Source organism: Argiope bruennichi, chromosome 3 (genome assembly GCF_947563725.1).
Source record: "Argiope bruennichi chromosome 3, qqArgBrue1.1, whole genome shotgun sequence".
NCBI lineage: Eukaryota > Metazoa > Arthropoda > Arachnida > Araneae > Araneidae > Argiope > Argiope bruennichi.
Genome location: NC_079153.1, coordinates 139,797,629 through 139,911,657, shown reverse-complemented (window position 1 = coordinate 139,911,657; position 114,029 = coordinate 139,797,629). Strand labels below are relative to the sequence as shown.

General features: G+C 30.7%; 3 protein-coding genes across 3 annotated transcripts; all 3 read left to right on the top strand.

The window, feature by feature from the left end:
* The first annotated feature begins 1,778 nt into the window (after nt 1–1,778).
* On the top strand, nt 1,779–99,153 carry LOC129963002 (laminin subunit gamma-1-like). Its single transcript, XM_056077005.1, has 27 exons — nt 1,779–1,975; nt 4,902–5,215; nt 9,498–9,799; nt 11,976–12,106; nt 21,940–22,121; nt 42,149–42,337; nt 44,414–44,531; nt 49,574–49,681; nt 49,889–50,025; nt 51,386–51,508; nt 53,026–53,328; nt 54,104–54,328; nt 55,065–55,250; nt 57,713–57,842; nt 65,684–65,796; nt 65,900–66,205; nt 67,063–67,200; nt 67,545–67,736; nt 69,712–70,021; nt 78,415–78,552; nt 82,016–82,193; nt 82,330–82,452; nt 88,016–88,130; nt 92,960–93,159; nt 97,313–97,471; nt 97,586–97,685; nt 98,321–99,153. The coding sequence occupies exons 1-27, from the start codon at nt 1,779–1,781 to the stop codon at nt 98,572–98,574; spliced, it is 4,971 nt and encodes a 1,656-aa protein (XP_055932980.1). The 3' UTR covers nt 98,575–99,153.
* Nucleotides 37,307–38,485, top strand: LOC129963035 (nudC domain-containing protein 2-like). The gene has a single exon (XM_056077046.1). It carries the CDS (start codon nt 37,558–37,560, stop codon nt 38,023–38,025), a length of 468 nt encoding a protein of 155 aa, XP_055933021.1. The 5' UTR covers nt 37,307–37,557; the 3' UTR covers nt 38,026–38,485.
* A 3,951-nt stretch (nt 99,154–103,104) lies between the features above and the next one.
* LOC129964219 (D-beta-hydroxybutyrate dehydrogenase, mitochondrial-like) lies at nt 103,105–113,283 on the top strand. The gene is made up of 5 exons (XM_056078940.1): nt 103,105–103,272; nt 105,172–105,390; nt 107,209–107,361; nt 111,199–111,383; nt 112,781–113,283. The coding sequence occupies exons 1-5, from the start codon at nt 103,122–103,124 to the stop codon at nt 113,081–113,083; spliced, it is 1,011 nt and encodes a 336-aa protein (XP_055934915.1). The 5' UTR covers nt 103,105–103,121; the 3' UTR covers nt 113,084–113,283.
* Nucleotides 113,284–114,029: the final 746 nt, after the last annotated feature.

The following is a 114,029-nucleotide window of genomic DNA, read 5'->3' as shown; positions in this document are numbered from 1 at the left end:
TATGTGCCTTTCTAATTTCCTGTCAATTCCCTTAAAATGTATTCTTTAAATGGAAATGAAAGTAATTAAACTTGACTTAAAACAAAGACTTTTTTTTCTTTTATTGGAAATATGAGTAAATAAATAGAATCGTTCGCCATTGCAGTCTTACTACATTACAGAATAATTTTTATTATTTATGCAATATTTTAAAGAATTATTTCGTAAAAACTTTTCTGATTTATCATAAAACTCATTTTTTAGTTTTACTTTCAAAAGGATTTAAATAAAATAAATAATTATATTTTATTTTGTTTCTGCCAATAAATATACTTACAAAAATTATGAAGTTTAAATTTTATACTGTCCTTTGGTCCTGAGGAATCATATGCTGCGAAAATTTCTTGTGACTTAAACCTTTAAACAATAAAGAAAAAAAAACATTTCTAATTTCTGCTTATGAAATTTTAAATTTTACAATTTTAGAAAAATCAATGTTTTTCTAAAATAGTTATATTTCTTTACATAATAATAATAGATATTCTTGATATATTATATATAAAAATTTTTTCAGAATTCAATATTTAAATTTTCATAACTCACTCAAATTTAGTCGCAGTAGAGTGATCCTTTCTTTTTATTGAAAACGATTCGCCTTTGACCTGCTTCGCTGGAAATATTGGTCATATTTAAAATTTTCAAAACGTGTAAAAAGAACTTTATGCCCGCCAAATTTTTAAACGCTGAAGTCCTAATATTCCAATTGCCCCTTGTGTGCATGAATCTATCTAATAGAGATCCCTCCCCTGACATCATGGCACTACTAAGAATGGAAATGGGTGTGGTTCATCTATCGCTTGAATTTCGCAATATTGTCATTTCATTTTCGTACGTTTCGTAAATTTCAAGGGTATCAAACAGAAGCCTCGTTCTTTAGCATTCAATAATGGAAAATAATTACCTGATCAGATAGTTAAGGATACAATTAAAACGGTTCGAACTTCTGAGCAGTAATGCAATTTACTGTCGGAAATTAGACAAAAAAAAAACACATTTGATAAATAAAAAGAAAGAAGAAGAAAAATTGCGAAATCCTCACGACTATTAAATTGATTTCAAGGAAAATATAATTTTTAAATTCTAAAACGGTGGAAATTTACTTTTTTAGGATAATATTTTTCAAAGTCATCACGAGAAACTACCAAAATCCAGTTTCATTTTTAATAAATTAAAATTCTGATTAAAATTTAAAAAAAAAAACTCGAACCAAGGTGTCCATTTCTGAATTCCAAAGTACACATGGGCCAAATTTGGTATTTACAGGTCAAATGGTTTGGCCTGCAGAGCACCAAGATGCACATTCGTCTTTATTATTACAGTAGTTAATTAAATGCCTTCTTAAGAATGAAAGAGTTCTGTTGTTTTATAAGATTTCTATTTAAAACCATAAATAAAAAAATTATAAAACGTTACAAATTGTATATCCTTTATTACAAAACTGCTACTTAAAAAGGATGTTTTTCCAGTTAGTGCGCGAATTAATACTTACTTCACGAATTAACACTTACTTATTAACAAATCCATCAAAATTTCTTTTCAACTTTTGGTGCAAATGAATTTTGATATTGAAAACATGTAAACGAATATTTAAAGCAGGAAAAATTATATAGATTCATGAGAGCTGCTCCAAAACCATGCAAAGAAATCGAAAAGAAAGCAAGCCCTGACCTCAAAAAAGTTCTGCGCAATTATCTGCCCATAGAAAAAGGCAGGCGACTGAGCCGCAGACGATTCGGAAGATGGAGTGGCAGCACATCCCCACTCCTTTCTTACTCGCTCTCCTCCTCATCTACAGTTTGCCTCTCGTTTTTTCCGAATCTCGGAATAAGAAAGGATCGTCGGATCATAGAGATAACTTCTTACGAGATGATTACGATGACGATTATGATTACGACGAAGAATTTCCAGGATCCTGGAATCTTCCGTCTACTGACACGTGAGTTCAAATTATTTTAATGTATTTTCTGAATAAAAAAGAAGTATTTGATTATTTCTTTAAAAATTTATCTTATACTAAAATCTCATTTGATTTTTTCCGGTTTCATTTTTAATGAAGTTAAAGAATCAGTTAATTAAAGAATATTTATTGAGAATGTTGAAAAGCCTTTTTAACCAAATATACTGTGACAAAAATTTAAACTATCAAGAAGTAAACTTAACACAACTAACAGAAATTAACCTCTCTCGAGACACAGAAAAAATAAAAAGGCAAGGCATTCTGAAATAATACTTAAATGTCTTTACTTCTAGAAAACTTTCGAAATATTAGCAAAAAAGAATATTATAAAAGTTATTGACATATTTTTATGCAATGAAATTCTTCATGAATATTGTAGCAACAAAATATGTCAACGACTAAAATTCACAACTTGTATGGAAAACATTAATTAATTAAAAATAAAGCTTGTATTTACTTTCTCTTTAGAACAGTAGAATGGAAGACATTTTAATAATTCTTAATTTTTCCAAATATTTTTTCATTATAAATTGAAATAAAATTGGATACAGTTGGAGCTTCATAAATGTTATGTTCTCAAATTTTAAATTTTCTAATTTGTAATTTATTATTTACCACACAATTCATTTAAAAATAAAAGCATTTTTTAAAGGTTATATAAATTTTGAAATCCTTCCTCAAATATTGCTTGAGGTCAAAATAATAGGCATTATTCAGGCATAAATAATTTTAATATATGTTTTTAAAATCATGCTTTTTGCTTTGCCAATTCGTTATGCGCGAGGGATGAGAAAACTCGTCCTCTACTCAAGGTTTTTCTATATTATTGCAGCGTCTTATACATTACATATAATTAATATATATAAGAGAGAGTGGTGCAGAGGTTGGGACAAAGGCGCGCCATTGCCGCAATGAAAGTGTTAAAATTAAAAAATCTGATCAATGATATTATATTGATAGTGCATTCTTTCCTCTTATTTTAATAATTTTTTTAAAATATCTTAAGCATGCCTTACTATAATACATTACTCTATTGAAACACTAATCGCTTTCATTGTTATTGCAGATATTTTATCTTGTGTATTTCTTTCATTATTGATAATCAAGGTTTTAAAATTCGGCATATCTTTCATGTATTTGGTAGAATTCTTTTCGATAAAACATTTAATAACGTCATTTCATTTTTTTTTAAATTTTTTTGGCAATTATAATTATAGTTTAATTTCAAAAGCACGATAAATAAAAAATTAATTTCGCTCATGTATAAACACTGCTGCTTGATACGATTGGATGCATTCACTTATTCGCGATAGATTGGATAGATTCGACTTAAGAAATGGTGTTTTTTCTCTAGATAAAAAGTTCTGGATAAAAATTTCTTGAAATTGTGTGATATAAAAAAACAGAAAAAAGTTCCGTGGTGTTATCTTTAAACTTGACAGAGTTATTTGATATTGAAATTTTGAACTTCAGTGCCATTAGAAAGAGTTTGTCCTAAAATTATTAAAATTGTTCTCCGGTATTTTCATGCAGTTTTTCTGAGTTATTATATCGAACATTTTGGTTGAAATTAAATGTAGCCAATATCGCCAGCAAACCAGCTCATTACCACTGCCCATTGCATCTCCCTCAATGTAAAGCGAAAGACTCAGTAATGTTATATGACCTTACAAGGACGATTTAAAATCAACGATGCATCCCATATTTTACCAAATTCTTTGAAAAGATAGGCATTCTTATTTGAAGCAGAATACTTTCTTGCGCTAATTGTTTTAGAATTTACAAAATGAAGTAAAGTCAAACAAAAGTACTAATGTTTGATATAGATTCTGATTATTTAATTGTTTTAAGAAATAATTAACTAAAAATAATAAATAGCAGTAATATCACAGTTATAGTAATGGACTCCAAAACAGCGTGTACAAATTTCATGTCTTAGATGTTCAGTAAAGTAAAAGTTTTTTTTTTTTTGAGGAAATCATTATGACATATTTTCACAAAATATTTTATTTTTAGCAACCATTCATCTCGGTGAACTAGTTGAACACCAAAGGCGGTTAATAAGTAAGTACCGAAAGTACTTATAACAAAGGTACAACAGCCCATAAGTACTTGTTTTCAAATATTTGCATAAATAGCAATTTTAATTTTTCTCATTTAATTTCGTATGTGAGGAAAAAAATCCCCATGGGTGAGGAATTAAAGAACAGGCCTCGTGCTGTCTATTTTTGGGTCAAATGTGATGAATACAATTTGAATGAATTCGGATTAATTAAGGCCTGTTGTCCAATGAATCATTTTTAGCATGAAATCTCCGACGTATGCGAGTAGTAAGATGATGCAATTAATAAACAAGCGCTAAACACATGAGGAAGATTTCACAGATTGGAGGGAAATGGTCATTATTAAGTTCTGGGCTCATTTTTTTTTCCGACATTGCACAAACTGATTTGGAATTTTTAAAAATGGTTTGTATTTGGAGTGTTTATTGAAGAACAAACACAGTTTAATAAATAAAGCTCAAAGATCAATCCAAAAAAATCACGTGGAATCATGGCACCCAAACAAATTTTAAAAATTTCGCATTTAGTGATCTGGGACTCATTAAATCTGTTGAAATCAAATCTCCTTGGTTTAAAAGTTCTCGTCCTCTTATTATGATTTAAAATTGCGCATTTTGTTCCAAGCTAACTTTCATAAAGTTACAAAATCAAGGCTGAAACTAAAACTAATCAGATTTCTTGCTATGTAAACAGAAACAATAAAATATGGATTAATCAGAATGGTTTGATGAATGGATAAAAGAATTATAATTCGACTTTATATATCTTATACACATAATGAAAATGTATGTTGAACACTTCCTTTCTATTATTATTGAAAAATATTTTTAATTACTTTTTAGAAAATCCTCTTGTTACGATGAAAATAATCAGCCTCAGCGGTGTGCTCCGGAATTTTCTAACGCGGCAGCGTACCGCAATGTGCACGCTACCAATACCTGTGGATCTTTTGGGGCTCGAGAATTTTGCAGACAGATGGGCACCCCTTGGGCCCGAGCTCCGTGCGAAATATGCGACGTGACAGTGCCCCACAGAGCCCACCTGCCTCATCACATGACGGATTTCAACACGTACCGTAACTTGACGTGGTGGATGAGTGACACCATGGAAGATGGCATCGACAAACCCGGACAAGTGAATCTCACTTTGGATTTCAGTAAGAAAACAAATTTTTCTTATCTTTTCACTCAACATTTATATTGATCATTAGGAATTATATCATGCTAAAACGACGGCAGGTGAATCCATTGATTTTTTTTTAACCTACGAAAATGGATTAAAGAATACTACCACAGAATCGTTATAATTATTTTTATTATTTACAAGCAACCAAAATCTTTGGGCAAACGTGAAATCTTGTGTTCAAGCAAAATGAATTGAAACAACGAAATCAAGGAGCTGAAAACAAACTATGTGCTGTGAAGCAATTCATAATCCCAAACTTTTAATTTATTAGTAAAATCCAAACAGGGTTACGTATTGGTCTCTCCAGATAGCAAACATACGCTTTATAACAAAAGAAGAAAAATTTCACAAGCTTTCAGCCACCATGAAGAAAATTTATCTATCCTATATCCTTATCTATTTATATAAAATACCACGCATTTGTTGCAAAATATTTAATATAAACATTAAATCATGGTATTAAACAATTCATTCATTCATTTTAAAAGATGCTGAAATGGTGTTTCATATGGCCAGAAAAGCAACGTGTACCTATAGTAAAGTGACTAGGGTGAATTTGTTGATACAGGTTATAGTACCCCTAACGAAATAAGGAAATTACAGGAAGGAAATAAGGAAATTACAGGAATAATTTAAAAATTAAAGGAGATCGACCAAAATGTACGCTATGCCATAATAAAAAACATGAAAAGTTCCGTGGAGTTATCTGTAAAATTGACAGAGTTATTTGAGATTAAAATTGTGAACTTTATATGCCATTAGAAAGAGTTTGTCCTAAAATCCTAAAAATGGCTCTCCGGTATTACTGTACAGTTTTTCCGAGTTAAACAACAGCGAATTAAAATTTAAACAACTAGGACAGTAAACAACAACAACAATATTAATAATCAGAAAAATGCACTTTTGGGGTGGCAGAATACCGGAACTGTCAAGTTACAAAGTTTTGAATATCCCTGTTTCGCCCTCATCATAACTTTACATTTAATAAAATACATTTGGAAAGTCTATTTTGAAGTCAACAAAATCCTGTGCATAAACTTCCAAATACTTCCACTGACGATATAATGATATTTATATATGTTTCAAAATATTTTTCTGCTCATTTTTATTATTTTCGTTTGAACATAGAATATTTTTTAAATTGAAACATCAAGAGTTTGAATCAGAATTGTACGCATTTCTATTCACAGAAAGAAAAGAACTTTACTCTTCTGATTACAAACCAATTTTAGAAATTGTAAGGAGAGTAGAAAGAAAATAAAAGTAAACTGGTACCGAGCTCATACTTATTAAATTGGGAATTCCAACGCATTTTTTTAGACTGAATTGAAAAAAAATTAGAATTACTTATCATATACAAATTTGTCTTGCAAAAATTACAAAACTCGCGATCCAATCATGTCTTGACATGCAATGCCCCAAAAGAAATGCATTGTAACTCGACGGTAAATAGCTCTTCATTTTCCGAAAAGTTAGAATCGTAAAGAACAATAAATGAACCTGTTTTAAATAAAATCCCAAAACTTGCGTCTAAATCTCTCATTCGCATGAAAAGAATTAAAAAAGTTTTTGATATTTGCGGCGTCTGTGTAAATTCGAATAAATATTCTTCCTCGCTTTTACGTAGATCTCGCAGAAAAGAAGCACAGCCATCGGCAGCTTGGCTCGTGAAACAGAACAGGGTCGTCTCGGCGCAATCTGATCGGGCGAGATACATAAACAAACAACATAAAAAGTCTGACATTCCGATGGCTCCAGAGAGTCCGGAGTCAGTCTCTATCGATCCCCGAAAAGAGCGCCAAGAGCAGAACATCCCTCCACTTTTGAGAGTCGCCCCTCTTCTGAAGGGGTCATTCGAAGCCATTAGTGCCAAATCGTGAAGATTAAACGCTCCCATTTCATAGCATTAATTACTCCTGAAGAGTGGGGGATATTAAATGTCTGCGGCCAAAGGTGTTATTGGGGAAGTATTACACTCAATAAATTCATTTTGCATTTAGGGAGAACATTCCATATTAACAATGGTACATCAGAATCTTTTCTTATAATCAAGACTTGTCTACATGTTGATATTCTACAGGCCAGACCGTTTGACCTAGAGCTTCCAAGTTTAACCCAGATATACTTTGGGGAGTAGGAATATGATACACCTCGGAGCAATTTTTTTTAAACTTTAATTAGAATTTCAATTAAAATTAAGCGAAATGCGGCATTCTTCCTCGATAACAAGACGGATAAAAAAATGAAATTATGATACCGCTAAATAAATTTTTAGGTGAATCGGACATAATAGCGCTATAATGTTATGGATCAATGTCTTCATTAGAAAAGTTCATATATGCAATGAACAGATCATATGCATGAATATATCCTATACATATTAAAAAATACCGATTTAATATCTGACAATTTGATGGAATTATGGACTTGAAGTCTTATATTATCGATTTTGCTAAAATTAAATATAATCCGTATCTCCGGCGAACCAACGGCGACTTATCTATTAATAAAGAGGAAATTGTTTCATAGTTAAAAAAATCAGCATTGTTGCTTTAAAGCATTTTTCTCACTTGTTTCATTTTTTCATTCGTTTTTAAATAACTGCAGTTTTTTAAAATGTTACTATTTTCTTTATAATTTAAAATTCCTTAAATGTTTATTGTCTCATATGTATTAAGATTTTTGGCTCTCAATTAGAGATCTTCTTAATCTTAATTCTAATTCTTCTTAATTAGAAAAATCAAAACTTTTCAGTCTCCTTCATTTTTTTTTTTTTTTTTGAAAAAACAAACAAACTTTTAGTCTTAAATTGTTTTTATTTTTTCAAGTGAAACATCTATGTTGTTATATTGTTAAACTTTTCATAAGAATTTTAAAAATAAACGTAATCAGTTTGTATATAAATATGCCAACAGGGTTTTGAAGGTCAACTAAATAAATTCGCTTCAGATTTTAGAAAATATTTTCCAAACATTCTCAAAGAGTGCTTGTTTATTGGCCATTGAAAAATTTAAACTCCTATATAAAGTTTATAAAAACGTCATAAATCATGAAATTTGATAATTTATTAAAAGCTACTCATTGGCTTTACTCATAATTTGTGATTCATAGATAATAATATTTGAAATTTTAACTTTTCACTTTTTGAAAATTTGTATTAAAAAGAAGATAGTTATTCTAAGGTTTGTTTTATTTACAATAGAAGGCCTTATATTCCTCGTCATTTTTTTAAATTTGTATACATAGATCAAATGACAGTTGTGACAGTTTTCGCATTCGTGGCTTGAATTATAAGGATTGGAATGTTTTAAAAGGAGGCCTCTGAATCTAGTCATAAAAATTTAATGCAGATAGCATTTTTCATTTATTTCATTTAATTATTTGTTTTTGTTTTGCTGATGTTAGCTATCAATTCAATTAATTTCTCCTTTTGATAGGCTACCAGCAAATTATTATCTAGTCATTCAGGGCAAATTGTAAAATGATTAATTATACACTTTTATTGCAGCTGACTATTGTTTTATGTAAAGATGGAAATTTTGTAATTTTTTCCCCCTTCCTGATATGCAGTTCCGAAATTTTGCTCATCTGTCTGTTTCCCGCATACTTAAAGCAAAAGGGTGGTGTTGACCAATGATTGTTCGGGATGACTATTTTCTGGGTTTGATTATCCATTAATCGATTAATGATTTTAAATTGTGATTCCACATACTGACGACACTCGGTAGTGAATTTGAGGTGAAATGATTTAAAGATGCCGTAATATTTATAGTAATAAATGTATAGTAAAATTATATAAATTTATAGTATAATAAATATTTATAGTAAAAAGTAGAAAATAAATACATTTTTTTTTTCATTTTTAGGACAGGATTGGAAGGGGGCCATGGTGGCCCCGTTTTGAGGTTCGTCTTCGGAACTGGGTGGCTTCAGGTTTGAGACCTGATTCCACCGTAGAACCGTTGTGTAAGCGGGTCTGGTGCACTTTAAATCTGTCGGGACCAAACGTCCTTCCGCTGGTGTAGTGTGGAAACTTGGAGAGGGGGGGTGGTCGTCCTCGTCATCTGATCACGGTGCAAAATTACGTGGTCCGTCTCAAAATAGCCCTTATGTTGCTTTAAAACGGAACATTAATAACTAAACTAAGCGACTCTATTAAAAGTGTGTTTTTAAAAAAATTTTTACAAAGACAGGACAATCCATCCAATTTTTATCAAATTATAATTTTATAATCATACTGTTCCTTTTCTCAGGAAAATCTTTCGACATTTCTTACGTGCGTTTACGCTTCTACAGTAGCCGACCAGAAAGCTTCGCCATATACAAACGCACAACGCTCGACTCCGAGTGGACCCCTTATCAGTTCTACAGTGCCACCTGTAATGAAACATACGGCATACCAGATGGATCTTTGGTTACTAGAGAAAATGAGACCCTACCCCTTTGCACATCCGAATTCAGCGATTTGTCACCACTGACTGGCGGCACGGTAGTCTTCAGTACTTTGGAAGGGCGACCTGGCGCTTACGACTTCGAAAATAATCCAAAACTGCAGGTGAAGTTATTACATCATCTACACTACGTAATATCCAACATCAGTGCTGTTAAGTATCTGTCATTAATCAAACTCAAAATACAGTTATATATTTTACCGGACTTATCCAAAGCTACAAGTTTGCAAATGCTTTTAGTTTTGCCTTTGTAACACTATTCGCTCGAGTTTTTGTCTCTATCTAACAATTCTTTATTGAATAATGATGCTTTTGATATTACACTCCCGAGTACCCGGCTTAATGTGGAGGAAGGGCAGGCCGGGTAACAAATAAGCCGATAAGCCACAGTTCTATGAATTCATTTCTTTGCCTACCAATACTAGAAGACAAAGTTTTTATACCAAAACTCACTGTAACAATACATATTTTCTCACTTCTTATTGAGAACTAAATCTTCCATTTATCTCAATGTGAACGCGGCCCAGTGAATCAGAAGCAGTTGCCGGGAACATATCGAATTAAAATAGAAGGCCCTGTACTGGTAGTTTATATATGTTTATATACTCCACTGCACGTTTCTAGAATTTATTAGAGAAACAGTAAGTAAAAGAATATAAACTGTTCACATTTTAATGTGAATTCTGTAATGCCTGATTTAAATGCAGGAAACATAAACAAAGCATTAAAGTAAATCATAGGCCAAGTTGTTAAGAAAATTGACTCGTACATATTTTATTTTCCACTTATAAATGATTACACGGATATGAAATGGTAACCCTAAGATAAGAGTCAAAACTTACAGTTTTTAGGTTTTGAAAAAGTCCTTAGTAAATGACTTAAAAGACGCCTTGCCTTCCTCATTGAATGAATATAAAAGAAAACGAGGCCGGTGAGTCGCGAACTCGGAAGTGTACTTCTCTCCGCGTTGCAAAGTCTTTTCTTAGCCACGACATAAAAGAGTAAGTTATCATAAAGAAGTAAAGTTATAGTAAAAGTTATTTATTAGCATATTCATCTTTCAGTGCTTCAGTACTATTTGATTTAACGAAATGTGTTAGCTACAGTTCTTTAAATCATAGGGCTAAAATGGAGTTGAAACTAAACGGGAAAATAAACTCCTGGTTCATTCATGAAAAACTAATTCATATACTTACTCTATATCCCTCTATGCTTGGTTTAACTTACCACAACTGGTATTTAATATCTGTTAAATGATTCGTTTTTGAATAAGATTTAATCATTCAAGCCTTTCTGTGCGTGAAATGACAACAGATATATTAAAGATGATTTTTCATACGAGTATAATATAGTTTTATGATAAAGCAATTTGACTGAAAAAAGTTTTCTAGTTTGTGGAATTTCAATAAAGAAATTTCATGCGTTGAATATATGAAATTTCATTAAGGGTAAGAAGATCATTCTTAAATGCGTAGTAAAAATGACGCCGAAAAAGTTTGGAGTGATATGTTGTGATGTTTAAATCAGCTCCCAATAATAAAGTTTTAATTCATTTATTTTTAATCTAACCATTTTTGGCAACCCATCTGAAATATTGATTGTGTTTGAATCTTAACACTCTAATGCATAACGAGAGGTTCTTGATTTCCTCAACCGAGAATTTCTGAATATCAAATGGTTACACATTATGAAGTTGCGTTATATTAATAAATTTGCATTCATTCTGTTTGCGACGTAAATATACATCCCTACGAGAACTGAGTTAAATAATGCCATTCAAAGTGCAATTCTATATGTATGTCATCCATCTTCTCTTTGCACGTGGTTTTTCCCAATAGGTACTGTAGTTTTCTTTCCGAATAGAAATTGCGCAAATTATAAATAATTACTGTTAAAAATTATGCTAAAAATATTTTTAAGCAACAAAATGCAGGCAAAAAGGGACACGGTATAAGACGATTTTTGAATTTTAAAATAGTACAAAAATTATTAATGCCCATCAATATTTTCAGAAGTTATCGCAGGAAAACCGCCGCATTCTCATTTGATTTTTCATTCATTAAAATTTTAAAAAATTTCAAAGTGATTCCCACTTCTCCCCTCCAAAATTTATTTCTAGGTAAAGCGGCACGGTCAACGCACTTTCTCCTTTGTTTTCAGCATGCATATAATCCCAACATTCTTACCTACATCCACGAGTATTTTGTGATACTTTTTATATATAAAGTTTTGTTTTCATTTCCTCTAACGTACCATCTATTTCCCTCCTTGTGTTTTCAGGAATGGGTTATCGCCACTGCCATTCGGATCACGCTGGACAAGATGAATACCTTCGGCGATGAAATCTTTGAAGATCCCTTGGTTCTCAAGTCCTACTTCTTTGCCATCAGCGACTTGTCGGTAGGAGCGAGGTAAGGTCCTCATTGACTGTAGATGACATTTTTTTTTTTTTTTTTTTTTGTAAATGAATGCAAATTTTGAGTGAGACTATTTGCACTGGAATCTAAAAATTTACATATATTACGTAAAAGATATTAAAAATATAAAAGTGAATAATATAACATTTTTTTATTTAGCTTTTGAGTTAAGTTGAATTTACACTCGGCCAGTTATGACGGCTAATAAGACAACGCATCCGCAGAAAGGGACTGATTTATGTTAGCCACAATTTCATAAAATAGATTCAGGCATTCCAGACTTAGCTATCCATTGCAGTTTCGGAGACCCTGAATTTTTCTTTTTCACAGCGTATATCGTATTAAAATGTTGGATATTTACACAAAGAAACGTGATAAAATAAAAAAAAAAGGTCAACTTACTTAAATTTGGAAAACTATAGAAAAAATGGCAGATAAAATAAAAGCATAAACACACAACCTCGCATCAGAAAGAACAAAGAGCAAAAAATGTCGGAATTAATCTATAATAAATGATCAATTTTTTCAAGCAAAAAAAAAAAAAAAAAACCCTTGCTAAATTCTACAAACGCATGCACGGTGAGTAAAAAATACAACACAGCGGTATGTTGTCCCGACGGGACAACATACCTCTGTGTTGTATTTTTTACGGACAAGTACAGGGTTTTTTTTTTTTTTTTTTTTTAAACTGGCGGTACTGGGAGATCTCTGTAGCTCGAACTATCAGCCGCAAAGCCATGCAATTTTGAACGGGAACTATTGACGACATGGGAAAAAAGAATCCGCGAAAAAAATATTTGGTTTGAAAATATTTAGTTATAAAATATTAGTTAGGGGGGATGTGACACTTTTGATCAAAATTTCAAGTTCAACTGCAGGATACAATTTTAAAAGGCTACAATAAACAGATAAATGACTAACAAAGAATTAATTTTTCCACAATTCTGTTTTATTCGAATTAATAACTTCTGTAAATGGTTACAAATTTAAAAAAAAGAAAAAGAAAAAAAGAGGAGATTCTATTTGACTTCCTTTTTATTCTTTGTTCTTTTTTGTTCAGTAGAATCGCTTTACCGGGGAAGACATCGGCTATTTTCAATATGACCTCCATTTTTTTCGACTAAGCATTGCATTCTGTGCACCGTACTCTCTAAAGCTCAATGCAACATTTCAGGAGGCATGTTCATAACAGTCCGTGTTATGTTTTCCTTTAAAACTGATAAGTTAATATATATATATATATATATATATATATATATATATATATATGTTACGGCCAAAGCCCGAAGTACGGCCAATTCACGAACTGGCCAAGAGGTTTGGCCAAAGTCCGAAATACTTGCAATTAATATTGTATTTTCTACTTTGGCTGGCCATTTCGCGAAGTGGCCGGGAATCCTTGGCCAAAGCCCGATGTGATAATCTATACTTATAAATAAAGCTCAGTGTGTGTGTGTGTATGTGTTGGCGCTCTACAGTCCAAACCGTTTGACATACAGTTATCAAATTTGGCATATATATACCTTGGAGGTCGGGAATGTGCACCGTGGAGCGATTTTTTAAAATTTTTAATCAGAATTTTAGTTAAAAATTAAGCCTAATTTCGGCGTTTTGTCTCTATAACCAGAAAATACAGCACAAAATCGACTTTTGCATCAAATTAAAGCTTTTTTTTAACTAAAGCTTAAAATTTAATTTATAAATTATGCTTAGATTAAATTATGCTAAAATTTAATCTGCACGAGCACGTCAAGTTTAAAAAAAATAGCTTTTATCAACGTGTTGTCATCACATTGATAGAAGTTTAAGCTAAAAAATAAATAAACTATTATTGCAAATTTAATAAACAAAATTGTAATTTTCGGCAGGTGTCTGTATAAAATGAAAAAAAAAAATAATAAAATAAATTGTTTTCTGAAAAGTAAAAGGAGGAAAAGTTTTCTATGAGCTTTGACAATACCTATATTATTAATTCAATAAAACAATTTAATTTAAGGCAAAGATAGTTTAATATACTTAGGATAATCATTCTAATCAGCGACCATCAGCTAATTTCGGGTATACATTTGCTAACAAAATGGTCTAAAGGAACTAAATAATTATATTTAATATAACTTTAGTCAATAAATGCTCCGATGAATCAGGAATTTTAAATCTTTACATAGGTCCTCTGCCCTTTGAATCATATTTAACAAAATATTCTTGAGATACCAATATTTTTAATAAAAAATCAACCAACTAAATCAATCACTAAAACTGACTGATTTATGAAATTTCAATATCACTCTTCTATAAAAACTGGCGATTTTAGACTACTTCACCGACTGTCCCAATGAAGATACGCTAATCCTCTGCAGGGTTTCTCGACAGTGATTGACTTGTGATTATAAAAATGTTGATTGTTCTAAAACTGATGCATAAAAACTTCATAAATCAGTCAGATTCATCGCAAAAGATAAGGACGTTTATTTATTTATTTAAAAGTTGGTGTCAAGAGTATTTCGCAGAATATGATTCCTTGGGACCAAAGAATTGTGTAAAATTTAAAATTCGTAATTTATTGACTGAAATAAAATAAAAAATTTTTATTTGCATCGTCCTTTTGAAAGTAAAAAATTAATTTTATGATGAATCAGAGAAATTTTCGTTGAATAATTCTTTAAGATATTATATAAATTATTCTGCAGTGCACATATAATTTCACTGCCGAACGACTCTGATTTCAATTTTCATATTTAAAAAAAGACATAGTTAGCTTAAATATAAAAAGCTTTTATATTGATTGTAGTTTAACATTTCCACTTTAATTTAAAGTAGAAATTTTATGGATACTGACAGAACATTAGAGAAAGTTGTACAATGAAACAGAACTGTTTAAGGCCTACATAAAAGTACGACTGAATCATATAACCAAAATATGAAGCTCAAAAATATTTTTCAGAAAAAGCTACTAAGAGAACAAGTTATATTAACTGAAAATTTTAGCAATCATTACTACTGGTGAACCGGCTGGTCGTCAAAGGCGACTAGTGGTAAATAAATACAATGACATTCATGTATAAAATATAAATAAGGACTTGTTGTAGGTGAAATACGACAAATGGAACAAATAAAGAAATTTCTTTAAATAATATTAAGAACAAAACTATTTTTCCTTATATTTGTTTTAATGAGCCCTTATATTTGCCATTTGCCTTTGCAAAAACTTTCATATTTTTTGAAGCGATATTTCGGGAGACAATGTGATGTGGGATCTTTAACATTAGGTCCATGGAGCAGAAAAAGACTAAGGGTCACCCTTAAAGGTAATTGAAAACTGAATACTCAATTTGCCTTTGTATTCATACACGATACGCAACGCCTTTGCTCAAGTTATAATTCGTTCATTTTGAAGGGCTCAAATCTAATCTTCACGCTATCACATTGTTACAGTGTATACGTTCACTGAATAATTTCTATTATGGTTTTAATATGAGAACAGAATAACACGAGATCATATTTGTATATATTACAAGCTTATTTTTAACTCAGAGATGTCACTTAGATTTGAACTCGTTTCTGAAACAATTGTACTTTAAAAAAAAAAAAACAGTACACAGAAGTAATCATTTTTAAATACTTCATTTTTAACAGGGTGTAAAACAATCTGCTCGATTCCTTTCTTCCTACTTTGGCCGATCGTCCCAAGCCATTTCGCGAATTGGCCGGTCAAAGCCCGAAATCAAGAAAAGATCGGACATTGGCCGGTAAGTTTACAGCAACGTTGGCCAGATCGCGAATTGACCGGCCAATTCGTGAACTGGCCGATTTCGGGCTTTGGCCGTAACATATATATATATATATATATTTGTAGCTCATGCTATTATTTAAGTACTTCCGCATATAGTAACGAATGATTCATAAAATCTTATTACTAACAGAAATGCATCATTATCATCACTGTGAGCGAAGTGATCCCATTGAAATCATGGCCTAGTTCTTCGAGGTTGGTGAGCAGGGCGAGCCCCCTTTTGTGCCACTCCCTTGTAAGAATACTCCTAATACTCATTAAATCTACATATCAGCTGCGGTTATCCTATCGATAAAGTCATACGATTCCAATTAAATTGTTGTGAATATAAATGCCAAATGTAGTGACTAGCTCAAAGAAAGGGCACGGAACCTTAAGAGAAGAATGCTTCAAATCTTATATTATAAAGTAGGTGGAACAATATGAATAAGAAATCAATAAGTTATTTCGTAATTTAAATGATGAATTTCTAAACAAATATGATTCATTTTAGTTTGTACCTTTTCATGATGATTTCGTTTCTATTTTTACTCTTTACATTCAGATTAAATGAATGGGCATTTCATATTCTTTGATATCTCTGCATTTTAGTAATTCAAACATTGGAGCTGAACAATGTTTAGCAAAGATGCATTTCTGTTTAACAAATTTTACGATTTTTAAAACAAATTAATTTGAATAATTTATTGAAATAAAAACTAATAATTGGATTTAATGCACGTAAGTCGTTGATAGAAAAATTCTCTCTTTTTTAGAAAAATTCTTTTAAACTTTCAATTAATTTTAATTGAAAATTCAAAGGCAAAATAAGAAATTTCCATTCCTTTTCTTGTATTCCGTATTATCATTTAAAAGATTTATGGAATTGCGGCCGAACAATAAAAGAAAACTTTACTTGGAAATTAGATTTAAAAGAAAATCTCAAAGTATGAGTTGGAAATTAGATTTAAATTATTAGAATAATATCTGAAAATTAGGTTAAAATAACTATATACTTTAAGAAGTTATTTTAGAGAAAAATATTTTTAAATGATGCTTAATTTGTCATTAATTATTTTTTATAACTGCTTTGGAATTTTGTGCTTATCAAAAAAAAAGTTTCCGCTGCGTATATACATATGAAACTCCGTTTAGGAATGCTTTTTTCGACATTCTGCTGGAATCGGTGTAAATAAACCACGTATACCAGGGGAAAAAAATCATGAATGGTTTTTCTTTCAAAACTTTTTCTCATAATCTTCAATAAAGGTGTTATTCTTCAGACACCCCCCATCCCATAAAAAAAAAATGTGAACTTTGGATAAGAAAGAGAATGTCCTACATAGCATGACGTACGGTAGTTACGAAATATTAACTTTTGGTGTTGTTTTTTTATACTGAATCTATCACGTGATTCTTGGCGACGTTTCTGATACTTAATCTCTGTATTAGTTAATAATATCGAAAAATCGAATTTCAGCTTTAAGCACATTCTTCCTAACCAATAGAAACACAAATTTGAAGCAAAATTACCCTTGTAATCACAGAATCCCACACCACATTTGATAAATGTAAGTCCCTGCGTTTCTGAATTATCGCGCTTTTGTGTTTCTGAAAGTACGGACCAACCGATGTTCAACCCCTTGCTGGATTTGTCTTAAAATTTAATAGATGTCTACAGTATGGATGCTGAATCTGTGTACCAAATTCTATCTATCTAAATGTCTCCGTTTTGTTGTTATTGTGTTATTTTATAATCGGACAGTTAGAAAAACAGATTTATTCTAATTAGATTTCAATCAAAATTTAATAGAAATCTATAAATTTAGTGTAAATACCATACATAAAATGTTATCCATCTTGTTCAAAGCGTTTTTGAGTATCTGTGAAGTAGACAGACAGCAGGGCATTTTCGAAAAATGCGTGTTTCGACCTCAGGGAAATCTAAAATGTGAGATTCATAAAAGTATAAAAATCTCGATTTCAAATCTTTTGACGATTACTGTGCCTTTTCTACAGTTCTTATACGAGAAAGTAAAGGGAAAAAAAAGAGGTTTTGTATTAACTGCAGATGTAAAACAGAAGAGATCTGAAAATATGAAAAGCCAAGCTTCTGAGATTTTTCTCACAGTAGAAGCAAGAGCTACCGTTTTCCCCTGCAATTATTTGAAAGGCTGAGAACGCAAAAAGGAATAAAAAGAACAGGACGCGTTGGATTGTTTACGGATTTAGGTACAATGTTCGAAATTAAATAAATTAATTATTAAATTCACAAATTGAAAATATCAGGCCCGCTGCAATCTTCCAATATGTATTAAAGAAACACTTCTATTTGACTTACAACTATTTACTTTATTTTTTTGTTGCATTTCTGAAATTATTTGAATATTTGAAATAGTATAAATAGTATACAGGGTGTCACAAAAACCTTGACAGCGGCTTTTATTCCTGAAATATTAATTGTAGACATATACTGTAAATGAGAAAGTTGCGTAAAACAAGGTGCAAATTGCTATGAAATCAATTAAAGTTTTCAGGAGATTAAACTTTAAAAAATACAAACTTTAAATTTTTATACGGACCCCGTACAAAAAAAATTCCTATTGAGTAAAATGTACCGCATTCTCTAATAAGATCATGTACGAAATTTCACCATTTTATCGCAAAAGTCTCAAAGATATGAAACTACATAAATGCTGACTTGAACCACTTTTCTATGCCTGGATATGAGTTCGCAAAGAAAAAAAAATCATGTCGGATGTTCCTGTTTTAGGGGTCGTACACAAATTAACAAAAAAAGTAATGATTGAATAAATAAATAATAATTTTACTATTTATTAGTTCAAAAGTATTAAAAATGTGTCGAAATAATAACTAAAAGCAAAGTTTACATAACTTAAAGGAAAGATTACTTTAATGAAAAATTATATAAGATTTTTTACAAGATCACTGACTGTGCTATTTTTAAGTTATATTCTGTCATTCATGATATAAACTTTTAAAGTATTTTTCAGGAAGCATAGATTTTAAAATTTGTATTTAAAACTAAAGATATGAAGCACATTTAATTTTCTTATGATGCATTCCTGTGTCACGTCATCAGCACTGAAGCTGTAAACATTTGCATTTTAATTTATGATTGATCCTTCTCCAACTTTGCTTTAACATATCTTTGAGAATTTTCATGATAAAATTATGAAATTTTGTACATGACCTTATTAGAGGATAGGGCACATCTTACTCATTGGAATTTTTTTGTACGGGGTCCGTATAAAAATTTAAATTTTGTATTTTTTAAAGTTTAATCCCTTGAAAATTTTAATTGATTTCATAAAATTTTACACTTTTTTTAAAGCAATTTTGTAATTTACAGCATATGTCTACGATCAATATTTAAGGAATAAAAGCCGCTGTCAAGGTTTTTGAGACACCCTGTATAACTAGAAAAGGTCTGTCAAACTCATAATGATTATTTGTACTATACTCTAAAGATAAGTCTTAGTTTAAAACCATAAATATCTGATTATAAGTTATTTCATTGTTGTCAGTAATTAAATTCTTAACGTTATTATAAATATTTATCTTGGTACAAAATATATGGAGGCATAAAAGAAAAAATGATTTAAATACTAGCTGACATCGAATTCAGGTTATAAATTTTATACATTTTTGCAATTACAGTTTCGAGCTTTTGATGCACAATATCAACTTTCTAGGCAGTTTGTCGAATTGGAAATAACAATATTTTTTTGAAACTTATTTTTTAGATTTCTCTGATTTTAAATCTCAGGGGAAAAAACCTTGAAGAGACAAAAGAATTTTACCTTTGTTTAATATGAAAAAACATGTCCTATCATCGACACATGAGTTAATGGGGGAAAATTAGATACGTTTTCAAGGTTTATTAGTTAAAATCCATTTTCTTATAAAAGAAAGTCGCGTTATAATTAGACTGTGGCTGCGAGTTTGTTTGTATTGATTGCGAAAAATTTGAAAATTTTTATATGCTTCCAGTCTTAATGGTTTCCATATCAAAGTATTTTTAATCTTGAAATTTTGAAAACGTTTTTGTAATTAATACTTTTGTAAATACAAAAAAATTTCAAAGATTTTTATCAAAGGCATCCGTTAAACAGAAACTTATTCGATGTGAAAACAAAATCGAATCATTCAACCCTTGATCATCAATAAAAGAAGAAAATTCAAATATTTGTAACAACAATAAAAGTGATTTGAATTTCATAACAGAAACGAAAATATTGTAGAAGAATATACTTAGAAACATCTTTAAAAATTAATTAAAATTAGACAAGAAATTTTTACGGCATATATAAAACATTTTTTAAAAATTTTAAACATGATGTAAAAATCTCTTTAATGCTTTAATATTAGCAGGGATTTTGGTGAAAAACATGGACATTTTTCTTTTCTTTTCAATTAATTAAAATTTCAAGGAAAAAAATCGCACCGAGTGTGAATTTCCATATTCGAATCGATTGTTCTCTCGCAATAGCTATATCTGGGACTTTATGTTTAATTTCTAGAATGATGACATATTTCTTTTAAAAAAAGAAGAAATTTCTGGAAGCCAGTTCAAATTAAATGCCAATCGGGACGAATTGCTCATATGAATCATAAATGCCATGCTGTTATCTTCTTCTTTTTTGGTCTCCACAGTTCACCTTACCTTACTTGCTTGCTTTCCCTCAGATAAAAGCAGGAGTTCACCTACCACAAACAAATTCATGAAAGAATGCTTTCAAAAGTTCTTTATGACAATCTGTTCTTTTATCTTTTCGTGGTGTTTTAAAAAGGAATGTCGCTCTTGCAACGTCGACCACTTCTTCGTAATTTCTTTTTGATTTTTCCTAAATATTTTATTATTTAACTATTGATCGTCTTTATGCATTATTAAATAAGAGATTTGAAATATTTTAAAAATTGGGTTAGTTAATAAAAAAGTGCCTCAAATTTAGAAAGTCTCAGTATTTCAGTTCTCCTTGATGTGTAAACAGAACGCAAAAAGGACGTCGTTTTTTCTTATGTATCTCTGAACAGTATATTTCATTAATTCCAGGCCCAGTTTTTGCATTGTTTCTGAATTTAATCGCCAACTTCATGTAAGTAGACATCAAATTACTTTCTTTCTTCTTCTTCAGTACATTGAAAGAGCACTCAATACTTAAGTAGCTTTGAATTCATCACCGTGCATCATAAACCTGGATTCTGTCTTTATGGCATTGACTTTAGTGGATTCCATACGACAGGTTCCAAAAACTCCATAATAAAATTCTTGAAAATATAAGATTTCTTAAGAATTATGATGTGAAAACTAAGCGGCGGCTCTAATCACACAGGCTTTCGGAATGGATGAATAGCCTGACTGATCCCCAGATTCGTCGTCCATTTGATGTTTAGTCATTTTACCAATAATGTGAAGGAAACTCCCGACGATCGCGAGTATAGTAAGCGGGAGCCATCCTTCGACAGGCAGGAAGGCAGATTTATGAGCATATCCGTAAGGATCTTCGAAGCATTTATACCTTCTTGCCTGTTTCCCCCACATCCCTCCTATCATTACGTCCGGTCTGCGCCTTTTAATGCTTAACAACCACCTTACTCAAACTATATGTTGCCTTCTGATAATTGTAGTAGGTGACGAAATATTCACCTGCTTTGAATGCCTCATCTGCTGCAGAATGTCTAACTACAAAATGTAGTATTTTCAACAACAATAACAACGACAAAAAAAGATCTTTTCTGCTTTATTTATAATTCTGATTCTCCTTGATAGCGCCTTTTAAGAATTCCAAAGCTTTGAAATTTCTTAATAATTCTTGAATAATTTTTGATTTGAATATAATATTTTAACACATAAATATAATCTTCTGATTAAAATAAAACTACGAACAATATTTTTGAATTTTTACAATAAAAATTTGGCAAATAATATCAGCATAATACAGACTTTTTAGACATTTTATTATATTGTTGATAAAATGCAAAAGACAATTTCATTCAGATTTCCAATTGTTTATCTCTTCATCTTTTGCAACAGATGTCGCTGTTACGGACATGCAAGCGATTGCATCTATGCCCCTGATGAAGCCACCGGCATCCTGCGCCTGGTGTGCCGGTGTGAGCACCACACCATGGGCGACGACTGCGAGATGTGTCTGCCTCTCTTCAACCAACGGCCTTGGGCACCCGCCACTACCACGGATGCCAACGAATGCTTGCGTGAGTTTAAATGCCTTCCGAATACTCGTCATTTCTTGCAGCCAAAAGAAAGATCAAAACCTGGATGTTTGGATTCCTTAGATATAAGCATCTGATAAAAATGAAAAGATTAAAAAAATATCAGGATTCGTAAGGGAAAAATAAAAAAACATTAAGGATCAGATGAGGCGATTGTAGCTGTCAAATTATTTAATTATTGAATTTTTAAAAGATAGTTATATGGAACATAATAACACTGAAAATAAATTAATTTAAAATCTTGCTGACTTTTTCTATGAAACAAAGACTTAGATGTTTGAATTTATTATTTCAAACCATAACAAACTTGATTTGCTTTTTATTTATTCATTAATTTAAAAATAAATCAATTTTATCAGACAACCGAAGTTTTTTTCAAAATTTAGAATCAATCAAGATAATGAATAAGAAACTATTAGTAAAGAAGTGCATTATTAGTGTGAAAAAAAGAAAAAAAAAAGGCAAGTCTTATGCCGCATGCTGGCCGTTAGGTGTTTTCTTTCATATATTACCTGCCGATCATATATTTCTTTTCTGCTAATCTGAGAGCCAAAATTTATCTCCTGGATATTTTTAGTACACTGATACGGACTATCATAGTTTTGCATATTTAATTAGAAATATATGCATTGATCAGGACATTTCATAGCAGTTAAAATATTAAGATCAATCATGAACCGTTCATTTAAAATAAGGAAAAAAATTCTTGTGTATGAACTCCAACTTTCTTGAAAGAAAACTTAACAAATTGGACTCTTTCAGAACTTTTGGTAGAACCATAGAGACATCATATAAGTTGATAAAAAATATTATTTCAATCATTTCTGTGATTATTTTTTTTTATGTTGCTACTTTGTATGTTATGCTATTAAAGGCTGATTCCCAACAGATAATCCCCCCCTCCTCAAAAAAAAAAAAAAAAAAAAACACGTCCGCTTAGCATGCTGCCAGAGAAACAATGGACTTATTTCCTCGGTTTCCTTTTGAAAATAGATAACATGCCCTCCCTGTTCTGTACCTAAATCTGTAACAGATAGAAATCTGTAAATAAAAATTTTATTATATTTTAATATTTTTGCTTCGCACAATGCATAATTCACTCCTCAATTCTATTCCTTAGAAATAAACTAACTCAAGGTCAAACTGTTTAAAATAATTCTATACAAATTGCACGGAAATATACTGTCCCATTTGGTAATCGAATACTATACATTTTTAAAAAGATTAAGGTCCTACTTTGTAGGTACCTGAGGGCAATTTAAACATGACATCTAAACAATTCTATTCCCCAAGCTTCCTTTTAATTTAATAAAATTTTCTTTTAAATTGCGGTACATCGAATGCGTTGATAGGCCGCAGAGAAGGGGGTAAATTTGTTCGCAAAATAACAGCTGGATTAATTTATAGAGATATGTATAACTGCATAGTATTTCTTGAAATAAAAATTAAAATAATTCAGAAGTAGAATTTTACAGCCTTTACATATATTATTGTAACGGCAGAATTTGAACTTAGTTCGTTCCATAGCTACATGTTCAAACTCACAGTTTCAGTTTTTAGAAATCCAGTTTAGTCAGCTTTCAAGACCCTCACGTCTGGACTTCTATTATTTTTGCAAGAATATCTTTACTTCCGGATAAAAAAAGTAAAATCCCTCTCAATGAAACGTGTATTTGTGAAGACTCCTGCGCGGGGGAGGGGGATGTTTCGACATAGTTTGCCCACGTCTCGATGAATGAACAGGTTTCTGTCGCCGGCGATAGCCGATTTCTTCCTCATTCGCCGAAAACCATACTTAGTATGGGCCTCCCGGCGCAAGAAGGCGGCTGCTCGGCCTACATATTTCGAAATCAAGATCGAAACACCTCGTGCCCATTTTTCCCACTCCATTTGAGACTGTTCCCTCGTATCTGTTATTTTTGTTAAAACAAAGATTTATGTGAAAACATTTCTGCATTTGATTCCTTAAATAAAATATCAGAAATTTGAATACCAAAACTAATTCACACAATTTTTTTTTTCAAAACCTATATCAGTAACAAGGGTAGAAAATTAAAAGGTTATTTTTCTGGAACTTTTTATTTAAAATAATTTTATTATTATTATGGAGATAGATTTTTATTTTTTTTAAGTTAAGTTAATTTTTTTTTCTTTTCAACTTTGCGATTTTGTGTTAAATTTTGTTTAGTCAGAGTTCTTCTTAACTAAAATTCTTTATTTTAAATTTAATAATTAAAGTTCCTTTAATTAGTTTCTTGTGAAAAATCATTTATGTAATGATACTTATAATTCATTCATAAAATATTTGATATTTGTTTTATGTTAAATTGAATTATATATCTTAATTTAAAAATTTAATTATTTTCAAAAAAATCCCGCCCAAACCAAAAAAATCAATAAGACTTTTTTTTTTCAAAATATTCATTTAAAAAATTAAGAAAATATCTGATATATAGGAACAAAATAACCTATTCTAAAAAAAAGTTGTTACTAAATGTTAACAGTATTGAAGCACCATTCATTTTATTGGCGCATTTAAGAATTTTTCAGAGTTATATAAGTCAATAAATATCACTTTAATTAATATCAATTACGTATGTTTCTTGGCAAAAAATTTACTCTCTATAATTTCTTATTCAAATAATAAAGAAACAACTATACAAAAAGAAGTATATTTTGTGAGAAAATTATGTATCCATTGCTTTTATAAAAATTGATACCCATAGTAAATGTATTTGAAAGAAATGCATTTATTTAATTATCATAGGGTAAGATATTGCTCCGATGCTGGTCTATCTCTTATTTCCTAATTTCAAAAACCGCGCTAATTGCGTTACAGAAATATCCTCTTCCAAATCAAGTGGGAAAAGAGATGAGTGAGACGAATTCATTCGCTCTTTTCACAATCGCGGCCGTCTCACTCAATCGTCGCAGCCAAGAGATATCAAAACATTTTCATAAAAAAATCATCTGAAGTATTGAGCAAAATTTTTTGTGAACCCTGCTTCATCAATTGGCATTTCCGATTACATTTTTAAAAAAGTATTTTTGGAGTAATATCATATTCATGGTGTATATTAGAGAGTAAACAACAGGTGTGATAAAATTGACAGCCGTAGTTCCGAAATTGTTTGCTAGAAGGCGTCTTGTCATGACTGCGCTCCTGGCGAGTTGAATCTCTGAAAATGATACTTTGATCATAGTTAAAGAATTAATGAGTATTTAATTAACCAGCATTTTCGGAAGCTTTATCGGAAATTTTTCCCTCTAGAAAATTCCTCTTAGAAGAGATGACTTCGACACTGAATTATATATTTCTATTTATTTTATTTGCTTTTGTTGATTGTCGGACAGATGTCAAGAAAAAATCCCGGGTAAGGCAGGATTTTGAATTCACTCTACATGGTAAGTTAACAAATTGTTTTTAATAAGTATAAAAAATATTCTGATTAAAGAATCAGAATATTTTATATGAAATTTTAGAGTTTTTAACAGTTTGTACTTGATGGTTCATAATGCAAAGCGAAGTTTTCGTGTGCAGACCACGAAAAAATAAGTGTACCTTTTTAAATTTTTTTTAACTTAAAAAAATGCTTAAGATTTTTGGAACAATTTTCAATTCAAAATAGAATTTTAATGCTTTGTTTATGTTTAATATTAAATTATATATACGCTAATTAATTTCTGTCATTTTTTTAAATATGTTCGCGAAAATTTTTGTCTAAATTAATCTTATTTGGTCCGTTCAAGAATTAATCATTGTTTTGCAAATACTACTTCATTTCTAATTCGAAATTATATTTAAATATCTAAAACTATTATTAACGGGAATTTAAACATCTATAAAATTCCTTTTTATATTGTACCAATAAAGATAATTATTAAAAAATAAATTCTAATAAATATTTCCAAAATCTTAATATGAATTTATTTTTGATATGCTCCTTATTATATCTGTTTATTGATGAAAATGTACAAAAATTATATCCTTATTATAAAGTATTTCATCGTCGAGTTAAAATATATCGTATTAAATTTCAATGAATTTTTATATAACCCAGGAAATTAGTAATTTTGTAAGCATTTCTTATTTTTCCCTTTTGAAAGTGTATTTTAAATAAACTCAAAATTTTATTAAATGAATTTAAATTTATTTTCTAAGTCATTTAAAATAAATCCTTAGTTTTAAAAATGATCATTACAGGAGCGATTAAAATGAACCGATTTCTTTAAATACTTTGATAACAATACTTTGAATTAAATCGTATTATTTATTTTTTTATTTTTGTGAATTAATAATTACAATCACATTACAGATAATACAACTTGTAGCCTTCTCAAATTCTTCCATTCTTCCATTTTCCTGAGTCATTTTTGTTTTACATGGAACTTATGAACGCCGTATATCAAATAATTTCGGTAATCAACTTCTTGTGAAATGTTAACTACTTGGCTGAATTAATTAAATTTTAAATGAATAAGAAACACTTAAATATAAATATAGAAGAAAAAATAAAAATATAGAAGATTTATATTAAAAATATAAATTTAGAAGATTAGGAGATAAAATATAGCATTATAAATATAGAAAATAAAATTTATGGGAAATATTGTGTGAAACAATGTTTAATGCATAAAAAATAAACAGACTGTTTTATTTCTAGAAACAAAATGATTCTTTTAAGTATCTTAATAATATCATAATCTAAATAAGAAATTCTTCAACATATTCTGAATAACGTTATGTGTTTTCCCCTCATATAATGACAGAATCTCAATGTTAACAACATTTGCATAAAAGTCTTAACTATGTCAGTCTAAAACGGGAAGTAAAAGAAAGAAAGCGCAAATTTTAACTGGTTTTCTCTGCTACACAACTTCATCTGCACGATCACTTCGATATGAATGAATTTATGTATTTTATATTTGATGCTATTTTAAGGCCTTTTCTAAAAATAAAAAAATAAAAATATTTAGATTTTTTTTCATCAAAAAATTTAAACATGAGGAACATTTCTGAATACCACAATTTAATTAAATTTCAATTTGGTTGAAATCAAGAAATAAATTTTTCGACTATTACAGTTCCTTTTATTTTTTTTTATCTCAGTTAAAGAAAAAGTAAAAAGTAGTCACGAAATTATTTTAATTTAGAGTGTTAAATATTTGAAATTAAAGTGACTATAATAATGTTACATAATCTAATTTTAATTGCTCATTCACTTTGCTTCTCTTTTGTTATTCAATTAATACTTCTTTTTTTTTTTCATTCTGTTTTCTCACGTGTATTGTGCCCAAAAGATTTTTGTTTGTGCATAGAATCATGAAACGATTGTGTAGTTAAAATGGTGCATGATTTTAAAAAGGTTAAAAAAGAACGCTAGGTACGAGTCATTCCAAAAATCCTTCAAGGTTGTCGTAGTTTTATGGAAATGATTCTGAGGGCGGAGGCGTCAGAAAACTAAACCCTGTCTGAATATAATTCAGCTTCTTCCAAAAAAGTACTTCAAAATTGCACTTACATTATTCTCGTTATTTTATTACATAATTTCACACTTATACGTAATTATTTCTACAGCAGGAAATTAATATTACGATAAATATTACTGAATTCTTAATGAATTTGATGTACTGAACACGATGATGGTCATTTTTTTTTAAACTGAAATCGCTCACAATATGCAGAGAATCGATTCTGATTCAGGCAAACCATCTATCTCAATTTCAGAAATTCTATGGCGGGGGGCAGCAAGAAACTCGCAACCAGTACTGATTGTCTGTGACATTTTTTCACGTCAAGCACGAACAACTGATTCCAGTTTGATACTATGTGTGAAAAAATCATGAATAACTCGCTATTAATTGCTAAAAATTTAGTATTTTTATTATTTTATTATAAAATTTTAAAAGCAGGGCAGGTGATATTATTTATCGTTATTGTTATAAATATTGTTATTATTCAGCGACGGTATAGTTATCTCATTTGATAGAAAATTCAAATAAACATTAATAAACGCGAATCAATTTCCTTCTCTTGGAAAAAGAGTCTACCTCTCCCACCTAAACCACTGTAGAAAAGCATACCATAGAATAACGATACTACCTATCTAGGTATTGCACTTGACAAGTATCTCATTTTTAAAAATCATATCCAAAAAATCAAAGGTAACTACAAGGGAACAAAAGTGGAATTTTACCCAATCCTTTACCTTAAATCCAAACTTCAAAAAAAAAAAAAAAAAAAAAAGAAGGGGAAAAAAAAATTTAAATTCACAAAAAAATATTGTGGTCATTAATCTCTTACGCAGCCTCCATATGGGGAACTGCTTCAAAAACTCACATAACTACTCTGGAAAGGTAACAAAACTTGACGATAACGTAAATTAATAACAAGCCATTGTTTGTTTGGCGCAGTAATGTTAGAAAAGACCTTTAATTCTCAACACTTAATGAATTTCATATGAAGTTATAGGTTCTTTGAAAAATTAGATAATAGCGATGATATTCCAACGACCTCAAACTCTTAAGGTCAGGAAACCTTGTCGACTTATATATGATTAGATATTACCAGTAGTACGATATCAGTTTTGGCTAATTTTACGGCTCAAATTCTTATTTAAAATTCAGCTTCTCCTTTTTTTTCCCCAATTTTATAAACTAACTAAATAATTTTTATTCACGTTTGAAAATTTTTAATACTCAATCCTTTATCAGTTTCATTATGAGCACTTTTTTGTGGAAAGTTTTGTCTGTGTTTAAATACTCATGTTCATCTGACAGTTATCGGCAAAATTAAAACTCTTATTTAAAAAAAAAAAAAAAAATGCTGCGAATGTCTACTAATAATAAAGATGAAAATACATGTGCGTGCGTGAGTGCTGTCATAAGTTCAGACTGCTTTATTTAAAGCTGTCGAGCTTGGTACAAATATACTTTGGATGAATGGGAAGGGACTTCGGAGTGACTTCTTTGAAATCTCAAATAGAATTTCAATCAATTAAAAATTAAGTGAATTTTTGGCATTTTCCTGCAATAACCTCAGAAAAAAATTGAAAATTCGGAGCATTTTTTTAATATCAACTTTTTACCGAATATTTTTCTACCATCTTTAGGATAAAAAAAAAAAAAAATTACAGCAGTAAAAAAAAAAAAAAACATTTTTTTTTTTTTTTTTTTTTTTTTTTTTTTTTTTTTTTACTGCTGAATTGAAACATACCAGTAAAACATCTTCATTATTGCTCTAATTTAATCTTTTTTCCATTGCTGATGATCCAGATATGAATATTCGACTTATTCATATCATCCGTCATCACAGCACAGTTTTTACTGCTTATACTTCCCGTGCTTGGCACTTTTATTCATAAATCACCTTATTTCCGATTCTTCTAATTCAGTGTATATTCTAATTCAGTGTATATTCTAATTCAATGTATATTCTAATTCAGTGTATCTGATGTTTAAACATTTTTCTGAGAAAGCCATTAAAATGAAAGTATACAGAAAGTTGATACGAATTTGTAATCTTGCACCCACTGAAGGAATTTCGCTTTTTCCAAAACAATATTTAACTCAAATTTTTTCCAACTATAAATCCCAGCCAACCCACTTTTAATGACTAACTCGTCAGAGACGGCTAGTGAGAATTGAGAAAGTGACGTTACAATACCGTGAAAATTAAAAGTAAGAATCCTCCCTTTATCATCCAGAAAGTTACATATTTAATAGCACTATAGTGTCATGGGATTTAACTCTATCAAAGTGGTTCAAATGCACGATACACACAGTTTGATTAAAATGGTTTCTTCAGGTAATCATGAAGTGACTCATAAGTGTTTTAATTCAAATAACGGAAATGATATACAGATTATGGGATCTTGAAATCACATTTTTCCTGAATTTCATATAATGTCACGCCACGAGTAAGGAATTAAATTGAATGAATCGTTTAAATAATATTCGAGTTCTAAAAACAGTAAAATAGCTTTTTTGTGTGTGAATAGACAAGCATACTTCAAAATTTCATCTTTACAAACCTAAAAAATGACAGGCATTATTATTTGCAAACTGATCGCCTCAGAAACAGTTAAAACTTTGGGTAATTTTGTTAGATGGGATTTTTTTTTAAATATGTATTCATTTTCTGAGAAATTGTGATTGCAAATGAAATAAAAAGAATATCATACATATTTTAAAATGATTTCCTGAAAAAAATCTAATTTTCACATTTATTGATTAATTTTGTGAAAAGAGAAAATTTCTTTATTTATTTTATGAAAGAGCAATTATGATTGTGTAGTCCTTCACCACATTTCTCTCCCTGTATAGCTTAAAATCAATTACATTATGAAGTTGAAGGAGCATGCGACGTTATTGGCACTAATTTCTTTGGAATCTCACTCCGTGAATTAATAATTCATTACGAATCAACTGCAGAGGAACCGGAAAACAAACCTTTAATTCAGCAGATGGTCCTTATCAATATTTATTCTATTGCAGCTGTTATAAACACTTATTAAGCTATCTGCTCACATTTTCTCGTTAACTGTTGACTTAAGCTCTTATTCACAGATAATTCGTTGCATCCGCTGTAATGAAATCCATCGTGTTTCTTCTACAAATAATGGGAGAAGCTTCTTTGCTGTTTAGCGTTTCCTTTCACTCACCCCGAATAACATACTCTTTCTTTCAATTCTTTATTGTGTCACTGCACTTAAAGCAATATCGAATGTATGCATACTCTAAATGGCCTTCGTTTATTATTTTTTCTTAGATTTTTGTGCCTGCATATTATTACTATCATTGATACGCAATTTTTAGACCCATTTCTATAAATGTTGTTTCTTTAATTTCAAATAATTTTCCTTTTTGCCAGTTACACAAAAAAAATGTATATATAATTTGTATATAGTATAATATATAATTTTTAATACATTGTAGTTGAAATATAACAAATCAAGAAGGGAAGGGGTGTCTGTCAGTGACTTAAAGTAATTAAGTCCCCTCCCATACTTCCAGAATGAGACATTCTGCATTGATTTTAATTCAAATGTCTGTAAAAGTAGTTTTTAAGTATGAAATATTATGACAAACTGAGTTAATGTTTAATTGCGGAGGTGCTTCAAGAAAAAGACAATATTTTGCCACAGCCGCCACGGTTGAGTAAACTGGTTGTAAATTTTCTCATCCCTGACTATGAATAAGAAATGATAATATTCAGATTTCTAAGCAGAATAGTGTTATCTCCTTGGTATAAAATCGGAGATACAATGTTAATGTAAAAAAATTATTATAATGGACTGTAATTTAAATGATATCGAATAAGTTCCAATGTAAGACTAATTATAGATGGGGTGAAAGCGTAAAATTGTTTCCCTGATACTACCGCAAAAATTTCTTCCTTCGAAGTTGTGAGGTTTCAGAGTATTTACAGTCTTTTGTTATATAAAATGGCACGGAATGGTACGCTCATAGAAGAGGCATATAAATGTCCGTGGGGCCAATCTTGATAGCCTCGTGACCTCAAACTGCAAGCACATTGATTTCATTTTCAAGTGTGACGAAGTAAAAGGAAATTAAAAATAATATCTATCCCTGTGGTATCTATATTGTATCAGTCCTTGTTACAATATAAATATGCATGTATTCTTTTAATAATAAGATATTTTTAAGCATGTTTCTCGATGCCGAGTGAAGTCATGTATCATTCAAAAGAGGCAACGCCCGCGCATCATATGCTACATCTTCACCGCGGAAAATTATCTGCCTATTTTTTATTGGACAAATCTGGTAAATTTTATAATTTTTAAGTAAATTTAATAAAAATTATACATTTGTAAAAAGTAATTCGTTAACTAATTTTACTAATTCTTAATATTGAAGAAAAGTATTACTCACTACAAATTAAATGAATTACTGTTGTAAATATGTGAAAAAATGTACATTTTTTATAATTTTTTTTTGATATTCTCGTATTTTTTAATTTTATTTTTGAATTCTCTTTTATTTGGTCGTATCGATATAACTCATAAGCCGGACTTTCACTGTTCCTCTAAACAAATTCATTCCAACCGCCCTGATGGATGATTTAGCTAAAGCACACCACAAGATATTTTTGTATGTGAAAGAAATTTCGCGAGGAAAAATTGTTCAGGAATCTTTGCATCAAATAATTGTCAGAGTAAAGAGCTGAATATAATTTGCACAAAAATTTAAAATGCCGCATATAGTGACCTCGCCATTCAAAAACTATTTATATTTTTACTTACAATGGGTGCCTAAGCAATAAAGCATGGAACATTTAAAAAAACTTTAAAAATATTTAAGAATAAGAAAAATTAAAGTTAAAATTTATAACAAAAGAATCGTTTTTAATTATGAAAGGATTTCTATTTTTTTTAGTTTATTTAGCTTCTGATTATTGCAAATAATACTGCTATGCCTGTACTCTTAAGACTTTAAAGTAATTTTTAATAATTAGAGATTATTAATTAATATACATTATTGACATAAAGTTATTGAGCTTTGTTTTGTAACAACATTTTTACTTTGCTCTTATTTTTTGGATGAAAATGGAGAAATAGAGTACGTACTAATATAAATCAAGATTAAACGAAATTCCATTTTTGTTTTTAGAAATATGAATATTTCAGGAAAATATTTCTCTGAAGAAAATTTCAATCAAAATAAATCATGTGAAGAATAAAGAGGGGAAGGGATTATTTTTACTACCTCAAAAAAGGAAGACCTAGGAAAACTGTTAAAGGATTTTCAGAAACAAGCGAAATATGATTTAACAAAGCTCAAACGTAAAGACGCAAGTATCATTATTTTGAATGCAGATGAGAATATCGCACAAGGGGGGAGGGAGATGGTAAGAAAACGGACTGAAAAGCCGAAAGGAAGAATGATAAGAAGTACTCTTGAAAGTAAGAACTTGCTTCAAAGGAAAATGAAAAAAAAAAAAAAAAAAAAGGTTTCTTTCTATGGAAATATCTTATTAGAAAATCAATACTAAGAACTCGTGTTAGTTAAGATTGAACATTAAAGAGGACATCAGAATTTTACAATGCTATTAATACGCAAAATTTGGGCATTCAACCAAAGATTGCACTGATGTCAGATATAAAGATGACTTGTCTGTTTAAATTCCGACAAAATGGGACATTTAAAACAAAATTGCCAAGGCTTAACAAAATTGCAAACGGCATATTGTAAAATGTGTCTCAAATCTCCAAAGATCTTGAACAAATGATAGAGACTGGTTTTTTTTAACTTTGTAGTAATCATTTAAATGTGAATCAGACTTGTTATTCAAGTATTTAGCTCGCCGAAAGCATAGCTCGATTCCGCTGAAACTTTCGCTCGATTACATGGGGCAAAATATTTAACAATTACATAACATTTAATATACGAATTGGAAACAAATAACAAATTGGTACAAAGCCAATATAGCTTTCGAAATAATAAAGAAACCTTAAAGGCATTGGATGATTTTCTGACATACATACAAAAGCTAAAACAAATAAAGAGGCATCGACGCCGGCGTCCTGGCATAGGGGCAGCGCGTCTTCCCCGCGGTCTGAGCGTCCCTGGGTTCGAGTCCCGGTTCGGGCATGGTTGTTTTTCATCTGTTCTATCTGTGATAAGTGTACATGTGCCCCACTGTAAAAAGGGGCTGTGCAATCGAATATGATGCGTGAGTAGAAAAATCGTACTCTTAGCCCTAGTTGGCGCTACTAAAAAACAAGAGACGCTCTCTTTCTGCTTAAAATCGCTGACTTCGATCAGCGGGGCTTGTCCATGGCAAGTGCTATCAGAAACAACAACATGAGATATCAATTGCAGTGTCTTTAGGCATATTTAATTCTGTGAAAAGGAAAAATAATGCAGTATGCCTTGAAAAGGATAGTGTGCCCTTGTATTTATCAAATATTATAAGGATCATAAGAAAAATGTTGACGATAATCATATCAAGTTTTTGATAAAGGCCTATGTTGGCTCTATATGGTAAAGGTCCCCTGTTTGAGCCTTGTATTGACCCATTAATAGTGATTGTCTTGTATTGATCATGATTCCTGATTGCTTACTTAAAAAATGTTATGGTAGACTAGATGTTCTCAGAATATAGTTCCACAGTCTATAGATTTTATTAGCAAAATGAATTGCCACAGATAGATTACTGATAGAATTGTTTCCACTGAATCTTTTCAGATTATTACTAGACTAGATGTTCTCCTTTAGACCTAGAAAGAAAAAAAAAGAAAGGAAATAGAAAAGGAGAGCATTAAAAATAAATTTTTATCTAAAAGTGAATTACTTATGATTAACACCAAAAAAATGAAAACGTTGATAAATCTCCATTCTTGGAAGGTGATTAATGGTTCATGGAGTTATTCGAGGAAATATTCAAAAACAATGAAATGGATTATGGAATGAGAGTGTATAACAATAAAAGTGAGATATATGATAAGAGTTGGCTGCTCCGCTGTCTGCTGCGATTTGCAAGGAATTTAGCACAGTTTGGTGTAATATGGGCCTACCTGGAGCAGCTAAGAGCCGCGATGGCAACTTTAGCGGCACTGTTAGTGTCCTCCGGTGCCTAGCATACTTCAGCAGGTAGTGATCGTATGACGATGTGGTGATTCTCAAAATCTATGTCTTCTACTGTCATTTTGATTCCTTTGATAATGGTTCCACAGTCTATAGATGGTATCACGAGGCATATTTAACTCTCTGGTAGCTGCAGATTGTTTTGCACCAGCCTGCAGTATATCGACAACCCTCCAATCGTGCAAGTGACTTCTTCTACTCATGATTTCCGATTTGGCTATATCGGATTTCGCAGAATCATCGTTGCTTGCGAATTGAAGTATACGACCCGTAAGCCCCTTTCTAAGATGTTACGATGTGTGGCTACAGTATTACGTTTTGTTCTATTATGTTTTACGTTATTTTGTTACCCGCTTGTATTCGACGATGCAATATATAATTTATTTTCAAAAATTTAGGACAAAACATGAATCTCAATCACATCAGAAAAATTAATTAGAAAAATTACGCTACAAAGAGCAAATCGTTAAGATTTTTCAATTTAAGTAATTATCAAATATGCATAATTTGTTCGAAACCAAATAAAAGTTTGATATTTGAAAATAAATGTAAACTGAATTAAATATTCCACATTTGAAAATATATCTTAAACTTATATTTAATTTTAGAGATATCAGATCCACATATTGCCTGGAGGAAATTTTAGGAATCTAAACTTCGGTGCGCGCCCTCAGTTTTCCATTTTTTTTTCATTAATTATAATTTAATCGCTACAATAGCAGTTGTTAAGAAACAAATATTAAGTTAGAATTAAATATTTCATTACAGATCTTCTTTAAGAGAGGGGTTTCAATGTTTTCATACAAAAAATTCAGAAATCATTTTAAATACCTAAAAAAACCTGTGCCCATTTCTAAGAACATAATATACATTTCACTAAGGTGAATTCACTTGTGAATCAGCAGAAATTGTTAGCAACGGCGAATAAAAAAAATAAAGTAAAATTATAAATTCATTTTTAAAAAAACTGCTCTGATTTGGAAAAGAATTTAAAACATGAAAAATGTCCTCAGTTAAATAATGTAAAAGATGAATAATAATGTTTAGAAGATAAATGAGCCGAATATTTATACTTTTAATTATCATTATGGCATCATGGAACTGTTCTTTATTATAAGGGTTCCTATATGCATTAAACAGAACATATGTAGGACAATAAAAATAACACGCTTTTAATGCCTGATAATCTGATCGAATTCTGAAGTGATATCTAAATAATTTAACAGAAATTAAATATGGCAATTATCTAATGATCTAATAATTATTATTTAATGATTTAACAGAAATTAAATATTTCTAGTGAGCCAGCTGATTCCAATTATCCTACAGTCAAAGACGACTTGTAGGATAACTGAAATTATAATAATTATTATTGCAATTTAACATGATGTAAAAATTCTTGCTGAATAATTATATGAAAACTATGATCAAATGTTTTAAAAAATTTTAAAAAAGAATTTCTAAGAATGCTAATTGATACTCTCAAAATATATTCAAGACAAATTTGATAGTTCTACTATTTTTTTAGAAATGTAACTTCCTATTATTTTAAGAAAACGTTTAATCGTATCCAACTCATAATTCAAACTAACTCATTTGAACTGACAAACTAATGAATTTTGATTTTGAATTGTTTATCATAATACTCCTTTTATTACTTCTATTTCACAATTTATCTGATGTTAAGACAGAGTTTAAAGTTTATCTTAACTCAAAAAAATCTTTTCTTGTTTAATCCAATTAATAGTTTCTCTTTGATAACAGTAATTACTTTTTATTCTTCATATAATTACTTTTTATTTTTCATGTATTCACTTTTTTCACATGTATAAGGTTTGAATCCCAAAAGTTCTGAATAAATTTTTAATCTTAGAAATAACAATTCTAATTCTTTTTTTTTTTTTTTGCCATGATTGCCATTCTAAATTTACAACTAAAACCGAATCATTAATTTTTATAAGTGGCGTAAAGTTAACGTTATTTTTTTAAAAGTGTTTAACTTTATTTTTAATTTGTGCTCTGGTCGTTGTAAGGGCGTTATATCAAAATAACGAACAAGACACAAAATCTGCAGAATGTCCATTGATTTCTTTTTATACAATTCATTTCTAGAATATTTAATTTTTTAAATATATATAGTAGCAGTTTTCAATTCATTACTAAATAACATTTCTCCATTATACTAATTATATACAACTTATTTTTGAAAACTACATTTGTCATTATTTTTATTACCTTATGCTGTGGGGAATTCAATTAATTTAAACAAAGTTTTATTTTGTTAATTTTAAATTTTGTAAATTATTTTTACATTCTTTTAACGTAAAAAAGTCTATTGAAGATTTCATTTCAAGAATTTAAAACTGCTTTGAATAAAATTCAAGGTACGAAATCGAGTTGCCTCATAACGAAGCTATGTAGAATAAAAACTCTGAGCACTCAAAAATAGCTCGAAAGTAAAAATGTATTGAAATTGAAGACCCTGGCCTGAGGCCAATGTACCGCAATAAACTCTCTTCACTCGGCTGAGACGAATGGCTGCCAGTCTCCAGCGTCTGTGCTATCGATCCGATCTGAAGTCACGGATGTGCGTAGGATTTTACCTTTGAAGGCTTAAGAGTTTCTGATTTTACTTATAATCGTTGGCAACATTTAATGCTTGTTTTTCTTCGGGAAGTTTCGAAATTTTGAATCCGTTTCAGTAGATGACAACCTTTAATATTGCTAGTTTGGTGCGAATCTTTGCTGTTTTGAATTTTAAAATCGCGTTTATTTGATAATTTTTGAGTGCAGATATCGTTTCAGTGAAATGCCGCTTTCTCATTTTGATGAAAGAAGTGGAATTGTTGATGTTAAATCTCCATGGGGTCGTTGGTGGCAGACAGTTGCAGAGGTATTTGTGGAAGTCAATATACCTCCTGGTACTCCTGGCAAAGATTGTAAAGTGATTATACAACCAAAACACATCGAATGTCGTGTCAAAGACAAAGTAATATTCAGTGGGAATCTTTTCAAAACTGTCCAAGCCGATGAATGCACTTGGAGTGTTGAAGAGCGACAAAGAATTCTCATTCTTTTGGAAAAAGCTGAAAAGTTCGAAAGTGAAAATCTCTGGGTTAGTTTATTAGATCATCAATTTCTGGCAGATCCTTTAACACAGAATTCAATGTTAAAAAAACTGGATTTGGAGAAGTTTCAAATGGAACATCCTGGTTTTGATTTTAGTGGTGCCGATTTGTCCAAATGTTATGAAAACCCTCCATATCTTCCAGAATAGTTTTTTTTTTTTTATTAAAATTCTTTTTGTTTTATTTTTTGCTTTTTTAATTTATGATTACTAAAAGTATATGAACAATCTCATATATAAAAGGCGATATATGTGAATGTTATTTCTTTTTCATTGTTTGAGGATTCAGTCCTATGAATTTAGATACAGCTGTTTACCTGGTATTCAGTGATTTTTTTGAGTTCAGTGTATCATTGATTGTTCATTTTAAAATTGCAGAGTATAGCTTCTTTCCTATGGAAAACTGTTCTGCAATTTTGTATTCATTGAGTGATAAATATTACTTTAGTTCTTATGAAAAATCCTACTTTGATATATATATTCATCTTCAACTTAGCAATTCTGATTTTTAAAAATACAAAGACTTGATTCCATTCTGTATATTACACATTTGTAAATATTTAGTTTAATGTAATTGCACTAATACGAGTTATTATACAATAAAATATAATTTTGTATGAATCTGTTATAAAATATGAATTATCTATTTAAAATTTTTCCAATAAGAAATTAAAAAATATTATTCTAAAGTATGGTGAATTTTGCCAGATTGTATAAATTGAATATTTAAATCTTTGTATTCAACTAGACATAACAATTATTTAGTATAATTGAATTTGGTATTTAAAAATTATTATGCTATAATTTAAAGTAAAAAAAAATTGACATTTTTTTTTTTTATTATTATAAATATTTGGTTATATGGATATTTAATTTGGCTGTTATGCTTTATATAAAGTCTTTGAATTGTATAAATTCAGATTAGTATGTTTTTAATATTTATTTGAATTGAATCAATTGGAATAGATTCTTCAAATTTTTGCACTTAAGAATTTCTTTTATTGGTTTCTGAAAATGAATTTGAAAAAATTACTTTGCCCAAATGCTGCTTATATAATATTTTATATTGTTTCAATAATTTTCTTGCAGAATTTTTTAAATAATAAATATCATAATAGAATTTTTTCAGTTAAATCTCCTATCAATTACTTGTATTCATTTTTTTTTTTTTTTTGTATTTATGTATTAACTGTATGGCAGCGATTAAATACTAAAAATCTTACTATAATGTTTGTTTTGTAAAAAAATTTAATTACATTAATCAACAGCATGCAGACAATACTGTAGCTTACCAATGACATGTAGTTAATATTAAGTACTCTAAAAAATTGTTTTAGAAAACTAATCTTTTTTTTTTTGAGGATCTAATTGTATATAAGCTCTAGTGCATTTTTTGTATAATATTTCAGTTTTTACATTTTTTTATTTGACTCGGAGGATTTAAAGTTATAAACTTTCAAAATAGATTTTTATTTATTTTCACTTTATTATTTAGTTTTTTAAATATTATTTTGTAATTTATGAATATTGTTTATTCCTTTTTAACAAATATATATGCTCTGAAGATCTTATGTTCATACTATTACATATATAAGAATAATACTTATATTTTTTAGGAAGAAAGTAATGAATTATATATCATGAATTTGAAGCTAAATATTTCTGAATGTTTTAAGCACTTTAATTGAAAATTTAATTGTGTAATCATTTTATGAAATTTTTGTTTGTTTTAGTTTTTTTTTAAAAAAATTGCGATATAAAATACTATTTAATATTTAATTATTACTTAATAAATGTTTAAAAATTAAGACATTTTAATTACATGCCTTTTATACAAAAATAATTTTGAAATGTGTGTACAATGCAATTCAACTAACTCATTCCAATGTCAATTATTATTATTTATTTATTTTTCTTACTGATGTATTTTTAAAATATGATTGAATAAATTTATTAATATGTCATTTTCAGATTGTCTTTATTTCTCTATGTTTACTATGTATTTGTTTAAAAAAACATTTAGGAGGTGAGGGGGGGGGGATAATAAAAAGGTGAATTTTAACTACTTCTTAATATAATTAAAAAAATTAAACATCATTAAAATTTATTACATAAAGAAAATATATATTTTTTAAATAACTTTAATGTATTAAATTTTTTATCAAGCTAGATATTTTACTGACTACTAGACATTCAAATTAAATATATTAGAATTTGTTTATTATTATTGATTACTTAATTCTTTACTTAATTAAATTTTCATTATGTATGCTAATGAACTATCCACCATTTTTTTTATTAAGTTTAAAGTATCTATCTATTTACTTTTTTAAAAATTGGAAAATATTTTAATTTTTTAAAATTTGCATAAGTTATTTTCTGTCCGAGAATGATAAATATAATTATCCTTTGGAGATAATAATACAATTATGAATGCAACACTTTTTTTCTTTTTGTTGAAACATTAAGAAAGCAATAATTATGTTGCAAATTGTTCTACATTGTACTTATCAATATAAAAAGTTTCGTTATCATAAAAGTGGAGAAGGAATTTTTAAAAATATATTGGTATTTATCCCAATTTATTAATTGAAAACATTACAGAATTCTTTTATAAAAATATTCATTATAGCTATCTTTGAACTATAAGATAGAAAATTTTACACAAAGGTTTCATGTTTTAATATTTTTTTTTGCCAAAAATTTTAATGTTTATCTATTTGTTTGTATATTCCAGTAAATTTAATCTACTATTGTTTTACTGAATTTGAGCATTAGTTATTTTTGTACCTGAAATTAATTGCATATATTGTTGCTTGCCATTTTTTTAAATTGCCAACTTATAAAGTTTCTTTACTTGAACATAATATTTACACCTTTATTATTTTATAATACTAGCTACACATATATTTTTTAATAAAATATCTTGTTTCTAGGTTGTCAGAATACTAACATTATAATATTTAACCAATTTAAATTTCCTTAAATGCAGGTCTTCTAAAATGTCAATAAATTTTTTTGCAAAATGGCAACTAATTGGATTAGATCAATTTTTTTAATTAATTATGCTGCTGGTTCTTTCAATTTTTTTTTTTTTTGCATATGTACACAGTTTTCATTGAAATGCTTTACATTAAAAGAATTTCATTTCATTAACATTGTATAATCTAGTGAAAAATTGCCTCAGTCTCATTGATGAATATAGAGTTTATAGATTTTCTATTTATGTCAGTAAAATTTTAGTTGAACTGGGCTTTTTTTAATGTTTTTTTTTTTATTTTATTTACAAGTTTCCTTAAGTATAAATATAAGCAAGGGATGTGAATTTAATTTCAGTTTAATGCCTCATAAAATGTAAATGCTTTATTTCATAAGTGATGCAAATGAAACTTTTTCATTAGATAAAAGTCATATTATCTAATATTATTTTTTAAACTATTTCTATGTCAGTTTTTATGTTTCCAAAAATATTTCAATGATATCATTCTTTATACTAAATTATAAATGATAGGATTACAGCTATAGCTATGTAGCTGTTATTCTTATTGCCCTAATAAATGCAATATATCCCATTGTTCTAATAAATGCAATTATTATATCATTACACAGGAAATTATAAATTTAATCTGATATTTATTTTTTATATACCATATGATTATTATTCGCTGAAAATTGCAAAGATTAAGCATCAGATGATTGATGAAAGATTTATCTCAATTTCATTAATGAAAATGGATGGTTTACAGATCTTGTATTTATATCAGTAAAATTTTTATTTAAACTGTTTTTTTTAATATGTGTTTTATTTTTCTTTAATTTTCTTCATGAAACAATTTTTTAAAAATTAAACATAGATATCTTAATAGATTACATGAGACTTTGTTGATTATAGCTGAATATAATTTTTTTCATCTCTCCAAATGGAAAAAAAGTTAAGTATTTTTCCTTTAAAGATTTATACATTCATAGTATCACTTTCTTTGTTGTGAAAACAATCCGTTTTTCAGTTTAATTTTTTTTATACATGAATTCAATCAATTGAAAATATTTTTTGTCTATACATATTAGTCTGTCTATAAATATTTTATACATGCAATTTAATCAGGCTTGCTTTTGGATTAGCGTCCTATGTGTGTTTGAAACTCATGTCTGTAACTGTTATATCATTAAAAATGCTCCTTAAAAATTATTTTTTTAAAACTTCATTATTTTTATAATTTTTAATTGTCACTTACATGTTAGATATCTAATAGTTTTTTATTTCAATGATTAGCTTGCAACTGCAATGGAAAGTCAAACAAATGTTATTTTGATCAAGAGCTTTTTGACAGAACTGGAAGTGGAGGCCATTGTCTTGAATGTGAAGATAATACTGAAGGAGTTAATTGTGAACGTTGTAAAGTCCTTCATTATAGAAGAAAAGAAGATAAGGAATGTGTGCCTTGTAACTGTGATAGCATGGGTAAATCTTAATCAATTAGTTAAAAGTGTGTGATTAAAAATGTATTATTTTTGCTCACATTTTTTTTCTATATATGTGGTATAAAAAAAAAAAATGTGGAGTAAGCTTTTATTTCCATAAATACTGTACTGAGACATGTACTTTCAATTTTAAAGTTTTATAAAATAAGGCCAGGAATCATATGGCTTCTATAGATAAAGATAATAAAAAGTTTAACAAATTAGAATATTGTAAAAGTGCCATAAGTGAAATGTTTGTCTTATATTCACTTTTGTGTACACAAAGTTTCATACCTTTATCTACAAAATTCATACAAAGATGTTTATTTTGGAGATGCAAATTTATATATTACAGAAAAACTGTCATATATTAATATTTGTCTATTGTTACATCATGCAATCATGATGACTTGAAAGAGATTTGCTGATAATGCATACTATTCTTCTTTTTAATTGATTGACAACTGCCACTTCAATTATATGAGGGGGGATAAATTGAACATTTAAGATATCTCAGAATAATGTAGTATTGAAAAAGTAAATGAAATCTTTTGTTACACTTCTTTACGTGATATTAAGTTTTCCTAAAAAGTGATGTATTTCTCTAATGGGAGATATTTTAAGTTCCATCTACATGCCTATTGTAGATGGAACATTTTTTATCAGTGAAGTCATGAAGCCTATCTTAATATTACAAGTTGTAAAGTGTGTGCAAGTACTATTAAAAAGATGCAACTTTATGTAGTTGTCAGTGTCTTTGATAAGCTTGAAAACACTTCAATAAATATATTATTTTACCCTTTCTAAATTTTAATAAGAGTTAATAAATGCATTATTATTTTAAGATTCTTCTGTTTTAATTTTCTATTGTGATATATGTATAGTCCTTGAAATATACAAAATATGATTAATTCAAATATCTGAATTAATATAATTTCTGAAGTATGAAAATATGATCTAAGTCAATAATTTTTGTTTTAATATCTTAAGAAATTTTATATATAAAAGCATGAAACTTTGTTTTTATAAATAAGTGTAAGAAAGTAAATGTAAGTTACTCAATTTATAGTCAAACATGGAATGCCTGAATCTATCTTATGAAATTGGGGCAAACATAAATCAGTCCCTTTCTGCGCATAAGCTGCCTACTGGCCGAGCGTAAACTTGGCATAAGTCTAGCCTCCATCCAATATGACATGAGCATGTCACACAACATCAAACAAACATGAAAATATATTTAGAAATCATCAGAAATAACTACAAAACAATTTTTTATAGCACACATTCAGAAATATTTAGACTGTTAAAAAGGTAAAAATATGATATGTCCATAGACAAAACAAGCCACTAAAAATATACAATAGAAAAGCTGTTTTAAAATTTAAAAATATACACTAAGTCATTGTACCCACTGTTAAACACTTGTTTATCAACTCTGCATAATCTGATATGAAAATAAAATTCAGCTTGCTTCATAATATTTCTTTGTGAACTATTAGCTGTTTTTCCTCCTGGTGCCAAGACAAAAAGATTTTGTCTGGATGTAACCCTAAAAAGTGATACATAAAGTTGTCCATGAGAAAAACATTCTTCACTTAAGTCAATTCCAGCAGTGTGAAACGCTTGTATTTGGGTTTTATTTATTGCTCATGGCGAGCTGAACACATTTAAAGGAAAACGGTAAATCTGTTGGAATGAGAGGAATCTTTGATATGATTCTCCAGCACCAGAGCCAGTTAGATTCCAACAACCAACATAAATATTTTAGAGAATTCTGAAAATTAATAATCTATGAAACATAGTGAATTGCATTACTTCTTCTTTTTTTTTTTTTTTTTTTCATGTAGTAAATGATTTAGGATATTTGTTACTCAGTAAAAAAGTATTCATCTAATAATCCAAACTAGAAATGCATGAAGGGATATATATATATATATATTTTACTCTGTTCTAGATTTATTGTCTAATGTTTCATAATTCTGTATTAACATTGTATTGATAATGACATATATGAGATAAAAATATCCTGTGAAAGTGAAAAAAAAAAAAATGTTTTGTTAAAAATATTTTATTGTAGGTTCTCTTGCTGCTCAGTGTTCAGAAGATGGTCAGTGTCCTTGCAAACCTGGCGTGGGAACTAGAACTTGTAGTAAATGTGCCCCAAATTTTTATGATATGACAGTACAAGGATGCAGGTATTTTTCTGCATCATTTAAAATTTTCAAAACAGTAATAATTAATAAACTCGTATGTTCTTTTTTTTTTTTTTTTTTGAGAAATAAATACAGACTTTATCATAAGCAACAATTAAATGTTTTAAAATCCATATATTATTAATTGAATAATAAATTATTGTTGAACAATAATTATGCCATAACATTTTTGAATTTAAATATCCATTAACACAAGTAAATAAGACAAGTAATTGAAATGTGTAAATCTTTCCTTTCATTTTAGATAAATATTTATTCTAATATTCGGTAAGAAATAGCCATAGATATTTTCAATAAACAGCATAATTTCATGAAATTTCTCCTTGCAAAATTTAGAAATTTTAGTTTAGCTTCATTAAATACTTCATGCATGAAAGGTCAAAAAGCATCATTGTTTTATGACTGCAAATATTATCTTAGAACCTAATGAATAATTTGTAATAAAAAATGCCAGGAAATGTAATGTAGTTTTTAAATTATCTTTTACTGATATTTTAGAAATGGTTAAAAAAAAGTGGAAAAACTAAGATTTTAAATATTAGTAGGCATATTTAACTATTAATCTGTACAGTTTTTTAATTATATATATATATATATTTATATATATATATAATAGCATTAATCTAGTCATATTAACTAAAAGAACTTGAACATTAAACATAGATCATTCTATCTGATTTGCAGTGCTGTAAATTGGCTATATTATTTGACAATAAAGTTGACAAAATCAACCCAGATGTTAAGGCTGGCCGACAAAGTCTAAGTTTGTAATATCTCCCAAAACTGAAGGATTGGGATGAAGGTTAGGGGACGGACAATCATCGTTGATGTATCTAGTATTAAGAGATATCATAAGAAAGAAAAAAAAAATTAATGAAATATGTGCAGTGATTGTTATTTAGAGGCTCTGTCAAGTTTTTTCCTTTTTTGCAATAAAAAGAAAAGCACACTGAAATAGCGTTTTTGAGATTTTCACTAAATTGGGAGATGATGGTGGACAGAGAGTTTTTGATGATATATTTAGGCTTTGAGCTTTCATATGGAAAAAAAATTAACCAAACTGGACCTGTTGATGAGGCTGTGGGACTTATTCTTTGCTTTTCGTTATTAGTTTAAGTGTATAGAAATTGTTTGCTGTCTGTTTCTTGAAGTCCAAAATGTAGCATGCAGAGGCGGCGTTAGCAAGTTGGCTAGGGGGGCAATTGCCCCCCTGTCGGCAACCGCTTGCCCCCCCCCCCCCGTCGGAGAGAGATTGAGAGTTTCGTCGGCAAAATTTTTCACTACTTCAAAATGGTTGTGGAAAAGCACACATTCTCGAATATGAAAATTTAAAAACCATCTTAAAATTAATATGTTGTAAATAATTGTAGCTGTTAAAGCGGTTTGATTATGTTTGGTAAAATAATCAATAGGGTGGCAGGTCAATAAGATGCCGCATTTTGAGGACGATTTTTGATCGCCTGACTATGAACGCAATTTGATAGCTGTAGAAGTTAAATTCACAGATTTGCAGGCTTTTGATTGAAATGTCGTTCATCAAGCTTCTAATTAGCATTACTTTTGGCAGTATATCCGACAGGGTGAATACGTTATCTCATTCTGCCGACTATGAACTGAATACGATGGAAGTTCGCTAATTTTCAGACATCTTGTTTAAATGTTCATTCGGCTAATAATTTGCATTACTTTTGGCAGAATAACCGACAACGTGTCAAATGAGTAAGAAGTCACATTTTTGCCGATTTATATTTGCCTTTCGGCTAAGATGTTATCATAAGTTATGAGAAAAAAAAATTTTATCGAGTACTTCGATTATTTGCAAGTGGAGTTATTAGGGAAAAAAACTTTTATATTTCACAAGATATAGGGCCGGCGTCCTGGCATAGGGGTAGCTCGTCTTACCCGTGACCAGGGAGTCCTGGGTTCGAGTCCGGGATCGGGCATGGTTGTTCTTCATCTGTTCTACCTGTGAGATGTGTGAATGTGCCCCCCTCTAAAAAGGGGTTGTACAAGCGAATGTGATGCGTGAGTAGCTAAGACATACTCTTGGCCCTAGTTAACGCTATGAAAACAAGAGACTCTCCCTTGGCTTAAAATCGCTGACTTCGTCAGGGAGCTTGTCCATGGCAAATGTCATTATAAACAGGAATAGGGCGATAGTTTTCTCTAATTTGTTATTCAATGAATCATTTTATGAGATTTTAGATTATAAAATGAATAATTTTTTTTTATCTAATTGTTATTTCTTCGGTGATGAATTGGTAAATTTATTTTATTTTACTTCACTGAGAATTCTCTGATTAAAATCTAGTTTATGGTTAAAATAAATTTAATAAACACTCTTTTTCTCTCGATACTCTTGTGTTTTATGCATGCTAAGAAGAGTTAGGTTGCTGTAACCAGGTAATGTGAATTAATTATAAATTACTGGAATAAGTAAATTTTATTATAGTAAATTATTTAATAGTAAAATATTTTTTTATGCATTCTAATTTACTGGCTACAATTATTAAAGAAATATTACCGACTGAAAATGACGACAAAAAATAAATATATATATTATGGTAGCTTTTTAGCTATGCTAAGAGCTTATCCACGTATGTACTAAATTTGTTAAATAAATTACTACCTAAATTCTTAAGATTCTGCATTCAGTATTATAACTATGTAATCGGAAAAAGTATTTTTAAAAACCTTCTTTTACATTTTTTTATAAATACTCTTTACAGTAAAATCTATATAATTTCTGGTGCTTCTAAATTTTTAATAAAGAAATCTTGATAAAATGATAATGTCTTGATTAAAGTATTTATTCATAGAATATTCATATATGATATATTAATACCTTGACATACGGATTCACTTAACTGGTACATCTTATTAAGGACAATTATTATTATTTTAATTCCTAAAATAATATAGTCATTTGAGGTACTGATGAGTTTTCAAGTGATTTTTACATTTTAAATTACTCAATACTTTCACTTAATTGTAGATTAAAAATTTAGTAATTCGATGCGCGATCCAGACTCGTCATTGTATACGAAGTGGTTAAGAAAAACCAATGCATGCAACTGAGGGGATAAAAATAATTTTTTTTAGAGGTATATTAGATTGCAATAGCTTCGAGGGAAACAAGTACTTAACCACAAGAACACGTGCTTAAAAATGAAGATAGGGGAGTTCATATTCTAGAACTAAATGTTTTTTAATAAAACGCTTTGTCTTTTAAAGTCTGATAGTTTTTTAGCATATACATAATACATGGGACACCTAATGCTTAAGCCGCTCATTTTTCACACATTCATTTTTCAATCTTACATAAAATAGTTAAGTTTGTACATATCTTTACAAAATATCTTCCCAAACTTTCTTAAGAAACATCATTGTATCTTTTCAGCATTCTATATCGTTTGTGTCCGAATTATATTAAATTTTTGTTGTATGCGCTCGCTCATTCGCCTCGGTTTCGAAATATATCTGCATTCCCTCTCGTTGTTGTAATTCTTATAAAAATTATTTTAGGTAGGAGACTATATAAAGGAGGTGGAAAAAATCGGTTTTTGGCGAAAGCACTGAATATTCCATTTTATTTATCATGCTGGATTTCTAAAAAATTTCTTTTATAAAACGTTTTGAATATAATTTCTACATTCATTTTAAATAGCTTCCATGATGAGAACTGTATTTGTTTAATTTACAATGACACCGCATTCTACCTCAGCCTGTGTTTCTATCTATATACTACAATCTAGAATAAATATAATTGTATTTTTTTCCAAAATTAGATCTTAGTGCAAATAAATCTCAAGAATCTCATAAAAATATAGATTCAAATATTGACAATTTTTTAAAGATCATTAAAAAAAAAAAAAAAAAAAAAAACTGAGAACATTTTTTTTTTTGTTGCAAATATCTTTGTAAATTTTTATCAATGAAAGAAAGGTCAGTATCTCAAAAAAAAGAAGCTAAAAAATACTTAATTTCCTTTAATTAAATGTAAAAATTAATTATTATGAGTTATTTTCGAACCAAATTAGGGAAATTGTGATTGCTCCCCTGTCGGATATGTCTTGTCCCCCCATCGGCAAGACTCTACCGCCGCCTCTGGTAGCATGCAAATAATTGTTATTATTTATTTTTAAATTATCCACAGTAAATTGAAAAATGGTAAAAATAGTATTAAATCAAATAAGAACCAGGATTAAATGCATTTTATAAATCTGACTAATGAAAAAGAAACTGCAGTTAATTATAGCTGTAAAGACGAACTAAAAAGTATCTTTTAGTTTAAACTATTGAAATTTTTTTCACTTGTTCCAAATGCTACACTTAATATGGAATATGCATTTAATATAGAATTTATTAATTTTAAAATTATAGAAAATACTAGAACTAATTTAAATTTTTAAAGAATGTTAAAAACATTCTGTTTGCTTTCTAATAATTTTGCTGTCCTGACAATTCTCACTTTTGTGAAGAAAACAGATATTATCAATGCACTGGTACATATTATCTTGTTCAGTGTTACTTAATTACTTATTTTTATTCATTTATATATTTATCTAAATCATGTTTACATTCGACACATTATTTTCTTAAAATAAATCATTGGCGCTGTGTATTCAATAACATAATATTAAAATATTATACAAATTTTAAAGTGACTATATTGAAAATCAGTGTGATAAACATAAGTTCATATAGGTTCTCTTAGTTTCCGTTCTTATAACTGCCTTACGAAAAATTGTTATTTTTTATTTTGAGCTTCATAGAAGAAAGAAGGTGAAAATGTTAGTTCATTGTGCAAATTTATCCTAAAATAATCATAGATATTTTTTAAAAACGTATTGAAACGTATTGAAACGTATTGAAATTTTATATAGTTTGTATTAGACAAAAATTGTCCTGTAAAGTGTTTATATATATATATATATATATATATATATATATATATATATATATATATATATATATATATATATATATATATATATATATATATATATATATGCCATTTCCAGACCATGTGGATGCAATTTAGCTGGCATTGCACAGGATGCTCCTAGTTGCGATCCTTCTCTAGGTTACTGTCCATGCAAAGATCATGTGATTGGACAAAGATGTGATGAGTAAGTAAATGCCATTAAATTTTGAAACAGAGATTTTATTATGTCTTCATTTATTGATAAGATTATTTTGGAATATTCTGGATGATAAGTAATTATTGAGTATAAAATTAAGAAAATTTGTTAAAATGACTACTAATTACTTTTTATAATCATTTTTAAGTATTAATATTGAATTTTTACTTAATTCTATATTCTTTTGCTACATAGTTGCAAGAAGGGCTATTTCGATCTTCAGTTAGATAATGAATTCGGCTGTGTTGCGTGCTTCTGTTATGGTCACTCCACAGAATGTCGTAGCGCTCCAGGATTTTTCAAAAAGATCATCGAATCAAAATTTGATCAAAGTATGAAATATTCTGTTATTATTCCCTGATTGGCATTTATTTATTTTTTTACTTTAAAATTTTTTGATGTTGAATACAAATCATTTTAAATAAACTACAGGGTGAGTCCCATCTTCTTTGTTGTTCGGCTCTAAAAAAAACTAAAACATTTCTGTGTTTGAAAGCATTAAAAAAAATTTGTTGAAATGATACTGGAAGGCTTTGAAAAAGGAAATGATAGAGACAAATATGCATTATTAGTTTAACCATATATATATTGAGGACTTGTTTAATAAAATGACAACAAATTACAGTGTGGTTGTGCCAGTCTTGATAAGACAATGCCTCAGTTGTATGTGTTAATTTTTAGAAATAATTAGAGTGATTTTTTTTTTGTAAGTACCAAAAAGGGTGTTAGGTGTAGTTTGCGATTACATAAATTACATCTTTCTACTGATGAATCTCGCAACTCCTGGTATTATTGTAATTCTGTGCTTTGACACAATACCTTATCAAGTCTGTACTGTCCCTGTAACCACAATTCTTTGTAGTGATTTGTTGTTCAATAGTGTTTATCCGAAGCTTTTTGACAAACATCTATAATCAGTCATAATTTTCTACATTATTTCACATAAGGAACATTAAGTATTATGATATAAATAAATTTTCATTGTTGTGTGTTTTCTAAAATACGGAAAAAATGAAATTAATTTACTAACCAAAAATTATTTATCGCCTCTTCAGCATTTAGTTTCCAAAATCATAAACAATAAATTTGAAATCGCAGAAAAATGAAACTCTTAATACCTCCTCATATGGAAAGAGAAAGAATTCACCATTCATATTCGTCAATTATAAAATCAAATTATCGCTGAAAAAGGCTTAATTTTTAATTAATAAAAATTTCAAAGAAGTTGCTCCAATGTTTTCATTCCCACACTGCGGTGTATATGTATATGCGAAGTTTGTTCGAAGTTCTGGATCGATCAAACAGTATTGCCTGTAGAGCACCAACACACATATGCACATTCATCTTTATTTTAAATATAGGTAATTTAAAAAAAATTGAAATTTTTAAAAATCATGAATGTTTAATTTTTAGATGAAATTTTTATTCATAAGGATATTTTGTCTGTATAACAATATTTAATTCCATTTCTTTGAGTAGTTTCAATATATATTTTAAGGTTGTTCCTTGTTTATATTCTTCAAAACGTAAATGAGTTACTACATTATTTTATAACAAATAGTACAACATTGCTCATTTCAATTAAGTATATCTGTTATTATTTGAGGTGCAATATTTAGAAAATAATGCATTACCATCACATTGCATAATTATATTCATTATTATAGTTCTTCATTTATATGAATGTTTTAGGTCCAGAAGGCTGGAAAGCTGTTGACCTAAGAGGCCATGGAATCCCAGTCTTTTATGATGCTGATCTTCAAATTATTGAAGTTCGTGGACGTGGGGGAGAGTTTGCTTATTTTGTTGCACCTGGTAATTTGATTAAATGATATGTTTTCTTGAGACCTTGTTTTAAAATGTTTTCAATAAACTGTGATAATATATTGGCATATAACTACAGTTAACATGCATTGTAGTGTAATTCTGAACAATGTTTTATGCTTATTATTAGCATTTATATATTCAATGTATTGCTTTATCTTTCAACATATTTTCTATGTTGGAAGATATGTTGTTTTCTATGCTGTTCTATGTTGTTTTCTATGTTTCTTATTTCTATCAAGAAAATAAAAAACATAATTTACTTGCTACATGGTCTTTTTTCACAATATATAACAGGTTTTGTTTTTTAATTTTTTCATACCGTTAGAACTCCCAGTTGTTTTATTCCAAATATCATTTATATACCCATATTCGAAATATTATGCAAAGTGAAAGTATTATAAAGTGTTTTTTTCCCCTTCATTTTATCAAAAAAGAAAAAAAAAAAGACCTGCAGATTGTGATACATTTTCCCATTTCCAATTTAGCTGAGTCTGAAAGCTCATTTTTGTAACTATAATTATTTGTCAATAAATTGGATAACCCAAACCGCATTGAGCTGTAGGAATAAAATTTGGAAAAATAAAGAAGTACAGAGGAAAAGAAAAGGTTCATCTATCATATATTAGATTAAATCTGTTGAAGGAAATTTATCTGTCCGTTTGCATATGAACATGATAATTCAAAAATGCAAAGATCTAGATAAATTATTAATAGAAATTTTAACATTGGATGTGTTTTAAATTCTTGACCAAATCTATCAAAACAGAGAGCATATGTCCTCCTGTTTACATTGGCCTATCATCATTGCCAGTCCTATGGTGTGCTATCATTAATATGTTTATATCATTGTTTTAAATGAAATATCTCGAAGGAGCAAAAACTTATATTACGCTTATTATCACCATTACGCGACTGCCTATTTCTTCGTATGTATAATGTAAAAACGCACCAAATTCATCTATAATGTAATGTAATAATTCAACGAACTTAGGTAAAAGAAATTTAGTGTGGTATTTTGTGACAAAAATTGTTGATTTGTATTTAAATTTGAACCCAGTCAATTGAAAGAAAAAAAATTTGGAATTCATACTCTGTTTTCTTCATTATTTTATTAAACACAAACCATTTCATATTGAGTCACAGCACGCAGAAGTCAGGTGAGAGAAGGGACGTACTCTTGAACTTACTCAAAAACTTAGTTTGTTTCTTCTCTTCCCATCCTTACTCCTGAGATTGATTCAAGGGAAGCAAATTTTCATAAACAGTGGCAGAAAGAAGGTATTATGATGTATAAGCATGCAAGATAGTTGAAGAAAGAATACCCCTGCTAGTTTTGTTTGATTATAGACTGGTATAATATTTCCATGCATTTTATGAATATTTTTGTCCCAATCTCTTATCATTTCACTAAACTATGGTGTAGTATATGTTTTAATTTAAATAAAATTCAAAAAGAATAAATTCTATAAAAATAGTATGATTTTTTTTTTTTTTTTTTTATTTAGATTGCTACTTGGGTAATCAACGGGCATCTTATAATCATTACCTGACTTTCACATTCAGAATTGGCGCTGAAAGTGTTCGAGTTAGTGCTCATGATGTAATACTGGAGGGTGCTGGTCTTCGAGTTAGTGTCCCAATTACAGAACAAGGGAATCCCATTCCTTCTCATAGGATACAAAATTACAAATTTAGACTACATGAAAATCCTGTGTTTGGGTGGACGCCTCAGCTGAATACATTTGACTTCATCAAACTTTTGTCTAACTTAACAGCTCTGAAAATTAAAGCTACGTATTCCAGAGAAGGTATGAGACACTTAAAATGTTCATTTTCTGCCATTTCAATTCATTTTTTAATGTATTGTGCTGCATTTAATTTACATCGATTTCTAAATTCAGTTATTCATGCAGTTTGAGCTCTATTTACACAAGCTACCTAACTTATATCTGTTGCCATTTTGGTATGCTATTTGAATACTGGAAATTGTCTGATACAAATAAAAATACTAAGTTATTGTGTTATTAATCTATGCAAGTGTCAGTTCACATTTCTTTTTATAAAATTAATTGCTGTTACTTCAAATATATTATTTTTTAGAAACTAGCATTAGAACTCTTACAAATTACTTATATATTTGAGTTGTAAAGATCTTCTTTAAGACTATCCAATTGGTGCATAAAGCTCCATCTATTTATAATCATGTAGCAGTAACATTAGTTAAGAACAATTAATAGACAAATACTTCTTACATATGCAAAACATTCTTTCCTATACCTTATATCTTCCTATAACTTTTTGGATTTTATGAAGTTTATTATTTATGACATTTATGCTTTAAATTTGTTCTTTCAATACATTTAGTTTGAGAAGTACTCTGCCTATGTATTGTTAGGATTTTATATTGCAATGTTCCTATTTTTGTTTACTTATAAACAATTGAATATTCATATTAAATTTTTTTTCCATGAACAATTCAATGTCTTAAGCCAATTAGCATCAGTGGCGGAATTATCATGGCTATTTTGTAAGTATTATTATTTATTTATCTCCTGTTTCTTTTATACTTTTTAATTTTATTAGGAGTTGGATATTTGGATGATGTGATACTTGAATCAGCTTCCAATGTACCAGGAAATTTCCCTGCAACCTGGATTGAGCAGTGCTCATGTCCTGAAGGCTATGCTGGTTTGTCTTGTGAACTTTGTGCTCCTGGATATAGAAGGGAGCCTTTAGGCAACAGTCCTTATTCACGCTGTGTTAAATGCTTTTGTCACAATCATGCTGATACTTGCGATCCAGATACGGGTAAAGGATGGTTTTGATATTTTTAATGAAAAAGGAAAAAAAATATGGCGTTGATGAATTATTTTGTAATGAAAAGTTATAAAATCAAAACGATTGAAATAAAAAATTAAGTCTCAAAGAGTTAGAATCTTTAAATAAAATCAGTTTTCCAATTAATTAATTTACTTTTGTTCCAATAAATATATTTCAGATTCTTCTTGGAAATTATTTAAAATTTTTTAATAACATTTTACTGAAAGCAATTGTTTATTTTTAATGGTAAGAGAAATACTTAAAGTTTTATTATTATTATTTACAGAAGTTGGATAGATGTGTCATTAATCTCCAAATTTGTAGAAATTGTTTGTTGAAAAAAATATATTATTAAATACAGGGAACAGATTTTTACCTTCCCTGGTTAATAATACTATGAACAGCTAGATTAAATGTGAACATTTTCTTTGTCTACGCAAAAAGAAAAAGAAGAAAAAAATTCATTTAAAAGAAAACAAAAAAATTATTTTATTCTATATCTTATATTAATCAATTCTCTTTATTTAAAATAAAGTATACCTCTACCAAAATCTTCTCTTTTTATTTATTTGCATATCAATAATAACATTATGCTTAAATTTCATTGTTTCTTTAATTTTATTTATTTTTGAACATATTAACGAAAATTGAATAAATGCACGAAGATCCATTTCTTTATATGTTGTATTTTTTGTTAATCATGAAATGGTACAAATTCAATTAGGCCGATGTATCTGCAAGCATAATACTGAAGGCCCTCACTGTGAAAGATGTGCTCCATCTTATTATGGAGATGCAAGGGAGGGAACTTCTGCAGACTGCAAGCCTTGCTTGTGTCCCGACAGAGGACCCTGCGTTATGCTTCCTGGAGGTCAAGTTGCTTGTCAACAATGTCCTCTGGGTCACACAGGTATGAAGTTTGCTTATTAAAATTGATTTGGATTATTCTGACTATATTATTTTATAAAAATGAATAATATGCATTTTTTTTGTCAAATTATTTCAAAATTTTCTTTTCTTATTTTATTACAATCAGTCACCCCATTGTCACAGAATTAAGCCATTTAAACAGGTCTTATTGTGACTAATTCTCATCCACTATCCAGCTATGCCAGCATTCAATTTCCCGGACTATGGCAGTTTCTGTGGAGAGGTCCGATCCCTCCCTTCTCCACTAGAAGCATACTATATCGAAACAATATGTGCCTCTATTCATCACTCTATTTTGCCGCTTTCTTTTTCGCAACAGTTGACCCCCAGTCATAGGGTGATATTTCAAATTTTTTAAAGAGCTGGATTTTAATACTTATTTTAGATATCAATTTCCAAAATTTTATAAAAATCCTTAAAACACACTTTTATGTAAAGTGAGCTGTTATGCACTATTGCTACAAATATATTCCCTTGTTATTCTTTTTGTATGCAAAATATACACAATGCTGTTAGTATCAAAAATTCCATTTTGAATTTTGATGAATCTCCAAGTTTTTAGAACCTCCCTGAAAAATTACACTTCTTGAATTACATCAATGACCAAATTTGTAAGCTTTTTTTAAAGCTTGAATTCTTGTAATATGTTTTTTTTATATATATATTTCACACAAAGCAAGAAATTTTATATCTATTTAAATGAAGTTTTATTCTGAATTCGGAATAAGAACTAGAAGTAAAATATTCGCATTACAATGAGTATTATGCTATTTTTAGACGAAGAAGCACAAATACTAGGTAGAAAGCGAAGGAGTGGAGTGTTGTAAAAAGTTTTAATAATAAGCAATCATAATTTCTGTTCTGTGTTCCAGTTAAATAGCAATAGCTTCTCAAATTCATGTTTAGAAGTAGAAATTGCCTGTTTGGATAGTGTATATATATATATATATATATATATATATATATATATATATATATATATATTAAAGTTGTGTGGCGTCACTGCTGTGGAATTACCTATTTTATTGTTCTTAATGCTGCTTAACATTAGAAATTATAGAAAATAACTTATATCACCTAAAAAAAGGAATGACTTTTTACTACTTTCTGTAGTCTAATAAGTCCAAGGACTGCTTTATTGCATGAAATTTATCGTTCTTTCACAGAAATTTCGGAAGAAGTTAGTAGGAATGTGACTATATCAATAGTACCAAATTTTATTTTATGTTTTCAAAAAGCTTATTTGATATTAAAAAAAAAATGGAGAAATAACGAAAATAACGTGCAAAAGATGATGGGAGATTAAAAACGATTTACATCATATATGTAAGGATGCTATATGAGACCTTGATATCTGAATTGAGTGCGACTGGAGTCAATTCTGGAATAATACCTAGAAGTCCGTCCGAGCTTGAACTGAAAGTTGGAATTCCTGGAGGGTGGGTGGGAACCTATTTCAGCAACAGGGACGAATAGAATGGATAAATGAACATATTGATGGGTAGGTGATTAGTTGAAATGTTATATGCAATGAAAGAACTATCAGTACTTTGGGAAGAAATATTATAAGACGTGGATTCTGTGTATTCTTGAGTATGTGACCTAAGTAACTCGGAATAGCAATGATATATACAAATTAACTTTAGTGCGGTGGTGTTGTGAGCAGCATCATAGATTTATATCAGATTTTAATTGCAGCCGGTGTAGAAGAAAACATCCAAAATCCATACTCATTTTTCTTCACTGTATTGTGAATTGCCCAAATGTACCATATTGTGTTAATATACAAAATTGTCAAGGGTAGATCACTCTTGCTGGTGTTACATGGGATGACTTCGGCATGGCGCTACATATGCAAATTCCTGACTTTCATTTTAAGGGTATGAAACTCAATTTCGCTCCCCAAATATTTTATATGTGATTTTAATACAGACTGCAATAAGTTAGAAGTTTTCGTATTGTTGTTGTATTGAATGGGTTTTGTACTGATTCCTCATTTGATTGATGATTGTGAAATCGTGTCTCTATAATTCCGAATTAGTAAATCTATCCAATAAATGTAATCAAAATTTGACTTTTCATTCAATGATGCATTCTTAATTATTAATCGAATGCCTACTTTTCTTTTTTGAAATTCTGAATTTAAAAAAATCAGGATTGTTTTTATTATTATTATTATTTTTAAATTTTTTTTCTCCATATTTATAAGAAACATTTCTCCACTAAATATATTTGAAGTATTTATACCTATTTGATGAAGTTTCAGAATTCAACTACATTTTAAAATCCGATTTGTGAACATAATAACAATTTTTTTAAAGCGTTTTTAAGTGGATGAAATGATTTCTGGTAAAATGAATTGATTTAGAATGCTGAATCATTAAATTTACATTCCATATTAAAAAAAATTAATGCATAATTTATTAATTGCTTTTTTTAAAGGTCACCAATGTGACATGTGTGTCGATGGTTATTTTGGTGATCCTACTGGAAGATTTGGTCCCGCTCGGCCGTGTAGAAAATGCGACTGTAATGGAAACATTGATCCAAATGCAGTCGGCAACTGTAACACGTAAGTTTTATCATTATTATTATATTTATGTTTAATATTTTTTTCTGTGTGCCAGTTAATGTACTTTTGGTGCGTGGTTTAACACGCATTGCCAAATTTACTTTAAATTAAAGTATTAAAACATTTTTACTTAATGAAAACTGCCAGCCATGTAAATAACAAAAATAAATTTTAATTACAAATTAAATTAACAAATATAGAATATGATACATTGGCCGTAATTCCATCGACCAGCTGGAGACAGACGTTCTAAGCCAGCTGGCGAAGGCAGGAAGTGAGTCACTCGTATCCGTTGGAGAGCAAAGTTCATCTCCAAAGGTATGATTGATGCTTATCGCCAGTTGGCGAAACAAACAGTCATTTATCGCCTGTTTGGCCGCTGCACACTCCCTCCGCAGTCTCATTGGAAATGGACATAACGACGTGGGGGTCGAACTTGTCGCCCTGAGCGAGTTGTTTGCCTTGCTGGAACGACGATGGATGTCTCAGCTGGAAGTGTTTTAGTACACTTAGTAGTGGAACTTGCTTCTTGCTTGGCTGGTGGTATACTGGAACACTCAGGAGGAATAATAAAAGCAGGTTTCAGACGGTCTATAGAAATGGTATGGGAAGTTCCCATACCATTTCCAAACGTTTTTTGTCGCCTGACAAGAACTTTGTACGGTCCATCATATGGTGCTTGCAGGGGTTTGCGTACACCATCATGTCTCACAAATACATGTGAACACTCGTTGAGGTGAGGATGTACAAAGATTGTTCTTTGGCCATGACAGGATGTTGGAACTGGTCTCATCGTCGCAAAATGACGTTTCAAGTCCTCCACGAGCTGCTTGGGTGATGCGTCTCCAGGTGTTGGATCGAAAAATTCTCCTGGTAGTCGCAGAGACTTGCCATATACCAGCTCAGCTGTCGTCGCTTGTAGATCCTCTTTGAAGACGGACCGGAATCCTAGTAACAAGGTGGGAAGTGCTGCAGACCACTGATCTGTGTTGTAGGCTTTCAAAGCTGCCTTTAATGGGCGGTGGAACTCTTCGATCAAGCCATTGGCCTGAGGATGATAAGGAGAATATCTGATCCTTTTAATTCCTAGTAGCTGAGAGAGAGCACGGAACAAATCACTCTCAAACTGTCTGCCTTGGTCAGTAGTGATTCTTACAGGACAACCAAATCTGGCTATCCAGTGCTTAAAAAAATTTTGTGCTACTGTCTGTGCTGTCATGTCTGGAATTGGTACGGCTTCTGGCCATTTCGTGAACCTATCTATCATTGTTAAACAGTAGTAGTTTCCTTGAGAAGGAGATAGAGGGCCAACAAGGTCCAGGTGCACATGTTCGAACCTCTGCGATTGGTCTACAAATTTTCCTACTGGGGTCTTAGTATGGCGAATTACCTTCGATTTTTGACACGGGATGCAATGTTTAGCCCAATTGTTACAATCTTTTCGAATGGAAGGCCAAATAAAACGCGATCGAATTAATTTTGAAGTGCTGCGAATGCTAGGATGAGATAAATTATGCAGTGATGCAAAAATTTGCTGACGAAATGATTCAGGAATATAAGGTCGAGCTGTACCTGTTGATACATCACAATAAATGGGAGTTTCGCAATTTGGAAAAGCAATTCTTTTAAATTGTAATGTTACAGAATTATCGATTAAATTTTTTAATTCAGAATCAATTTGTTGTGCTTGTGCAATTTCGTTATAATCTATGGGATTTGGCATGTTTATTGCGTTTATCCTCGAAAGTGCATCTGCTAATATATTCTCAGAGCCTTTTATGTGGTGAATATCGGTGGTAAACTGAGATATAAAATCTAATTGTCTAGCCTGTCTCGGAGAGCATTTGTCCAAGCGCTGTTGGAAAGCGTAAGTTAACGGCTTATGATCAGTAAACAAAGAGAAATTTCTAGCTTCAAGCATATGCCTAAAGTGTTTGATGGCAGCATAAGCTGCTAATAACTCTCTGTCATAAGCGCTATAGTTTCTTTCTGCTGGGGAGAGTTTCCGAGAAAAGAATGCGAGTGGTTGCAATTCTTCATCAACTAATTGAGACAATGTCCCTCCGATTGCAAAGTCTGAAGCGTCGACTTGTAAAATTAATGTGGCATCTGGTTTGGGATGTGCCAATAAAACAGCATTTGCAATTAATTGTTTACAGTTTTGGAATTCTTCTTCCGCTTTATCTGACCAGTCCAATTTCGTTTTATCATTCTTTTTAGCTCCTTTTAAATACGAAGTTAAATGTACCTGATGTTTTGCTATATTCGGTAAAAATCTACGGAAGAAATTTAAAAAACCTAAAAATCTTTGAAGATCTTTTACTGTTTTTGGTTGTGGATATTTGAGAATCGGTTCAACTTTATGGGGTAAAGGTTTAGTCCCCGAACTGGTAATTAAATGACCTAAGAAAGGAATTTCTGAAGCGCCAAATATGCATTTTGAAACATTTATGGTTAGTCCATATGTGTTTAATCTCTCCAGTACGATTCGTAAATGAGCTTTATGCTCTTCTTGACTGGAACTAAATATTAAAATATCATCCAAATAGACATAGCAAAATTTAATATCGCCCAGGATTTCGTTCATGAATCGCTGAAAAGTTTGTGCTGCCCCACATAGTCCAAAATTTAAAAATGGGAATTCAAACAGTCCAAATGGTGTACAAACTGCGGTTTTTTGTATATGATCCGGATGCACTGGTATGTGAAAATAAGCACGGACTATATCAAGTTTCGAAAAAATATTTTTTCCGTGGAGTGCATCGGAAAAATCCTGGATATGGGGTATGGGATAACGGTCCGGTACCGTACAGGCATTTAATCTCCTATAGTCACCAACAGGACGGATGCTGCCTGAGCTTTTGGTAACGACATGAAGGGGAGATGCCCAAGGTGATTTTGATGGCCGGCATATGCCTTGGTCCATCATGAACTGAAACTCTTTTTTGACGGCGTCATACATTTCTGGATTTAGCCTTCTAGGTTTACTATGGAAAGGCGGACCGGTTGTTTCAATAAAATGTACCGTATTATGTTTAACAGGTTTTAACCCAAATGTTAATTTTGTTAATTCTGGGAATTCTTCCAAAATTTTATGGTATGCTGATTCACCAGAAATAAGTTTTAGAGATGCATAATTTGTTGATTTTGAAATTATTCCGGATTGGGTAAATTTAGTTACATTATCAATAAGTTTGCGCCCTTTGAGATCTATTAATAGGTCAAAGGTTTGTAAAAAATCGGCCCCTATTATTGGAACAGGCACATTAGCAATTAAAAATTTCCATGGAAAATTTCGCCTGAGACCTAAGTCCACATTTAATAATTTAGATCCATAAGTATAAATTTTGGAGTTGTTAGCTACAAAAAGTTGCAGAGAATCAGGCTTTAGATTTTTTTGGTTTTTGTTGAGCGGTATGCACGAAACATCAGAGCCAGAATCGATCAAAAATTTAAAATGGGATCTCTTATCAAAAACATGCAAACGATACGATTGCGCGGCTGCCGTCGATGTAGGTTGATCGACAGCCGCTATTGCGAGTTTTCCGGATCCGCGTTAGTTGAGTACGCACATGGCGTTACGCACTTCAGTGCCTTTTCTCCGAAACGCGCATGATAATAACAGAATTTTCTCCCACGATCACCGGAACGCCCACGCGAAAAACTACGGTGTCTGTTTTTCCGATGGAAAGGGCCTCTGCTTCTGTCACGGGAAAGCCGTTGTACCTGCTTACTTAAAGCGGCGATTTCGCTTCGGAGTGCAGTAAACTCATCCAGAGTGGAAGCTTTCCGCATGGCATTACTTTCCGCTCCTCGGTTGACGGCAAAGACGCTGTTATCTCCTGAGGAAATACGGACCTCAGCAATTTTGTCGGCCATGTTGGCCAAATTGTTCAGGGGTTCAGAACTTATGGACAAAATTGCCTGCATTTCTGACGGTAGTTTTTGCAGCCATAAAGTTTTGAGGAAATCGTCTTTTATGCCTGTGCCACCACCGAGTTCGCGCATCTTTCGAAGTAACTGCGATGGTTTATCGGCGCCTAAATGTAGTTCAGAAAGCAGTCGACGGATTTGTTCATTTTCCGAAGCGGCAAATTCGGCTATAAGTCGAGCCTTTAATGCATCATATTTGTTGGTGTCGGGGGGTGCGAGTAAAATATCAGCAACCGCTGATAAAGTTTCCGGATCAATAGTTGCAATCAAATGATTGTATTTTGCAAGGTCATTCGTTATTTTTGCTAGAGTAAAATTGCTTTCTACTTGGATGAACCACAATTTTATATTGTTCTTCCACAGCGGCGGTATTTTCACCGAAAGATGGGACACCTGCGACTCTATCGGAGCGTCAGCATTGACAGTTTCGTTTTCAGAACTAAGCATTTTTGGTTACTCGATGTGGGAAACTGATAATTTTTACAATATGTATGAGTATCAGAAAAAGTTATGATTATTTAAATACATGTGTTTTTAAAAAAATTTAGGAGTTAAAAATCATAATAGTAAACATGGTAGCCAAAACGAAAGTAATAAGAAATTAATACTTCGAATACAAAAAATAACACAAAAATTAATACTGAATATAAATAATACGATTTCTTCGCCAAAATAATGGGGAAATAAAATATTGACCAATCACAGAGAAATGAACAGAAAATTTGAGCACATACCTGGTCCTTGATGCATTACTTCTAGGCACAATAATCCAAAATAATCCATTACGAAAAGTAATTGAAGAGCTCAATCACCAAAATCTGATTTGAGCATATTTTAAAATTTTGTGGCTGCACTTCGCAAATTTTAGAAGAGTAGAAACAAAAGTACCGGGTCACCAGTTTGGTGCGTGGTTTAACACGCATTGCCAAATTTACTTTAAATTAAAGTATTAAAACATTTTTACTTAATGAAAACTGCCAGCCATGTAAATAACAAAAATAAATTTTAATTACAAATTAAATTAACAAATATAGAATATGATACATTGGCCGTAATTCCATCGACCAGCTGGAGACAGACGTTCTAAGCCAGCTGGCGAAGGCAGGAAGTGAGCCACTCGTATCCGTTGGAGAGCAAAGTTCATCTCCAAAGGTATGATTGATGCTTATCGCCAGTTGGCGAAACAAACAGTCATTTATCGCCTGTTTGGCCGCTGCATACTTTATGATCCAGATATACTCAATAAAGGGTTAAAATTTGTACTTGTAAGCAATGTTTTGAAAATTTTTAATTAATTAAAAATTAATAAATGTTCAAGTCTTTTCGCGATTAAAAATTATTATTATTATTATTATTATTTTACAATTTTTAAAAGTATTATTGCACAAAACTGATTTTAAATTTTTCTCTGTGTGTGTTCTTTATTAATTTTAACAATCTTTAATATATATATACAAAAGTATTAAAATCAAGTTAATAGGAAAATCAAATAAACCAAATAAAAATTTATATATATATATATATATATATATGTGTGTGTGTGTGTGTGTGTGTGTGTGTGTGTGTGCGTGCGTGCGTGCGTGTGCCTCTGTAATGTTATCGGACTCGGTTCCGCTTATATTCTATTGCAATAATAATATAACAGGAGGCATAATTCAAATAGGATAGGATTATTTATTTGCTTTCTATTATTTTATTTTATTTAATTAATTATTTTGCTATATATCTAGTAATATATAAAATGCTTGTGTATCTGCAGTCATTTACTTTTTCTAGGCATGGACTTAATTTCTTTCCTTAAATAACTAGCTTTATTTACTTTAAAAGTAATGGAGACCGGCCAAAAAGTTGGAGTTCGAAAAATGTTTGCTATGTCATAATAAAAACACAGGGAAAATTAACTACTATAAAATTGGCGGAGATATTTAAGATAGCTGGAAAAGTATGACCTTCTCTTGATGTGAAAAAGAGTTCCTAATTTTGTGCAGCATCATGCAAAAACTTTTTAAAAACAATACAAGTATTAATAATATATAAGCGAGTTTTTGAGGACTAATTGTCCATAAGTCACAATTAATTCATTTCTTAATTGCTGTTTTTGAAACAAATTATAGATAATCTTGAGAATAGGCAAGTGCCTTTTTCTCGTTTTATTATTTCTAAAAAGCATTATAGATTCCATCCAATTCGTTTATTCTTATCAAGCGGTCAGTGTTATCAAAATTCATAAGTCCCGAAGTGGCAGCTACTGTCATTGCCGTAATAAAATTGAACCTGTTCTCATCAATGCTACAAAAATATTTCATCATGATACTTCAAAATATCAATTGATTTATTCATTTTGGCGTTAAAACATTCGTCCTTGTCGGAATCACCGACGTTTAATGTTTAGTAGTGCTCATAAAAAGAGCTGAATGAAAAGAGTTTGAAATTTTCACCTGTGCCGCAGCTTGGCGTTGACTCATTTTAAGTAAATTTTCATAATGGTAAGATTTTCAGCTTTGTCTTTATTACTGGAATCAGCCCCCCCCCCATCCATTTTCCTTCCGTAATTCATTCACAGGCAACAGTGGTTTGTGGCTGTTCAACATATTTCAATCCAAACCTAGTATCCTTCAGTCCAATCCAAACTGCTCTGGTCTATACAGAAGAATGTGAATTCCATCCCATGAGAAAAATGATTCCCAGATGTTTCCTTACAAGTGAAGCAAAATATTCTATGGCCGTCAATTGCTAATGTTGGTCTGAAATGACGGATCAGTCAAATGTCTACTTCATAAATATTATAATGATCACACTAAATGAATATTTTTGGATGCATTTGAATACGTCGGTTCGAGACTTAATTATAATTATCGCTTTATATAATTTTAAGGATATAAAGCGAATGATAACATTAATTACAATCACATTATGCGGTGTGCACTGTAAGTGGTTTTAAAACATGTTTAAATTTTTTTTAACAATTAAGTATAATGATAACAATACAATAAGTAATAAGTACAATAAGTAGGTAGGTTAAGTACAATAAGTAGGGAAAAAAACTTGTGCAACAACTTAATTATTGTCACTGAAAAGATAATTTTTTAAATTTTAATTCTACCAAAACTGAATGGTCCCAAATGCTGTTTCAATGAAAATATGGCTAGTGACACCTGGATATCACTGCAAAATTTCCTCCGTCAATCGCTAATTGCTCATTCCATTAAATGTGATTGATTGAATACCTGTGGAATGTGCTTTGATTGTTAGAGATATTCATCCACATGGATTTGGAAGTTACATTAAGGTTTTCTGAAAATTCTCAAAGAATGTCAGAGCCTATATTTCCTCAACAGTCATCAGCTGAGAGGGTTGTTCTTTTGTCACCAACCCTTAAGAATAGGGCTGTCTTTGGGGGTTTTGACTTATCCTACTTTTGATTGAGAAACTCGGGCGTTCCATTATTCTGAGGTACTCGAACTCGGTCGTTTTCAGAAATGAAAAGGCTAAGATGGTTGGGAATTTATTTTTATTGTATAATATATTCGGTAGCAATGATTTTAAAATGTTGAAATTTTATTTAATTTTCAATTAAGTAAGACTAATTACAACTTCAAAAAAATCGATTCATAGCCCTTATACCCATCCTTCGAAGTATATCTTGGAAATTTGGAAGCTTTAGGTTTAACAATCTATCTTGTTGAGCGCCAACACTTAGGCATACATTCTGCATTATTAATAGTAGAGATATATATAATACATGCAAAAGATGCTTTATTTATTGAAACAATACCTTTAAATAGCGATCTGTATGTCCATTGGATAACCATAAATTAGTGCAGTGTGCTCACTGTTTGATGTCTATTTTGTTAACTTATTTTCTATTAATAATTGTAAGAGTCATGTTTTTGTCTTTCTTGTTTCAGCACGACAGGTCAGTGCCTGAAATGCATTTATAATACTGCTGGATGGAAGTGTGACAGGTGTTTACCCGGATACTACGGTGATGCTCTGGCATTACCGAAAGGGGGATGCAAACGTAAGTCCCGTTTTGGATGATCAAGATTAATATGTTTGCATTGATTTTTTAGCTTGTTCAGCCTTCACTATCACATTAAATGGGTACTTTTCTTTTTTCAAAGGATGCACTTGCTATTTACCTGGAACAATTGAGCCGGAACGAGGAGCCAATCCATGTGAATCAACTGGTGGTCAATGTCGGTGTAAAGCTAATGTGATGGGTCGTCGGTGTGATCAGTGTAGAAAAGGTTACTGGAATATTGATAGTGGTCAAGGATGTTCTGCTTGTGATTGTAATAGGGTTGGTTCTGTCAATCAAACATGTGATATTCGATCTGGTCAGTGCCATTGTAGATCAGGGGTTGTTGGGCGACATTGTGATTCGTGTGCTCCTTATCATTATGGATTTTCCGAAGAAGGCTGTAAAGGTAGTTATAATTTCTCTAAAATAGCATCTTAGAAGTTAGATTATAGCTAAATAAATAAATAATAAGAATGACTTTTAATATTTTAACTAAAATTTTTATATATACGTATTTTGCTCAAAAAGCATTCATTGTTAAAAAATGAAATATTTATATCAGAAACATTTTTAAAAATTTCGATCATCTATTTTACATCATTGCTTTATCCAATGATTCAGAAGACATCGCCGTTCTCTTACTGTAATATCCTAAGTCATTTCTTATTTTTCTTCTTAGTATTTATTTTTCTTCCTAATTATGATTATTAAATATTTTTCAAATTCTTTGTTCTCTATTTTTTTATGTAAATGAGTATAAGAAATAATATAGGAAGCTTCCATTGTAAGAAAATGACAAAAAAATGTTTATTATGCTTTTTTTAAATTTCACTTTTTCAAAAAAGTTCTTTTATTTGTGGATCTTTATAGTTAATGAATCTGTTGTTTAACCTCAGTTTGAATGAATCTTTATTCAAATTATGATTGTTCCAATATTTTAAAAATACTGCTATATATTGTTATTAAAATTCAAAACTAAAGAGCTCCCCACACTTTTTAAGAAACCTAATGCAGAATGAATGCTCATTTGCTTTTCGCTCTTTCTTTTTTGTACTTGCAAACTCAAAATGACTTAAATAAAATAAATTGGTTAAAACATTTTATTTTCAAAGAAGATACTAAGAATTAAAGTTAAACAAACTGTACTGCATTAAAATTTGTTTCTGAAATCTGTTGAATAACTTTTTGTCTGAAATTAAAAACGTCTGCGTTTTTTAAAATTTATTCATTCTGCCATATCTTGTAATGAAATCGATTTTACAGCTTGCGAATGTGATCCTGCTGGTTCAACATCCTTACAGTGTGACACTGCTGGTCAGTGTCAGTGCAGACCCAACAGAGAAGGACGCAAGTGTCATATTTGCAGGGACAATAAGTTCAGCAGAGGCACTGTGTGTAAAGGTGAGGTCGTTTTTAAGATTATGAATCTATACCAGAGGTTCTGAATCTTTGATACAGTTTTAACACAACATTTTCTATCTATGTCAAATTGTATTTCTTTTAACATTTTGTTTTAATACTTATTATTAGCATATTTTAATAGGTTTTCCATTTTTCCCCTAAATTGGTATCTGTGATGATGCTAGAATGTGAACCCCATTGACAATGCGAAACTATTCCGGGAAGACTACTCCCGCTGGTTATATAAAAATGGGATGATTATCGAGCTATGTCTGATGTGTGGTATATTAGGTTTAAAATAATGTTGAATCATTTCTCATTTTCTGACAAATTTTTTTTTCCAGACTGTCCTCCGTGCTATTCTCTTCTTGAAGAGGCCATTGACCGGTATAAGGACAAACTGACGGAATTGGCGCAATTAATGGAAGAACTGAAAAATCATCCTGAAAGTGTAGAGGATTTTAATTTTCAGCGGAAGCTCAGAGAGACGGATCGGAAAATAACTCATTTGTTAGATGAAGCCAAGAGAGCTGCAAGTAAGTTTTTACTACTATTATAGAATTTGAGCACGGCAAAAACCAAAATGTGTTGTAATAGAAATGAAATCTTCAGACAAAATATATTTATGAAAATCTTTTGATTGTGAGGGGGTGGTCAAAAATACTTTTTAAAAGAAAATCTGGCATTTTTACTTTCTCATATACGAAATGTGTAGAGAAATGACTGCAATCGTCAAAAAATTCCAACTCAAGAATCTCCCGAGTTCGAAAAACGCTTTTTGGAAAATATCTGTTTGTCTGCCACAAAGATGACTCACAACAGTTTTGAGTGTGACGAATGAAATTTGGTATACGGCCTTTACACCCAATGTGTAGATTTCTCTTAAAGTTTGAATAAAATCCGTTCCGTAGAAGTTTGTCTGCCCGGCTGTTCGAATATAACTTAACACAATAACTACAAAACGGAAAGAGGTAGATGAATAAAATTCGGTTCACAGATTGACCATCTGCAATGTGCAATGCAACCTGTCCTATTTTGAGCCAAATCCAACAAAAAGTTTATCGTCTGTCCGTCAGTGCTTTCAAACGCATGTAAACACAGTGACTTAAATATTTCAATTTTTTTATGTGATTTTAGGAATATAAATGCCATGTTGCATAACATTTTCCTTTTAATCAGTTAGGAAAAACGCGTTAAAACCCAAATTCTCTTTTCGGATATTTTTAAATGCACACCACAGATTCATCACAGAAGCACTTGCCGAGAATCATATGACAGTATCAATAAAAATGCTCAAATGTTAGCTTAATATTTCGTAACTATTGTACGCCAATGCCAAAGATTCTCTGGGAGTATGCAAGAAAGTTTTGGGAAGACACTCCCGCTTGTTATTTTTCATTTTGTTTTTAAATATAGAGCTGATTTTTTTTTTAACTTCATGAATTTGTTTCCATTATTTATGGAAAAACAAATGACTTGTTAAAGCATTTTAATTTTTTCGTAAAATATGTATCACATTTTTCTATCATTTTTTTTAATGTAAGAATTTTTGCTTGTAAGTTAAAAAGCAAATTTCGTTAAATGTTCGGAACGTTCAAAGAGGTCTTTACTAAACCAAAGAAGTAAGAGGCGATGACTATTGTGAATACTGCTATTATTTTTTATGAAAAAGACTTGAAAAATGAATTTAAAACATGCCATTTTTCTATCGTCCATTTCATTACAGTTTTGCCAATCTTATGATGATAGATATTCTGGAATGTTTTATTTCTTAGCTTTATGTCTGAAAATTAATAAATGGAGTGAATGAGTGCAGAAGGGAATTCACTCTTTCCATCTGAGGAATGACAAATATTATTTGTGGTTGCACATATAAAAATCAAATGCAAAATTTTTGGGCATGCTGTATTCTACATCACTGTCGATATTTTCAGATATGTTATATCTATTTAAATGAATTGATAGCTTGTTAATATTAAGAAATGTTGAAAAAAATCACGGATCTTTATTGTTAATCTTAATAAAGTTGAATTCATTTTTTGGTATTGATAATTTTTTTCCTTTTCATTTCAAGCACCAAAAAGGCATATTTTACAATAGAAGACGTTGTGCAAATACAGAAATAAATTTTAAAATTTGAAGAATGTTCATTAAAAAATTGTTTAACTCTTTCCAATAAAAACTATACATTATTATAAAACAAAAAGAAAGTCTTATGCATAGAACATACGTAATTTACTTATGCGTATTTGTATAAAGATGCCTCATTTTTTCCCCACTAAAACGTGTTTAAAAGTATTTAATTTTTGCAGTAGTTTCTCACTATATACTCTGTGTAATGAAAACATTCTGTCTCTTATTTTTTGAATGAAGATTTTGAAAAAATATATTGTCATCTGCTACAATCCAATTAAATTATGAGTTTGAATATTACGTCTTCTATATAAAATTTCTTGCACAAACAAGCAAAATAATGCAACACAAGAGCTTGCTTTTTTTCACCCCCTGCAGTTGCAGATGGGAGTTTAATCAGTCAATTGAATGAACTCCGCAAGAGAATCAAAGAAATCGGAAAAACTGCCGGAAAAGTCCGTGAGCGACTGGACGAAGGCGAAGAGTATCGCAGGTATGGCCTTGACAATATCACGATGGCGGAGAATGTGATACAACAGGCAAAAGATGCCGCTGCAGCGGCGCGAAAGTATCTGGACACACAAGGAAGAGATGCTTATTTGTCGGCTCTGGACAGAAAGGACAGACTTGGGCAGCAGTCGAACAGGCTGTCGCAGATTGCTCGGGAAGCCCGTCAGTTGGCTGATCAGTAAGTGCATTATTTATAATCTTGTTTGCTTTCTATCTTCAGCTTACGAGGTAGATTAAATCTGAATGAAGCTCTTAACCAATTAAGTGATCCATGTTCTATCAAGTGAAGATCATATTTGGCTTCATCTGTCGACTGCTCGGGGACCGCGGCGGTCTGGCGGTAAGGTCTCGGCTTCGGAACCGGAGGGTTTCAGGTTCGTGACCCGATTCCACCGAAGAACCGTCGTGTAAGCGGATCTGTTTCACGTTAAATCCGTTCGGGCCAAACGTCCTCCCGCTGGTGTAGTGTGGAGAGGGGGTGACAGATTAGGTGCCGTCCTCGTCATCTGACCGCGGTTCGAAATAGGTCCCTCCCAAAATAGCCCTAGTGTTGCTTTAAAACGGAACGTTGATACAACTAAACTGTTGACTGCTCATTCTACTAGATTTCATTTGCGTATCAAAGAATACGAGAAGGGGATGATCAGAGTAACTACAAAGGAAATGGAATTTATGATGTTTTTTGTACAAAAACTGAGAAAGAAAAAAATATCCATTAATACGCATTAAATTTATTAATTATAAATTTGATTGCACCTTCCGAGATAGAGCGTTTCAAAATATTTGGGGGAAAAAGTGATACCTTATAGTGTGCACATAAAGCTCCGGTATCTAAAATTATCTGAACGTAGAATCAATCGATTAGCGTATTTAAAAACTAGCATTTAATATCTTAAACCAGGCAGACACTTTTTCATGTGAGAAATTTCTAATTTCATTAAAATTTTGAAGTTGATTTTTTATTTTCGTATACCATTTAGCCCCAGAGTTCTAACTTTTAACTTTCTTTATAATTTTCAAAAATAATGAAATATTTTTAAAAAATCATTTGTACCTTCATAAATTTAATTTTTCAATTTTAGTCTTATAAAATAGAGGTGATTTCACTGATTACAGTAATGTATAATTTGTATAGGTTTGAAAAATAGAAAGTTTATAAGTCATGTTTTAACAATGAATCTAATAAGAGCTACTATGATAGAAAGATAGAGTTTTTTTTTTCTTTCTTTTTTCTGGAAACATGTTTCTTCAAATTTCGAACAGCATATTCCATTCATTACAAATATATTCATTCAGCAATATTTACAAACACTGTACATCTGTTAAACCTATTTTCATTACTTCCTCGTACACGAAGTATACAAAAAGAAAGTATTGTCATCGTCATAAAACTCGAACTCGAGATGTTGACAAATCTCCATGTTTTGAATCGAACTCCCTGAGTTCGAGAAACATATTTTTGGAAAATCTCCGTCTGTCTGTCTGTGACAAAGATAACTCCAAAACGCTTAAGCTAGACAGATGAAATTTGGTATACGGTCTTTATACGAAATTTGCATATTTATATCAAATTTGAGCAAACTTTTTTCAGGAGAAGTTTGTCTGTTCACCTGTTCCAACATAAGATAGCACGATCATTATAAAAGAAACAATTTAGAGGGATAAAACTCGGTATACAGGTTTATAATCTATATCTGAGCCAAAACCAACAAGCAGTTGGCCGTCTGTCGGTCTGCACTTTCAGAGACATGTAAATGCGATAATTCTGAAAATGTAATGGTTTAAATATGTCAAATGCGTGTGTGAATTTTTGACTATTAATGTCATTCTGTGTCAATTCTAATCGATCGGGAAAAACGCATCTAAAATATAAATTAAATGTGTGGATATTATTAACTGCATGCCATGGATTCATCGCCAAATATATCTCTAAGGATCACACGATGGATTCATTAAAAATGTTAAATTGACTCCAGAGCTTTCATAAATGTTATGCAGAGCGTTCTCTGCTTTACCCAAGATCCGGGATTTTTTTTGCGGGGAACGAAGGATAATACCGTGATTAGGAAAGAAATGATACGAGAGTGTTTTGGGGAGGCTGGGTTTCTTCTGCTCAAAAGTATTCATCTTTAGAGGTTATCATTCAAAATACATATAAAATATGTTTTAGATTTTCAAGTTGTACAACATTCATCCTTTTTTAAACATTTCTTATAAAATAAGTTTATTGTCATTATTAAACCTATGCTTATATATTGTATTATTTTGGAGTGATTTTACTCAGAACCGATTTGAACTGGAAAATGATCGCACCACAACATATATTCGATTTGCCCTAAAAAAAAAAACCCACTACTTTAAGAAACAAATTTTTTTTTCTACTGTTTTGGAATCACAAAAATCGCTTTTATTTACTACTGAAATGTTGAGAATTTTCATTGTCGAGAACATCGCAGTTCCTTTAAAAGCAAATAGTTTTTAATCTGCATCCTATCTGTTTATATTTCTTATCACAGGGGTGTTTGTGCTCCGGGGAAACCCCGGAATTCCGGGGATTTTGAACTTCGATACCCGGAAATTCCGGGGATCGTCGTTCAAAAGGAAGTAGGAATAATAATGAATTATTTATTTTGATCTGGGTAATTTTGTTTGCTTTGAAAGCAGAAACCGCAAGGTCAGTGTGTGTGGTGAAAACTTTTCCTTTCTTTCTCCAAAGGCAGTGATAATGCGTGAAAAGGGCGAAAAAACTTCTTTTTTGTTCTTTCCTTATTGCGAGTTATGACTCATTCCCCCGGTTCTCGGACATTCTCTTCTGGATTCTTTTCGGCAAGTAGGCGCGGCAGAAAAAAAAGGGAGAGACGTCGTTCGACCAGATGTGCGATCACGTGACCTGGGTTCAAAGGTCTTAATTTTGCAAAATTACTGGTTATTAATTTTGCAAAAAAAAGTAATTCATTGAACTTTTATAATTAATAGGTCATTCAATACTTCATAATCGTAATTTTTCATTTCTCCCCCCCCCCCTTCTCGAAACTCCAAAATGTCGGTAGTAAGTCCGTAAAAGTTTCAGGGGATTTTTTGGGGTCCCACAAACACCCCTGTTATCATATTGCAGTTTCTTTAAGAAATTGCCATAAATTGCCAACTCATCCTGACTAATATTTGTCTGTATTACAAGAAACATTATTATTATGTGTCATTTCCTTTTCCTTTGTTAATAGTTTTTTTTAGCTGACCAATGATATTTTATCCTGAGTAATAACTCATCCTAATAATCAAAAAACAGCTTTTCGAAAAATTATTTATAACCTATTAAAAAGTATTTTTACCCTTTCGACGTTCCTTTTTTTTTTTTTTTTTTTGTATATTATGAAATACGAATTGTGTCCTTCAGCAGATTTCTCAAAATATTATAATATATTGAGTTCAGTTAAACGACAGGAATATACATTATGTTTGGACAGAAGGCATATTAAATTTTTATATCAATTTTTTTACAATTCAGTCAGATTTCATTTTAGGAATCGAAAAGAGAATAATTAAATATGAAAAGTACGTGAAGTAGAAACTAGAAAGGGGAATTTCTAACAAACACTCTTCTATGTATTAAATAAAATAATACAAAATTAAATAAAATATTACAAAATTGCAGCATTCGATGAATTTTATCTTTCCTGAATTTATGAAAGATATCTTTGCCTTTATTTCATGCTTATCTATGCATGCTAGCTAGTTGAGATTAATTCATACTAAAATGCAAATACGTTTCAAAGTTTAGGCCAAATTCCTCAACAGGGAAATTAAGTTTCAGAACAATTTTAATTTCTTAGTTTGGGGATAGTTCATTGGAAATTTTCAATTACTTCAGCTTAGGCCTAGTATAACTATCATAGGTTTCCCTGTGATAGTTGTACTAGGTGTATTTTAAAAGCTGGTCGCAAAATGAAATATTTCCCAAAGATAATAAAATGATGCTTTTAATTTTAAAAAAAAATGGTTGATAATTGGATTACTGGCAATTTTGTATGAATTGAATACCCATACGATGTATTTTGGTCGTCTCTATTCCTGAAAATAGTGATGCCATAAGTTTAGATGATTGTAACTTTTGTCTATGCATTTCATAAAGTAAAAAAAAAAAAAAATATTAAAATGGGAAGAAGAAACAGGAAATCTGATGATTTAAAGTACTTTTAGTTAAAGGAACCTCACTTTTACTAAAATATATTAAGTCAATTTTTTCCTTTAGTATTTTTATTTTAATAGCTTTGGAAAATCTAAAACACAAGCCCGTGCACTGTTTTCTCAACACACAAATTTATATACATGATTTTGTAAATTGTCAGGGACCATAGTTTAATAAAACCCAGTTAGAGAATGGACTCTAAACAGAGGAATCCCTTCTATTGCAAAAACAAAAGACTGAACTTCAAACCTATTTTTTAACGGTTGTATGACAGATGCGTATAACCATTTGCGTACAGCTCATAAAAAAGCCAATAAATCACGCGTAGCTCTTTGAAAAAAGGGGGTAGGGAGTAATTAGTCTAGGTTTGCTAAAACATATGTTATCTGTTGGCAAGAGTATTTGGCGAGAAAATGTATTGGTATTTTAACTAAATTTTGATGCTTAAACACAGGGAAAAAACTTTTGTCTCTATGTGTATATGCTGGCTCTGTACACACCTTGCCGTCTGCCTATCAAATTAGGCAAATATATATTTTGGACGGTAGGAAAGTGATTTTTTGAATTTTTAATTAGAATTTTAATTTATCAAAAAATAAGAGAATTATTTGATAACTTTCTAAAAATTTACAGTAAAAAATAGTTTTTACTTCCAAATCATATAAATTCTCTACATTATTCATTCAAAATCAAAGTATGCTAAATATAGTTCTCATGAAATGAAAATCAATAAACTTTAAAAAAATATCCGAAATAGAAATTCCATTCCAAAAAAAAAAAAAAAAATACACCTGAACTTAACTATTACCATCACAAACGATTCCCATTGTTTTAAAATAAGTGGAGCATTTAAATGTGCATTTCAGCTAATTAATAGCACATAAATCAATAAGAGAATTTAACAGTGATAAATTTACTACTATTTGAAATTAAATTTGTTCAAAGCTTTTGAATTTCTGGAACTCAAATAAATAATTCAAATACACATGAAATAAATAATTTAAGAAACCTGATATAATAAAAATACATCTTATCTTATATTTAAAAATCTAGTATTCTCTTTTATGTGAAAACTTTATCTTTTCGTACATAAATATAAACGGAAGATCTTGACTATAAAACATACATGCTATCTAAGATCTGTATTCTTTTTACAGAATAAAATTAAGCAAAGACTGATAAACCAATAAAATTAATGAATTTTTTTAAAATTTTAAGATAATTTACGTAAGACATAATATTTTTTGTATTAATATTTTTAAATGCACTGAATTGCATATTTTTTTCTTCCAAATATACGTGTGTTAAATTTAGTATCTCTACGTCCAATGGTCGATATTTTAAATAGAATGATAGACGCATATATATACATTCACTTTCATTCTTGGAAGAAAATCTTATTTTGTTAATTAAAACTTTTAGATTAAAGTCTGAATATTCCACACTTTAATTTTTGAATAATTTTAAACGAAAAATTTGGAGATATCTGTGAAATTTAAAATATATGCTTCCGTGTTAAAAGCCAATTTTTTCCACACACCCCCCCCCCCCATCCTTTGTGTGTGTGTGTGTGTGCGTATGTTATTAGGTAATTTTTTATTTAAGTTCCTAAAACAGTCCTTATTTTATTTTATGAATTGAAAATAAAACTCAGGATATTTTAATGGAACATTACAAATGGAAATGGAATAATAATACGTAAGAAAGCATTTTTCACAATTTTTAAACTTATCCCGCATTTACTATTTATTTGATTTTTATAATATTGCAGTGTATTGAATACTATGATCTAAGAAATCATTTAAATTATTTTTTTGTACATAGTAGCATTAAAGAATTAATGCTCTGTGAAATATTCCTTCAAATCCAATACAAACTCACCAAACTTTTAGCCTAAATTGAGAAAAAAAATTATAACTGTTACATAAGTATTATAATGCAGTTTTTTTTATTTAGTAATATACTAATAGGAAATTATTCATTTTATTTTAATTACAAGATTGCAAATTTCTATAATGGAAATACTATAATGGAATACTGAAGATTTAATCAAAGTTTCATGTATTATGAATGAAAGTAAATTACTGAAATAGAAGTGAATGTTCACTTATATAGTTATGAAGAAATAAAACATCTCTTTAAAAACTTCTTTAATGTTACAGCAAGAGTTTCTTCTGCAATGCAGTAAAAGAAGTCTGACTTTATTTTTTTAAATAAAGAAACTAATGTTCTAAATTCATTTGCTCTTAAAATCTTATATGGATCTCGACTGGACTTCTGAAAACTATGGGCTCATTGTGAGATAACCACTTTTTCCATAGCAAAATATCTGCAAATTGTGCATTGTTTTCACGAAAAAAATCGCTTAAGAACGTCCGAATCAATGGTAAAATCGAAAGATGCCCTTGAAGCCATTTCTATTAAATATAATTAAATTCCCAAGAGATTTGAATCTACTATACAGGAGCTGTTATGTCAACAGTCCAAAAAAATTATTTAAATAATTCTAATCTGTGGGGGGGGGGAGGGGACAAGATTTTTAAATAGGTAAAGTTGGCGTCAAGGAACCCCTCAGCTCTTGATAATTTTTAATAGTTGTAGAAAGGTAAATAGTTTTATACTTTCATTTAATGACAGTGGGCCGTGCAGTCAAATTTATTCAAGTTATAATCAAAATTATAAATTAATTTTAGGACTTTACTCTAGTAATATTTCTAATTACCATTTACTCGTTATGCTATTTTATAATTCTAAAAAATTTGAAGCTTTACAGTTTAAAGAAATATATTCCCTCCTTTTACAATATTGTTTAGAAAGTTTTCTTTTGTTTTCGATATTTTGCTTAAAATTAATTTTACGTCTTGACAGAGCACTTTTTTTATTTGTACAATATTGAAATGGACTTTTTAGAAAGGGACTTGCGACTTCAGTTTTCAAAATTTACTACTTAAAATTGGTGAATAAAAATTAAATTAAAATCAATAAAAAATTTGGAGGGAAAAAGGGGCTTTGAGATTTGCATTATCTCAGGGCCCCAGGAAGGTTTAAAACGGCCATGAATTCTTTTGAAATTAGAAATAATTACATTGTTTAAAATATGGAAAAAAACGCATAGCTAATAAGTAAACATTTCAATAAAGGTGTAGATGTATATTGTTGAAGAGTATTTTACCAGAACTTCATTCAACATTATTTTTAATGACTTATTGTACATATAAGAACGATCTTTAATGAAATTAAAGTTTCTGAAGAACATATACTACATATATTAATGTAAAAATCCTTTTTCTTAATTTTGTTTTATATTTAACAGTAGATTTCGATTATAGTTTAATGAATAGTGCAACTAGAAGAAAATTAAATTTGAATTCAGCTAATATTTCCTACAAATTTTCGCAGGTACAGATGATCAGTTAGCAAAATATTAATATACTTCTGATTTAGTAAGCTGCTTATTTTACGCACCTTATACTTAAAATATTTCATACATAAAGTGCAAAGTCGTATAATGAACAAATAATTTATCTTTATCAGAGCACAGATTTTTGAAAAAAATGTAACAACATTTAAATTAAATCTACGATGATAAACAGAAAAGTTTAAATTTGAATGGCGTTCTACTCTGGAAACTGATTTTTTAAAAACAAATACAAATCCCTCCTTACAAATCCTACCAATTCCACTAACCTCATTTAATTGTACTTTAAATTTAAGGAACAATTTTTAATTGCCTATATTTAAATAACGAACTTATTGAATTAAATAAACGAATCAAGAAGAAATAAATCAAAAATTAATGAAACGCAAACTCTTTCGTTTAATGCAAAACGTTATATTTATGTAAAGTAATGCATTTGTATCTGAAATCTAGAAAAAATGATTATTATTTCGAAGTGGGTACATTATTTATATGAGCAGAAATATCTTTCCCCAATGTTTTTATCTTACATTTTTAAATATATACATTGAAAAGCAATCCATCTTTCATAAAAAGCAAGTAGAAATTACTCCTATAGTATTAAAACGCATGAAATTATATTAATGAACGTATCGTTAAGTATTCGAAATTGTGTCAAACATCAGGCTAACTCTCGCCAAATATGACACTTTTAGATAACGTTTAAGATGTTGTAACCTCTTCTAGAACTGAACCTTCTCAGTAACACAACCGCATTGTAAACGAGACAACTAATTGACAGTTTTATGATTCGTACGCAAATGGTTGTACGCATCTGTCCCACTACCTTTTTTAACTCATAATCAGCGTTTATGTTTAAAAATATATATATATCAGCTGGATATAATATATATATATATATATATATATATATATCAGAAAAATATACATATCAGTTGTCTTTCATTGAAATTTTCCTCAATTGCAGGCAAGAAGAAGATGCAGAAGTGAGCGATGCTGTCTCAAATCAGGCGTTAAATACATCAACTGAAGCTTATCGTTTAGCGAGAGAAACTCTGGAGTCACAAGAGAGAATGAGTCATGAAGTAGCTGATCTCGGACGACGGTAGGTGTTGCTTGGAGAGGAATTACACTTTCGTAATTAGGGTGAGGCCCTGGCTGCCATTACCGAGGGGAGGGGGGTAAATTAGTTGCATTGAAAAATATTTCTTTTATTCTTATTCACTAGAACTAAATATGAAGTTTTAAAAATTGAAAATTTAAATTTTTAATGTATTTGGCTATCACGAAAATTCCCACGTTCAAATCACTATTTAATTTCCATGCGCTAATTTCGTTTACTGACATTCACAATCCAGTCATGAACTTTTGCTAAATATTTTTTATTAATAATAAGCAGAAGCAGATGTCCACCGTTATCTAAATGAATCATGGAGATGTTGTTATTATCGTGTGACAAGTAAAAAAAGAATAAGAAAAAAAAAAGGGGGTGAGAGGGGGACAATTAGATTGGGCCGAAAACATGTAGAATAGTCATGGCCACATCTTCAGCTTTATAAGAACAAAGAATATTCCTGGTGCAGTCAATGTCTATTTTGAAGAGAGCTGAAATAATAGAACAAAAGTCACAAGAGAGAATGAGTCATATTATATGAGAGAATGAGTCTAAAAATATGCTCCGGATCCAGCTGCTCTTCTAGACAGTGTCTGCATCCTTCATAGATTCTGGAACCATCAGGCTTGATCCTCATGCTCCTCAGGTACCCTGTCACAACCCCGATAGATATCGGGGGTTGTGACCCTGAGTCTTGCAGTTGTGGTCTCTTATAATTTAGATTTGTCACGGAGAATTTCTTTCGGTTGTTACAGAGCCTCTGTCTTGACACGGTATTAGCATCCAGAGCAGTAGTAGATAGAAAGTGGGATCCACTGCTCTTGCCTACTTGGCAAGAGTGTCGGCCTGCTCGTTTCCCTCAATGCCCACGTGAGCTGGGACCCATTGCAAGGTGCACAACTTCATCATTGCCACGAGTGAGAATAGAACCGCATTAATATTCTGGGAAAGCCCCGTTTTCCAATCATGAATAGTCTCTAAAGCGGATTTGTAATCGGAGAAGATCACGTTCCCATCTGAAGGAATCTGCGTTTCCTGCCCAAGGTTCATGGTCAGAGCTTCTTTGATAGCGATGGGTTCACTTGTAAAGTTAGAGGCAATCATGCCCGCTGAGACTTTATGTTTGGAAATTGTTTTGTCTGAAAAAACAAAAAACATCCTCCTCTGTCACATGCTGTGTCAGAAGAACCGTTTGTGTAGGTGGTGACAAGATTCGGCTGTGCAAGCTTGAGGATTGCCACCATATCCTTTCTTTTAATAGTTTCTTTCAATTCTGTTTTTGTACATGGTTCTGGGAGATCCAAGTTAATCTTAACAGATGAGGGTGGTTTGACAGCAAAGCATGTTTCTTATGTCAACACAGGTGTGGTCTAAGTTGATGTCTTTCATGATATCCTTATCGTATTGAAGTGTTGAAGATGTTTTAAGTCTATTCTTTGTGATAGTGTTTGATTATGAACGATTCAATGTGGAATGGAGCTTAATATATATAACTGGAATCAGAAGGTATTTGACCAAAAATTCTATTACTTCTATCATTCACTGAAATTAAAGATTAGAATTTTGAAATAACTAAAAAACTATTTAAAAATTCTGTAAACAAAAATGAATTGGGAGAACCAATACAAATTTCATTAATAATAAAAATGATGAAAGCAGGATTTCGAAAAAGTACTGAGGCTCTTGGCCTACAGCCACCTACATTAATAATATTTTTCAGCTGTCAAATACATTATTTTAACTTATTAAATAGGAACAGAAATTATAAACAATAAAAACTTTGCTTTGCTGTAGTCTCGCATGGATGGACTAATGAATTATTAATATGATATTTTTGTGGTTGGAATGAACATAATTTATTGCAAATACGTCACATAGAAGAAACCTTGTCAGTTTTAGGGCTCCTAAAATTGCATTACTCTTGAAAACGAATTTTTCCCTCCGTTTTGTGAACTGATTCAATGTGAGAAATCCATAGAGTCCATAATCATTTAATTGCTGCTCAGTGTTTAGCATTGAGTCTTTAATCAAATTACAACTCGATATAATTTTACTGAAATTCAAATGATTCATTAAATCTAAAAATATTTCCATGCGAAGTTAAAATTGAATTCTTAGTTTTTTTTAATGCAGTGTTTTAATCTCATTGTCTTTATTTAATTTCAAAGTAATATTCCTATTCCTGAATATTAAAGGATTAAGCTCAATTTAATTTCTTTTTTATTAGATACAGAAAATAAAGACTTTAACCAGTTATTTTTTTTAAAAAAATTCCTTTACATATATCCTATGTTAGAGTTATGGATCACTGACTTATTTTCTTAAATTTAACTCAACAGAAAAGAGGTTTTCGTATTCCTGAAGCATATATATATTTTTTCATTACACCATATTTCAGAGCTTGCTGTGAAAAACCTACCTTTGTTAAATTTTCAACTCAATGTTAAAATAACAAGATTTCAAAATAATTAATGAGTTTAAATTTTGTATTATCAACTGCAGAGTCGAATTTGATAAGAAAGAAAGAAATAGTATAAATTATTTTTAAAATATGGTTCTTGAAATAGATTTTTACATTATACAAATTTTATCCATTTCAACATTGAAGCCATTTTTAAAATTAAATTTGCATTTATCTTTTGTGTTTTATCAAAAAGAGTTTTTCAATTTTGGTTTATGACTAAAATCTCTTTATTACAATTTTAATTTCTGGTACAAAATTAAAAATTTCTATTTACATAAAACTCAATTAAAAATTATATAAAAATGGAATTTTTTAAAAATTGACCATAGATTTTTCATTTATAAATCATGTATGAAATATTGTTTAGTAATTATCTTTTCTAATAAATACAGGCAATACAAAATATACTTCTTCATTATAAATGAAATAAATGACTCATATTGGAGGCTAATATTAAATTATGATACTTCCGTAAATATTTATAAAAACGAATTGTATATACAAATTTAAAATCGCAAATTTAAAATAAAAGTTTTTCCCATCAAGTTGATTATATTCATTTTATAATGTTAACCAACATTAATTTAATCTCTACATTACGATTGGATCCTACAAATCGTAATGTACAAGCCTTGCATTTGGCATTTTTTTTTTTTTTTTTTTTTTTTTTGCTGTCAAAAATGACATTTTACGAACAACTATTGCTGAGCTGACCCAAAAATATTTTGGTACGTAATTTATAATAAATGAGTGTTTGGTCATCGATTGTCGACCAAGGTTAACTTTGGATTATTGGATTCAATCTTTATACATGTATGCTTTGTATGTATGATAACGTGAATGCATTATTGTAAAATTTAACCTTTTGCTATAAAAAATTTTTCTTGCTTGAAATTTATTCTTTTTAATCCTCTTCAAAATGATGTTTATACATCTTCCTATTTTTAAAACATTTATTTAATTTTATGGTATAATATATGGTCTTTACAGGTTGGACGATTTAATCGATTTCGTGAAGCGAACAAAAGAGTTAGCTGAAGATGCCAAAACAGAAGCGAACACTGTATATGATGAAGCTTTAGGCATCTATACAGACGCCAATTCCTTAGTTGTGCCAACTGCTGATGTAGAAGCTATGGAAAATGAAGCATCCAGAATCAAATCTGAAGTACTTTTTTTATCCATATACTTTGAGAAATTTGTCTGATAACTATAATAGAAATTGAAATCATAATTAGCTCCTTTGATAAAAAGAAATAATTGATCTTTTAACATCTTTAATGTATACTTTTAAATTTTCTTAGGCCAGAAGGATCAGAGGTCAAGCGGATTCTTTAGCCAATGAACACAAAGATACTCTGTCCAAATTAGATGATCAAACGAAAGATGCTGATGGTTTATTGAATGAGGCAGTTAGACAACAACAGGTAGCAAAAATATTTTGTGTTTTATTATTATTATCATCAAAATATGTTGTGATTCAGATGACCTTAATTAATTATAATGCTTATAAATTTTGCCATAGTTAATTTCACTTTCTTTAGCATTCAAATTGCGGAACTAAAGATGTGATAGATTAACTGTGCAAAGAAATGCAAGCTTTATTTTGAAGGTTTTTACAAAGTTTATATTACTTATTACAAGGTTCATGCATACTTTATTTTTACAAGGTTTATATTAGAGACTATTGAAAGTAAAAAAAATTCTTCCATGGAGATATCTACATACGATTAAAATGTACATTTTCGAAGATAATGACGTAATTGTTTTTTTCATACTGGTAAAGCATGTTCCTTCTTTGCAAAATAAAATGTCCATCGCATAAAGTGTGGGGAAAATGCAAACCGCTCATTTCATTCTCGCTTAAAAGTGCGTCCAAGTAATAACCGATCATTTTGTTTTAATTAAACCTAGTAACATAATGGCACAAAGTTCAGAGGGCCTTGTTGAATTCGTGTCCTAAGCAATGAGTTTATGAACCACTTCGCCTCCGCTACATTTTCTGGGCAAAATATAAATGTCTTTCAACTCTGTTGCTCTTTCTTAAAAAATGAAATTAAAAAAAAAAAAAATTATAAAGAAACCGCGAATTTGTTGAATGGATTCTGAAACAGGAAACTGAGTAAATGATTTTTTTGAATACGTTGGTCTATTTTTACTATTACTATGACGTTGACCTATTTTTATTATTACTGTTAAAATGTGTAATTCTTTTTAAGTAGCCATGATTCAATCGTTCATATTTGTGTTGATTCAAATTAGACAGCGTACTAAATTGGAAATGTGATTCATAATCTGATGTGGATCGCTATATTTTTAATTATATTTAAACTAAACAGGTTTGTTTTAATGAAATTGGGACATAAATAATGCGACATGGTTTAACATTTTAATTAATAATAGATGTGTTTGGCTATATTGGAAGAAATTTTTAGGATTTTGAATTTATTCTGTGTTGTCAGGAAAATGTAGCTTCGTTTTTTTAAAAAAATAATTGTTGGAATTTTATTTTTTTAAAGATTTTATATGTTACATTTTGAACTGTCATGCATATTATAACAACCATATTTTATATCGTAATTTTAATTTTATGTTAGATATTCGATATATCTATATTTTAATTTGATATTATAACAGGAACTGATAATTTGTTGTTAGAAACTTGCTTTGCCTTTTCAGTTTGTCTAGAATTTTTTATTTATTTATATATATATATATATATATATATATATATATATATATATATATATATATATATATATATATTGCCTGTTGTGTAATTCAGTACTTATGTACATCTTATTTGTATTTATTTTGTAATTGTATTTTTGTACTCAAATTTTCAGCCGTTCCAAAACAATGTTTTACTCCTTCTAGGTAAACTGTGCCGGTGTCCAAATAAATAAATGTCGCTTTTTAAGGTCAAATATGATGGAAAATATGGGGGGGGGGAAAGACATGTCTCCGGTTCCATTTAGGAATGTTATGGCGCCACTTATTCTCGCTACGGCACAAAGTAACATTCCCAATATTCTAACTTCTAAATGTGAAGAGAGAGACAGAAAAAATTGGAAATGAATAACAATAATAAATGTTATCTTTTAAATTACCTTTGGACTGGTAGACCATCTTTTATAGACATCGTATTCAAATGTAAAGAAATATTGCTAAAAAAATTTAATTGACTTTTTCGTTGTTTTAGTAGAGGCCATCAAGATTTTCATGACGTGACTTCTGAAAAATTTCTACAGATTTTCAACATTCATGGTCCATTGAGTTCCCAAATCACCTCTCACTCAAAAATTCATGTTATACAGTGGTGGCCAAAATTGTGGACACTTTCGGAAATTTTTATGTTTTCTAACTTTGTATGCTTATAGAAAATGCAAAGTTTCACAAAATGCAAACTCCAACATATCATTTTAAAGAGAATTTAATGCTAATTTTAATACCAAAAGCAAAATTCAAATATTTGCAATACAAAAAAAGTTGATTGGTAATAATTATCGACATACATTAGATGCTGATGACTGCAGTGAGTTATCAGTACTTAGTAGGGTAGCCTTTATTTTTTATTGCACCTTCAGTTTGATGTTTCATTGGGCTGACAAGAGTTTTAAGCTTTTCCTTTGTTATTACAGGATGCCAGGAAGCAATTATAGCCTCAATTAATTCTCTTTTATTTGGCGAATGCTTCATATGTACAAGAATTTTCAAATGGTGCCATTAAGTTCTCGATAATTTTGAAGTCATGACTGTTATTTTTCCATGACAACAATTCAATGCTCTTTGCACTAAAGCACACTTTTGATATTTTTGCAGTGTAGCAAGGAGCTGAATCCTGCTGAAAAATAAATGATGCGTTGTTGGAAAACAGATCACTGATGGGAGGTGTAAATTTTGACTCTAGAATAGTCTCAATGTATTTTCTTGCATTTAATGTCCCATCGATTACATGAAGGAGACCAATATCGTCTTCTGACATGCATGACCAAATCATAACACTAACTGAAATCTTCATAGTTGCCTGAATGCAGTCAGGATGTATTCTATGTTTTATCTATTTTCACCATCACTACCGAATAACAATATGTTTGTTTCATCACTCCAAATAATTTGTGATCACTGATCATCTGTCCAATTAATGCGTTTCTTTGCCCACTGTAATCTTTTTATAGGCTACTTAAATTGAGATAAGGATTTTTTCGTTGAATTCTATCTCTTAGTCCAATATCTATTAATTTTCTCTTCATTGCTCTTGAACTGACATAAATACCAGCATCATTCAATTGACTTCTGATGGCCACTGATGACATTCTTCTATCTTGGAGACATAGTCTTTTTATTTTTCTGTCATCAACAGATGTGGTGCACCTTTTTCAGCCATTTAATGTTTGTTTTTTATTGAATTTGTCTCCTGATATTGTAAACGATATTTTCGGATTCCAGATATAGTCACTGAACCACCCACCTGTCTTGTAATTTCAACATAGGAAAGACCACATTCATGTATCACAATAATCTTAGTTCTCTTTCTAAGACCCAAAAATATTCTTTTTATTTGATGTCATTGATTCTTGACTAAATATTAGAAATATTTACAAAAATCCCAACCGTATATAAAAGAAGTTTAACAAAACTTCTAACTTGCAATTTAATTACATAAAAAACAGTCATACTTCTACAGAAAAAGCACAATAATGACTTGTTCTAACTTTAAACCCGCTGTCATCTACTGCTAGCAATTATTAACATTTGATTGGTTTCCATAACAAAAACAATAATTTGCCAGGAGAGTTAGAAATTACAATCTACTTCATCACTTTGCTTGTTATTCAGATTAGAATAAGAATAACTTCTTTTGCCTTGCAAATATTTGAATTTTGCTTTTTGTATTGAAATCAGCATTTAATTTTCTTTGAAATGATATATAAGAGTTTATATTTTCTGAAATGTAACATTTTCTATAAGCATACAAAGTTAGAAAACATAACGATTTTCAAAAGTGTCCACAATTTTGGCCACCACTGTATATAGAATAACTTAAATTCATCTGTATTCTTAAAATGAATTACTTCTTAATTGTTTAAATTCAAATTTAAAAAGTACTTTAATTTCAGAATTACACGATCTTCTGATTTTCCAACACTACTCAAAATCTCCCTTCTTTAAGTTTAATTGTTCAGTATTATTCTGCAATATCGCATGAAAATCTTGCATCTAAAACACATGTTTGCTCATTTATATTTCGGTGAAATTTTCTTCTCTAAACTATATAAGCTCAAAATACTTTCCCATCAGTGTGGTAATCATATTAATCAAGTTACGGACATCTTTCACTTAATGCCTAATAATAAACCACAAACTGGCTACTCGGACCCGCCCGAAGGCACACGGTAAAACTTGAATGACCGGACACCCACAACTTTAACACTGGCAGGAACTGTGGTTGAGTCCTAAGGGCCGTCACCGACCACAGTACAACCCTTCACTGTGGTGGAAGTACGTCCCGTCGTCAATGGGAGAAGCCAGATCCCACCTTTTCTTGTACCTACAGGGGTGGGAGAACCAAGCACCATATACTGTAAGCTTCTAACCTACAAATAAGATATGTTCGCCCCTCCCCGTGGGACTACCTAATAATAAGGAAGAATAAGAAAGTTTTGATCGTAAAGATACTCCTCTCCTATTTATTTGCCAAAAAAAAAAAATACTAAAACTTTGTCCATGGCCAGTTCAATGTAACTTGAGTAGAATATGAGTGCATTCGAACGAAGGAGAAATGAACATCTCTGCCGAATTTGTTTAAGATAATTCCGAAATCTTATACAAAAGAATGGAAATGAGAGACTAAAATTTTATTTCAGTGCAATTGACGATAGAAAGATATATAACACAAAATAGGAAATTTTCATCTCATGATAACGAAAAGCTTTTGTCCTGAAAGGTTTTCGATAGTAGCTACAGGGGGATTCTCAATCCTTTAACTTCAATTCAAATTGAAATCAAGTAAGGTATCTCAAATTTGAAATTATAATTCAAATTTGAGATACCTTATTGGGAAAATCTCATCAGTTGCATTCTCTTTCATAGCTCACTCTTATCAATAGTTTCCCACTCAAAGCCAAATGAGCTTTTTTTTTTTTTTTTTTTTTTTTTTTGTATTTTCAGATTTACGTTAACCTTTTAAAGAGCCATTTTTTTCTAGTCATATTATGTTAAAATATTTTTAGGCTTGAAATTAGAATAAGAAAAGGAATTCATTTAGCTTATTAGATAAATTTAATTTGATTCATTCATTCATTTGGTTCATTAATAATTAAGTAACAAATCAAGACACATCATTTTGTCTGAGATAATGAACTGAAGCATCTAAAATTCTGATTTACTAAAAAAATGTGTCAGAACCTATGCCAACCTACATCATTTCATACAACGATTGATAAATTTGGTGTGAAGCATACTTCCCACAGCCCTAGAAAGGGTTAAGAAGTCCAGCACCTCCATAACGGATGGTGATACTTTATTCCACACGCAGGCAAAAAATAAATTAAAAAAAACACGAAACCAAAGTAGCAGAACACAGCCTAAACGTGCAGCTACTATTTGCAGAAATGAACGACACGCAACAAATCATTATTGAACATCTGAAAGAGCACAAAGCGCGAAGAGTGGGCACCTCTTTCAACGGTCAGTAAAGGGAATTAATTAGACTGACGACTTCAGCTCTCTCGTGCACATTTTATAGTCTCCCTGACAGGGTATTAGAATTTTCGAGAAAAGATGTTGGATCTTCAGTCATCATATATAATTTCTGCACTTTTGAGAACTTTCATTTTTATCGCCAACTTGCCAAATGTGTCGCCAATTCTAGGGGGCCATTAATCTATCATCCATTAAAATGCCTGCAAAATTCTCCTCCTTACTTTGAGACTAATTGTGCAGGAATTATTACCGATTCTTAACACTATATAATTTTGTTTTTCATAGATTACCGATGAACTTCTTACCGATACAGATGCTGCTCTTGCCAAGGCCCTCGATGCCATAGCTTCTGGTGAAAAGATTTTAGAAGATGCCAAAGATACGCTGGATACATTGAGAGGTATTTTGACATTTGCAAGTTTTACGTAAGTGCTTAGATGAATGCTACAGAAAATTCTTTTTTAGTAGTATGCAGATTTCTTTATAACAATACACCCATTACAAATGACTGTAACATTACTGTCAAATACGATAAAAATATAAAAGTTTTACATATAATATAAAAAGAAACGTAAAATTTTGCTTTGTTTGAGTTTTATCAATGAATGCAGGCAAATTCTGTGCAGTAGAGTCCCTTTTATGCCAAATGAACTACCGAACGTATGTTGCTCATGTGATCACGAGAAGTCATAAATATATTATTATATAATAAAAGCTTCATTCTATGTTGTATTAAAAAAATTTTTCCCCCTGCTGTTGTTATTTATAATCGATGCAATTGTCGTAAGTAATCGACATATTCTAAACTCTGGACTGTTCGGGAGAATCATAATAAATCCGAGATTTTTCATTGTGATGTCAAACATTGAAGTGTGTGTGTTTTAGTAAAAGTATTGAAATAAGAGAAATATTACAAATAGGTAATACATTTTACTAAAATGAATATTCTATGAATTTACGTTAAAAAAATAGGTCCATCTAAGGTATTTGACTTGATAGATGAAATGAATTTGGCTGGAAGCCTTAAATTAAAATCGGAATAATATACAAATGCATGGTGGCCAAAAAATAAGTTTCCTTGTTTCGCAGCATCTGCAGCTAAAACGAATGAACGAAAGGAAACCATATTCATACACACATACAGATTGTAAAAAGCATAGAAAAATTAATTCAGGAGAAAAAAAAAACCAAAAATTGCCGATAGGTGAAATATTGGCATTGTGGGAGCATAGTTGTAAATGAATTCATGAAACTCACAGAATATAATCTTATATTCATCAACATTAGAGCCTCCTGATCGCCGTGCAACATTTTCAATATACTGACCTTCTCTGTGTACAACATATTCTATATGGTGTATGACTTTCTCTACTGCTGCGTGTAAAGTGTTAGTTTCGAATCTCATAACAGCCCACCTTATGTTCTGTTTCAAGCCTTCCAGTTTTGGAACGATACCGGTGTACACTACGGATTTCACGTACCCCCACAATCAAAAGTCTCATAGAGTGTTGTCCGGAGAGTGTTGCCTTTCCGTTTGAAAATACTGACTGATAACTCTCTCAGTACCGAAAAGTTCTCGTAAAATGCTCTGCACTGAACGATGAATATGTGGCCTTGCTCCATCTTGCATATACATTATTGAGTCTAAGCATTTTCTTTGCTGCAGTTGTAGAATAACAAAAGTAACTAGATGGGCAAAACAGCATTTGCCGCTATTTTTCGCCATTAATGGTGCAGGTAATATGACATGTTTAAGTGAAATTCTCAAAAAAGTAAGCTCCGATTATGAAATTTACTGTGAAACTGCGGTACACGGTCATCATTAGGGAAATGCAATGACATTTCTTGGGTCTCTTTTGGATGATCACATGTCCAAATAGGCAGTTCTGATAGGTTACTGACGGACCCATTCAAATAAAAATGAGCCTCATCACCCCACAATATTTTCTAAGGTCAGTCAATGTCGACGTCCATTCGGGCAGAAAATATTAAAGATAAAGTGAGGGCCTTTCATGATTTGTGGTTTGTAATGTCTACACATGAATGATCTTATACGGATAGAAATGCAGAACTTTGCATAAGATTTTCCATACAATATCATGGAGCATCTCGTTTGATGAGCAATTGCACGAGCGCTTGAAATACTGCTAGTCCCTATATCGTCGAATACCGCTATAGCAACATCTATTATTGCGTCGTCTGGTATTGCTTTTCGTCCTCTACTGGCTCTAAGTCCTACTGAACCAGTTTCCTCAAATTTTTTAATCATTGCTCTCAGTGCTACAGCAGACATTGGACCTTTACTCACGTTATGAAGGATTCGAAATTACTCAAGTTCAGCCACAGCATTGCACTGTCTAGTGTAGAACAGTTTTACCATTAAATTACGTTGAAGTTAGGTAGGGCTCATATTAAACACGCATCAACAGTCAATCCCGGACAACAATCAAGAATGAACTGCTAACAGACTGTTTGCTCTTCCCTTTTTACAAGGAATGCATGAAGCTGCTGTCATGCAAACAGTAGGAATTTTACATAATCCATCTCGATATGCAAATTTCCTCATTCATGCGTGACGAAAGAGCCCAATTTTTTTCGCCAAGATAGGCAAATGCTGCTTTGTCCATCTTGTTACTTTTGTTATTCTACAACTGCAGCAAAGACAATGCTTAGACTCAATAATGTACCGGTGTCCCATAAATTTGTAAATACTTTAAAAATTCATAAAAATGGAAGGAATGAGTATATTTTAATGCGGTTTGCGAAACTGTTATTCTCATGAAGGGGAATTTTTTTTCATACAAAAAAAAAGTTCAAAAATTTGTCGATAGAAGGCGCTAAACACAAGCAAAACATACAATTCTACGGGAAAAATACTTTCATTTGCGTGCAAGCGATTGTTTACATGCGTATCACACCAGTACTACAGTACTTGTTCTATGTGTCCGCCATCACCACAAATAACAGTTTGGAAGCGGGAGACAACACTGGTAACTGCATCATACAGCATATCCGGATGAATGCATAAGATTTCGTGGCGAAGGGCTTCCTTTAATTGCACTAACGAAGTTGGCCTATGGCGGTACACTAGAGACTTAAGGTAACCCCATAGCCAAAAATCAAGGGGTGTTAAATCTGGTGAGCGTGGGGGCCATTCATGTGTAAAGTGACGGCTGATTATCCGTTCTTCAGTAAAAGTTCTTAAAACATTCACTTCGGTGTCGATGTGAGAAGGTGCCCCGTCTTGCATGAATGTCACTGTGTCAAGGACATCGTGTTCCAATAAGGACGGTATCACTTCCTTCTGTAACATTTCCAAGTAACTTGTTCCATTAACTGAACATGTCTTCTATCCTGCTTTTTTACAGGGCTTTTGAAAGAAAAAAAAGGGCCTACAATAATGGATGCAGTGAAACCACACCAAACAGTAACTCGCGGTGAATGCAGGGGCTTCTCAGTGTAAGCATGTGGATTCTCATGTGCCCATATTCTACAGTTATGAGTATTAACTGCTCCATGCAAAGCAAAATGAGCCTCATCTGTCCACAATATTTTCAGCAGCCATCGCGAATCATCTTCAATTTTCGCCAAAGCCCAATTTGAGAATTCCAATCTCTTACCTGTATCATTTGGTAAGAGCTGATGTAGCGATTGCAATTTGGATGGGTACAATTGCAATACACCATGAAGGATACGGTACACCGAAGTCTTTGATGTACCAGTTATTCGTGCCACTTCTCGTGCGCTACTGACTGCACTTGTAGACTGTTCCCTTAGCATGTCCATTTGCGAAGAGACATCGGGGGTACGGACTGTTGTTAAACGAGGTGCACCACTGCGTGGCCGATAACACAAACTTCCAGTTTCTTCGAAACGGCGTACTAGGGAAACAAGTCCAGCAGGAGTGATCGGACCTGAACCTTTCTTCAATCTTTTCTGGGTCCTGAACTTTCGTAAGGCTTCAGCCGCCGATTCGTTGCTGACATAAAACAACTTTACCAATAGTGCTTTATCCACCAGTGTCAACATCTTAATACAAACCTTATGCAAACCTTTAGAAATGATGTGCAATCGCTCACTCTGCCTTTCAAAAGACTTTAGTTTGCATATTTCCACTGATTTGCTTGTGTGCAGCGCCCTCTATTGACAAATTTTTGATTTTTTTTTCTGTACCAAAAAAAATCCCCCTTTATGAAAATAATAGTTTCGCAAACCGCATTCAAATATACCCACTCCTTCAATTTTTATGAATTTTTAAAGTTTTTACAAATTTATGGGACACCCGGTATATGCAAGATGGAGTGCGGCCACATATTCATCGTTCAGTGCAGAGCATTTTACGAGAACTTTTCGGTACTGAGAGAGTTATCAGTCAGTATTTTCAAACGGAAAGGCAACACTCCCCGGACAACACTCTATGGCACTTTTGATTGTGGGGGTACGTGAAATCCGTAGTGTACACCGGTATCGCTCCAAACCTGTAAGGCTTGAAACAGAACATAAGGTGGGTTGTTATGAGCATCGAAACTAACACTTTACACGCAGCAGTAGAGAACGTCATACACCATATAGAATATGTTGTACACAGAGAAGGTCAGCGTATTGAAAATGTTGCACGGCGACCAGGGGGCTCTAATGTTGATGAATATAAGACTATATTCTGTGAGTTTCATGAATTCATTCACAACTATACTCCCACAATGCCAGTATTTCACCAATCGGCAATTTTTGGTATTTACTTTTTTTTCTCCTGAATTAATTTTCCCGTGCCTTCCACAATCTGTATGTGTGTATAAATCTGGTTTCATTTCGTTCATTCGTTTTAGATGCAGATGCTGCGAAACAAGGAAACTTATTTTATAGCTACCCTGTATATGTATTGGGTTTAGATACTCCAGCTGAAAGCACGATTTTCTGTCGATATCAAGAGCAGCAAAAATTGTAAAGGAACATGGTGTAGTTTTTAGTTAGTTTAAATGTCAAAATGATGCATATTCACATTCTGACCTGGAGAAGAAGGAAGATGATTGCTGATTTTGGTATATTGACATTGATGCCTTTCAAATTAATGTGAGTTGGCACCTAGTCAAGAAGCGATATTCGAACGTTGCTGAAAAACACTACCTCATATTATACTGTATATCTACATTTTAATAGATATTACTTTATCTCGTATGATATTAGAAGCTGCAATTAAATTTTTCCTTGATTCTCAACCGCTTTTTTCAGGTTTCGATCAGCAGGTGAGAGCGAGCCAAGAAAGAGCCAATGAAACTTTGAAGAAGATACCGCACGTCAAAAGAAAAGTGGGCGAGGCAGAAAACAAAACTTTTGATGCGGAAGATGCTCTGAGGGGAGCCATTCAGGACGCCGCTGATGCTCGAGACATTGCGAGGGAGGCTCAAAGGTTGGCCGAGCAAGCGTCTCAAGTACGAACCACCCTCGTGACAAAAGATTTTTATACATCATATTGCTACGATGGTTGTTCCAGTTGTTTAAAAATAAAATTGAAAGAATTAGGTTTGGCTGAAAGATATTCACATGTCTTGTCAATGGACGTGCGTAAGAAGTTTTAGAAATGGCAGTTCATTGCTTAAACTGCTTACGCATATGAAGCTTGTTGAATTTCAGCCGTATTAAATCACCAATATACGACGAATTCCTTATAGTTTTATGAGTAGAAAATAATGTGAATGGTGAAATGATAATTCAATAGATAAAAGTATCAGAACTTGCCTTCCCGTTTTACTTTTATTTTCCGCAGTCATCTCGATAATACTATTTTAAATATGAGACTTTTAATAAATGATCTGCCACGTTCGCCGTTTTTTACATATAGTAACAAATTTCTCATAAGAAAATTCATCTAAATAAAGTTTTAGATTAATAACGTCTAATAAAAATAAAGTTTAGAAAAATCTAAATAAAGTTTTAGAAAATTACTGACGTACCTTTCTTTATAAAGAGGAGCCTCTAATAAAAGATTCAATAAAGTAGAAAGATTGTTGCCAAGGCAACAAAAATCGAAACCGGTTCTCTTAAATATCCATCAACTGAGACAAAAACCCGTGAGAACGAAGGTAAACTGTAGACGCGAGAGAAACAAAATAAAAATCAACACTTCATGCTGGATCTGTTCAAATTCCAGTTCCTCTAAATTTTAGGGGAAACAAGGTAATTCTTTTCTTTAAATTCACCCGATGTATGTGTAGTCAGGCTTCATGGTGTAGTCAAACTTCGTTTCTCTTGCTTGTTGGTATATGTTCTCTTTTATTTTTATGTTGTTTTTTTTTTGCTTTTTTCCTTTTTTTTTTTTTTTTTTATTATTATTATCGGATTTTTAGAGTAACAAAGTAAGCATAGAGCATCGAAATCTTAAAATGCAAAAATAAGAGAATGCAATAAAAAAAAAGGAAAAATTTGTTTTCAAAAGTAAGTTTAAGGAATGCTGCAGCTGTGCAGTCCTAATGAACGTGCCACTACTGAATCTTGGATGTAATCGCTCTTTTTATCAGTGTTCATTGCTATTCTTTTCAGAATGAAAAATATACCTCTGCTGTTCCGTCTAATTTGCGAACCAAGTTCTAAACCAGGTCAGCCTGTAAAGCCTTTAGGCAATGCAATCTTTGATTCCCCTCTTTCTCCATCTACTACTTTCAAAATTAGATTTTTTTTAAAAAAAAAATTAATCGCTATATTAATAATTTTAAAGTAGTAAATGTTATGGCATATTGAAATTTTTTTAAAAAAAATCCAGCTCCTCTTCAGAAATACTGGTTTTAGTATATCGATTAGAAAAATTACAATTTAAAGTAAACTTAAATAAAATGGTAAAAAAGAAAATTACAAAAATTTAAACATAATTAAACTATTGATTTGTAAGTCCCTCAATCAAGAACTTCATCGTCAAATAAGCAAAACAGGTAATTGTTTAAGGGCCTTGCAACTTTAAAATTCCTTGAGTCTTCGATTTTTTGTGTGGCAGTTTTACAGTTAACAATTTGATCCTTTCAATGGATTCACATTGCCCATTTATTTGAATGCGTTCAGATTAAAAGCAGGCGTCGTTTAAATTTCAGAACATTATTCTTGAGACATTTTTCATGTTTTGAAGACAAGGTGGTTTCTTTGCAGCTGGTTACTGATTCATAAGTCAATAACCCTGATAAACAACCCCTGATGATTTGAGAATTTATAATGCGGAAAATGATTATAATTTTGTAAGGAAATAATATGTAGTTCTTTTAACGTTAAGGGGGTCCGGGACACATTTTGAAAATTTTTTTATTAATTAATTAAAAATTTTGAAATTTTTTGTACTGATCAACCATCTTATTAATAAGCAAAATCACAACACAAAAGTTTTCAAAATTTTTTTAAACTTAAAATTGAAATTTTTTTAAAGAAAAGTGACGTTGTTTTAAATCGATATAACTCAAAATATTTTTGATCAATTTTCAAAATTTTTTCATTAAATCAAACACAAATATATATTCTTTCATTTTGATTCGGCAATTTAAAAAATATTAATTTTAAAAAATTGAATGAAAATTTTGAAAAAATCTTGGGTACTTTTTTAAAAAAAATTCATATCTTGAAAAGTAAAATTTTTAAAAAAATTTGCTGAATCAAAATTAAAGTAAACAATTTCAAAAGTATGTGTTTCAAATTTCAGACCTCTATCTTTATATGATCTGGACTTATATCAATTTGATCACAACAAATAATGAAAAAACGCAACATGGTTAAAAATGCGTTTAAAGTTTAAAAATAAAATTTATAAGAATTAAAACTATTTAAATACTTTTAAAAGCTTCCAGATGCATAAGAGACACCTCCCTTCCTCACAAGTGTTTGGTTTAATTTAATTTTTGCAAGTTCAACCTTTTTACGATATAACTTAAAAGTCTCGGTCGACTTAAATAATGCCTTTCGGAGATGTCGCGTTTGCACTTTCCTTAACATACTGAGAGACGATTGGCATGGGGAAAGGAAATCAGAGTTGAACAAACTTAAAGTTGAGGGTTTGATTCCCTTATTAAAATCTGTTATTCCTCTAGCCGCAGCAATGTCAACTCTAACTTTTGAACCGTTCATATTTTTGGGATAACGGGTCCAAATCATGTTGTGCAGAGACTCATTTCTGTTTTGAGTTTCCCCTTGTGAACAACGCTCTAAAAGTCTATCCGAGGCCAGTCTTTGAAAAATAGGCATCATTTTCACAATTATATTTTAAAACAATGCCAGGAAATGTCTGTTTACATTTAAAGAGATGAAGTTGCCATGGCAACGCCTTTTTGACAGTTGGAATTTCAAAGCAGTGGTCAACAAAAATTATGATATCTCTCGTTCTAATTAAGATAGAAACATGATTTGAATGTTATTTTAAGCAGAAAAGCATGCAAGATTTTTTCAGCTAAGAAAAAAAAATTTCGAAAATTTGACGATTTATGTGTCCCGGACCCCCTTAAATGTTGAAAAACTTATAAAACATTTTCGATCTTTTGCATTTTTATATTTTTAAAAAAATTACAATGTTAAAATAATTTTTAAAATTTAAATCTTGAATCTAACTGTCTTGAAGGTGACGCGCAGTGATATGCTTTGTTATTTCAGTGAGTTATAAATTTTTTTACTTTAAAGTTGCTCATGTAGATAGTAAAATAAAATCTATAAAAAAAATTGGTTTGGGGAGAAGAGAAGGTGGAATCGTATCAAACATGCATTGCTAAGGGCCGTTACGCATCTTCGTCTGGTTCTAAGTCAAGCAGCTTATAAAGAAAAGGAAAATTCGACACGTTTATGTGTAGGCGAATTTGAAAACATGAAAAAATTTTCAACAATAGTGTTTTGAAATCAAAGGGTACTTGTTTTTAATTTCCATAAATTCGAGTAAATGACTTTTATAAAAATTAAATTATCCGACAATGGGGCAAAATAAAAATCTCAGTCCTTAGCCCCTTCGCTCAAAATTACAGGACTCTCCAACAGTTGCTTACTTTCCTTACTTATTGCGCCTATTGTAATCTGAGCACTCTATACGGAAGTTCGTTCTTTGCAGGCATGCTCTTGCCTTACCGAAGAACACCGTTATTGCAGCAAGCATCTGGCTACAGAGAGTATGAATAAACAATATCGCGTCTACGTAAAAACCGAACATTATACAATACGGGAAATCGTTGACCTTCAAAAGAATTAGAATGAATTGAAAAATCTAATACTTTTGTTTCATCGTACAAGAGCTAGTAAAATGTATGCATCAATCATCCCGATCCTTGCTCTTCATTTTTTTTTTCTTTCTTACATGTGACCTTATTGCTTTTTCAAATATAAAAATAGACTGTGCCCACGATTACTGTTTCGAGATCGAAACTAAAGGGCTACCAGGCAATCCGACTTAAGCGCACTGTCCTTTTTATCAAACATTTTCAGATATTATTCTCGTCTATCATGATTAAAATTTCAGAAGTCCCAGTCGTAGTTCTTTAATGGGACACTAATGAAATGAGTCTGCTCTTTGAGGAATGCTGATTTGTTGCCATTTATTATATGATTTAGAATAAGCCAATAACTTTCCTACAGGATGCTGACGGTATTCGAAGGGAGGCTGGAGATACTAAATACGAAGCTGAACGACTGAAAGGTCAAGCTGGTCAACATGCTGGTCAGGTTGCAGGTACTGACCAAAGAATGAGAGGGTTTGAAGACGAAGCAGACAATGATGGAATTTTATCTAAGGAGGTATTTGAACAATTTTCCGAACCTCACCTTGCTCAAAGAGTTTTGTTATATTATGATATATAAACGGGATATTATTACCTGATTTAAAAATTTCTTTTTCTATCTCTCTCTAAGGCTTTAGGTCGGGCAAATGAAGCCAAAACTGCTGCAATAGAAGCTGTTGACAAAGGAAGAAATGCTGCTGCGAAACTAGATAATATATTGGACGCTTTAGGTGAAGCTGCCCGAATTCTCATTTTAGTTAGATTTACTAAGCAAAAATTTGAAAGTTGCAAGATATTATGTAATATTTTTTCCGTTTCCTCTAAACAGAAACAAATTTTCATTTTCTAATCTAATTTTTTTAAGATCTTACTTACTAGTTTTTATTTGAGTCACTTCTGTATTCGAGAAGAAATTTTTATTTTACTGTTGTATTCTTCGCATCGTGTTATTTCACCAGACAGGGTGAATTTTTATTTGAGTTAAAGAATTCTTGTTTGATCTGTTTAGTTTATTAAGTTTGTATTATTTCCCGAAGTCATTTTGCTGCAAGTTGTTTATAAATATTGAGTTTTATAATATATCTCTTAATTGATATTAATTTAAATATGCATTTTGTAAATTAAATTTCGAGAATTATCAATTTATCTTAAACGATATATCGCGATGTTAAAATCAGATTATGCCTAACTCTAATTATATCATTCTCGCATGAGAACATACGAATACTTTTAATGATTGCCTAATCCAGAAAATATTAAAAGCAGAAGTTTCAAATCCTTAGTTGAAAGATAGAGAATTTGCAGTCAGTATTGGATGCACTTTATTAGCTTTATTTCGTTTTTTTAATGCCGTTGTTCTGTGCAGGTGATTTGGATAGCGTGGATAATTCCCAGCTAGACGATTTGGAACGGCTGCTTGCGTTGGCGGAGAGAGAGCTCATCAATGCTGACCTGGGGACGAGAGCGGAGGTCTTGCGAGAAGTCCAGGAAGAGCAAAAACGGTGGATGAAAGATTACGAGGACGAAATCGAACAGTTGCGGAAAGATGTTGCCAATGTTGCAGCTATTCGACATTCCTTACCGGATGGCTGTTACCGTCGTTTAGTCCTCGAACCTTAGGCCATATATTAGGAACAATTTTGTGTGCATGAAAAGTGGGTGTAATAATACAGTATATCTTGAATCTCAGAATGCATTACATCTGAATGTGTTTAAATAAATTTAACTTGACTAACTTAAAATATAACATTCTAAACGAATCGATAAATAATATATCATTATTTTTCTTCTCTTTAATAGATCATGTTTGAATGAAACCTGAAGGAATGAAGTGTATTACGTAAAATTAAACTGATACATTAAAATTTTATAAATTTTCTTGGTTTATTCGCCCTTTCTTTGTTATTAAATTAAAAAAAATGATATAGAAACATTTTAGATTCATTCTAAATTCAGTTTTCTTTTGTATTGCTAATTCATTCTGGTCATTGGAAATTCAGTCTATTCAAGGTGCTTTCTTGTTAAACTTTATGGTCTTTCTAAGATCAATCTTATATTTGCCTGATTAATTCTTACTTACCATAAAGTTTTTATGAGGAAAAGGTTGATGATCAAAAATAAAAAAAATTATTTTCTTTCCTTAATAATATATATTGTTTAGTCTTTTAAGTATATGTTTTATGTGTCTTGTTGTTTAATAATGTTACTAAAATTAAAATTTGTTTTATTGTAATCTAGATTTCTTTATTATGAAATGATGTAAGAATTGTACATGAAAGAAATAAACAATTGACATAAATGACTTATTCCCGATTTATATTTCTTTAAGTTGCAAAGAGTAAAAATGGATGTGAGAGAATTTTAGTTATATATTATTATCTTTAACAATTTGTGATTGTTTTTTTTTCTGACTGTTTTTTTATTTTAATGAGAAAAAAAATTAATTGAGTGTCTGTTTTCTGTAAAAGTATGTGAAGAATTGCGAAACTCTTTGATAAAAGAAATAAATAAAATACTTAACTGAGCCTTTGTTCGTGATTCAAATCTTCAATGCAATAGAAAACTATAAACCAGCCAGCATGCAATGCCATAGTTTGAGAGCCCATTCCATCAAACATTCTACCGTGTGCGCATTAAATCGATCGGAATTAAATGTCCTCCCTTTGACGTAATGCAGAAGTTGAATCATCATTTAATTACGTTTCAACCCGAGTAGCCCCTCACAAAAACCTACCACTTATATCCGGGCTGATTTCTTTTTAAAGGTTATGATTTTTTTTAAAAACACATCAGCTGGCTGAACAGTACCTTATTGTTTCTTTTTTCTAAACTTCGCATTTTTTTTTAATTCAAAATATGTTCTATCTAATGATTTTTATCTTGATTCTTAAAAAGACTTTTTATCATAAAAACTTGAGTTTGCATCTCAAATAATGACTCACAAATTTTCCTCGTGTTATTTGGGCATCTAAAAAGAGAACGGCTGAATAACTATTTTTATTTTCAATTGTTTCACTGTAGATATATCCAAATATTTATAAGCTATGTATAAAGGATTCTAATTAAATTCAACTAATATTTCTAGATATCTTATCCCAAACAAACATATATGCTATTAAAAGTATATATGTTTGTTAATTTACAAAATTATCAATGAATTTTCTTCATTATGAAAGATCATGTTTATTATTTATGTTAAGTTATTTGACTCGATTTTTTTTAAAAATTTACTTTAACTGTAAAGGGTAATGATAAAATAACGATTTATGGATTAAAATAAACATACTTAAAATTTATCATATATCATTTCATTTTTAGGAATTCTATAATTAGAAATGTTGCAATTGAATATTAAAAACTAAGAGTCAACAGAATAGCTATTTGTCTTGCCAAAATTTAGAAAATTTATTTAATCAAATACAGAAAAAAATACTTACACAAGAAACTAAAAAACTTAAAAATCCACTTTAAGAGCATACTTTAAAAAATGATTACAAATAATTCGTATTTCTAAAATGCAATTTCATTAACTTACATATACTTATATGAATTACATAAATTTTTATTCTTATTTTAATAATTGGAAGATTTAATTTAAATATGCATTAGAATTTTAACAATAGATATGTTATATAACTAATATTAATTATTCAATTTACTAATTCAAAACTCAAAAAGAGACGAAAAATAGTAATTCCAAAATGAGTACAGCATTAATAACAACTATCATGGAGAGTAAATTTATTTACAGACGAATGATGTAATACAATAAAAATTTTAAAAAATGCCTTGATCATGCTCAAATAAAAGAAAAAATATGCTATTATGTATGGTCATTAATATACATTCCATGAAAGAAGAATCAACACTCAAATACAACGCTGAAAATTCTAGCTAATTATCTTTTATTTCTAAGTATTATAACAACATTTTGGCGTATTAAAAAATTTGAAATGAAGGAAAAAATATTAACTTTAAAATTAAATATGATAAATTAAAATAAACAGGGGGGATGATTGAAAAAAGATAACAAAATAATTAAAAGATTGAAAAATCACCGCTAAATATCATTACATTAAAAACAGAAAAATAACAATTTCAGAAAACATTTCTTAAGTCAAATGAATGCAGCAACTTTTAAATCAGTTCAAAATACTGTATATTTGAAAATATATATAAAAAAAGAATATGCATATGAAAAGGAAAGAAAATAAAACTCTATTAAACTACGGGGAAATTTGAAAAAATCGCAAATATAATAAAGCCACATAAAATGAAATAAATTGAAGTAATAACATTTATCCATTAAAAATAACCTTTATCTTAAATTAAAAAAATAATATATTGTAATAAAAAATATATAATGAAATTGGAAAAGATAATTTTTTAAAGATATAAAACCAGAAAAATTATACACTTTTAGAAATACAAAAGCACATATTACAGAAACGCATGCGGATTAAAAAGAAAAGAAAGGAAGAATAACTTTTCCACCGATTTGCAAAACAGTGCCTTTAAATCCCCAAAAAATATTTGTAAAACATTGCCAGGACTGATTCTCCATAGCCATGCAAATTCGATCACTATCGAAACCTTGAAATGATCCAAAATTCGATAAGTATCGAAAAAACAATATATATCGAAAATTCGATAAGTAGCGGCAATTCGATATGTATCAAAAATTCGATAAGTATCGGAAGTTCGATCAAGACCGATCGAGCACTCAAACTAATTTTGAAAGAAGTTCAGCAGGTCATTCAGCGGCAGCGGAGGTATAACGGCACTTCTTTTTTTATGTGAATACGCTTGAGTGTGAAAATGCAAGCTGCGAATAAAATTGTGGATTTAATCTGAATGAATCTTTTTTGCTTTTATTTTTGAAGATGAATATTTAGTGATTAAACAAAGGACAGACAACAACCAAACCTCAATTATTCTTCCATAATGGTATATTTCAGTTAGGGAACAGAAAGTAGTTTATTCCAAAATCACATGCTTAAAACAAGAATTTTCATGTATTAGAATATGACAGTATTTATAGAAATACTAACAAAATTATGTATGAAGGTCAATAAGAATGAAGAGCAACAAAAATAAACACTAACCGGTAGCCAAAACGAAATGGAAAACGCAAATGAATTGTGAATATCGATTTATTGTATTGCTATTCATCGTGAACCATTATTCATTATCCTGATATCAATAGATCGATATTTTTCGAAAACTGGCATAAAAAATCGATTTGCCAAAAATATTTTTTTTTTCGATAAATCGAAACTCGGCACGCACAGCGCCAATACCACGTTTCATCAAAATCCGAAAGGCAGAATGGGTTCTAGAGGGTTATGAATAGGGTCACTTTAATTAATTATAACCACCCTGTACCTTGAAAATGCTTTTGGTTTGATTCTTCTGTCTTTGTAGTATAACAGTGATAATGAGTATCCAGAAAATGTTTTTAATGCCATCGCAACTCACGTCTATATATAAACGCAGTAATTGAAACAATGAAAATATTGTAACAAAATACACTTAAAATTATTTTTAAAGCTTTCGAAATGTGAGGAGAAAAGTGCATAAAAATAAATTAGTATCAATGTGAAGCTAATTTTTAAAAATTTAAAAATAATGTTAAAAGGATTTTGCTCTCTAAGAAGTTTCGAAATGAATGGAAAAAATTAAAATTTGGAATATTTTTGAAGTTAAAATTTAAAATTTAGAAATCTAATTAAAAGTTTTAAAAATTTTTAATTTCCCTAACTATCTACTGCACTCCGTATTTGAAAGTTCAAGACCAAACGGTTTGCTTTGTAGGGCATTTTGAACAATTATTGTATCCCCTTTTTCGCAATTTACAGACAGCAAGACAATCTATAAACATCACAAACAAATTATTTACACATTCGTACGGATCAGGTGAGCACGTGAACAGCCTTGAATAGCGTGACTTTTAAATTTTAATGCTGCTGATTTTCATTGAGATTAAAAAATGAAAAATGAGTCTTCGAGAAGCGATGCCAAAGTTATAAAACATATATTTTTTGCCGAATAATATTTTTTAAACATGTTACACATTTTCTTGTATATTAAAAACAATGATATGCAATTTTTCATACGTTCGCTTCTCAGGACAGTTCTTTTAGTCATATTCTTGTTTCTTATTCGTTATGATCGCAATAATAATCTTAGCTTTAAAAACATTCTGTTCTTTAGAATTTTGGACTCAGATTGTGATTGTAAGTTTCGTTCTAGGATACTATGCGTGGAAACTACGCCGGCCGAAAAAAGATCCAACCAATAAAGCAATATTTATCACTGGTAAGAATTGGTTAATTTCCTTCACATAATAAATTGTAAGTCTTAATTTCTAGAATTCGGAAAATATCTTGAAGCTGGTGAAAAATCCTGTTATAAAAAGTAGGGTGACCGAAGGATCAAAGCAATACGCATTTCAGAAGTTAAGGGAAGAATTAAAAACCAGTGATTAAACTTGAAATCAAAAATATGATTTTTTTTCTAAGAAGTATACGTAGAGAAAATATTATAATCGCCGAAAAATTCTATCCTGAGATTTCGATACTTTAGTCTGACAAAAACCATTACTGCGTTTCTGTGATTACCATAACTTAAAAATATTAAGGAATATGTCTGAAAATTTAATAGGGCATTTTTGTATCAAAATTTTAGATCTGAGTCAAGTAATGGAGTCTTACGTGAACACAATACCTCAAATTTTCTAAAAATTAGACGACTGCGATTTGGTATATAACTTCAAAATTGTTGATCCGTATGGAACTAAATGCATCCAACGGTTGAATTTCTATTAACATTATGCAACTATAGTTGTACAAAATAGAAACAATTTCGAAAAAAGAAATTTTTTAGGGGTTTTGAACTTAAGTTATAGATGCCGGTCAAATTAAAAAGCCAATTGGTCAATGGCGCATCAAAATATAAAAACGCATGTTTAAAATGTTCACAAGTATTATGGTTTAAGTTTTATTTTGAAAACCCTGAGTACGCATTGCAATTAATAATGAACTACAATACTCAGCAATCGTGGATAAATAAGCAGTCTTTCCATGAAAGAATGTGTACTTGATGATTTCGTAGATTTTCTATTCACATTTTCCGATGCCGTAAGAAAAACATAGAGTTAAACACAGAACCTAATCATAGGTATATCATGTATGTATTCCGATGCATAGGTATATGAATATGGTATTTGTATTATATTTAACTACTAGAATGTCTGCGTTGTATCAGTCGGGATTCTTTATCTCGGATACATAAATTTGGCGACAAAAATCAAAGAAATGAAAGGGCCTTGATTTTTCAAATATTTGCTATCAGCTTTGAAAACTCTTAGATATTGATATAAGAAATTATTTTCATTGTTAGTGGGCGCAGTTCTGTTCAAATTCTCAGGAATAGCTGGCAAAACTTAGAAGAATGCAACAGTTAATAATCATGTGAAAATGACGCTCATAAAATACATTGAAGGAAGGAATGAATGAATGATATTATAAGATTTCAAAAAGAGTTTTATTAATAATATTTTTTGTTGTTGAGATATTTAGTTCATTTCAAAAATAATAAAAAAATTATTCTTCAAACTATTATTAAATGTTCTCATTTCCCTGTATACCATTCTAATAATAATCACATGTTGTTGTTTAACCTGTAACAAATAAATAGCAAGTGTAACAACAAGTGAGTACAAATGTAAACAGGAAATAAAGCTTAATTTTACATAATTTTTGAAAATAATGGAAATAAGAACTAACTGCTGCTTGAAGAAAAGTTCTTCGTCTAGATTAGCCAATATAGTTCTTCCGACAACACAAGTCATTTCAAGAGGGGGATAGGAAAACAACCACCTTATATGGTTTATCCTGTGGTCAGCAGTTTGTGCCAGCAAGATGACAAAAAAAATCGAGTAGAAATTTCTTTTTCTTAACATCAGACGTGCCGGCTGCACGTAATCATCTGATATAGTTAGTTTAGTTATATTAACTCTGGGTTATCTCTCGGGACAAGCAAGCTATTAATAGGCGAAAATTGTTTTCTTTTAGTTTCCATTTTAGATTATTTGCTAATAAATATTCGGTAACGACGATAAGAATTGTTTGCAAACAACAGGATTAGTCAGCTTCATTTTTTATATTATTTTGTGAGAGTGTTGGTTAATTACTCTGAACGCATTTTTCCTTACAGGTTGCGACTCAGGCATGGGCCATCGCATGGCCAGAAGATTTGATGAGCTAGGAATGGTCGTTTTCGCTGGTTGCCTACAACCGGAAGCCAAAGGAGCTCTTGAACTGAAGAGTATCTGCTCCAAAAGATTACACATCGTACCCATGGACATCACGAATGATGAGCAAGTGCGGAAGGCAGTGGAATACGTGGAAGCCAATCTTCCTCCAAGAGAAAGAGGTTTGAATGGGTTTTGGAGTTAAATATTATAAATATTTCCCGCTCGTGTAAACAACGTAAGGTTTCGATTTCACAGATAGAATAGCAATTTACGGGATCTTGATATACGTCAGATTGATTGCTTGGTTTACGCTACCTGCTGCTCATGTAGTGTGGCAGTTTGGAGAGGATGATCTCACCTGAGCTGTCATCCTCTCTTTTTGACCACTGTCTCAAATAATGTCTCTCATTCCAAAATAATCTTCATCCACTTTCCAAATGGGAAATCAGTCTAATTGGTCGATTCACCAATATTCTCGAAAAGGAAATAATGAAAGGATCATCCATTTCAATATCGGAAGGTGACAACGGAATGGGAATACAATAAGTAAATGCAAATTTCTTGTTGATGGAAGAAGCAAAATGGTTAATTCATGTTTGAAAGTGAAAAATCTCATTGTTATACATATATACCAAATAATTACATACTCAGAGTGTCCAAAAAACAAACTTCAGCTTTAGATCTTTAAATATTGTTCCTAGGCACACATGTTTAAATACAAAATTTCATAAAAAGTTGCGAAATTCATTAAAAATTACACAAGATGAATCTTCGAGAAACGCAAAAAATATTTTTTATACATTCCTAAACCACAAAAATGACCGATGAATAAAATTTTCGTAAGAATTAACATGATGTGCCAAATTTCAGTATCTTTTCAAGAAGATTCCAAGACGTATGAAAATACAAAACTGTTTATTTAAATTGCTAATCGAAAGCTCTATCAAGGAGGTGACCGCTCCAATAAAGCACGTTTCGGCTCCATAAATAAAGGCATAAATGTTATAATAATGATCGTGTATTTTAAGAAACAGAGGTAGAAAAAAATTCTGTTCTATGTTATTTGCATGTATGTAAGACATGTGTTAATGATTAACCTCGCCATTTCTTTCACTCAACAAAGCAAGCAAAATAAAATATATTTATGGCGTTTAAATCCTTTTGAAAGTAAAACTAAAATTTTTTTTGACAAATTAGAGAATAACCCTTTAAGATATAGCATGTTCTAAAAGTCTTCTATAGTATACATAAGACTTCTATGCTAAGCGATTCCAATGTATGCATTCATATTTTCCGCAAAAATATTTATGTATTTAATGAAGTTTCATTCACTTCTACTTCAGTTTAGAGTTCAAATTTTACGTGAGCTGATAGAAAGGGGGAAAAAAGAGGGGAAGTGCGCAGTGAAAGGAATGAAACGGCGCAAGTCTAAAATTGTATGAATGATATATCTATCAAAATTTAAAACTTAAAAATATTTTTCTGAAGAAGACATTAAGACCAATGTACATAAAATATGAACTGAAAATTTTCGAAAGAATTCACTCCTGCGAATCAGCTGGTTGTCAGAGGGGGCTAGTAAATAAATAAAATGCCTATCTGTTAGAAATAAAAAATTTTCTCTGCAGAAAGAAAGCAGTAAACTTCGCATTTTAAGCCATTACGTATTTTTTAATATATGTTATTATAATTTAATAGATGGTGTTACCTATAAGATCACAATTTTATTATCTATTGCAAGAAAAGAAGAAAAATAAAAATATGTAATAGGTAATAAGTAATAGTAAAAATAATAGGTAATAGTTTCCAAATATGAAATATTTTTCTTATTCATTTTTATGCGCGAGGTTTTTAAACACTAAAGATCATTTTATATCTTCCAAAGAGGTGTATGAATATCCAAAGAATAAGTTAAGGAAGCACACTATCCAAAGTCTTTTGTTTGAATTTTCATATTTTGCCTAAATCTGCCTTCTTTAAATTCTCTTCATTTCCAGGATTGTACTGTCTGGTAAATAATGCTGGAATTTTGGCCTATACGGATTTTGAATTAATGACTTTCAGAATGTGCGAAGAAATAATCAACGTCAACCTGACAGGAACAATTCGAGTGACAAAACACTTTTTGCCACTCATATGTCGAAGTCCCGGTAAGTTGTGTTGCAAATGAAATCCGTGCATTATGAAACACAAACGTCTTACATCGTGGTACATTTCCAGCCTTTATCATTTGATTTCTTGAATGTTTAAAAATTGTGACAGTTAATATTCTTGCTTACTAATGAGGATTTTCAATCCGGACGAATGCATGCAAAGCCATTTCTGTATATTCACTTATCATAAATCTTCTAACACGCCAAATTTATCAAATGAATTTGGTTTTGAACTCATTTTTACTTTCTCTTGCACGAAGTATAGTTATCATCAAATTCGAAATTTTAACGAATCTCTTCGTTTCAGACCTTCATGAGATCGAAAAACACATTTTTGGCATTATGTCAGTCTGTCTCTATGATGTGAAAATAACTAAAACACGCTTTAAACTCCTTTCTGAGCTCCGGCTGTTCGATAAAATAAGTTAACACAATAGTTACAAAGTTACTATAGTTACTTTCAGAAGCATTTAATTGCGATCATTCAAAAAGGCAATGACTTAAATGTGCCAAATTTGGTACGTGCTTTTGTTACTGCAGGTGTAGCTCTGTGTCAAATTCTTGTTTCAATTGGGAGTGGGAAACACGTCTAAAGCACAAATTAGATTATCGGATACTACGTATTAATGGACAGGTCAAGGATAATTCACCAAAAATCTCGCTAAGGATCATACTATAGACTCAGTAAAAATGCTAAATTCCAGCCAAAGGTTAATATTTCTTAACTATTGTCGCCAACTTCATGAAACGTGTTCTCTTGGATAACACTATTATTAGACAGGAGGCGAGAAAATTTGGAGGGATACCATTCCTGCTGGTTCCAGAAAGAAATGAGAGGTCTCGGCTTAAGACAAAGAACAGTTGAATGTTAAATGTTCCTGGTAGTAAAAACATTTATGATAGGCATCATTATGATCCCGATGATGCAAACATGCCATATACTTTGGACGATATGTATATCCAAAAAGAAATCTAGATTTACTGGATTCTGTATGAAAATTCTGGTGCATTTCCAATGTCCTAGTCTGTAACATCTCCATTTTGCTGCTTGCAAAAAAATGTGGAGAAATCACTGGCTTTTTTTTTTCAGGCACAAGTCTCTATACAAAAACTATCCGTCATTACCGAGCAAGTGAACAGTTTTTGTAAAAGGAACCTAAAGTAAGATTGACATAGCATTTTGAAACACCCTGCATAGATGTTACATTAAAGCAGATGGACTGTTCTCCCCTTGACCTACTCGTATGCTTTCACAAAACAAGGCGTAATCTTCGACAGATTTGATTTCTTTTATCCTCATTCAAAAAGCGCACTGTCACCAAACATACTTGCTGCATATAAAAACTCTCTCTGCTTCCACAAATGCTTGTATTTTGAAGTGAAGTTTGTCGTATTGCGAAAGGAATCGAGGATGTAGTTTGGACATCTTATTGAACGATTTAACTTAAATTTGGCATTGATTTGGGTGTACATAACACGTTGTAAAATTGGCTAGTTAAAGTTTCGATTACATACAGATAAATAGATATGACAGTAAAAAGTCAAACTCCTGATAATTTTAGTAAAAAATTTGGCATATTTTTATAGTTGTGGCAACAAAATTATATTATTATTTTATATTTATAATTTTTGCTTTTATAAATTATCGTGTTCACGCCCGCGCGGATCAAAAGACAATCTTTGTCATATTCTTGAAACAACTTAATTCAATTCTTCAATTTTGATCTAAAGACAACATACCGAATTTCATTCTTCTAATTCATTATTTGAGTCGTTATGTTAACATGCCTATGGGCTGATAGATAGATTATTTAATATAAAAAAATTATTTTTTTTTCAACTGATGGTGATTTAAAACAGGGAGTTTTATCAAAACCAGAAACCGGTGTATTAAAATTTGAAGTTCTTGAGGATTACAATCAATTTGTATTTGCTAGAGCATAAATGTTATTGATATTTACATTTTTTTATTAGAAATTATTACAATTATTAACTGTTAATTATTTATTTTTATTTATACAGTCTTAATATAATCTATACGATCAAAAAATCTTCGGTCATTTCGGATTTACATATTTTTTTCAAATTTCTCCAAAAAGGCAGAGTTAACTGTGTTTGAATCTTGATAATGTAAAGATTTTGAACTCGCGTTTTGGAATGAAAAATTCGGTCAGGTGAATTTTAAGAAGACCAATCAGAAACTGATATAATAAGGAAAGAAATTATTTAAGCTCGCCCCGTTTCACGGACAACTAAAAATGATTTGCAATTTTCATTTTTTTTTTTTTTTTTTTTTAGTTTTATTTGCTTTGCACATCAGTTCCGTGTATTTTCATGAAAATTATACTATGTTTAGAAAAAAAGTAAATTTTTTTCATTATATCACAAATATTTCAGCTTATCCTATGCTTATAACATATGTCCATTAAATTATATAAATATATATATATATATGTTAGCAAAGTATCAAATTAAAATTTAAAGTAAACATGAGCAAAGTAAATGCGAGAAAATATGGAAAGAAATTTTAAAGCCAGATTTACAGGGTAGATTGTATAAAAATTTGCGTTGAAGGATCGATAACATTTAGAAAGATATCGGCATTATAACTAGATGAATTTCAGTTGCTTCATAGGAGAATCTAAATACACTCCTGTCCAAAATTAAGGTCACAAAAATGTTTTTCAAAGTAATTTTAAATGTCTACCAGTAAAATTTAAACAAATTATATTTTATATATTGTGAAGGACCTCCTGCGTAAAAGAAATCGACAGATTTGATGACAGAGGAATCCTTGTCTTGGGTGGCATAATGTTGGGCAGTCATACACCACTGCAAGTCTTCGATGCGGGTACTGTCAATACACATCTCTATAGAGATGAGATCCTTGAAGCCTATGTGAGGTTGTTCCGGGGTGCGTTTGGCCGAGACTTCATATTTATGGATGATAACACGCACAGAGCCCAGATCGTTGATGATTTTCGTGAGGAATAAGATATTCGACGTATGGACTGACCCTCGAGGTCTCCGGTTTGCAATCCTATTGAACATGTTTGGGATAGTCTCCGAAGAGCCATTGCACTGCGTAACCCCCCCCCCCCTCCTAATATCCTCCAAGAGTTAAAAGCCGCGCTTTTGGAAGAATGGGATTTGTTGCCCCAAGCATTTATTGACACCCTCATAAACAGTATGAAAGCTCGTTGTGAAGCCTGTATATCAGTGCACGGTGTACACACTCCATATTAGATAGGCGTTTCCCGAGATAAAGGCTTTATCTCTGATCATAATTTAGCAATTTTTGATATACCCTGTTTCTTAATCTTCAATTAAAATCTTTTCCGCGTTGTTATGTCTTTATGTTCTTTCTTCCATTGTAGTGTACCTCTGTGCAAAATTTCATGGCACACACAGTGAATAGTCTTTCATTTTTCGCAGATTTTATGTTTGTGACCTTAATTTTGGACATGAGTGTAATAGAAGTTCTTCCACAAATGGGTGCTTTTTAATTCGAATATTTCTGTAATATTAAATTCTAGAAAGTTTAGAAGTTTGTTAAAAACTTCAGTATGCTATTCATGTTACTGTATTTCTGTAGATATCTTTTGGACACTTCCAAAGATAGTTCGTCTAGTCCTTCTGGAAAAATTAGAAATATATGTGTAAATGTGGAATCCAAGATGTTTTTGATAATAGATTGTGTATGACCACGAATCTGTTTACAAAAAGGTAGTTGTAGACAGCTTTTGTGGAATCTATCTCTTATGATCTATTGCTTATTAGACATTTTTATGATAAATAATAATTTTGCCACTTCCATTTCTCGCGTCTGCACAGGTCGCATAGTGACTATAACAAGCATTCACGCCCGATCCCTCTATCCCCGAACATCGCTCTACACTGCCACCAAATACGCTCAAGAAGGATTTTTCTCCTCTCTCCGCTACGAATTACAAGAAAAGGGGGTGCTCTTGTCGAATGTGGAGCCCGGAAACTTTTCTAGAACTACCGATATAATGCAGGTAACTAAAGTACTGGATGAAAATGGATATTGTAGATTCCGTAACTTATAAAATAGAGTTTATCAACGATTATCACCTTTTCGAGAAAAAAAGTCGGGGAAAGGGGAACACACAGCAGTTCCTACTTTATCTTGATCTTCAAGTGAAAAGCGCAGTTTTTCCAATACTAAAATAAATAAAATTAATACCATCATGGGAAACCATGATGGTATTAATTTATTTTGTTAATCAATAATGCTCTGTATGCAGAGCACTTTTATGCAAATACATAGAAGCTCTAAAATATTTCCATATCATTTTTAGTTCAATAGAATATGAATAAAATGTTCCGAATGTTAATCCTACGAATTTGATTTTAAGATTGTATCATTTATAATGAGTTCTATCTGCTACAATAATCTAAAGTGAATATTTGTTTACTTATATACAGAATTATTACTTACGTATCTCAAGCATGTATTTATTAGATTTAGAGATTAGCTGCAGAATATCTCATGATTGCTTGCATGATCAACGACTAAAGAAAGCAACAGAAAGTATTTGAACAATTTTAAAAGGATTTTGAGACCGTTTAATTAACCTTTGATACATAAAGACTATTTTTTAATGTGTGGTCAAAGAGCCTTTTTTCTGGACTAAAAATCCGCGTCATGATTTCTGTGATAAAAATTTTGTGGATATTGAATTCCATTTATCTTCTACTATTTTCCAGAATCCATCAATCAAGATGCGTTTGCGTTTAGAAAGATATCTTTTCAGCAAATCAGTGGCACAATAGTCCATAGGAGAAAAGTCAAGGAAATTCGCAGGGATATGTTGGAAAGGTGTACATGCAATACGTGTAAAAGTTTCCATTCTTTCCCAAAGAATGCAGTGGTACTTTTCGAAGTATGACATCGCTTTTCTTAATGAAATTTCACTCCGTGAAAGTCATTGGCATAATGAAATGGGAATTTCATATAAGAATTTCTTCTATAAATATAGGACATAAAACTTTCTCCTGATAGTACATTAAGCTCGTAACATCCCCCGTACTTTTGGTTTTTATTTTCCCATTGTAGAACAATGCGACTATCATTCCCTAATTGAAACTGCCTCTGCATTGACGAATTTAACTGTATACATTTATTTCCCTTCGTTATCGATAGCAAATAGACTTAATTTTGCCGCAGTCGTTTAGGTGAATACACGCTTCATCAATGATCACAATGCATTTCCGTTATGTATGTAATGACTGAATAAGAGAGAACAGAGAATTATAACACAGTTGGTTAGAGCAGAGAACTCATTAATTTAACGAGAGAGATTTACTAATACCATTTTTAAAACAAGCTGATGCATTGTTATTACAAATGTGCTTCGGAAACTTTGTATAATATGCTTATTTTTGTATGTAGTGGACTCAGCGCCATCTGGATGAGATGTGGAACAACTTATCTCCAGAGGAGCAAGAATCTAAGAGCCATTTATTCGAAAAAACAAAAGAAACGGTGAACAGAGCAATCAGGGCCAAATCTTCTGAATCAGAGCAAGAAGCGAACTACAAGTACTTGTTACCGGATGTGGAGGACGCCGTGCTAGCAGAAGAGCCTCAGTGGCGGTACATCAGCGCTCCTTTGAGCTTAAAAATAGTAATGGGGTTATTGTTAAGACTTCCGGAAAAATGGTCCTTTGCGCTGAGCAAGAAAATGGTCACTTGAAAACGCAAACTTGAGAGGATGTTTCATCAAATTGTGCCTTTTCACCAAAATATAGTCGCATGTATAGTTGCTGACCATTATAGTAGAAACATTTAATTAAACAAATTTTAAACATTTTATTTTAAAAATTGAATTCAGAATGAGACAGATAATAAAAACATAAAAGAATGGTATCTTAAATAAAATCTTCTACAAATTGATTGCAAAGTCGTTCAACAAAAGCACAAAATATTTTTTATCTTAAAATATTCGACTGATTTAAATAACGAACAGTAGTTGAATTGAATGGGAATTATTCTGAGAAAGAGACATGGTAACATTTGAAACATCATTATAGCACGTGATTGAAATGTGACCCTCGAAAGCATTCACAAATGCTCATTTCCAATATTTGAGGCCATTTATATCAATGGACGAACACTATTTATAAACTTTTATTTAATTCAAAATATTATATGTTTTCTAAAATGGGCTCACTTCTTGATGTGTAGAATTTGGTTAAAAGTTTTATACTCTTAAGACATTTTCAACAATAATGCTCTAATTTAATTTTTAGTATTTAATTCTCGATCAATTGATCAATATAATTAAATTCTGATTCTATAGTGGTATCGTCAAATAATGAGTTTAGGAAATAATTGATTTCAAGATTTCCTATTATTCATAATAACTCCCTATAAATTGAAAATCGAACCGGTGAAATTGAATGAAATTAAAAATTTCTTACTTTTCTGTGTCCTAACAAACTAGTGTTTTTTAAAAAATGCTTTTATTCAATTGTAACTTCACCTGTTGCATTTTTATAAAGAAGAGACCTTTGTATTCAGTTTTTTCACTTCCTTTTTGATGTGCAATAATTGTAATATTTTGTACATTTACACTCTCTTGGGAATGATATACTATTTTTTTTTCAGTTAGTTAATCAATTAGCATAGTTGCATTTTGA

Excerpts from the sequence above, each read along its gene's own strand:
- LOC129963002 (XM_056077005.1), top strand. The coding sequence starts at position 1,779 with ATGGAGTGGCAGCACATCCCCACTCCTTTCTTACTCGCTCTCCTCCTC. Across the intron at positions 93,160-97,312 it reads TGGCCGAGCAAGCGTCTCAA|GATGCTGACGGTATTCGAAG; the intron begins GTACGAACCACC and ends ACTTTCCTACAG. Across the intron at positions 97,686-98,320 it reads TAATATATTGGACGCTTTAG|GTGATTTGGATAGCGTGGAT; the intron begins GTGAAGCTGCCC and ends TGTTCTGTGCAG.
- LOC129963035 (XM_056077046.1), top strand. The coding sequence starts at position 37,558 with ATGCCGCTTTCTCATTTTGATGAAAGAAGTGGAATTGTTGATGTTAAA.
- LOC129964219 (XM_056078940.1), top strand. The coding sequence starts at position 103,122 with ATGATCGCAATAATAATCTTAGCTTTAAAAACATTCTGTTCTTTAGAA. Across the intron at positions 107,362-111,198 it reads ACTCATATGTCGAAGTCCCG|GTCGCATAGTGACTATAACA; the intron begins GTAAGTTGTGTT and ends GCGTCTGCACAG. Across the intron at positions 111,384-112,780 it reads GAACTACCGATATAATGCAG|TGGACTCAGCGCCATCTGGA; the intron begins GTAACTAAAGTA and ends TTTTGTATGTAG.